Source organism: Podarcis pityusensis, assembly GCF_964106645.2.
Source record: "Podarcis pityusensis genome assembly, chromosome: 9".
In the NCBI taxonomy this organism is placed as follows: Eukaryota; Metazoa; Chordata; class Lepidosauria; order Squamata; family Lacertidae; genus Podarcis; species Podarcis pityusensis.
The window spans coordinates 15,721,636-15,865,814 of NC_138034.1; the positions used below are offsets into that span (position 1 = coordinate 15,721,636).

Here is a 144,179-nt window from a genome sequence, read left to right on the forward strand (position 1 = left end):
CAATGTCAACTAAAGTTGTAGCCTAATACCATCTAGAAGGCCACAGATTAGCAACTCTTGATGAGGAACACAGCCTCAGAGCTAGCCCTGTAGAAGGCAAGCTGTAGAACAGACTTCTCCAAACATCATGTCTGCCTTCTCAGGTGAAACTGGCTGAACCTTATCCAAGCAAATGTATGTGCACATGAAACAAAATTTAAAAATTCCTTCCAGTAGCATCTTAGAGACCAACTAAGTTTATTATGTGTACATGTTTAGTTATATTTATATGAATCTATCTTCTGACAACCTTGTGTCAACTAGTTCCCCAATCCCAAAATATTCCTATTCATTTCAGAGGTAATAATTGCACATCTTAAAGAGTAGAGACATCACCTTGCCAACAAAGGTCCGTATCGTTAAAGCTATGGTTTTCCCAGTAGTGATGTATGGAAGTGAGAGCTGGACCATAAAGAAGGCTGATCGCCGAAGAATTGATGCTTTTGAATTATGGTGCTGGAGGAGACTCTTGAGAGTCCCATGGACTGCAAGAAGATCAAACCTCTCCATTCTTAAGGAAATCAGCCCTGAGTGCTCACTGGAAGGACAGATCCTGAAGCTGAGGCTCCAATACTTTGGCCACCTCACGAGAAGAGAAGACTCCCTGGAAAAGGCCCTGGTGTTGGGAAAGATTGAGGGCACAAGGAGAAGGGGACGACAGAGGACGAGATGGTTGGACAGTGTTCTCGAAGCCACCAGCATGAGTTTGACCAAAGTGCGGGAGGCAGTGGAAGACAGGAGTGCCTGGCGTGCTCTGGTCCAGGGGGTCACAAAGAGTCGGACGCGACTAAACGACTAAACAACAACAACAACAAATTGCACATGGTCTGAGAAACTGCAAGCTTCTTGTTACAGTGCAGAGTATGATCTCTATTGCAATGATTTGAGCAGAAAGCTGGATAATGTCGTTCCCTTCCTGAAGCAAGCTTTTTGCAGTTAAATCCAAAAGATATGCATTTGTGCAATACACCATTGAATGTGGAAAGACTTCTAGCTTATTCATCATATCCCGGCTTCCCTTTGGGGGAAGTGGAAACCCTTTCCAGATGTCTTGAGCAAGTGAGCCAAGCCACGTGCTATGCTAGAAGGCAAATGGTTGATTCAGTGTTTTTTCCTATCCTAGTCCTACCTTCATCACATTTCAGAGCACAACTCTGGCACAGCCACGCTTGCAGAACATATCCAAGACGGCATTTAGTAAGGCAGTTGAAATATCCTCAGAGTCGCAAAGTGATTTCATGCTCTTTATTCAGCTCATAGTGGTGAGGAGGAATGAATAAATGTCCCCTCACAGTATCTGCTTTATATACATTATTTACACAATGGGCTGCACATGATTGGCTAATTCTGGAATTCTACTGTAAGCCAATCAGGTTGTGGATTCACTTCTATCTGGAGCAGGATTGGGTGGTTCCTGCCAACCAATCATACTGCTGCATTGTTCTAGGACCAATCAGACTGCTGCATTCTGAATCCTATTGTTCTAGGACCAATCAGACTGCTGCCTTTTGGATCCTATTGTTCTAGGACCAATCAGACTGCTACAGTTTGGATCCTATTCAACTCAGTACATAACACCCCTCCCCTCTAAGTTCCAGTCCTGCCCGGGAGGTCGCATTCATAGTCCTCAAGGTATGCCGGCGGCCTACGTGTGCGTTGTGGCCTGGGGTGTTCCCTGGTCCGGGCTCCGGGTTCTGGCTCGTGTTCCCAGGATGCTGGCTGTGATGCGGCTGTTTGGTCTGGTGCAACCGGCTCGCTCAGTCGTGGTTCTGGTTCCGGTGTCCTTTCGGCCTCACGGGTCCTCTCTGTATTTACTGATTCTGCCTCTCCTGCTGGCCCCTCCTGCTCTATGGGCCTCACTGCCCCGCTGTTCCCTTGGGACTCCTCTGACCTGTCCTCCTCCTGGTTTTCTCCCGGGAATCGTCGCCGTATCTGGTCGCAGTGGCGGCGCCAGCATTGCCCCCCATCCGTTAGCACCTCGTACGACACGGGGCCAGTGACCCTGGTGATTGTGGCGGGTATCCATGCTGGGCCTGCCCCAAAATTCTTTGCGTACACTGGGTCCTGGGCCTCGAAGGTCCGGGGGTTCCTGCCTTCCCCCACCACTATCTCATCCTGAGCTCTATCGGGGTGAAGGCGGTCCAATCTGATTGCAAGGCGCCGACCCATTAGTAGTTCAGCGGGGCTCCGGCCAGTCGTTGAGCTGGGGGTGCTGTGCTGTGCTAGAAGGAATGTGGCAAGGCGGTACTCCCAGTCCCCTTGCGTCATGCGGCGAAGGGTGTCCTTGGTGGTCCGCACCATGCGTTCTGCTTGGCCATTGGTGGCAGGGTGGAACGGCGCCGAACGGATGTGGCGGATGGCGTTCTGCGCTGTGAAGGTTTGGAATTCTCCTGACGTAAATGCAGTCCCGTTGTCTGAGACGAGAGTGTCAGGGAGCCCGTGGGTTGCAAACAGCCTGCGTAGTACCCGGATGGCTGCGGACGTGGAAGTGGACGGTACCAGTGCGACTTCCAGCCATTTGGTGTAGGAGTCCACCACTATGAAGAATGTTTTCCCCTGAAAGGGGCCAGCGAAATCCACATGCAGGCGTGACCATGGTGCTCGGGCGGACTCCCAGGACTGGACTGGGGCCCTTGGGGGATCTGGGCGGGATTCTTGGCAGGCCTGGCAGTGTTTGACCCAGGCCTCTATCTCTCCATCGATCCCCGGCCACCACACATAACTCCTGGCAAGGGCCTTCATTCTTACTACCCCTGGATGTGTCTCGTGTAGGGCTGTGAGGACCCTTTTGCAGAGGGGCTGGGGAACAACGACTCTGCTTCCCCATAACAGGCACCCCTTGTGGGCCGACAGTTCATGTTTGCGGGTTGTGTAGCCGGCGAATTCTGGCCCGGGGCTGCTGCTGGGCCATCCCCTCCACACCCAGTCCAGGACCCGGGAGATGACCCTATCTTTCTTGGAATGGTGTGCAACTTCTTGTGCCTGAATGGGGCGGTCGGGAAGCAGCTCCAGGCTCATAACCTCTTGTGCAGGTGCTGGGTCAGGGCCTGTTTCCGGTAGTGGTAGCCTGCTGAGGGCGTCCGCATGGCCCATCGCCTTCCCAGGTCGGTGAATCAGTGCATACTGGTAGCTGGCAAGGAAAATTGACCACCTGAGGACGCGAGGAGACAGCACTTGGGGGGTCTGCTTTTCGGGGGCAAACAAGCCAAGCAACGGCTTGTGGTCAGTCACCACGGTGAAGGGCCGCCCGTACAAGAAATCATGGAATTTTTTTACTCCCTTTACGATTGCCAGACCCTCCTTGTCGATTTGCGAGTAGTTCCGCTCGGTTGTGTTGAGTGTCTGGGAAAAGTACGCCACCGGTACCTCTCTTCCATCCGGGAGTTGGTGCCCCAGGACAGCTCCAATGCCATAGGGTGAGGCGTCGCATGCTAGCACCACCGGCAGCCTCTCGTCGAAGTGTGCCAAGACCGAGTTTGAGACAAGCAAGTCCTTGACTGCCTGGAATGCGGCCTCCTGGCGCTGGCCCCACACCCAAGGGGCCCGCTTGTCCAGGAGTCTGTGTAGGGGCTCCGCTACCGCCGCCTTGTGGGGAAGGAAGGAATGGTAAAAGTTCAATAGCCCCAAGAAGGCCTGAAGTTCAGTCTTGCTCTTGGGCGCTGGGGCATCACAAATGGCCCGTACCTTGTCCCCAGTCGGGTGGACCCCTTCTGCGTCCACCATAAATCCCAGAAAGTCCACCTGAGGCACTCCTAGTAGACATTTTTCCCGCTTCACCTTGAGACCCGCCGTCTGGAAACGGTGCAGAACGGTGCGGAGGCGGTCCTCAAACTCCTCTGGTGTGGGGCCGGCAATCAACACATCATCGAAGAAGGGGGTGACGCCAGGAATCCCTTTAAGGAGAGAGTCCATTATATTCTGGAATATGCCTGGTGCCACGCTGACACCGAATTGCAGCCGCTTTACCCTGAACGCTCCTCTGTGCGTCACAATCGTCTGTGCCTCTGCTGTGGCCTCATCTACTGGCAGCTGTTGATATGCTTGGGCCAAGTCCAGCTTGCCAAAAATTTTCGACCCAGCCAGGGTGGCAAGGACATGGCTGACCACTGGCACTGGGTATGCGTGGGCCGTGAGGGCCTTGTTTATGGTACATTTGTAGTCTGCGCAGATGCGGACCGAACCATTAGGCTTGACGGGTGTGACGATTGGGGTTTCCCAGGGAGCATTAGGCACCGGCTCCAGCACTCCTTGCTCTACGAGTCGGTCCAATTCCTCGTCTATACGGGGTTTCAAGGCGAACGGGACCCGGCGGGCCTTGAGCCTGACCGGTCGTACTGCGGGGTCAAGCTGTAGCGCAATGGGGGGGCCCGTATACTGTCCCAATTTCCCATCGAAAACCCCTGGAAATTCCTTGCATATGGCGTCCACGTCCACTTGTAAGCTAGTGTGGTTCACCCCGGTGACAGCTAGCCCCAGTGGTCCAAACCATGCCAATCCCAGTAAGCTAATGTAGGGGCCCTTGACCACAAGCAAGTCCAGTTGCCGCGTCCGCCCTCGGTATTGCACCCTGAAGGTCCCCACCCCCATTGTGGGGACCTTACGTTTCTGGAAGTCCCGGAGGGTGAATGGGGCCGGCCTGAGTTTGGGACCCCCAGTGGGACACAGTTTCCTTAAGGTCCTTGCCGAGATTATGGATAGAGTTGAACCCGTGTCAAGCTCCATGCGGCATGGGGCCCCCTCTATCTGTACCTCTACATAAATTTTCTCTACGTTGGGGTGGGGCAACTGGTATACCTGGAAGTCCGTGAGCTCCGTCGAGTTGCCTTGGTGCGTTGGGCCCCGGGACCTGGGGCTCTTGGATTGGTCATCTGATGCCTGGTGTCGGGTGGGCCGAGCCCGACACACCCGGGCGATGTGTCCCGATTTTCTGCACTGCCTGCACTCTGCGTTGCGGAAACGGCAGGTCCTCCTCTCGTGACTCTCCCCGCAGCTTGCGCAGTTCCCTCCTTCTCGTCGAGGCAGCTGTGGTCTGTGCGCTGCTTGAGTGCGCTGCTGTACTCGGTGCACCTCCTCCCTGTCGGATCCTGAGTCGTCGGTGAGGTCTTCATGGTGGACCCTCGGTTGGGATGGCAGGCTCGGCCGTGCCTCTTGGGTCGACCTCTCGGCAGCTTCTGTTGCCAGGGCCTCCTCCAGAGCGACCTGGAACGTTAGGTCCTTCTTAGCGTAGAGGCGTCGTTGAAGCTTCTCATCCTTCAGGCCACCGACGAGGCGGTCACGAAGCATGTTCTCCAGCTCTGAGAAGTTGCAGAACCGGGCGGCTTGGCGGAGAGAGGTCACAAACCCAGTTATGGTTTCCCCAGGGGCTTGCCGCTTTGCGTAGAAGGCATTTCGACGAGCCACCACTGAGGGCTGCGGCGAAAAGTGCCCCTTCAGCTGTTCCATTATTGTTTTGTATGGAACAGTAGCGACGTCTTCAGGCGCAAGGAGAGCCCGGGCGATTTCAAACGTCTCCTCTCCGCAGACGCTGAAGAATATCGCCCTCTTCTTGGCGTCTTCTTCGTCGGTGACCCCTTTGGCTTCTAGGAGGAAGGTGAAACGGGAGGCGTACGCTTCCCAGTCTCCAGATGCTGGGTTGAATGGCGAGAAGCTGCTGTTGGCTGCCATTCTGAGTTCCTTGTGCCCCGGAGCTGAAGCCTGGATACACGGTGCGAGGCAGCGGTGCGGCAGTTGGCGGTGCTGCGGTGCTGTGTGTGGCAGTCAGCTCAGCGGGATCCCACCTTCGTCGCCAGTGAAATATCCTCAGAGTCGCAAAGTGATTTCATGCTCTTTATTCAGCTCATAGTGGTGAGGAGGAATGAATAAATGTCCCCTCACAGTATCTGCTTTATATACATTATTTACACAATGGGCTGCACATGATTGGCTAATTCTGGAATTCTACTGTAAGCCAATCAGGTTGTGGATTCACTTCTATCTGGAGCAGGATTGGGTGGTTCCTGCCAACCAATCATACTGCTGCATTGTTCTAGGACCAATCAGACTGCTGCATTCTGAATCCTATTGTTCTAGGACCAATCAGACTGCTGCCTTTTGGATCCTATTGTTCTAGGACCAATCAGACTGCTACAGTTTGGATCCTATTCAACTCAGTACATAACAGCAGTGCAGCATGCTCCATCAGCTTACAGAAATCTCTATTAGGTACAGTAGACTTGAGCCAGAAATCCTACTGATTATTATTTCTGCCACGGGGGGAAAAGACAACCTAGAATCACACAGTGAAATTCCTAGTTGACTGCAAGGATTGCCTCTGAGATTAAGTGCAGTGGTGCCTCGCAAGACGAAAAGAATCCGTTCTGGGAGTCTCTTCGTCTAGCGGTTTTTTCGTCTTGCGAAGCAAGCCCATTGACGGATTAGCGGATTAGCGCTATTAGCGCTATTAGCGGCTTTTAGCGGCTTTTAGCGGCTTTTAGCAGCTTATCAGCTTATCGGATAAGCAGATAAGCGGCTTAGCGACTTAGAAAAAGAGGGGGGAAAGGGAAAAAAAAAACCAGGAACTCGCAAGACATTTTCGTCTTGCGAAGCAAGCCCATAGCAGATTCGTTTTGCGAGGCACCTCCAAAACGGAAAACTCTTTCGTCTAGCGAGTTTTCCGTCTTGCGAGGCATTCGTCTTGCGGGGCACCACTGTGCTTTGTTCCAGATCTGGAACAGGTGTAGAGGCTTTTTGGCACATCTGCGGCAGCAAGTCACGAGATAGGCAATGAAAAAGGACAACCTAAACACGCAGCTAAATGAGTGTAAAAATACTGGCAGCTGTTGCATTGGATTCCCCAACCTTAGCAGATCTGGAGAAGCTACCCTAGCAATGGGCAGGACATTTTCGATGATGATGATGACACCACTTTGAACATCTTTGCAGGGGTGTCCACAGAAACTATCATGAGATATTAACATGGTCCTTTATCCACCTTTTATTTACAGTCTAGCATTAAGCCTGTTGACTTGGAGGTGAATCCCCTTTAGTGAATCTTATTCCCAAATAAACGTGCATAAGGATTTCAACCTCAGAGAAATGGTAGTACAGTTAATTTAACAGTGATATAATTGTATATATGTGCATAGATTTTTAAAATATGTATATAGTTTTAATTCTTTCAATGTTTAATTGTTTTTAATTATTTTTTCCCATGTTTTTAGCAGTTCATATTTTTATCTGTAAGCTGCCTTGAATCCCTTCAGGAAAAAAAGGCCAGGTATAAATAAAGGCAGGGTAATAATAATAATAACAATAACAATAATACTGACCTGTATTTTTTTAAGTGTGCGCTGTGAATTCTGCTCATAAGCTTATTAACTGAATACTGACTATTTTGTCTTAAGTACGTATCACAATCCGAAACCATATTTGTGTCGGGGTGCCATTTGTTTTAAATGAGCACCCTTCTTCTTCAAGTAAAGATGTTTAGGATTGCAGCTCTAAATTACCAAATGTACAGAAGGTGCAGCTCAGTTAAACTGGAGGAAAATGCTGATGATATTCTCCATAACAGATGGTCTTCTCTTAGCTTGACTGCAGGCATGTTATGTGCTCCGTGGATCTAGCATCTTCCTAATTGCCATTTCAAATTCTGTTGTAAGATTACTTGCCATAACAATTTTATTCAAGAGCGGGGACAAAGCAAGATTGAATGAAGTGCATGAGAACATTTTCGTGAGCTTCCTTTCCCTGGTTTTATATCCTAACTGAGCTCTGATTCCCTATTGTGCCACCTTAGAGAATCTGCGTGGTCTGGGTCAAAGTCCTACCTTTGCCACGGACTCAGTAAGTCACTTCCTCTAAACCTCAATTTTCCCTTCTGTAAAATGGGAATAGTAACCTGAAGCGGGGGGGGGGGACATGTGATGCAAAGGCTATAAACCAGGGGTCAGCTAACTTTTTCAGCAGGGGGCCGGCCCAATGTCCCTCAGACCTTGTGGGGGGCCGGACTATATTTTTTTTGGGGGGGGGGGAATGAACGAATTCCTATGCCCCACAAATAACCCAGAGATGCATTTTAAATAAAAGCACACATTCTACAAATGTAAAAACATGCCGATCCCCGGACCGTCCGCGGGCTGGATTTAGAAGGTGATTGGGCCGGATCCAGCCCCCGGGCCTTAGTTTGCCTACCCATGCTATAAACTGTAGCTATAAACCATAGCTACGGCCCAGGGGCCAGATCTAACCCAACTGCCTTCAGGATCCAGCCCGCGGACGGTCCATGGGGGATTCTGATCGTTCGGGCTGCGCCATCCCCCCCCCCCACACCACGGTGGCGCCTCCTCCCTCCCTCCTCCTGGCTTCTCCCCGCCATGCCTAGAGGAGGAAGGGGGCTGGGCTTTGTTGAGTCGCTGTTGACTGAGCGCCATTTTATGCAGCCCCTCTCCGGAGTCAGCCTTCTCGCACCGCTCATCATCCCGCCCCCGCCGCCAGCCCCTGCTGCTCGCAAGGCACAGGCAAGCAACCACGGGGCCTCGGCCGGTGCTGTGGAGAACGGAGGGGAGAGTTGGTGGGTTCCCCCCCAAAACATAGTCTGGCCCCCCACAGGGTCTGAGGGACAGTGGACCGGCCCCCTGCAGAAAAAGTTTGCTGACCCCTGCTATAAACTATGGGGACTGCTCCTACTGGCACAGGAAGCAAAGAACTTTTGCTTATTCCTCCTCCCTCTGCAACCTCCTCCCACACTGTTCAGTAGCTACTGGGGTAGGGTGGGAAATTGGTTAAATTTCTGAACCATTGCATTACCTCCAGGAGGGGGGATTTGAGGGGCAAAAGGAGATTGATGGCTTTGGTACCACTTCTGCCCCTACCCACTGGGCTGCCAAGTTGTTGCAAGGTTCTGTTACATCATGAGAGCTTGGCAGCTCAAATCATAGCTGTCAACTTTTCCCTTTTCTTGGACAATCGGACCAGAAATTATTGAAAGAATGGGGATGTGTTAAAGAGTATATGAAAAAACATTGTTCTGGAGTAAGCATTTCGGTATGTAATGAATGATGCTTTACAGAGTTAAAGAAAAAGAAAAATGGCGTTAAAAAGTATAAAGAAAGAAGTAATCTACATTAGACACAACAATTTAGAAAGAGTAACATTTTTGAGGTCTTAGAACAAAGGAAGGAAGTCAATATGTGTATATGTATGTAATGACTAGATTAGAATGAAGATATGGTTTTATTTATAGATGTGTGCTTTTTCTTTTGTTTTTTTGGGGGGGTTCTGTTTTTCTTTCTTGTTTGTATAATATTATTTTGGATTCAATGTTTGTAATTTTTGTTGTAATTCTGCACTGAAAAGAAAATTTTAAAAAAGAAAAACTTTTCCCTTTTCTTGCGAGGAATCCTATTCGGAATAAGGGAATTTCCCTTTTCAAAAGGGAAACGTTGACAGCTATGGCTCAAATCCCGTAAGACCTGAGATTTCAGGCTCTCGCAAGATTTGTGGAACCCTCTATAAGGGGCCTGCACACATAATACCTCATAACTACTACCCATTTGATTGCCTCCCATTTTTACGGCCACCATTCCAACCAGTTATCCAGAAACAGAATTAAGTTGTTGGCACTGCATGCCATCCCCATCGTTGCCTTTCTCCAACAGGAATCGCCTGCTGGATAATAATAATAATAAAGTTTCCATGGACAGAAAGAGCCTTTCAATTTGCAGAAGGTGAAGCCTAGATCCAACTCAATAATTCCTTTTCTTGAACACAAATATTTAGAAATTTGAGAAAAGGCATTTGTATTAAAGCCATAGAAACATTTTAAAGCAGGAGGGGGATAAGGATAAAAATGCTTACATACTCTAGAATACAAATGGTTCCTTTCCCAAGGAGTTATAACAATAATAGTAAGAATAATTTTATTATTTATACCCCGCCCATCTGGCTGGGCCTCCCCAGCCACTCTGGGCGGCTTCCAAAAAAATATAAAAATACTATAATACATAGTATTATCAAGGGCAAGATTCAGTTCTTTAAAATCCCTTTGATTTAAATGACGGCTATTCAAGCTCTCTCAACGAGATCCTTAAATGCTTAACTTTGGCTGGATCATATCTAAATTTGGCATTGCGGAAGACAACCTGTGTAGGAGGGGGAAGGGAGGAATGACTAAAAAGAAAACAGAGAAGGGGGAGGAATGGAAGAAGCACCAGTAACAAGGGATGGATACGAGCCATATTGATATGATTTAAACACCTACGTTTAGAATTTGAGGAAAACATGATGAGCTTTTACTTATCTAGCTTCGAAGGGAGCTGAGAATTTTAGACCGCCGCATTTCTTCCTTTCCTCCTTTTTTGAAAAGGAAAAACAACTCCGTTTGACATTTTACCAACACTTCTGCAGTTACAGAAGATAAGGCAGATTTTCTTTAAAGCTGAAGATGAAATAACATTGCTTGTACCACTGCCAGCTGGCAGGCCATACTAGAACTTAGAAATGAAAGGGGAATATTTCTGCATTTGCATTTCAGCAGCAGTAGCTAAGAGGAGAAGTTCTGTAGTGCTCCTTTCTTGGGTTTGGTCTGTTTCCTAATATGAAATAATTCAAATATTAGATCTGAAAGGTTGCAGTGCTTCATGACTTCATAGGAATATTTTTCACACATCTCTTGCACAAGTGTTGTTGTTTTTTAATCATTTTGTTATTATGTTTATTCCCCATCCTAACCCATGGGCTCAGCACAGGTCATGGTAATTTTACCAAAGTTACCACTGCTCCTGGAGGGCTAACAATTTAAGGGAACGTTCCCACCTTAATAATAATAATAATAATAATAATAATAATTTATTATTTATACCCCGCCCATCTGGCTGAGTTTCCCCAGCAACTCTGGGCGGCTCCCAATCACGTGTTAAAAACAGTACAGCGTTACATATTAAAAACTTCCCTGAAAAGGGGTGCCTTCAGATGTCTTTTAAAGATAGGATAGTTATTTATTTCCTTCACATCTGAAGGGAGGGTGTTCTACAGGGCGGGCGCCACTACTGAGAAGGCCCTCTGCCTGGTTCCCTGTAACCTCGCTTCTCGCAGTGAGGGAACCACCAGAAGGCCCTCGGCGCTGGATCTCAGTGTCCGGGCTGAACGATGGGGGTGGAGACGCTCCTTCAGGTATACAGGACCAAGGCCATTTAGGGCTTTAAAGATCAGCACCAACACTTTGAATTGTGCTCGGAAACGTATTGGGAGCCAATGCAGATCTCTCAGAACCACTTTGGCATTCAATGGGTCTACAGTCGAACACTGAAGTTGAGCGCTATCTGTACTGCCATGTCAGCGAGAACACAGCTGAATTGACAGGGCAGAAACGAAGCACTTTACTGTTGGAACCATTTTCTACTGTTTTAGAGTCTAAGTTCAAATGCTTTGTAAGTAACGGGTATGGATTGTTTTGTTATTATTTATTTATTCCATAATCTACGTTTATATCCCAACCTTTCCACCTAGGAGCTCAAGGGGGTCTGTCTGCATGGTTTCCTCCTTCCCATTTTATAATCACAACGACCCTGTGAGGTAGGTTAGGCTGAGAGTGAGTGACTGGCCCAAGGTCAGTCAGTGAGCTTCATGGCTGAGTAGGGATTTGAACCCAGATCTCTCATGTCCTAAAATGACATGCTAACCACTACAGCAGGGGTCAGCAACCTTTTTCAGCCATGGGCTGGTCCACCGTCCCTCAGACCATGTGGTGGGCTGCACTATATTTTGAAAAGAAAAAAAATGAACGAATTCCTATGTGTTGTTTAGTCGTTTAGTCGTGTCCGACTCTTCGTGACCCCATGGACCAGAGCACGCCAGGCACTCCTGTCTTCCACTGCCTCCTGCAGTTTGGTCAAACTCATGCTGGTAGCTTCGAGAACAGTATCCAACCATCTCGTCCTCTGTCGTCCCCTTCTCCTTGTGCCCTCCATCTTTCCTAACATCAGGGTCTTTTCCAGGGAGTCTTCTCTTCTCATGAGGTGGCCAAAGTATTGGAGCCTCAGCTTCAGGATCTGTCCTTCCAGTGAGCACTCAGGGCTGATTTCCTTAAGAATGGATAAGTTTGATCTTCTGGCAGTCCATGGGACTCTCCTCCAGCACCATAATTCAAAAGCATCAATTCTTCGGCGATCAGCCTTCTTTATGGTCCAGCTTTCACTTCCATACATCACTACTGGGAAAACCATAGCTTTTACTATACAGACCTTTGTTGGCAAGGTGATGTCTCTACTCTCTACTCTTTAAGATGCGAACGAATTCCTAGGCCCCACAAATAACCCAGAGATGCATTTTAAATAAAAGCACACATTCTACTCATGTAAAAACATGCTGATTCCTGGACCGTCCACGGTCCGGATTGAGAAGGCGATCGGGCTTCTGTAGCCTACCCCTGCACTACAGAATACTGGTCTGACATCAAGAAACAAAGGTGAATATGGACAAACAAAAAGTAATAAATTCCTAACAGCTCACTAAATTTTTATCATTCTGATATCCCAGATATTAATCACAGCAGCCCAACCACAATAATGTTGGGATAACGATAAGAACCAAAACAAGTAGGTTACTGCATTCACTCACACTTGTAGCTTAAATCTGATAACAGGATTTTGAGATTAAAGCATGGTATGAATAAATGCAAGATCTGGGTTGTCTATCAGGGATCTCTAGGATACCAACCCCAGAATCCAGTCCAAACTCTGGTTTGCTCACACAGAGTGGGTTTAAAATGGATTTGAAGTAAGCGGACAACTCCTGACATGATCAGTTGGCCATTGACTTTCATCCCATGTCACATCATAGCATACCATATATGCCATATTTTCAAACTGTTTTCCAGGTAGGGATGAGGAAAGAGATTTGATTCCATTTGCATTTTGAGCGGAATCTAGCGAATTGGTAGTTTTGGAAACAATGTGTGAAGCAAAACACAGCTATCCTTCAAAACTAGTACTTATCTGAATTTTACTAAGCAGGGAGCCAACCACTGTTTATAGGAGAAAGTGTGCAAAAAAAATAGAGGATATATTGGTGGAAATAACACAAAAATGCATTGCAATAGGGAAGATTGCTTGCAAAAATGTGTTCATTGGTCAAGACTCCATATTAAAGATGTGTTTTTTTCGGAAAAATTAGCAGTAGATTGCTGTTGACTTTTCACGAGAAACCTTTTTTTAAAAAATCCAAATTGCTACAGGTGAAAAACTGAATTTAAGACTGAAAAAAATGATAAGGTGAGAGAGATGAAATCAACCAACCAAGAGCAGGAAGATTCAGTCCTGCCGGGGTCTGAAAGACTCCGAAAGAGCATGATGAAGCCAGCAGAACTGAATCCTTCAGTCGCCAACTGGTGAGCAAAGGATTCAGTCCTGCTGGGGTCCACTTCCCCAGTGTGTTCCTGCCGAAGCAGATGCCTGCAGCCTTCTCACCTGATGATCTCCCCTCCGACAGCCCTGTGTTGCTCCAGGCAGCCCAACATGGGGCTATCTCCACCCATTTCTCTGGCCCAAGCCCAGGTCCCCCTGAATGGGCCTGATTCCATTCAGAATTTGGCTGAATCCAGTGCACAGCCCCTGTATTAAGCAGGCGTGGCTAAAACACTCCAGAATTTCTTATTCCTTGTAGACATTGTTACTAAAACTTAGCGAAAATAATCATAGCTCAGTCGGTAGAGCATGAGACTATAAAAGGGACACAGGTGGCGCTGTGGGTTAAACCACAAAGCCTAGGACTTGCCGAAGGTCGGCGGTTCGAATCCCCATGACGGGGTGAGCTCCCGTTGCTCGGTCCCTGCTCCTGCCAACCTAACAGTTCGAAAGCACACCAGTGCAAGTAGATAAATAGGTACCGCTCCGTCGGGATGGTAAAAGGCATTTCCATGCGCTGCTCTGGTTTGCCAGAGCAAACCATGCTGGCCACATGACCCGGAAGCTGTATGCCGGCTCCCTCGGCCAATAAAGCGAGATGAGCGCCACAACCCCAGAGTCGGTCACGACTGGACCTAATGGGCAGGGGTCCCTTTACCTTTTACATGGGTTCAAGCTCCATGTTGGCCAAAAGATTTCTGCATTGCAAGGGATTGGACCCTCATCCAAGTCTACGATTCTGTGATTCTTTGTAATGAGGCATTTCATACATTGCCCAAGGTGATAGGTACTACCGGTCGTACCTTGCTCAGAAAGTGAATTCTGACATGATCTAGCTCCAGCAACCAGCTGGACTCTGAGAAAGCCTCTCCTCCTCAATCGGCTGGAGGCTTGGGGGCAGGGTTTAGCCGCTCAAACACGGCCGCAGCAGCGTTTCCCAGCCATTGTGCTGCTGCTTCTCGTCGGAGCTGGTTTCCCCGATAATAATAATAATAATAATAATTTATTATTTATACCCCATCCATTTGGCTGAGTTTCCCCAGCCACTCTGGGTGGCTTCCAATCAAGTGTTAAAAACAATACAGCATTAAATATTAAAAACTTCCCTAAAGAGGGCTGCCTTCAGAAGTCTTTAAAAAAGAAGATAGCTGCTTATTTCCTTCACATCTGAAGGGAGGGCGTTCCACAGGGCGGGTGCCACTACCGAGAAGGCCCTCTGCCTGGTTCCCTATAACTTCACTTCTCGCAGTGAGGGAACCGCCAGAAGGCCCTGGGCGCTGGATCTCAGTGTCCGGGCTGAACGATGGGGGTGGAGACGCTCCTTCAGGTATACAGGACCAAGGCTGTTTAGGGCTTTAAAGGTCAGCACCAACACTTTGAATTGTGCTCGGAAACGTACTGGGAGCCAATGCAGATCTCTCAGGACCGGTGTTATGTGGTCCCGGTGGCCCCTCCCAGTCACCAGTCTAGCTGCCGCATTCTGGATTAATTGCAGTTTCCGGGTGACCTTCAAAGGTAGCCCCACGTAGAGCGCATTGCACTAGTCCAAGCGGGAGATAACTAGAGCATGCACCACTCTGGCGAGACAGTCCGCGGGCAGGTAGGGTCTCAGCCTGTGTACCAGATCTGGTAAACAGCCGCCCTGGACACAGAATTAACTTGCGCCTTCATGGACAGGGTCGCAGCTACCCCATTCAGGACCAGGGAGTCCCCCACACCTGCCCGCCCCCGTCCCCCAAAAACAGTACTTCTGTCTTGTCAGGATTCAACCTCAATCTGTTAGCCGCCATCCATCCTCCAACTGCCTCCAGGCACTCACACAGGATGTTCACCGCCAAATCATCGAGCTGGGGGAGAATGATTTACCCTTCAGAAAGAGCGTAGACTTGCTATGGAGCATAAAAAAAAAAGGACTTTGACAAGCTGGCTGCTCTATCCCGGGACAATGTTGTTTTGGTCCAACCTTCTGAAGGGCGTGGCTCCCACAGCCCTATGGCCGTTGAAAAATCCAGGAAACTTTTAAACCGTGTGGTGAAGCGCAAATTGCGCTATATGTATGGCCAAGTGATTCAGCATGCTGACATCCGGTTCAGTGAATGGTCTTTATTTCGTGGTGATGGAGTTCACCTTTCGGACCTTGGCAATGATTTTTGGCTGGCCGACATCATCAGAAGCCTTAGGGATTGGTTGCAGCTGTGAGAGTACTGGCGACGAGCCTCTCTTGGCTCGGGTGGCGGTTAGGCATGGGAATATGGTTGTGTGTTGGAGGGCAGGGTGTGGCCATCGCCTACCCCTCCATTTTATGGGTATTCCAGTAAAGGAATCCGGCGGTCGTGGATCCTGTCCGACGCCCTTGCTGGTGGCTAGGGCCATGGCACGTCCTCCGGTGACATCAGGGGGAGCTTTCAGTTGTATTTGCATCAACAGGCTCCTCCCACTGGTGGTTAACCCTTGATAGACTCACCCCTCCCTGAGTGGGTGGAGTCACGCTCTGTTGTTTTATCCAATACCTAAGCCAATACAGTAGTACCTCAGGTTAAGTACTTAATTCGTTTCGCAGGTCCGTTCTTAACCTGAAACTGTTCTTAACCTGAAGCACCACTTTAGCTAATGGGGCCTCCTGCTGCTGCTGCCGCGCCGCCGAAGCCCGATTTCTGTTCTTATCCTGAAGCAAAGTTCTTAACCTGAAGCACTATTTCTGGGCTAGCAGAGTGTGTAACCTGAAGCATATGTAACCTGAAGAGTATGTAACCCGAGGTACCACTGTACCTCTCACATGCTGTAATCAGTACAGTTGTGGCCTTTTTTAGCCCATTAGCCTAATATACCGTGTCCATGTGTCTTTCTTATCCTCAAGCAGGTAGCGGGTCCTCAAATCCCAAAGTACAGCCCCTTTTCACTGCTCTTGTGTAACTGCAGCTTGCCTTTCATTCTGAGCCGCCTTGGAAGAAAAAGATAATGCTCTGCAAATACATCTTCAGGTACAATAATATGACATGTAGCTGAATTGTGTGTTCCCAGTGTTTCAAGAAGCTGCTGTTAGGTAAGGCATAACACACTAGGAAAATGACTTGTTGCTGACAAGATGTTTCAGCAGCAGCTGAATGCAACTACCCAGTAAGATGAGGAAGGGAGAAATGAACAGCATCATTAGAGTAACTACTATCTCATTGTGTGCCTTAGATCTGCAAAGCTAAGCAAAGGTCAGCCGTGCTTCATTCACTGGTTCATCAGAAGTACCAAGGTGTTTTCCCCCTCCATTTCATACAAGGCCACAAAGGGAGTGACAGCAGCTCTCTCTAAAAGACAGGGCACCTAAAGGCCACATCTAAACTACGTAATCAATTATTAATCATTTACTGAGGTTTCCAAAATCCAAAATAAAATCCAAAAGCTGTGTGGATTCTATGCATGCTAGGAAGACTGCTATGCTACACTTTATAGGCATTAATAATATCAAATAACACCAGTACCAAGCCACTCCACTTTCAAGGACATATTATAAAACATTTAACAACATTTATCAATAGATGCATAAATGGTGGGAGTAAATGTTTATATTCTAATGGTTGTTAATGTTGTTCTAGTGGGTTGTCTTAAATTATTATGTTTTACACTGCCTTGGTAACTTCTGGTTTATAAATAATTTTAATCAGCAAATAATATGTGTTTATAGTACTGTATTTTTTGCTCTATAAGACTCACTTTTTCCCTTCTAAAAAGTAAGGGGGAAATGTGTGTGCGTCTTATGGAGCGAATGCAGGCTGCGCAGCTATCACAGAAGCCAGAACAGCAAGAGGGATTGCTGCTTTCACTGCGCAGTGATCCCTCTTGCTGTTCTAGCTTCTGAGATTTAGAATATTTTTTTTCTTGTTTTCCTCCTCCAAAAACTAGGTGCGTCTTGTGGTCTGGTGCGTCTTATAGAGCGAAAAATACGGTATAAAGTCAATGAAGTTAAATAAAAGAAGAGAACGACAAAAAGGATGGGAGAAGCTGTTTGGTTGTGTCCCTTTATCATCTTTAATACATGCCTAGATTTGAAGAAATGTATCTTCTGGTTTGTTTCTTGAACACTACCTGCTTCCTGGTTGAATGGTTTGTCATCTGTTTCAGCCATAAATAAAACGATGGTGTAGACTTGGATTTGTAACTGCTAGGATTACTATATCACTTCAACCTTTACTATCCATCATCTACACTGTTCTAACATTAAGATCCATGTGCCACACAAGTTCAAGTTTCAAAGGAACAATGAGCTGTTTAATATATGTCTACCGGGGCTTTTGAAAATATATTTATATATCTCCTTAAAAGAGAAAAGTAATCTTGAAGCACTTTATATGAATAGCTGTATGATATGCATCTCCAATAATAAGACTGATACTTCCAGGAAAGGGTCCACAGGATGGAAGTATAATATGAAGTCAACATTGGCTCATTAGCCTAACGTCATCTTTGAACCTTTCCAGTGTTATGTGTTCAAGTCTGAAGTATGGGATTTAATATGGGATTGGGAGGAATTGAGAGCCCTTCTACTGCAGACTGTACGTTTTTAGCTGCATTGTGATCTTAGCCCAACCCTACCTTCTGTGTCTTATCCTGCTATAAACTGAATGCAAAAAGGGCTTCTAGGTTTGCATAGGGCCATAAGAAATTATGAAGAGCCCTGCTAGATCAGGCCAGCATCCTAGTTACACTGTGGCCAAACAGATGCCCATGGGAAGCCCGCAAGCTGGGTGTGAGCAGGGGCGGACTTGGGTCTTTCAGATTTCAGCGGCGCTCTGTGCAAGGCCAAAATTCACACCCCATACGCACAGCTCGCCTTCTGTTCTGCTCAATTCCCTATGTCATAGTTGTGATGCCCTGCAGCGTGTCCAGTGTGGTAAAACTAGTCACGCTGCCCTAAATTGCACCTCTGGTATGAAGAGGAGGAGGAGGAGAAGAAGAAGAAGAGTTTGGATCTGTGGGTTAAACTACAGAGACTAGGACTTGCCGATCAGAAGGTCGGCAGTTCAAATCCCTGCAACGGGTGAGCTCCCGTTGCTCAGGTCCCTGCTCCTGCCAACCTAGCAGTTCGAAAGCACATCAGAGTGCAAGTAGATAAATAGGTACCACTCTGGTGGGAAAGTAAACGGCATTTCCGTGCGCTGCTCTGGTTCTCCAGAAGCGGCTTAGTCATGCTGGCCACATGACCGAGAAGCTGTACGCCAGCTCCCTCGGCCAATAAAGTGAGATGAGCGCCGCAACCCCAGAGTCAGCCACGACTGGACCTAACGATCAGCGGTCCCTTTACCCTTTACCTTTAAGGAGTCTCAAAGCAGCTAACAATCTCCTTTCCCTTCCTCCCCCACAACAAACACTCTGTGAGGTGAATGGGGCTGAGAGACTTCAGAAAAGTGTGACTGGCCCAAGGTCACCCAGCAGCTGCATGTGGAGGAGCGGGGAATCGAACCCGGTTCACCAGATTACGAGTCTACCACTCTTAACCACTACACCACACTGGCTATCAAGCACAGCAGCATTTTCCCCACTTGTGATTCCCAGCACCTGACATTCAGCCATCTTTGTGGTGCAATGGGTCAGTGTGTCTGGCTGTTAACCAGAAGGTTGGTGATTAGAGCCCACCCAGGGATGGCTGTGGGCAGGTTTCCTGCATTGCAGGGGGTTGGCACAGATGGCCCTCCCTTCCAACTCTATGCAAGGGTGCCAAGTTGAATAAATGGGGGGCAGGTAAACCGCACCCCACATAATCAATCACAATATGCAATGCACACACACACCATTGGAATGGCAATGACCATCAGCTTGGGGTTGGGGCTCGGCCCTCTCAAATATTTTATTGAGGGGAACCTCAGCCCCCAGGAGTTGAGTGCTATGAAATTTCCAGGAGATTCAATGAGATCACCCACAAGTTTCACCTTGCGAACTTTGGGTGAGCCCAAAGTGCTCCCGAAAGCAGCTGAGCAACTGCGAAGGCTGCATGGTGCGCCTCTGCACCCACTTCCTTACCCTGCCCGTGCCCAGCTGATCTGATGCCAGAGCTCACAGTCTCTCTCTTGCCTCCAGGGGAAACACTCAAGCCCTGTAGACGATTCCAGATCGGCGCCCCCCTTCTTCTCGCAGCGGATCATCCGGGCCAGGCTCTCCTCGCCGCGGTCTTTTCCTGGCACGCTTTGCGGCTGGGGGCCGGGCAGGCGCCTCCGCCCCCTGGAGGAAGCGCAGGGGTGTTTCTCTGCGTATGGACTTGTGTCTCGGCAATAGGAGGCTGGCAAGGCGGCGGCGGCGGCGGCTGTCTGAGCCCGGCCAGACATCATCAACCTTTCTGCATATTTCATTGGAGCTGCTCGCCGGGACACCGGGACACTGACCGCTGCAAAGCAGCTCCCCGGCTTCCATTGTGCGCGCCGCTTCCTTCCCGTCTGCTGCTTTTACGCTTCAAAGCGGGCTTTTCTCTCGCTTGGTGAATACCTAACCTTTGCTGCTTTCCGCGCGCTCGCCGTGCCCTTGCAACAAAACATCCAAGGGGGTTCTCTGAACTCTTTCCTCCTCCTCTTCTTTTCTTTTCTTCCCCCCCCCCCATTTGGAGCGCCCGAGCCGTGCAGGACTATAAAAATATCTCGTTTGCAGGAGAGAGATTGCACGAGCAACTTCGACGAGAAGACGACTTGGAGGAGAGACAGAGAAGAGTTGCAAGAGGAAAGCTCAGCCCGAGCTTGCTGGCTGGCTGGCTTGCTTGCCCGCCTGCCTGGTTGGCGATTTCGAAGTGGCACTGCAATTCAGCAAAACCATTTCGCAGCCTTCCCAAAGGCTCGGCGCCGAGAAGGAAACCGCAGCAGCGGCTAGCGCCTGATCCAAACAGATCTTTTTTTGCTTGCGCGTTTTTGCGCGCGGGAAGGAAGCGGCCGACTGGCGTCGTCTCTCGAATCGCCGCTTGCATTGAACTAGAGCAAGAGTTGCAAGACTTGAGCGGCCTTGGAAGAGCAGCGAGCGCGGCGGGGTCGAGCAGGGAACCGGCCCCGAGGTGGCCCTGACATTGCAGCGCGCCCCTGCCGGCCGGGCAGCTCCTACTATCCTCCGCCCCTCGACGACGCGCCCCAGCGCTTGGCCCGGGGCGCAAACTTTTCCTCTCCGGCCGAGAGCGCTGCGCTCTTGCTTCTCCCGAAGCCGCCGCGGCGCCGCCTGAAAGCTTCCCGGTGACCTCCCTTCGCCCCCGCCGCGGCTCGCCCCCGAGGGGAGCTGGCGGCGGTGCGGCGGCGGGTTGACGAGGACCCGCATGGCCGGAGAGCGCCGACGGCGGTGGCGGTGGTGAGCTGGGCGGGCTGCGGAGGAAGAAGAAGAGGCGAGCGCCTTGAGGGAAGCGGCGGCCGCCGCTTCCTTCGCCCTTCCGCGAAAGGACGGCCGGGAAAGGAGGACGGCGAGGCGGAGGAGGAGGAGGAGGAGGAAGAGAGACGGCGACGGCGATGTGGCCGGGCGGCGCGGCCGGCAAGCTGCCCTGCCCGCGGGACTCGGCGCTGCGCAGGGCGGCGTTCTCCGGGAACCTCTCGGCGCTGCCCTTGCACTTGGCGCCCAGCGGGAGAAGCGTCAGGGTTTTCATCAGCGCCAATCCCGAAGGTAAGCTTGCGCTTCCCCGAGGGGCTCGGAAGGCTTGGCCGCAGCTCCGTCCACCGACCCTTTTTACCCCTGAGCGGCCGCTCCGCGCTTGGGGAAGGCTTCACACGGCCCAGGCGCGTGCGCCGCCTTGCGGAGCTGCTGGGCGCGCTCTGGATGCCCAGAGCCGAGCCTGGAGATGATGATTATGACACCATCATCATCATCATCAATATTATTATTATTATTATTATTATTATTATTACTTACTACTACACCGCCCGTCTGGCTGGGTTTCCCCAGCCATTCTGGGCCATGCTCAACGGAAAATTAAAAGCACAATAAAACATCAAACATTAAAAACTTCCGTAAAAAGGGCTGCCTTCAGATGTTTTCTAAAAGTCAGGTAGTTGTTTACTTCCTTGATGTCTGATGGGAAGGGGTTCCACAGGGTGGGCGCCACCACCGAGAAGGCCCTGTGCCTGGTTCCCTGTAACCTCACTTCTCGCAGTGAGGGGACCGCCAGAAGGCCCTTGGCGCTGGATCTCAGTGTCCGGGCTGAGTGATGGGGGTGGAGACGCTCCTTCAGGTATACTGGCCCGAGGCCGTTTAGGGCTTTGAAGGTCGGCACCAACACTTTGAATTGTGCTTGGAAACGTACTGAGAGCCAATGTAGATCTTTCAGGACCGGTGTTATATGGTCTAAGAGGCTGCTTCCAGTCCCCAGTCTAGCTGACACATTTTGGATTAGTTGTAGTTTCCGGATCACCATCAAAGGTAGCCCCACGTAGAGCACATTGCAGTAGTCTAAGCAGGAGATCACTAGAGCATGCACCACTCTGGCGAGACAATCTGCAGGCAGGCAGGGTCTCAGCCTGCGTACCAGATGGAGCTGGTAGACAGCTGCCCTGGACGCAGAATTGACCTGTGCCTCCATGGACAGCTGTGACTCCAAAATGACTCCCAGGCTGCGCATGTGGTCCTTCAGGGGCACAGTTGCCCCACAGTTACTTCAGCGTGTCCTGCTCTGTGCTTGGTGGGAGGCTTCATGTAGCCCAGACGCATGCGTCGCCCCTCAGGGTTGCTGGGCACGTGCTCTGGACACCCCAGAGCTGAGCCTTGAGAGGCCGCTGTGCCTCTAACAGCCCACATGGCGACATTTTGTTCCGCGTGCGGCTTGGGGGGGGGGGCTGGGTGGAATGCTGGCCTCTGTCACGAGGTCAGCTTCATGTCCTGAGATATAATAATAAATAATAATAATAATATATTATTTGTACCCCACCCATCTGGCTGGGTTGCCCTAACCACTCTGGGTGGCTTCCGACAAAATATTAAAAATACAATAAAACATCAGACATTAAAAACTTCCCTAAACAGGGCTGCCACTGGCCTCATCGATATTGCCCAACATGTGGACTGCAGGGGATAAAACAATGGTGTGAAGCTAAAGCAGGGATTCCCAAATTTAGGTCTCCAGCTGTTTTTGGACTACAATTCCCCTAATCTCTGACCACTTTTGCTTTTTGGAGGGGGGGGGGAGATAAACTTCCAACTAGTTTTATTATTTATTTGTGTGTCCATGGACTACCACGTTTCAGCTTTCAGGGTGGCCTATGAGTGGTTCCGCCATTTTGGGGTACGCCTCTAGCCTCCCCCTTCTAGGGAAAGGGGAACATCTCCTTTTCAAATTGTTTTTATTAAAGATTTTCTGGGGTTATAAAAGCAGTACTTTTTTTTCTATATATATATATATAGAAAAGTTTAGTGGTACTTTCATTTTGGCTCAAGAAAATCACCATTTTATAGTTCAAATTGGGGGGAATAAATCTAGTAAATTGACAAAAGTACAAAGATTCACAAAATGTTTAGGGGTATGCGTACCCCTGCATCCCCCCCCCCCCAGAAAAAAACCACTGTATAAAAATACAGGCACTGTCTCTATTTTCAGATCATACAGTTCTCTCTACAGATCAGTTATATTTGATGCTGTATGCAGTATAAGGTTGGGGGAGAAGAGAGATGGGGGGGTGAGAGATAAGGGGGGTAGTAAACTTTTTATCTTTTACCTAGTATATATGTGAGGTTTTTGTTGGTAGGTGAACATCTTCTGAGGACTCCTCCGGGTGTCCTTTTTATTGTACCTTCATGGTGTTGTGGGGGGGGGGTGTTGGAAGGGACCACAAGCATCATCTAGTCCACCCCCCTGCAATGTAGGAATCTTTTACCCAGCCTGGGGCTCGAACCCACAACCCTGAAATTAAGAGTCTCATGCTCTTCCAACTGAGCTATCCCACTTACTTTGTTTGCTATCGTTGCACATCCTATAACTTTCTGCTGAAATCCTGTAACTTTTTATAGCACAAATCTTTCGGTTTATTCCACCCCCCTCCTGCTTTTATTGCGCTATAGTGCAAGATTGCCCCTCCAGATGGCAATAATGTGACAACAGAACAACTAATAAAGTGGAATGGATGTGTGGATTGCGCTGTTATTGCACCAATGACATCTTGTAGAATACACCTGCCCAAAAAAGCAGTCTGGAGGGGCCTTTAGACTTTTTGTGTAATCCTAGTGTTGTGTTTGTACTTGAATGCCTGGCCTGGAATCACCCTAATCATTTCACTCCTTGCCCTCCATTTCTAATCTGCACATTTTCCCCTTTTAAACTTCTAGTAAAGGGGGGGGGGTGGATCCCTTGGACTGTGCATGGCCCAAATTTGAAGGGTCTAGCTAACCTAAAAGTACCATTGCAATTAAAGTGCCATTAAGTCAGTCAGTAAGTGAGGCAATCATTAGATTCAGAGCAGGTTGCCACTTGGGACTTGTATAGTATTTAAAGGGAAATAGCTTGCCTTACAATTCCACCTCGTTATGTATGTCAGTGAGTACCTTCTAAACTTAGAATCCAATAGACTTCATTTGGCAGTTTGTGGTATTTATTCTGTGTGGACATGCACATTAGTATAGGTTTGTGGAGCACTCCGGCACGTGAGTGTCATATTTAAACGGGCAGATTAGGTCAGTTTTGAAATCCTTTCCAAACCTATGTAGAAGACAAACTCCATTAAACGCTTCTTTGTCAGTTTCCTTCGAGGATAGACACTCTGCTATTCCCCATCCCCATTTTACTTCAGCCTTGGATGCTAAAGCACACTAAAGAAAATATCCTAATCAATCTGGTGGCCTTGCTAGCAGGAGACGTCCTCACTTGCCTGCCTTTTTATTGCCATGCTCATTCTCCTGGTTTGAGACAAAAGCACAGCTAAAAACTGGGACCTTGGTGGCTGCAGTACATGGTGTCCCAGGGAGCACTGGTGCCTAGCCCATTACTTACAGGAAGAGTAGTGGGGAATAAGAGGAAGATGCTTACAGTGTCTCTTGATGAAGCCTCCTCAGTTCTAGCATGTAGAACATCTGTGCATTTAGCTGCAGCCACGTGTGTGTTTGTGTGTGGGTGTTCTTCCTTGTAATAGTTACTTCCTCTGAAGCAGCCCCCAGTGCTGAGTTGTGTTAGCACTTTCATGACACTCCCTCGCTGCTCATTCCGGCACAGCAAACTGCACTTGCCCAAGATCGCTCTTCCATAAAGCTGTTGAAGGCATAGGAGCCCCATCCTGCTTTGCATCTGTTCATCCGTAAGGTAGAGACGGAAAAATAGCTCCAAAATGTGAGTCCCGTGCTGCCGGGTCAGCTCAGGTTACAAGTGGTTCTGCATTTTGGAAAAAAGATGACTCTTAAATTGGTTAATGTGGTTCTCAACCTGTGGGTTCCCAAGATGTTGTTGGACTACAACTCCCATCATCCCTGACCACTGGTCATGATGGGAGTTGTAGTCCAACAACATCTGGGGACCCACAGGTTGAGAAACACTGAAGGGTGGCAAACCGTGGCCCATTAGGCTGAGTCCAGCCTGCCAAACCACTACAAGTGGCCCGACAGCTGCCGGTGATTTGAATCACCATCACAGCACCAGGCTGAAAAAGAAGTTTAAAGTTCTCCTCTCAACATTATGAAGGAAGCATTGCCCCATTGAATTGCTAGGATGATGGAGGGACACTTTGAATCCTCACTGCAGTGGGGAGAAGTGTTGTGTGTGCAAGTGAGTTGATGTGTGTTTGAAGATAGGAGTGTGAGAGAGTGAAAGAGTTTTCCTTCATCTGTGTGTGGTGTGTGTGTATATTGTGAATTTGTGGTGTATATCTCTGTGTGTACACAACCACTTTGGCCATGATCACTCTTGTGCCCACGCTGGCAAATAGCTTTTGGATGACTGGCCAACGTGAGCCCAAACCTTTAAAAAGGTAGCAGCAACCCTGTTTTAGTTGATTACCAGTTACGCTGATTAAAGGTTGCCACTCTAGAAAGCAGTTGTAGATGAAGGCATATAAAAATATTGTTATTTTGATTGCTTTATTTATTGGTGACCTTTTGGTTGTAATAGCTCCCAAGCTCACAATGAAAACAATTCACAAAGTAGTCCAAATCTGAGGAAATAAATCCACTCGTCAAGAACCCTGCCCAAGTGGCAACAATTTGCAAATTACATACCAGTTTGCACTATTAGTCAAATTAGAATGTGATACATTTTCCTAGCTGGATAAGACTTTCATTGTGGGCCTTTATTTCTGCAATTGCATATCCATATATTTTGCTACATGAGCTACCAGCCAAATATGTAAACATGTAATTGTTGCACACAGGACTTGGGGCAGAATTTCTTACACAGACGTAATATCTAGGTAAGGAATTTATGGGTCTCCCATATACATCCCTGTTTCAGGTATAATGCTCAACCATAAAAGGCTGCAATGAAGAAATTCAAAGCATCCACTTCCTGTTTTTCACTAACTGCAGTTTCCTGGTACATCACACAAACTGTGACTAGTTTAAACCATATCTCAAACTATGGTTTATGAACCTGGCTTGATAATGAACTATAATTTAAACCAGTGCTTTTCAGACTTCAGGCTTGTGGGATCTACAATGTGTTTTTCCTATAAACCAGGGCCAGGGGCAACATATTGGCTCATGGGCTGGAACTGTCTGACATAAATCATAAACTGGAATAACCTGAAGATATGAGTACATATCTATATCTTCGTACAGATCAGGGGTTTGGAATACAAAACTTTGTGCCAACAATATTTGCACAAAGACCTGGTCAAAGGCAAATTATTTATATTCATGTTTTACAGGAGAGGAACACAGAGACTAATAAGTGACTAGCCCGAGGTCATTAAAGGCAGGGAGATAAATTTTTACTTGCTATGGTTAAATTATTGGAAGTCAGAAACCCATGCTGATCTACTGCAAGTCATCCAGAGAACCACCATTAGAACCTTGTCTATGTTTTGCCCTCCACTAGTTTAAACTAGCCATAGTTGGCACCATTTTTAGACACAATAAACAATAGTTAGTGAAAGGCAGGAAATGGATGCTTCCAAACCCTCACAGCCAAGGGGAGTGTATGAGCCCAAGGTTAATGCCCACTCATTCATAATTTAGTGTTATGTCAAAATAGGCCACTGAGCCAAACCACTGATACAGCTACTCATTGACTATTTTGGTTGGCAGTGGCTGTCTCAAGGCCACAGGCAGTCCTGCTTGTTGTGGTCCTCTAACTAGAGGTAACAGGGATTGAATTTGGAAATAAAACGTGTTATGTGTCAGAGCTGTTCCCTCTCTGCAATCAGGATTCAAACCTATGACTTGTGGCACATTTTCAAAGTGAAAGCCCTGTGCTTTTCACATAGTGCATGGGCCTTCATCAGGATCTTTGATTTCATCAGTCAAAAAATATATCAATAGTGCAAACAATAACTGAATATAACACTTAAAGTGATAAAGCAATAGGCATGGATAGCAAAGATCCTAAGATTTAACGGCTATCATGCAGTGATTCTGCATACACAAACTTAGGAGGAATTTCCATTGTACATGCATAAGTCAAGGACAAAGATAACCAAGTTATCTTGTCAACTCACTTAGACAATTTCATTGTCGGCCATCAGTGTTTGGGAATCCTAATTCTGGAATTGCTAATTACAAAACTTTCTAAACATTTCGGGAGGTGTTCATGTGCAATTTGGATAGGGCATATACCAATTAAACCATATTCATATGGTAGGTCTGCAAGAAAAACTACTGCATACTTATAGACTTGATGTATTTGGATGCTGTGTATATGTCAGCACAATTATGTATTCACTAGTTTAGCGTGCATTAGACAAGCTGCCTGTTGCCATTTTCATTTGCAAGCTACTTCAGAATAATCAGCAATGAATTAGTTTTAAAAGCAGGCAGTTAGTTTCAATCCAGCCAAAGTCAGTCTCAGCTGAAATCGACGAGACTTGAGTTAGGCTGCAAGCTTGTTCATATGGATTTGGGAATTAGACAGAATAAGTATTTAGTACCAAGCAGACACGCATAGAATTAGGCTGGAGGTCGCAAGTAACTTGTATCCCCCAAAAAATCTCAATAATGAAAGCAATAACTGCAGGTACTTAAAATAATAAAGCAATCTGTCATTGTTGGCAAAGATCCTAAGATTTATTGACTGTAAGGCTGCAGTCCTTTATAGGGCAGTGAGGACTGCAGCCCAATTCTATGTAGATTTACTTGGAAGCAAGTCTTCACTGTGTTCACTGAGTCTCACTACAAAGTAAGTGTCCAAAGGAGTACAGCCATAGCTATTTCTAACTTTTGTTAGATTGGAACAAATGCTTTAAAAAGCCTCTGCCTTTTATTATTTTTATGTGTGTTCTGTTGAGAATAATCAGCAGCTCAACCATGTTTTGAAGACCGTCTGCCAAATCAACAATGAGCTACTTGAATTACTTGGCAGCTCAATGTGGGTTTTTTTCAAGCTATTTTTCTGTTACATGCACTCTTTTACATACACCAACTCTGTGGAAGTTTACAATTGGTTTATAAAAGACGAAATCACTGCAAAACTCTGATATACACATTTTAATCTAAAAATCAACTGCCTTTTTAGGGCAAGGATGCAGAAATGACTGCTGTCCCCAGGCCCATCCCACCCTGTCTCCTTGCACCCCTTCTCCCCATTGCTGAGCTGTTATCACTGATAAAATTAGCTGCAGGGGGGAACTGCAACAGGAACTCTGTTCTCCCACCTGCTTGCTCAGCTGACCAGAGATAACAGCACAGCACTGTGGAAGAGGAAGCATGGCAGAATCCTACCGCCAAAGCTGCCCTCTTACATACCATTGTACCACAAGCTTCACAGAGCAGCGAAAGTGCCAGCAAGGCACTTGTTGCAGGTGTATATAGGAAGACCTCAGCACCTGTGCAGGTGTATATAGGAAGAGGCACGCCTTCAGATATTCAGAGCCCAAGACATTTAGGGCTTTGTATGTCAACATAGGAGGGACGCGGATGGCGCTGTGGGTTAAACCGCAGAGCCTAGGGCTTGCCGATCGGAAGGTTGGTGGTTCAAATCCCCACAACAGGGTGAGCTCCCATTGCTCGGTCCCTGCTCCTGCCAACCTAACAGTTCAAAAGCACGTCAAAGTGCAAGTAGATAAATAGGTACCACTCCAGTGGGAAGGTAAACGGCGTTTTCGTGCACTGCTCTGGTTCTCCAGAAGCGGCTTAGTCATGCTGGCCACATGACCCGGAAGCTGTACGCCGGCTCCCTCAGCCAATAAAGCGAGATGAGCGCCGCAACCCCAGAGTTGGTCACAACTGGACCTAATGGTCAGAGGTCCCTTTACCTTTACCTGTGTCAACATAAGCATCTTGAATTGGGCTCAGAAGTACCAGTGCAGCTTTTTTTAAGAACGGAGGTCAGCATCCTATCCTCTGTGTTCTGCACCAGTTGCAGCTTCTGAACCATCTTCAAGGGCAGCCCCACACAGAGTGCGTTAAAACAGCACAGTTTCCTGCAAGCTCAGTAAAGTTTTCGTGTTTGGCACATATACACCACGCACACACCAAATTAATATAGTAATTCTCCGTCTCGTTCACCCCTAAGAGACATTGTTAAAACAATTTTTAATAATAACCGCACAGCCTGTTTGTCAAGACCCCTTCTCAACCTGTGAGAGAGTACTGGAATTGCAAAAGCACCTTAAACTTTAGTAGTCTAGCATAACTGCCTTGTGGCGGAAACTGATAAAAATTGACATCATTTACAGCCGTATCTTGGGTCTCAAGTGCCTTGGCTCCCGAATGATCGAAACCAGACGTGAGCGTTCCAGTTTTTGAATGATTTTTGGACGCTGAACATCTGGCGCAGCTTCCGATTGGCCGCAGGACGCTCCTACAGCCAATCGGAAGCCGTGTAGCGTGATGTAGGCTTTTAAGCATTGGCTGCATAGTTATACAGAGGAAGCATCTTGCCTGGTGGTGTAGAGCTCCAACGCTAGCTTCCTGGCATTAGTACAGCTGTCAGAAGCAAGATGGCAGTGAAGCCGAGGTTGTGCAAGTACGCTGGGGCTCTCCCAGCGTGCTTACATGAGCACAACCACTTTGTCCTTCTGTCTCCCAGTAAGCAGCCGTGACAACGTTGCCAGGAAGTAGTTGTAGTTTCAACCCATCAGGCAAACCACTACCCTCTAAATGCTAACAACCATCGTTTCCTGCAGACAATATAGTGAGTAAAGGTAAAGGGACCCCTGACCATTAGGTCCAGTCGTGGCTGACTCTGGGGTTGCGGCGCTCATCTCGCTTTATTGGTCGAGGGAGCCGGCGTACAGCTTCCGGGTCATGTGGCCAGCATGATTAAGCCACTTCTGGCGAACCAGAGCAGCGCACGGAAACACCGTTTACCTTCCCGCAGGAGCAGTACCTATTTATCTAGTTGCACTTTGACGTGCTTTCGAACTGCTAGGTTGGCAAGAGCAGGGACCGAGCAACGGGAGCTCATCTCGTCGCGGAGATTCGAACCACCGACCTTCTGATCGGCATCCCACCCGCATCCCTTAATATAGTGAGTACAGAGCACTAAACCATGGTTTAGCAGTGCCTGAATGATCCCAAGCAAAGTGTCGAGCTTGCACACTCCTTCTCCTCTTCCCTTCATCGCTTCTTCCTGTGCAGCTGAGTTTTTCTTTTGAAGTTCCTGACTTGGTGATATGTTTGAACCAGGGATCCTGGTTAAACAAGTTCTGTTAGGGTTCATAACAAACCAAGTTTTACCGTGGGTCATGAATCTCTGTGCTGTTAAAAGTTTAAACTTGATTAAAGAGTTTGTTTTAAGTCAGGAACCCTAGTTTAATGCTAAGCTATGACTTTTTAAAAGTGAAACAAAACTCTGTGGAAGTGTAGCAATAGGGGTGTCGCATGTGAGCCAGGGAAGGAGAGCTGGACCATAAAGAAGGCTGATCGCCGAAGAATTGATGCTTTTGAATTCTGGTGCTGGAGGAGATTCTTGAGAGTCCCATGGACTGCAAGAAGATCAAACCGATCCATTCTTAAGGAAATCAGCCCTGAGTGCTCACTGGAAGGCCAGATCCTAAAGCTGAGGTTCCAATACTTTGGCCACCTCATGAGAAGAGAAGACTCCCTGGAAAAGACGCTGATGTTGGGAAAGATGGAGGGCACAAGGAGAAGGGGACGACAGAGGACGAGATGGTTGGACAGTGTTCTCAAGGCTACCAGCATGAGTTTGACCAAACTGAGGGAGGCAGTGGAAGACAGGAGTGCCTGGCGTGCTCTGGTCCATGGGGTCACAAACAGTCGGACACGAATAAATGACTAAACAACAACATGTGAGCCAGAAACTTTGTTCAGGCTCATCCACATATGTAGCTCCTAAGCATGGTTTAGTATTGTGTGAGAATGTAGCTGCTACACCACCTACCGTGCTCTGTAATTTGCATAAAATTGGAGAACGGTATTCTAATGGAGTTTAGGGATACTGTGTTTTGAATGTTTTTATGAATGAGCTTAGCAGACGTGACTGCTTTGCTTTGATCCAACAGTGCATGTTTAGTGTTGTGTATTTAAATTGCTTAATGTAAATGAGATCTGAACTGGAGCTTTGCATACTGAAGAAGTGCTAGAAAAGCGATAAATAACAACTTGAAGATCAAGCTTGTGCGTTGTTAATCATGTCTTAAGTTAGACATTGCTTTCACGCTTCGGCTCAATTAGCATTTGGTCATCATCTTTTCGCATGCAAATTGTGGTGAAATATTTATTAGGGAGCGTCACAAAAGATTCAAGTCGTAATAATAAATGGCATAGTTTAGGTTATGCAGCTAGGAGGGAAATGTTTCAATCAATATTTTGAGAGCACAAGAGTATGTTTCATTGCCTAATGGAACAGAACACAACATTGTCTCTGAGTAATCAGAAACAAGCATTACATATGCAAATTCCTTTTTGGCCTTTAAACAAAACAAAAAAAAGTTCTTTCTTCAGTGAATATATATCATAAAGACCATTCCAGACCTGACACATTGAATACACTTTTAAAAATTACAATATATATCCTCCTTTCTCTTCCTTCTGTCTGAATTTTCTTCTCATGCATGCGTGCACACACACATTTCTGCTACACCTCCTGAAATTCCTTCCTCACAACTATTAGAGTTGCAGGAGCCAGGTCTTCTTCTGCAGCTGACCACCCTACAGATTCTGGTCCCTGAGGCAGTGAGAAGCCCATTTCAGCCCTGGGACACTTGTTTTCTTCACTTCTATTAATGCTTAGGCACAGCACAGGCACTGTAATTTTTTTAAAAAATCCCGCACCATAGGAGAGGCTGCAGTCCTAAGAAATATGTCTTCTTGCACTGAACGGGACTTCTTAATAAGCATTCTTCAGAACTTGCTGAAATCCGAGGTCAGCAATGCCACACACTTTTTGCCTCTCCCACTGCACACATTTTGTGGATATTAATGACGATAAAAGTGCCATTTGGAACCACAGTTATAATTGCCTTTCCAGCTCGTTGTGGCAGATCAATGTTTCAGCAATGCTAAAGAACCCTTGCATTTAGAGGGGTGTGTACATTCAGAATCAAGAAGGAACATGGCGTAATGGGGAAAGGGTTCATTGGGCAAAGTGCTGCGTATCACTTAACCTCTAACCTAGCAGGGCGAATTTTTAAAAAGCCATTAAAAAAAAGTAATCTTATATTTATATGCTTTTTAAAGAAAAGCAGGTTTTAAAATTTCAACTTGTAGAAAGTGTCTCTTTTTAAAAACAACCTGCTCATACTGTTTGACTCTTTCTGGCACTTGTAAGTCTTCCTTACTTAAGGTTGCCATCAATTTGTCTTTGAGAAAATCTCTGTGACTTTAATATTTGCATGACTGACAGAAATTCAACAAGTGTGTCATCTCCCATCTCTGTGTCAGGAAACACAGCACTTATTGCATTTCTGCCTGTCAGTTATATGCTAAAGATTCAGAATTTCTGTTGGAAGAAGAAAAGAGGCAATCGTACTTTAGATTAACATGATGTGAGCCTTTGGGAAGGGGGAATATATTATTCACATCTTTAACTGTGTTTACCTCCTTATGGCGAGAGGCAGAAGGCTGCTGTGGTTTTGACTACAGCGTTCCTTAGATCCACCTATTTCATATCTTTTTCTTAATTCCCAAGTGCAGATTTCTACACTCCCACATGATGGAAGATACAAAACTGACAGTTGCTTTGTTTCCAGATTCTTTTAGCTCTCTCCCTGGGGTTTTTGAGAAATACAAGCACAGTCTCCAGGTACTTTTGAAGTATAAACACAAACAGCACCTGCCTCTATCTGTATCGATCTGAAGCGACAGAGAAAGCACTGCCAATCTTTCTTTACACAGAGAGGTAATGATTTTGTGCCCCTCAGTAATCCCCTCAACACAAAAGCCCCAGCTTTTAATGGGATGACATAATGTATAGGGAGCAAAAGGGGCACATCCTCTTCTGGCAGATCATAACAAACAGCCAGTTTCCCCATAGTCTACAACAGAGTGCCCTTTCTGCCGAATAGTTGGCCCACTTTTGGCCCAATTAATGAGGATTTCCTGGACCTGTTCATCCTTAAACATCCATGTGTAGTGGCACAGTGGGTTTCGTTCATCATAACTGCATGCACAGCTGCATGTAAAAGCAACAGAACGTAAATAAGCCTCACAAATAAGGCAACTGACATTGCAGAGAGAAGAATTCTATTCCTTTTGTAGTGGCTGCTTCAGCAAAGCAACTTTTATTTATTTCCTTATTAAAGCCCCAACAGCCATATGCTAAGCTGTTAACAAATATTTTATGGTTAGATGCAACGTGGATATCTTTACTATCTGCTTGGCTGTGCTGGCTTTCTTAGAACACAAATTAATAAGTAGTACATGGAGACAAAGTCGTATAAAATTGTTCTAGTAATGCTTCTTTGAGTTATTGAGGGTGGGATATCTCACTCATCGTTGTTGGTGGGTTATAAACATATAAAACCATAGCATACCATAAATAATACAATGATACACTAGAACAGCAGATAACCACACCTGAAAAATTCATACTAAAGCCAACAGATACTATTGTCAGTTCCCTAAAAATACATCATATACATCACATAAAAGCTTGCAGAAATAAATAGGATTCAAGCTGGTTCTGTGCAATAGGGTTCCAGCCTACGCTGAAGCCAACTTGCACTGAGGACTTTGCACATAGGCTTCACTAATGCAGACACCCATGGTAAAGAATGGACAGCAGGTGTGTGGAAGGCATACAGTGCCAGGGCTGAGCCAGTGGCGCATGGTCCCACTGCCTCTTTGTATATGTACAGCCCCTTCATGCGCTTGACACGGAGGGAACATAAGCCATGGGCATTTGGAACCTTTTACACAATTCTTCAGATCCCAATCTGTCTGATGATGGTGGTGGTGGTGGTGGTGGTGGTGGTGGTGTTGGCATCCATCTGCCTCAAAAGACAGTAGAGTGCACCTCTGGGGGTGAAGCCAAACTGCTGTGCTAGCAGTACTGAAGTTACCTCCCCATGGTACAAGCCTGGGCAGTGTGTATGGAGGTCCTGGGCTGATGTGGTCCAAAGGAAAGCAGAGCAATATGTTTGGCACCAACTTGGCTGCAGTAGTCGTCAGAAGGATGTGTACAAGGTGCCATCCAACCATCTCAGGGACGGCACTCCAGTTTTGTGTAGGGTTTTACTCCTTTGCCTTTTCTTCCCAATATATCCTGCATAGCAACAGAGGTTTAGGATCAGAGTATTCCTTCTCCTAGATGGACTACCTTCCCAGGTTGATGAGCCCTATCTGCCCCTCACTTCCCTGTACAGCACATGCAGAAACCCCCTTCTTGACCATTGGGCCCCCTATTAGTCTTATCTGGTCAATCCACAAGAGCCTGTCTTTGTAGGCAGGGGAATTCTCTAACTTTGAGACCCATTGGCTACCCACACCTGGTTTAGCCAGCCAATTGAAGCCATTTCCTGGGGTGTGGCCACTGTCGAATGCTGACAGCTTCTTGGAGCCACAGGTGAGAGCTGAGTGCAAGATGGGGCCCAAAGGTGGACAAGCTACCCCAGAAGAAACACAGCATGTCCCCCACCAGAGGTACTACCCCTCCCCTAACAAACCCCACCACCACCTGTTATTTAGATGATTTTATGTTGCTTTTTTGCCTAAACTAGTTACCATTTGCCGTGAATAGCATGTAATAAATCCAAAGTCTACAAACAATTCTTGCTTGTGTATTGTACGTTGCTGACTTGGCATCATTGCTGACATGTGCCTTTGCCCCCATATATTGTTGGAATCTGGTTGTGGGTGTACACAAGTATATGATTTGAGCACCAGGATTTTCAGTTTGAAATGAAAGACATTTCCTTTGTTGATTTTAATTTCATAAAATCAAAGTGCCCAGCAGATACACTTCTGATAAAAAAAGGCTTCTGGAAAAAAACATGATCATTGTATAGGTCCCTGTAAGCATTATTTTTACTGGCGGCAGAAGAATTAGCACATGTCATGTTATGACTCCCCTAATAGCATTGGAGTAGCTCAAGATGCTTTGGTGCTTATAATCTAGGTTACAGGAGAAAGTTTGATGATTTCAGCCAGAATAATAATCGAGGAATATTTTTAGAACTTGGAGCATTTTCCTTAATGTAAGCAGAGTTTAAGATAGCTACTTTATCCTCTTTTCTGGGGATTTAATTAAGGGAGGATAACAGAGGATCAGATCAGAGGGCAGAGTCAGTCATGCTTAAGTTCAAATAAATCTAGAATAACTCATACAAGCATAAAGTTGGAAAGGACTTCGTGGGTCATTTGGTTCTGTTTATTGCAACTTGAGTCATCATCCGTTGTGCCTAATTATTGACTTACGTATGTGGGCCTCATAAGTGATGTTGGTGGTCGTCACTGGGCATCCTGGGGGTGGGGCGGTGTACCTGCAATTTACAGTGCTAGTGATTGCTTCAGAAAAGAGATGGCCTTGCTTCGTGATGTGCTCCTGACATCAGCACATCCAACTCTTATCACAGTCCCGAAAAGCTGAATCCACTCTTAAACTAGGCAAAGGTAAAGGGACCCCTGACCATTAGGTCCAGTCGTGACTGACTCTGGGGTTGCGGCGCTCATCTCGCTTTATTAGCCGAGGGAGCCAGCGTACAGCTTCCGGGTCATGTGGCCAGCATGACTAAGCTGCTTCTGGGGAACCAGAGCAGCGCATGGAAACGCCGTTTACCTTCCCGCCGGAGCGGTACCTATTTATCTACTTGCACTTTGACGTGCTTTCGAATTGCTAGGTTGGCAGGAGCAGGGACAGAGCAACGGGAGCTCACCCCGTTGCGGGGATTCAAACCGCCAACCTGCTGATCGGCAAGTCCTAGGCTCTGTGGCTTAACCCACAGCGCCACCCGCGTTCCATTATCATTTCCTGGCCCTTGTATGCCATCTTTGTTTCTTCCTCAAATCACTCCTTAAAACTCTTTCCCCCCCAACCCCCCCCCCCCACATAACTGAAACAAAGCCTAAGTACAGTGGTACCTCGGGTTAAGAACTTAATTCGTTCTGGTGGTCCGTTCTTAACCTGAAACTGTTCTTAACCTGAGGTACCACTTTAGCTAATGGGGCCTCCTGCCGCCGCCGCGCGATTTCTGTTCTCATCCTGAAGGAAAGTTCATAACCCGAGGTACTATTTCTGGGTTAGCGGAGTCTGTAACCTGAAGCCTCTGTAACTCGAAGCGTCTGTAACCCGAGGTACAAATGTACATGCAACTACATGTACGGTAAGTCATCCCTGTATTCAAGCACTGGTAGCCATAGCTAAGAAGGAATTCCACAAAGGCCAATGAGTGGACTAGTAAAAAGGTAAAGGTAAAGGGACCTCTGACCATTAAGTCCAGTCGCGGGTGACTCTGGGGTTGAGGCGCTCATCTCACTTTACTGGCCAAGGGAGCCAACATTTGTCCGCAGACAGTTTTTCTGGGTCCATGACTAAGCCACTTCTGGCGAAACCAGAGCAGCGCACGGAAACGCCGTTTACCTTCCTGCTGGAGGTAGATACCTATTTATCTACTTGCACTTTGACGTGCTTTCAAACTGCTAGGTTGGCAGGAGCTGGGACCAAGCAATGGGAGCTCACCCCGTCACAGGGATTCGAACCGCCGACCTTCCGATTGGCAAGCACTAGGCTCTGTGGTTTAGAGGGAATTAGCACCTCGTCCCGCCTTTGCACCCATGATAGAAAACAAGTATGGTGCTATGAGGCCAGAAGGCATAGCCCACCGATCCTCTTCTGCCATCCCCTGGGAGACTAGTGAATTTCTTTGAAGCCTAGTAACTTTTGTGGGCTCTTGGTGAGAGGCTGATTTAGAGTAGGAAAAGGTGCAGAAAGGGACAATGAAAAAGGATAAATAGGCAGGACCTGCCTTCTCTGCAACTAAAGTGAAATATACTCAGAGTCGCAAAGTGATTTCATGCTCTTTATTCAGCTCATAGTGGTGAGGAGGAATGAATGAAAGTCCCCTCAAAGTATCTGCTTTATATACATTATTTACACAATGGGCTGCACATGATTGGCTAATTCTGGAATTCTACTGTAAGCCAATCAGGTTGTGGATTCACTTATATCTGGAGCATGATTGGGTGGTTCCTGCCAACTAATCATACTGCTGCATTGTTCTAGGACCAATCAGACTGCTGCATTCTGAATCCTATTGTTCTAGGACCAATCAGACTGCTGCAATTTGGATCCTATTGTTCTAGGACCAATCAGACTGCTGCAGTTTGGATCCTATTCAACTCAGTACATAACAAAAAGGTGGAAGCGTTTGGGTGTTTTTACTTTAGAAAAAAAGATGATGTAAGGGGAGATATAGCAAGGATATGTGAAATGAGTGGTTATTTGGAAGATTAGAGAGGGCTTTCCCCTTCTCAGCGGCTGTGGAACATAGGAATTGCTCAGTGAAACTGGCACTGGGTTCAGGACAGACGAAACCAAGTATTTGCACACCTTTAACCAATCTAGAGAGCTGGACCATAAAGAAGGCTGATCGCCGAAGAATTGATGCTATTGAATACTTGATACTTACCCAACTTTATTTTTAGTCGTACGTAGCGAAGGCAGTGAGAGATTTTACTTTCTTGGGCTCCATGATCACTGCAGATGGTGACGGCAGTCACAAAATTAAAAGATGCCTGCTTTTTGGGAGAAAAGCAATGACAAACCTAGACAGCATCTTAAAAAGCAGAGACATCACCTTGCCAACAAAGGTCCATATAGTAAAAGCTATGGTTCCCAGTAGTGATATATGGAAGTGAGAGCTGGACCATAAAGAAGGCTGATCACCGAAGAATTGATGCTATTGAATTGTGGTGCTGGAGGAGACTCTTGAGAGTCCCATGGACTGCAAGTAGATCAAACCTCTCCATTCTTAAGGAAATCAGCCCTGAGTGCTCACTGGAAGGACAGATCCTGAAGCTGAGGCTCCAGTACTTTGGCCACCTCATGAGAATCGAAGACTCCCTGGAAAACACCCTGATGTTGGGAAAGATTGAGGGCACAAGGAGAAGGGGACGACAGAGGACGAGATGGTTGGATAGTGTTCTCGAAGCTACCAGCTTGAGTTTGACCAAATTCCGGGAGGCAGTGGAAGACAGGAGTGCCTGGCGTGCTCTGGTCCATGGGGTCATGAAGAGTTGGACACGACTAAACGACTAAACAACAACAACCAATCTACAATATTGAAAGCAACTCCAGGGGACATCTGGGTTAGGGCTACAGAGAATGGAAATGGGCTTTTAGCCCTTTGTCTATGACATCTTCCCTATGGAAATCACACATCAAACTGCTAACTGCACTCATAGCAGTTTCCTCCAAGGGCTTGTAGTGGCTTCATTGGGTTATTAATAATGATATTTAATAATAATATTAATAGGAATTCTTCCTCACCTTTCACCATAAATATAAAAATGCAATTTTAAAATCAGCCTTAAAAAAACAAATACCAGCAAGCAGAAGAATGGGGTGGGTCCTAAAATATCTCTCATGTGTCAAAGGCCACCTGGCACAAGAAGAAGATTTGGAGTAAGTCTCACTGAAGTCAAACAAACTTGCTTCTGAGTAGACATGGTTAGGGATGCCTTGTGAGTGTGAGATTGCATTGGTGTAGCAGCTAGTTTGGCACCCAGTTTGTTATTAACTCCTGGAGCAAGTAGCAAGCAAGCATAAAAACATATAACTTTTCATCCTGTTATGTTTAGTGTTTTGTTTCCATATATTGAAAGGTACCTTTTAGCATTGTTAATGAAGAACGCTACAATTTATGAATGCTACATAGTATCTGTGGACTTGTAGAATTATTTTTTAAAGATGTGGTTTAAGGGAATGGCATATGGAGTTGGTGTCTTTTAAGTGTGCAAAATGAAAATCAGGAAGGACTAAAAAACACTATAGTTAAGAGCCTCCAAGCAAGCCAAAATATGAAGCGATGGTTTAAAGCTGGCTTCCAGGTCCTCATTTGTTTGGAAGCTATTAGCTATCACTCTTGGTTCAAACATAGCAGGAAGATATGATATCTTGCTGTATCAAGCTAAGATTTGATTGACTATGGCCACTATGGTGTGCGTGTGTTTTTAAGTCATGGTTACTGCAAACAAGTTTGGTATGTTTTTATACATTTATAATCAGCTAATTCAGTACAGTCGTACCTTGGAAGTTGAATGGAATCTGTTCTGGAAGTCTGTTTGACTTCCAAAGTGTTTGGAAACCAAAGTGCGGCTTCTGATTGGCTGCAGGAAGCTCCTGCAGCCAATTGGAAGCCCCATCAGACATTCGGCTTACAAAAGAACGTTCAAAAACCGGAACACTCACTTTCGGGTTTCAATTGTTCGGGAGCCAAAACATTTGAGAACTAGGCTGTTCAAAAACCAAGGTACAGCTGTACATGGTATTTAAGGCTGCAATCCTTAAGCCTGGTTAGAGTTGTGCTGCAAGTGCGTCTTCCAGAATGTAGGCATAATTACTTTTTATTAACAAAGCAGGGATTTGGCCATCTCCAATGGCCTAACTGAACATCACAACCAGCACGGCAGTAGGTTTGTTCAGTTAGCCTGCTCAAGGGTCCCCAGTTCATGTTTGGAGCAAGCTACTTGATACTTACCCAACTTTATTTTTAGTCGTACGTAGCAAAGGCAGTGAGAGATTTTACTTTCTTGGGCTCCATGATCACTGCAGATGGTGACGGCAGTCACGAAATTAAAAGATGCCTGCTTTTTGGGAGAAAAGCAATGACAAACCTAGACAGCATCTTAAAAAGCAGAGACATCACCTTGCCAACAAAGGTCCATATAGTAAAAGCTATGGTTCCCAGTAGTGATATATGGAAGTGAGAGCTGGACCATAAAGAAGGCTGATCGCCGAAGAATTGATGCTATTGAATTGTGGTGCTGGAGGAGATTCTTGAGAGTCCCATGGACTGCAAGAAGATCAAACCTCTTCATTCTGAAGGAAATCAGCCCTGAGTGCTCACTGGAAGATCCTGAAGCTGAGACTCCAATACTTTGGCCACCTCATGAGAAGAGAAGACTCCCTGGAAAAGACCCTGATGTTGGGAAAGATGGAGGGCACAAGGAGAAGGGGACGACAGAGGATGAGAAGGTTGGATAGTGTTCTCGAAGCTACCAGCATGACTAAACTGTGGGAGGCAGTGGAGGACAGAAGTGCCTGGCGTGCTCTGGTCCATGGGGTCACGAAGAGTCGGACACGACTAAACGACTAAACAACAACAGCGAATATACAGTTGGTTTCTTATGTGCCTGATATGCAGCATTATGAAAATGAAAAGATAGACAGACGTAAAATTGAGGGAATTTAACCGGTACACTTTACCGACAGTGGCACATTGTGAAACTAGGAGTCTACTAAAAAAAGGCACTGTAATTAGGTCATCCCTGAACTGAAGCAGGGGCTCAAAACTCTTAAGGTATTATCTTCCCTCTGAGCACTTTTCACAACTACATTTACTGACTGTATTTAGCATTTCGTGTGCTTTCTCTTATGTTGCTCGTTTTAAAAAGTGTGCAGTGGACTCCTGCTGCCACAGAGATTACTTTACCAAATTATGTACTTTTCTGAAACTTGTTGCATATGGAGGAAAACCTGGGTGAAACAACAGATGGTCAAAAACCAGGTGAAACCAAAAAGCCTATACTTGGTGCCAAGCCCATAAAATGATGCATATAACTTTCCTGATGCAGAAAAGGATATTGTATTGCAGGAACAGCCTTGCATGTATGTAGTCATTGTCTTGGCCATGACTGCAGCCTGGAGGCCAATATTATTCAGCAACCCTAACCCCCATCCAGGTCCTTGAGGGGGAATACATTTGACAGCAAAGTTAGCTTCCTTGTGAGGAGAGAACACTGGAGATCTATTACGTGTTTGTCATATTTGCAAATGTTATATATTTACAAATATGTAGATGTAGACCTAGACAGCATCTTAAAAAGCAGAGACATCACCTTGCCAACAAAGGTCCGTATAGTTAAAGCTATGGTTTTCCCAGTAGTGATGTATGGAAGTGAGGGCTGGACCATGAAGAAGGCTGATCGCAGAAGAATTGATGCTTTTGAATTATGGTGCTGGAGGAGACTCTTGAGAGTCCCATGGACTGCCAGAAGATCAAACCTCTCCATTCTGAAGGAAATCAGCCCTGATTGCTCACTGGAAGGACAGATCCTGAAGCTGAGGCTCCAGTACTTTGGCCACCTCATGAGAAGAGAAGACTGCCTGGAAAAGACCCTGATGTTTGGAAAGATGGAGGGCACAAGGAGAAGGGGACGGCAGAGGACGAGATGGTTGGACAGTGTTCTCGAAGCTACCAGCATGAGTTTGACCAAACTGCGGGAGGCAGTGGAAGACAGGAGTGCCTGGCGTGCTCTGGTCCATGGGGTCATGAAGAGTCGGACACGACTAAACGACTAAACAACAACAACAGATGAAGTAGAAAGCAAGCGGACACACAAACAGGCATTGTTAGTCCTAAAGCAGTGTCGGATCCCATATGCGACTGCACACTTTGAACCTCCCCGAAGATGCATATTGTCAGCTAGCTCCAGCAGCCCAAACTACTTAATTATTGTCATTTATTTATTATGGCCCTTTATATAATGCCATTCAACAATCTGCATTAACAAAAATAATATAAATAAAATCAATATTTTTAAATAAAATAAAATTAATATTAATAAAATTAATATTAATTAATTAGCATGCCTTCATTCCTGGGGGAATCCTTTCCCTAACCTTCATATGCACACCTTAGCGTGAACCTTGAGCTCTTTGAAGAAAAGTCTACAGGGACCAGAATTACCGCAATCAAAATTAATTTGTAAAAACAAGTACTCCTTGTACTCAGAATATGTTTCCTGGGTGATTTCTAAAAGGAAAAGAAATGTGTGACAACAACATAACGATAATCAGAAGTAGTATTGCAGTTAAAAAGTAGATGAATGCAACGAACCAAATCTATTGAATTAACGAGGCACGATGTATTTGTATTTAAAATACAGAAGGGGTTTTATTTTGAAACCTGAAAGACTGCATAGCAAAAGTGTAATGCTTTTGTTATTATTCATTAATATTCTGCCAGCCCTCTCTCTTTCTTTGCACCAGTAAGCCAGACAATCTGAGCATGTAATAAAATGCAGGTGACTGATATAAAATTTGTAGATTATGAGGTAGTTGGTGGCCTTCTCACTGCACCCAGCCTTAATGTATGTAACAATGTTTTCTGAAGCATTTTGGAAGGTTCAGCTTGAAAAGGGTGTTGTGCAAGGTGTCCTTTGTTTTGTTCCTGTGACATCACAAATATCTGGTTCACAAGAATCTTAAAAAAATATTTCTTGTTAAAGAATGAATGTAAGCGAGCCAAACACACAAACAGGATGCATCTCCTTTTACATCATTTTCAAGGGGAAGGGCAAAAGTGGTGAGTGAACCAGTGTTTGAGATTCTCATATGATATGTTCCAGGCAAGCTGGAATTATACTGTAGGTGAAAATCCCATTGTGAGGACTTTTAAAATCCCAAATCACTATGGGTATATTTAGTAATCTGTCACTCCAAACATTAATCTGCGCCTGGGTTGCTGCTCAGGAAAGGAAAGTTTGCACAGGAAGTGAATTCCTCTGAGGATAAGCAGCTTTCATATTCTAAAAGCAACCTTTTTGGTGAGTCAAGTGCACCTTCAAGTGGGGGAAAACATCTGTTAGTTACTAGAGGTTTGGGGAAATACTTAGCTAAAACAGCAATGTATTCTCTTCCATGGTGAGTAAGGTTATCTTGTTGGGTTGAAATCACGACAGACGAGTGGTGAGTGTCAAAGGAGAGGCGTCTGCCGGGGCAAGCCCCGGGAACTCTCTTTTATTGAATATTACAAACATTGCCACAGGTATGCTTGTGGCTGATTGGTTGATACAAACACAAAGCATCTTGTTGCTGATTGGTTAACATAGGTACAAGGCGGGAATTACATATAACATCAATCACTGATAGATCAAGGACTGGGAAACGGAGCTGGAACTAGACAGGCATGAATCCTCCTAATTAAATTATAACTAAAGATTGATATTGAGAGAACATAACATGAAGGAATACAACAATCACGTTCTGTAGTTGTGGTCAGCAAAGCATTGAGAACAGGTCAGGATACACTGTTTCATGAACTCAATGGGAACTGTTCAGAACATTCTCAGACTTATGTGCAGAGGCAAAAACTTCCCAGAATGTAAGAGAGAAAAGAAGCAATAGTTCTAAAAGCAAGACTTTCCCACAATGCCACAGTTATGTGCAGTAAGAGAACTGCAGAAAGAAAAACTTCCCTTCATTATCTAAAATGTTATAATTGATTCTCTAATGTCTCTAGAATAAAGAGGAGGGAGAAAGACAGACAGCCTTCAGATTCCATTGAGTTCTGTTTATTATTATCAGATTGAGGCCAACACAATTGCAAACCCATGTGCTAACCCGGCCCGGGAGCTAGCCCATAAATAAGGAGACACAACAACAAGTGTATGGGATCAAATTAGGCCAAAACTTTCAGATGTAGAAAACCTTGGCTTAATAATAATAATAATAATAATAATAATAATAATAATTTATTATTTATACCCCGCCCATCTGGCTGGGCTTCCCCAGCCACTCTGGGCGGCTTCCAAAAAAATATTAAAATACTGTAATACATCAAACATTAAAAGCTTCCCTAAACAGGGCTGCCTTCAGATGTCTTCTAAAAGTCTGGTAGTTGTTCTTCTCTTTGACATCTGGTGGGAGGGCGTTCCACAGGGAGGGCGCCACTACCGAGAAGGCCCTCTGCCTGGTTCCCTGTAAATTGGCTTCTCGCAGTGAGGGAACCGCCAGAAGGCCCTCAGTGCTGGACCTCAGTGTCCGGGTAGAACGATGGGGGTGGAGACGCTCCTTCAGATATACTAGTCCTTCAGATATACTTAGGCCTTGGGCGGCATCCCTCTCAGTCCTAGTTGGGTCTGAGGATGCGCAGGGCAGACAGGTGTTGGGAAGGGGACTGTAAAATGAGAATTTACGCAGTGTGCCCCCACTTCACCTGATGTAGGGAGTTTGACCTTACAGCGCCGCTCTAGGCCAGTGACTCCCGCAATCAACCCTTTAACGGGCCCCGCATACGCCGCTGCATGGGGGTGCATTAACAATGCTACCTCCCCCCATTCTGAAGATAGATTACACTGGGCAACAATTTTTTTACTTTTTGAATGTTGTCTAGATTTCTACAACTGATTTAGGGTATTTTTGCACTGCTGAATCAGGAAATGGCATCCGTTTCTCTCCATCAGGTCAGGTTTACTGTAAACTGAATGGTGGGCATTGATAAAGGTAAGTACACGTAAATTGCATGTTGCTTCACCATTTTTCAAACTTCAGGGCTTGAACTTCCGTTTCTTGGAACTCCAGGAATGCTCAGCAGCAGGGAGGTCTCTTTTCAGAGTCCAACAGTAGTCAGCCATCATGACTGCGTCCCAGCGACCCTGATACCTGGTCTCCATCTCTTTCATGTCCTGATGGAATCTCTCCCCCTGCTCATTACTCATTGAACCCAGGTTCTCAGGAAACCGGTCCATATGTGAAAATAGGTAGTGCATCTTGACGCTCATGTTGCAGCCCAGGTTTCTGAAAGCAGTCAGCATGTTGTTGACAAATTCTGCATAGTTTCTGGCCTTATTGTTGCCAAGAAAGTTCTTCACTACCAGAACAAATGCCTTCCACGCTTCCAGTTCCACTTCGTTCATTGACTTTCCAAACTCTGGATCTCTGATGAGCTGACGGATCTGAGGACCGTCAAAGATGCCAGCTTTCAACTTCTCCATGGTCAATCCTGGAAAAGCCTGGCACAAGTAAGTGAAGCAGTCACCATCCTTGTCCAGAGCCTTGGTGAACTTCTTGATTAAGCCGAGCTTGATGTGCAGCGGTGGGAAGAGTATTCTGTCTCTGTCCACCAGAGGGTCGTTGATGACATTCCTTTCTTTGCAAGGCACCAATTCCTCCCGCACAGGCCAGTCCTTCTTCGTGTAATGCTGAGCACGGTCCCTACTATCCCACATGCACAGAAAACATGGGTACTTGGTGAAGCCAGACTGTTGTCCCAACAAAAAGTTCACCATCTTCAGGTCAACACAAATAAACCACTTATGTTGATCATAACCAATTTTCTCCAGCACATACTTCACCGCTTCATAGTTCTCCTTCAGTGTAGTCGAGTGAGCCAGGGGTATAGAGGCAAACTGGTTGCCGTTGTGTAGCAGAACACATTTCAGTGATCGCTTGCTGCTGTCAATGAACAGTCTCCAATCTTTGGGTTCGTACTGTGGCACTCCAAGCTTGAGCAGAAGCTGCGCAATATCTGCACAGTACACCAAGTCCTTCTCTTCCGAGAAAAAATGGACGTACTCTTGATGCCTATTGCGGAAGAAGCAGATGCGAGCACTGTCAGAGAGGAGTTTTTTTTCCTTCAATCTGGATGCCAACAGTTCGGCAGAGTCCTTTGACAAGCTGAGGTCGTGAACTAGATCATTCAACTCCTTTTGGGAAAATGGATGTGGAGCATCATCTTCAAGAACCACTTCTTCTTCATGTCCTTCAACACTGAAGGCATCTTTGTCACTAATGTCAGGAAGTTCTCCGAAGATAGGCACTGGAATTTCATCACAATGAGCTACAGGACGACGTGCTGATTGAAGATCAGGATACTTGAGGCTGCTCCGGTTCTTTCTGTTGATCCCCCAACTTTATGCTTTGCCGCACCAATTTATGGAAGATTTCGAGGTTTTATGACTTCAAACTGATCCCTTTTCGACATAATCACCCAGAACTATCGGACCTGAATACTTCTTGTCATTAAAATAATCATTTCCAATCAAAACAATTATTCGACATGGCATTTTACCCCCACCAACTTCTTCTAAAATGCTCCACACAAGCGTACATGTGAACAAAAACGTAAAAAAACCCACATGTGGCCATAGCTCAAAAACTTGACCTGATTGAGCAAAACCAATGTGATTTTTGGATTCAGCGCATCAGATTCGTCCTAAATCAACTGAAAAAACGCAGACAACAAATTTGTTGTTGACCAGTGTTATAGGATTCTATCCAAGGCCTAAAAACCACCAAAGTTGTGACAATTGCTACGGGCAAGGCAAAACCCGCAGAGCAGGGAATATTCTTTCCTGGCTCTGGGAAACGGCAACCATCGTGCGACCGTAGCAACGCCCATGGACCTGAAAAGGAAAGAGTTAGCCTGCAAGAAAACCACATTAAAATTAGAGGAAGGGATGGGTGGGTGATGCTCCAGAGACTGAATGGAGAGATGGTCGGCTGGATCCCAGCAGTACTTGGTCTTTGCTCCACCCCCCAGCTGGACAGCAAAGTTACAATATAAGCAGGTTTCATTGTTGTTGTTGTTGTTGTTTCGTTGTTTAGTTGTGTCCGACTCTTCGTGACCCTATGGACCAGAGCGCGCCAGGCACTCCTGTCTTCCACTGCCTCCCGCAGTTTGGTCAAACTCATGCTGGTAGCTTCAAGAACACTGTCCAACCATCTCGTCCTCTGTCATCCCCTTCTCCTTGTGCCCTCCATCTTTCCCAACATCAGGGTCTTTTCCAGGGATCTTCTCTTCTCATGAGGTGGCCAAAGTATTGGAGCCTCAGCTTCAAGATCTGTCCTTCCAGTGAGCACTCAGGGCTGATTTCCTTAAGAATGGATAGGTTCGATCTTCTTGCAGTCCATGGGACTCTCAAGAGTCTCCTCCAGCACCATAATTCAAAAGCATCAATTATTTGGCAATCAGCCTTAGTCCAGCTCTCACTTCCATACATCACTACTGGGAAAACCATAGCTTTAACTATACGGACCTTTGTCGGCAAGGTGATGTCTCTGCTTTTTAAGATGTTGTCTAGTTTTGTCATTGCTTTTCTCCCTAGAAGCAGGCGTCTTTTAATTTCGTGACTGCTGTCACCATCTGTAGTGATCATGGAGCCCAAGAAAGTAAAATCTCTCACTGCCTCCATTTCTTCCCCTTCAATTTGCCAGGAGGTGATGGAACCAGTGGCCATGATCTTAGCAGATTACAATACATACACGCCTTAATTAAAGAGCAAAGGATGCCTTAACTTTTCTAAAAGGTCTACAGATACGTGACCATAGACTAGAAGTAAAGATAAATGGGGGGAGGAAAGTATAGCTGTCTTGGGGAGCCCAGCGTAAGTTCTGTCCTGTTGGAGCTATGAGAGCCAACTCACCTTTGAATCTACTGTATTTTTCCATGTATAAGACTTGGTTTTCCCCCAAAAAAATAATGTCAAAAATTAGGGGGGCATCTTATACTCTGGGCCATCTTCCCCCATTTTCTTAAATCTGAGTCCCCAAAATTAGGAGGCGTCTTATACATGGGGGCGTCTTATAGATGGAAAAATACAGCAATTTATATATATACTAGGTCTTCATCCAGGCACCTCTTGAGCAATGTGAAACAACCCCTGTGATTGCCAAGCAATCACAGTATGGTGAACTGTGGGCCTCCAGCTCAGACTATTTTACTTGTTTGAAGGTAGTGTACATCTGAAGATAGCTGGGAGGAGGAAAAGAAAGCCTGGAAGAACAGTGGAAAGAGAAGAAAGACCCACCCAAGTACATCTCCCCCATGAAGTTTTTCCATATCTGTGACTTCCAATTGCAAGTGCTCTACATTTACAGATCGGCTCAAAAGGGTGAAAGAAAGCTTTGCCAAAGCCTTAGATGGAGTTTGGACTTGGAGCTCAAGGATCTCCTGAAGGAAGGATGCTGTACCTTAAAAAAAGCAGTTTTCTCTGTACAATGGCAGCTCCTACAATTTCTGCTTCTCTAATGTCGGGAAAGGGGGTTGAAAGATTCAGATGAAAGAGTGTGTAGAAATTCAGATAGCTGTGATTATTGGGGCATTATATGCAGAGACAACATTGCCATAACACTAGAAGACTGACAGCTTTATTTTCCTCGGTGGTGTTCAAAAGCTTTTTGTAACATGAGCAGCACACAGCGATTCAAAGCAATTTCTCTGAAAGAAATGCTGCTTAGTGGGAATTATTTGTTGTTGGATATTGTTGTGTGTGATTGAAATGTCACTCCCTGCCCCCTATATTTAACCACAGATTCAAGCCGATCTTTCCCAGTTGCAAACAGCAGTGGACTGAATAGAGCATACACAATATGATATACTAATGAATGTAATTGGTGATCTCTTTACTGACCTATTTATTCCTAGTTTTTCTTCGTTGCCCTTCACCTTAAGGTCCCGGGGTGGGTTCTATGAAGTAAAACTCAACCACGAAATAATGCATAATGAACAAACCATAAAACCAGCAATAAAAGCACGAAGCATAAACTGTAACTGATAACACCGTTTACAGGGAGGTCAGTGAAAAACTCACACTGCACTTTTAAAGGCCAGGGTGCAGTGGTACCTTGGTTCTTGAAGTTAATCCGTTCCAGGATTAATCCGTTCAACTCCCGAAACCGTTCAAAAACCAAAGTGCGCCTTCCGATTGGCTACAGGAGCTTCCTGCACTCAAGCAGAAGCCGTGTTGGATGTTCAGCTTCTGAAAAGCGTTCACAAACTGGAACACACAATTCCGGGTTTGCGGCGTTTGGGAGCCGATTTGTTTGGCAACAGCCATTCGGGAACCAAGGTTCCACTGTATATAAAAAGAAGGCCCTGCCATGAGCTACTGCCCCCTGAGACTTCTAAGGATGGCAGCACTGTCAACAGGGCCTTTGCTGATCTCAATATGCCAACTGGCACGAGAGGAGAGGAGGTGCTCCTTCAGATATTTGAGCCCCAGGTTGCTTATGACTTCATGCATTAACATAGACACCTTGAATTGGGCTCAGAAGCAATGCAGATGCTTCAGGTGTAATAGGAGTTTTTACAAGCATGGCGGACTTCATTCTGGCTGCTTCATTCTGCGCCATTTACAGCCTCCATGCTATTTATGTGCCACTTACAATTGTAATCATCTCTATGCTCTAACAAGAAACATAGCAAATACAATAAGGATAAAATCAATTAAAAACTACCCATAAAATCATAAATGACTTCAAATGCCTGCTGAAATTACTGATTTGTTTATGGTGGGGAAAAACTTGTTATATTAATGAATGAATGAATGGGCAAGGGTGAATTTGGCATAGATGATGATGATAGATAGATAGATAGATAGATAGATAGATGGTAGATAAAAAGGTAAAGGGACCCCTGACCATTAGGTCCAGTCATGACCAACTCTGGGGTTGCGGCGCTCATCTCGCTTTATTGGCCGAGGGAGCCGGCGTGCAGCTTCCGGGTCTAAGCCGCTTCTGGCGAACCAGAGCAGTGCACGGAAACGCCGTTTACGTTCCCGCCGGAGTGGTACCTATTTATCTACTTGCACTTTGATGTGCTTTCGAACTGCTAGGTGGACAGGAGCAGGGACTAAGCAACAGGAGCTCACCCCGTCTTGGGGATTCGAACCGCCGACCTTCTGATCAGCAAGTCCTAGGCTCTGTGGTTTAACCCACAGCGCCACATGCGTGCCAGATAGATAGATAGATAGATGATAGATTGTGAGCAGCCTGCCTGCAGCATTGAGGACTCGGTAAGACTGATAACTGAGTGCTTCATTTTGCCAGTGTGTCATTCAAAATGGAGCCGGGACTGCACTAGGCTGCCACTAGCTGTGTAGCCCTTTTGTGAGTTCTGTTTTTGTGTTTCATCTCCTGTTGATCGTGAGAAAGGCTATACTTTAATCCTTGCCTCTTAAGCGCAATGAGACAAACAGTGCGGAATATAGGTTGGTGGGAAGGTTGAACACAGGCAGCATAAGATAACATCACAGGATCTTAAAAGCAGTAGTGTTGAGATTGGGTGGCCAGAAGCAAAAGTAGACAAGGACTTGTTCACTTTTAATAGGTGCACAGAAGAGGAGGCATTACAAGCTGCATCTGCTGAAATTCTCCCTTCTGCATCTGCTCTATTTTTTGCATCTGCTATATTGTCATCTCTGATACAGTCCCTGCGCAAACATGTCATACTAAGGATTTTCAGCAGCTCAACCAGCCCTGTAGCTGTCCTTTTTTTAAACAGCAGATGACCTCCCAGAATTAGGTGGAGAAACATTATCATTTGTTAATTGGTGCACATCACACTGCTGTTAAAGCTCCAACAGGAAGGGCCATTTTAAACTCTGGAAAAAACCTTATGTGACTTGAGACTTCAAAGACACTAAAAGATTCTTGGCACATAATTCTTTTTTCTTTTTTTTTACAAACAGGCTCCCATGCCCACTAACACGCAGATTTCAGAATGCCTAATTAACGTGGTACAAAAATAACTTGTGGTCCATTTCTATTTTGGCAGCAGGAAAAGGACATTTAAGTATGTATTTTCCTCTGCAGAAGGCTGGCGTTTGAAAACCTCCCTTCTGGCACAGCTCTTTCTTGTTTTATTTCAGAGTGAGCTAATCCCACAGACTTCTTATCATGAAAAGTCAGTTTAGATTTGTATGTAATGAAACCAGGTTATCTGTCATGCAACCTAATTAGTTCGTTCCATCTTAATTATGTGTCATTTCCTTTCCAAGCTCAGAAGCACCAGACCCTGGAAAAACAGGAGGGTGTGCAGGAATTTCTAACATACATACATATAAGAATCGTTAACACGCTCTATTTAAGCAGGGAGAGTTATTCTGCCTTTTAAGTGGTTTGCAGAATAAACACATGTGCAAAAGTGCCAGTCCATAGCTGATCCCTGCTTTAAGCACCAATATTCCCTTGCATTGGCGTTAATTGAAGTTGGCAACAGAGTGGCTCTTCCTCTGCAGGTGTGGCTGGAGCCATGTCCACAAATGATTTTCTTGCGGTGAGATCATTCTTCTTGCAGGGGGTTGGACTAGATGACCATCCGGTTCCCTTCCAACTCTATAATTTTAAGATTCTGTGGTGGCAGGTAATTGACAGGTGGGTAGCCCCATCCACCCATCAAAATCATCTACAGGAGTGAAGATCTTGCCTTCTGCTTGATTCACTTCTCAACTATTGTTTCAATCTACCGTATTTTTTGCTCTACAAGACTCACTTTTTCCCTCCTAAAAAGTAAGGGGAAATGTGTGTGCGTCTTACGGAGCGAATGCAGGCTGCGCAGCTATCCCAGAAGCCAGAACAGCAAGAGGGATTGCTGCTTTCGCTGGGATTCAGAATATTTTTTTTCTTGTTTTCCTCCTCCAAAAACTAGGTGCGTCTTGTGGTCTGGTGCATCTTATAGAGCGAAAAATACGGTATTTCAAGAGTACATGCTTAGCTTGGCCCACTATAAGGTCATAAGAAGAAACAAAGGATTTACCGCTTGCATTTCTATCCAGATGAACCACTTAAGCTTAAGCTTGTTCAACCTCATCCACTCCAAAACCTTCTCCAGATAATTGATTGTTGCTGGAATAACTCTGATTGTGGATTATTGGACTGTTCAAAACATTTTATCATTATTTATTTATAATCACTGTATCATTCTGATACACATTTGAGCTGACTTGCATATCCAGTTTTCTATTTTAGATCTCTCATTGTGAGTGATCCTAGAGCAGGCACAGGCAAACTCAGCCCTCCAGCTGTTTTGGAACTGCAACTCCCATCATCCCTAGCTAACAGACCAGTGGTCAGGGGTGATGGGAGTTGTAGTCCCAAACATCTGGAGGGCCAAGACTAGCAAAGGGTTATTTGCTAAGGATTTTGTCAACCTAGGTAACCTTCACTTTCTCTTTTAGTTAAATGTAAAAATCTCTCATTCTTACAACATTTTGAAGTAGTTACCGAGAAAGACTGGAGCTACTTTTATTGTGCTATGGTGATCTACCGTGGTGGACTGTTTGACACACTACTCATAGCAAACTCAAGTCTGGTGCTAGGAATGCCCTCAACAGGGTTACAGCCAATTCCGATGCATTAATGGTTATATGTGTATCATACCTTAGTTTGCAAACTCAGGTTTGTCCCCAGCTTACATTTGCAAGAGTATACTTATAAAAAATGTAGCATTGATAAATGATAAAGTATAATAGAAAATCTTTTAAAATGTTTATTAACCGTAACTGCTGGGCTGCTGCTAGCCTTTGGAATGTCTCTTCTTCCTTGCTAACTGTAATAATAATAATAATAATAATAATAATAATAATAATAATAGAAGTAGTAGTATTATACACAACAGCACTAGGGTGGATTATTGGAGTGAGTGTTAAATTAAATATTGGTAAATGTCACAACAGCTTGGGACGCGGGTGGCACTGTGGGTAAAACCTCAGCGCCTAGGACTTGCCAATCGTATGGTCGGCGGTTCAAATCCCCGCGGCGGGGTGCGCTCCCATCGTTCAGTCCCAGCGCCTGCCAACCTAGCAGTTCAAAAGCACCTCCGGGTGCAAGTAGATAAATAGGGACCGCTTACCAGCGGGAAGGTAAACGGCGTTCTGTGTGCTGCGCTGGCTCGCCAGATGCAGCTTGTCACGCTGGCCACGTGACCCGGAAGTGTCTGCGGACAGCGCTGGCTCCCGGCCTCTAGAGTGAGATGAGCGCACAACCCTAGAGTCTGGCAAGACTGGCCCGAACGGGCAGGGGTACCTTTACCTTTACCTTTAAATGTCACCGCAAGCATTTTGGCTCAACAAGATATTCCCTAGAGCATCGAATTCAGATTGCTGCATTAAGCTTGCACTCACAGCTTTTAAGATGAGTGTTCTTTCCTGCAGCACTATTTAAGCCCACAGTTGTCACAACTATTGTTAACAAGCCTCGTTTCTTTGTTGCCTGCAGATACAGTAGCAGAAAGAAGCGCATTACGAGAACATGTGTATCCTAAACTACGAGAATTCTGCAGGGAGAACTACGGACTTGAATTTCAGGTAGCATTTTCCTCATTAAATATTTAAGTTGTGATGCACATGCAGGGAATCTTTTAGATTGATGCTGTACGGTGGACCTTAAGGTATCATTCTACGCAGAATTTGTTTACAAAAATAAAAGGGGGTGTGATCATTCCACACGCAGGTATAGCTACACTTGTGGGAAGGATCAGCTTGGGCTCATTGCAACCCTCTCTTCTCTCCTTCTCCTCCCTGGCTGTTTGCTACAGATATACAGTGGTACCTCGGGTTACATACGCTTCAGGTTACAGACTCCGCTAACCCAGAAATAGTACCTCGGGTTAAGAACTTTGCTTCAGGATGAGAACAGAAATCATGCTGCGGTGGCGCGGCGGCAGCAGGAGGCCCCATTGGCTAAAGTGATGCTTCAGGTTAAGAACAGTTTCAGGTTAAGTACGGACCTCCAGAACGAATTAGGTACCATATTTTTTGCTCTATAAGACTCACTTTTTCCCTCCTAAAAAGTGAGGGGAAATGTGTGTGCTTCTTATGGAGCGAATGCAGGCTGCGCAGCTATCCCAGAAGCCAGAACAGCAAGAGGGATTGCTGCTTTCGCTGCGCAGCGATCCCGCTTGCTGTTCTGGCTTCTGAGATTCAGAATATTTTTGTTGTTGTTTTCCTCCTCCAAAATCTAGGTGCGTCTTACGGTCTGGTGCGTCTTATAGAGCGAAAAATACGGTACTTGACCTGAGGTGCCACTGTAATTTAAGGAGGCCTTGCAGAAGAGAAGGGGGCAAATGGATGAGCATATACAATAGCATGCACTGGATTCCTGTTGCAAGTAATGGCCAGCATGCTATGGTGCGTGAGTGTCTGAGAGCCAGACAGGTTTGCGTAACAATGAAGGCTCCCAAATCTATCACTTGCTTTGACCCCATGGGGATGATTTTTTTAAAAAAGTTTTTATTAAGTTTCTTACAAATATAACACATACTACAACAACAAAAAAATCACAAATATAAACAAAAGAGAAAATAAGAAAATAAAAATATATATTGACAAACACCCAAACAATACAAATTAACTGGCTATCTAAACTTCTTACATCATTAACATGGTTTTGACTTCCTCTGAGCTCTCCCATCTGAATTTCCTTGTATTTAAATGTAGCAGTTTTCTAATATCATTATTAAAACACAATATTCCAATTAAAATCAAATTTCTTAACTTTTTTTGAAGTTCTAAATCTCAGTTATTTTACTAACTCTTACTTTCATCCTAGGCCTATTTAGTTCTTTCAAGTAATTCCTAATTTTTAATGTTACAATATTTATTCAAATGCTCTTTAAATCGTGGGGATGAATTTCAACTTGGACGTATCAGTCGGACCTGAGTTTATAATGATTGGACTGTGCCTATTATTATTCAACAAGCAAAGTGGCTTTGGCAGGGAAGCACACTTAACTGCTCCTGCATACATAGGTGTTGTTCGAAAGATGAGTTCCTGCGTCAAATCTAGGTGGGCACCATAGTTTTTCTGCCAGCTTCTCCTTCACTTAGCGGAGATCACAAACTCGTTTCCAACTCCCCTAGCACCCTTCAGAGATTTCCCTTCAGACCAGAGCTCCCATCAGCCAAGCCAGCTGGGACGATTGCTGGGTCTGATGAGACTTGTAGCCCCAAACATCTGGAAAACCACCAGGTTGGGGAAGTGATTCATGAGTTGGACACAACAGGGATATTGAATTTTGACCAAATGCATTTGACTTTTAGGTTTTCTACAATGGTTCACATTTTAACATGATTGTTTAGTCGTGTCCGACTCTTCGTGACCCCATGGACCAGAGCATGCCAGGCACTCCTGTCTTCCACTGCCTCCCGCAATTTGGTCAAACTCATGCTGGTAGCTTGGAGAACACTGTCCAACCATCTCGTCCTCTGTCGTCCCCTTCTCCTTGTGCCCTCAATCTTTCCCAACATCAGGGTCTTTTCCAGGGAGTCTTCTCTTCTCATGAGGTGGCCAAAATATTGGAGTCTCAGCTTCAGGATTTGTCCTTCCAGTGAGCACTCAGGGCTGATTTCCTTAAGAATGGATAGGTTTGATCTTCTTGCAGTCCATGGGACTCTCAAGAGTCTCCTCCAGCACCATAATTCAAAAGCATCAATTCTTCGGCGATCAGCCTTCATTATGGTCCAGCTCTCACTTCCATACATCACTACTGGGAAAACCATAGCTTTAACTATACGGACCTTTGCTGGCAAGGTGATGTCTCTGCTTTTTAAGATGCTGTCTAGGTTTGCCATCGCCTTTTTCCCAAGGAGCAGTCGTCTTTTAATTTCGTGAGTGCTGTCACCATCTGCAGTGATCATGGAGCCCAAGAAAGTAAAATCTCTCACTGCCTCCATTTCTTCCCCTTCTATTTGCCAGGAGGTGATGGGCCCAGAGGCCATGATCTTCTTTTTTTTGATGTTGAGCTTAACATGATTACAAGATATCAAAAGATAATCTCTAAACAAGAAGCAACTAGGAACAAAAATAAATGCATTTTAAAAAATTGAAATAACTGCACCAATCATGGCTAACACTAATCCAAATGAAATGTGTAGAAATCATGGTTTATAGGCAGTGGATTAGTTGGGCTAGTTTTTGGGATATTCCCATCGGCAGGGGAACCCACAATTTTCTGAGTTCTCATTTGTAATAAGACACATATATGATGTACTCAATGGAAGGGCAATATCTGTGGCCATTATCTGTGACCTCTGTACATGCTCAGTTTTCCCTGGGCCATATTTGTTTTGCTCCATTAGGCGTGCTATGTTTTGTTTTGTTTTCAAAGTACTCACTGACATCGGAAGCAACATTCCTGTGTGCCTTTGTACTCCTGCCAAACCTGGGGTTTAGCGTAACAATGCTGATATCTTAATCTTGTTTCTTAGTGAGCCTGTTTTGGCTACAATTCTGTCAACATTCACCAGCAGGTTACATTACTAGAGGGAGTAATTCCAGTACCTAGAAAAAGTTATTTTGAAACGAATTTTTTACAAAATCAGTTACCTTCTAATCCTCAGGTAAAAAGGCTGATTTTGGTAATTTGTTACATATTGTAACTGTGTAAATTATAACCCAGTAAGGTAACAAAAGGCATCATACAAATGCCTTGAAAATATATACAATATATCTTACCCTTTATGGACCTTTCGTGCATACAATTTGCAGTAGTTCATTGCAGTTCATTTGCAGTAGTCCATTGTCTCTACAAACTTGGTATCTTGTCATCAGTTTGAAAACCCAGAACATTCAGCTGATTGGCCGTAAGGGGTAAATGATTTTGATTCAGATGCTTTTCATCTCCTGTTGGTTTTTCCTACAACATTAACGTCGCAGGGCTGTGACACAGAAGCATCAGCTTTGCAAAATTTTTAACGAACGAGGAACACGCACACAAAATGGGACTCGGTTCTTATGTTGTACAACAGAATGTGTGCATACCTAATCAGGCATCCAAGTATTGCTGTTCAGTGGCCAAAAATACTGAATTGCAATGATGTGATTATGCTTGGCACATGGAAACCAGAACTGGGACAGTAGTATGCCAACTTATGCTGAAGGGCAGGCTTTTCGTTTGCAAGTTCCTCTCTTTTTAAAGGTCAACGAATTGCCTTTCAGTTGCACGTTGTGTGAATACTGATGTTAAGTAGTTGTTGGTTTGGGGATGATTTTTGTTGCTGTTGTTGTTACTTTACACCCTCCCGTCTAACTAGATATGTAAAGGATTAGTGCAGTTACGTGTGTTGAATGCTATATTTTGTGGCATTTATACATGCCACCTATTTTTTCAGCTTCTTGTTGTTGTTTAGTCATTTAGTCGTGTCCGACTCTTCGTGACCCCATGGACCAGAGCACGCCAGGCACTCCTGTCTTCCACTGCCTCTCGCAGTTTGGTCAGACTCATGCTGGTAGCTTCGAGAACACTGTCCAACCATCTCGTCCTCTGTCGTCCCCTTCTCCTTGTGCCCGCCATCTTTCCCAACATCAGGGTCTTTTCCAGGGAGTCTTCTCTTCTCATGAGGTGGCCAAAGTATTGGAGCCTCAGCTTCAGGATCTGTCCTTCCAGTGAGCACTCAGGGCTGATTTCCTTAAAAATAGATAGGTTTGATCTTCTTGCAGTCCATGGGACTCTCAAGAGTCTCCTTTTAGACATGGTTATATTATTGGATTCAGAAACATTAGCAAATTTGAATATTAAGAGGAAATCCCATCACCCATTACCGGAAGAAGTTCCCAATATATCGACAGTAAAAATCCAGAGGTTTGCTGCCTTCAAGGGCAAAAGGGAAAAATCTGCACTTTTGACTTACACATTTAGTACCTGTTTTCAGTGCCAGATGCCGGTGGCAAGCAACAGAGCTTAGCTTTTATCACTGTGCCCTGTTTGGGAACTCCCAGAGGAATCTGGCTGGCTATTAATGGAAAACCAGAATACATGGCCCCTCAGTCTGATCCAGGAAAAGAATTGTTGTGTTTTTAATATTGGTACCTTCAGTGGCTTCCATACCATGAGGTTTTATTTCCACAAGCCTTGACTAGATCCCTTATTTGGGGGATTAGCCTGCAAACTATGTTCAATAGAAAGGAAATCCTAAATAAATCCTAGAATTATTTCAATAGGTCCTACACTACATTAAGATACTGGTAATAGAGTTCCTTATCAGACATGCCATTTAGAAAAAAAAGGTTAGTCCCCCAACCTCTCACAATTCTCTGCTTTCCTTCTTTAAATTACACATCCTTGAGATAATTAAAAGAGCTGTTTAATTCAAACCTTTCTGAATCCCAGAGTTAGCACATTGGCAGAAGCTTGTGGTGCGCAATAGATGTTGAAGAATACAATAGTAGGCCATATTCATCAGAAAAAAATAAATAGCAGTAGTGGGGATGTAAATATAAACAAGAAAGATGTTCAAGTGCCTGTGCTGTTAAGAAGACCATGATCTTTAGCAAAACTGTTCTGCAGTCCTTATGTTATCCAGCCGGAACACAAACATACCCAATACAGAACTATCATTCTGGTGATAGTATGCACATCTTTGCAACTAATTCAAGGAGCAATCTGTGCACACTTAGTAGGATGCAAGCTCCACTGCATTCCATGGCATGTCTTCCAAATAAACTTGCATAGGATTACCCCTGTTGGTAACTAAAACTTATTTAACTACAGTTAAAGGTAAAGGGACCCCTGACCATTTGGTCCAGTCGTGGCCGGCTCTGGGGTTGCGGCGCTCATCTCGCTTTATTGGCCGAGGGAGCCAGCATACAGCTTCCGGGTCATGTGGCCAGCATGACTAAGCCGCTTCTGGCGAACCAGAGCAGCGCATGGAAACGCCGTTTACCTTCCCGCCGGAGCGGTACCTATTTATCTACTAGCACTTTGATGTGCTTTCGAACTGCTAGGTTGGCAGGAGCAGGGACCGAGCAACGGGAGCTCACCCCATCGCAGGGATTTGAACCGCTGACCTTCTGATCGGCAAGTCCTAGGCTCTGTGGTTTAACCCACAGCGCCACCCGAACAACATCACAAACACATACCCCATTGCCAGCACATACCGCTGCAAGATGATGTCACAGTGCCCACTCCCATCAGCTCTATTAGCAATAACCCTCTTGCTGCCAGTCCAAAGGCATCCTTCCATACTCCATGTATCCATTGTTTGGGACATCACAGCACCCACAAAGGTCCCAGAGCAGGCATTCTGGAGACCCACCTGGGCAAAAGTTGAGGTTCCTTCCTTGGATCCCAATATGTTGTTGGAATACAACCACCCAGCATTGATACCCAAAGTTGACAAGGCTGCTATAGCTCCTCAGCCAGTATAGGATTATGCCCTGGGACTCTATCACAACCCCTTCTCTTAATACTCCTGAGTTACTCAGTTCGGCCTCTCATTGTCTTGGTTTGTATATATGAATTAAGCAACTGCAGGGAAAGCTATGAGAGAACCTCCACTTTCTCTCCACACTGAGAAATACCTTTTGGCCGCACTGTGTGGTACCAGAGAAAGCTAAGGTGTATGGGGGGAAAAGGAAGCTTATTTCTGATAAGGTATCTGTTAGGGGCAGGGCTGAGGCCATGGGGCACAATTGGCTTATCCCTAAATAGTGGCCTACAGGCTCTTCAGCAGATTATTCCAAATTTAAAAGGAGCTTCCCATGTAAATTCCACGTTGTCAAAGATGCCTTTGCTCCCTTCATTGTGCCACCCCACAGAGTTTTCCTGGGTAGTGTGGGGCGTTTTACAGTCTGGCCCAGCGTAGTTAGCAGAACCAACAGTAGTTTTGCTGTTTGGCAAAGCATTTTGAGGATAAATTTGCTTGCATCCACTGGGACCTTGACTGCACTATTACAGCAGATGAGTTTTGAGAGGTGTGTGTGCAGAGCAGTGTCTAGTCCTGTTGTGCTGGATGAGTTTCATTTAGTAAGGCTTGAGGATGTGGACAAGGTGGGACCACTTGTGCTCTGGACCCTTGACACTCTTGGCTGATAAAAACCAGCAGGGAGGCGACTGTTGGCAATTCCTTTCTGGGCTCAGTTCAGAAGTTCTGGTTATGACCTACCCGTATTTTTCGCTCCATAAGACGCACCTGACCATTAGACGCACCTAGTTTTTAGAAGGGGAATGCAAGGAAAAAAATATTTATAAAGGGAGCGCTGAGCAAAACCTGTAGGCATCCCAGGCTCTGCTCAGCACTCCCTTTCATGAGCCACGTGGAGTGTGTGTACGGCGCTTGCAGGCTTTTTCCCCGGAGGGAGAAGGGCAGCCCTTCTCCCTCCTGGGGGGGGGGAAGCCCCCAAGAGCCGCACACAGGCTCCACGCGGCTTGTGAAAGGGAGTGTGGCTCTTGGGGGCTTTCCGGGAGGTGGGGGAAGGGCTTGAGGGGCTGCCCTCTGTCCCTTCCCCCACCTCCCGCAAAAGCCCACAGGAGCCGCGCACCCTTTAAAGAGCGTGTGGCTCCTGCGGGCTTTTCTACGAGGAGGGAGAAGGGACTGAGGCGGCCAGTCACTCCCTTCTCCCTCTTGGGGAAAAGCCCGCATTCCGCTTGCATTCACTCCATAAGACACACACACATTTCCCTTCACTTTTTAGGAGGGGAAAAGTGCGTCTTATGGAGCGAAAAATACGGTATAAAGCTGTCAGTGGCACAGGGCCGCAATGCCTCAAAGACCATCTCTCTGCATATGAGATGACCCAAACCTTGCGATCATCATCTCAGGCCCTTCTTTGTGTGCCGCCTCCATGAGAGGTCTGGAAGATGGCAACATGAGAATGGACCCTTATCTAAAGTGCCTCCCTGTTTGCTTTCCCCAGAGAAGTTTGCCTAGCATCTTCATTACATATATTTAGGTGCCAGGCAAAAATATCCTTCATCTCCCAGGCCTCTTTGTCTAATTAAACAATTGGGCCCTTTGAAACTGCAGGAGGTATTGTTTTTGTTTATTACTCTATTATGTAATTTTGCATTTTTATATTGTAAACACTGCCCTCAGATGAAGGGCAGTATAGAAATTGAATAAACGGTAATGGTGATGATGATTGTGAATTCATCTCATAATGTAGTTTTTCAAGGCTTTGAAGGATGCAGTCCTGTACAGTGGTACCTCAGGTTAAGTACTTAATTAGTTCTGGAGGTCCGTTCTTAACCTGAAACTGTTCTTAACCTGAAGCACCACTTTAGCTAATGGGGCTTCCTGCTGCTGCCACGCCGCCGGAGCCCAATTTCTGTTCTCATCCTGAAGCAAAGTTATTAACCTGAAGCACTATTTCTGGGTTAGCGGAGTCTGTAACCTGAAGCGTATGTAACCTGAGGTACCACTGTACTCTCTTACTTAAGGACTTAACTTCGGGACTTAACTTCTGAGTAAGCATGCATAGGACTGTACTGTTGTAGAGTTGTACAAATGACAGAGTGGAGTTTCATTCCAGGCATCTGGAGCATATAGCAGACCGAAAAGTTTGTAGAGTTGCAGCTTTTCTCCTGTTATGACTCATTTCATAGCACATTGTTGGCACCAGACAAACGATGAGCTGATAATAGCAGCTGCAACACCCCCTCTCAGAGCACTCCGCATGCAGTCTCCTTCTCTCCTGTTCCCACACCTTCCCTTGTTCCTCCTGTTGCACATTCCTAGTCCCCACACCCTGCATATATCCCCCATACTTCATCATGGGGAAAGGTTTTGGGGTTTTCAACTGATCTCCACATTGGGGCCCTAATGTGTAAATTGGATGTCAGAATTTGCAGGCACAGGGGAAACGGTGCAATTCAGCAGCAGCAAATACAGTGGTACCTCTGGTTACGTACTTAATTCATTCCGGAGGTCCGTTCTTAACCTGAAACTGTTCTTAACCTGAAGCACCACTTTAGCTAATGGGGCCTCCTGTTGCTGCCGCACCGCCGCGTGATTTCTGTTCTCATCCTGAAGCAAAGTTCTTAACCCAAGGTTAGCAGAGTCTGTAACCTGAAGCGTATGTAACCTGAAGTACCACTGTATAGGCAAAACATACTACCCGAAATTATTTTGCCAGTCTTTGCTCCTTTAAACACGGCAGTGTCCCTCTTTTCCATCTGAGCTAAATTATGAAGTGAAGTGATGCCACACTGTCTCACTTAATCTCTTTAAATAAATATAACAGCTCCCCCCCCCCGCACAAACACACACGTACACTAACTTGCATCTTATTAACATTATTCAAATTAGATCTTTAGGCAGAATTGAAAGTCTAAACAGCAAGCCATCTGTCATTCTATATTCACTGGGACTATTGCTTCCAAAACAACAAAATATTAAATGGGGGGGGGGGGCGGGGAAGGGCATTATGGGGGTCTGAGTTGTAGTGGTTTGTCTTTTGTGGAAAGTATAGTGGAGGTTTCAAACCTGACTTCTTTTTATTTTCCTTTGCTTCATTCTTCCTTTTTAACTTTTGAGCCACCTGCCAAAAGTGAGAAAGGCTGTTTCTCTCTTCTCAAACTGCTGGCCTTAAATGTAGAGACAGATGTGAGGCTGATCTTTCCCCAGAGTGATGGGGTCCACACTCAAACCTGCCCCCAAATTCTGGACTTCGACTTCAGACCTAACCAACACTAGCTCTGTGGTTCCACCCAATGAACCCACACCAAAATCAGGCGCCAGAAAACACCAAACATTTAAAAAATATATATTTCAAGACCTGAATGGCATATGCAAAATGCCATACCAAAGAACTTTTTCTCTCATGGGCACTTGGGATACTGAGAAACTTTTTCTTTTCTTCTTTTTTTTTAATTAAAAAGATTCTAGCCCTCATTGTTATAAATGGTTGCTGGTGGCAATCAAGGCTCTGTACAGTGGTACCTCAGGTTAAGTACTTAATTCGTTCTGGAGGTCCGTACTTAACCTGAAACTGTTCTTAACCTGAAGCACCGCTTTAGCTAATGGGGCCTCCCACGGCTGCCGCGCCGCCAGAGCACAATTTCTGTTCTCATCCTGAAGCAAAGTTCTTAACCCGAGGTACTATTTCTGGGTTAGCAGAGTCTGTAACCTGAAGCGTATGTAACCTGAAGCGTATGTAACCTGAGGTACCACTGTACAGGTAAATAGTTTCAGTCTCTAGGATTCTGGGAGGGGCCCCCCAAAGTGTTCTTGTTCTGTGCCGCTGGGGGCATAGCTGTCAACGTTTCCCTTTTTTTAAGTGAAATTCCCTTATTCCGAATAGGATTCCTCGCAAGAAAAGGGAAAAGTTGACAGCTATGGCTGGGAGTCCCCTACCACCCAAGATTAAAAGAGGGATCAAGCTCAAACAAGTAAACAAAGACAACACCAAATCTCTGATTGCTTCATTGTTACATGTTGGAATGTTAAATTGTGAAGCGTATTAACAACCACATTGTTTGTTGGATTTCCAGGTCATAGACCTATACTGGGGAGTGGAACCAGAAGAATGGGACAGACCAGAGTTGCAGAAAACTCGTATGAGGCTCCTAGAAGATTGCTTGAAAACATCTGCAGGTCCATGTTTTGTTGTGGGTATAAAAATAATGCTTTATCTAATTAACCTACAAGCCGTAGTGTGGTTATAGATGCTTTCCTAAGGACATACCTTTAACAAACAACCTAATAGTTCACTTTATTTTAACCTCACTCCGCAGGCACTACAGAGTGCCTATATATCAGCAACTCTTCCAATAACCTCATGATGTTACTGACACCCCTGTGAAAATTAGTTATGTAAATTATGGTGCACAGGAGCTGACCTCAGTCTTTGCTGCTTCATCGGAGGGAGTATATATTTTACGTAACGCTTGCAGATTTGTTTTTAGAGCAACTGTTTCAGGTTTTGGATGTTTTGGATGGGGCTGAAACAGGGGTAGCCAGTCCTACAGATCTTGGCTGGACTTCAGCTTCCATCAGCCCCAGCCAAGATGGCCAGTGGTGAGGAATGATGGGAGTTGCAGTCTAGCAGCCTCTGGAAGACACCACACCAGCCGCCACCACAATAAAACTATTGCGGTAACCCACAAACAGATGCAGCAGAATAGCAAATTTTCAGCAGCAGAAGTCTTGCTGTAACAAATTTGATACTTGGCCTTGCTGGCTGGAGCTGACAGTACAGTGGTGCCTCGCAAGACGAAATTAATCCGTTCCGCGAGTCTCTTCGTCTTGGGGTTTTTTTCGTCTTGCGAAGCACGGCTATTAGCGGGTTAGCGGCTATTAACGGCTTAGCGGCTTTAAGAAAAAGGAAACAAACTCGCAAGACGTTTCGTCTTGCGAAGCAAGCCCATAGGGAAATTCGTCTTGCGGAACGACTCAAAAAACGGAAAACTCTTTCGTCTAGCGAGTGTTTCGTCTTGCGAGGCATTCGTCTTGCGGGGCACCACTGTAGTTGGATTCCAACTCCCACATGTTTCTCATCCCTGCTCTGTATCATCTGTAATCGCCACCAGCTGTATCTTCTTGTTCTCCTCCAGGGTTGCCATTGCACTGATGCCTGCTCTGAGCCCAGGAACCCTCTGGGTAGAAGCATGACCTTTCTTTGCAGCATTTTGCTCCACTCGAGCTAGAATCATCATCTCTTGCTTTGTCTCAGGCCTGTATTTGTGGGCCAGTTTCAGAAGCCAAGTAGCTTGTGGGAGCTATTTAACTGCCAGGGGCACCTTCAGACTTTTGCAGAGGATGGCTCCCTGGTCAGACCTAACAAGATCGTTTCCCAAAGTGGGTCAGATCCCATTTGGGCTGGTTATCTTGCCTAATAATAATAATAATAATAATAATAATAATAATAATTTACTTATATCCCTCCCTCCCCAGCCGAAGTTGGGCTCAGAGCAGCTAACAACAGTAAAATAATACATGATTCTAAAATCAATTCATTATAAAATCAGTTCAAATCAAATGACTGGCAACCATTGGGCTAGAGTTCTGTGAGGATTACCAAAGGAGGGGGTCAGGCTGTGCCTTGGCCAAAGGCCTGGTGGAACAGCTCTGTTTTGCAGGCCCTGCAGAAAGATGTCAAGTCCCGCAGGGCCCTAGTCTCTTGTGGCAGAGCGTTCCACCAGATCGGAGCCACAGCCGAAAAAGCCCTGGCTGTGGTTGAGGCCAGCCTAACTTTCCTGTGGCCTGGGACCTCCAAGATGTTAACGTTTGAAGACTGTAAGATCCTCCGTGGGACATACCAGGAGAGGCGGTCCCGTAGGTACAAGGGTCCTAGGCTATATAGGGCTTTAAAGGTTAAAACCAGCACCTTAAACCTGATCCTGTACTCCACCGGGAGCCAGTGCAGCTGGTATAGCACCGGGTGAATGTGATCCCGCGGCGAGGACCCCGTAAGGAGTCTCGCCGCGGCATTCTGCACCCGCTGGAGTTTCTGGGTCAGTCTCAAGGGCAGCCCCACGTAGAGTGAGTTACAGTAATTAAGTCTGGGGGTGACCGTCATGTAGATCACAGTGGCTAGGTTAGGGCGAGAGAAGTAAGGAGCCAACTGCTTAGCTTGGCGGAGGTGAAAAAATGCCGCCTTTGTTATAGCTGCAGTCTGCGCCTCCATGGAAAGGGAGGTGTTGAAGATTACACCCAAACTCTTAACAGACGGTGCTGGCACTAATTGCGCACCCGCAAGAGATGGGAGTTGATGCCAAAGATCTTGGGCCTTTTTTCAAAGAGTGTGTTGACGGCCCTCATAGTCTCCTGCTTCTTGACCACAGCAGGAGCTGGGGCCATCTTCTTTGCCTTGGCCTGTTTTCTCCCTATGGCAGCTTGATGAGGGAGGAAATCTGGCAGGTGAACATACTACAGGTGAACCTAATGGGAGTGTCAGGAAATAAGCAGAAGGTGTGAAAAAATTACCATAGTGATTGTGCTCGTGGCAGCGAATTTTTACCAGAAACACTGTATGTATCAAGAAGGAGATCAGGGGGAAAGGGGGTTGGGAAAATAGGTGCTGTGAGAAATGAGGCGAGGAGAGAGAGAAAGAAATGATCAGATAAGCAAAGAGAGAAGGGGGAAGAGAGAGAGAGAGAGGCAGGCAAGAAGTTGGTGGAGGGAGAGAGAGAAATATACAAATAAGCAATAAATCAAAATGGATAAACTAAATATTCTAGTAATTGTCACCCATGGTTTGCTCACATGCATGCAATAGCTGAAAATTTGCTGTTTCATATGCTGTAGGCCTGTGGCTTTTAGAGATATATGCTTTTAATATTAGAGGGACAAATAGACACCTGTTTTTTGTGGGGGGCTCAGGAACCATCTTTGCTTTTTATTGTTTGAAGATGACCATCAATAGGAGTATATTAAAACTGCCAAATATAGCATAGGCTTCTTAGCCAGTGAGTTATCTTAAACAAGACAACTTCACTAAGATTTTTGTGTGGCCATAAAGAGTTTCACCACAATTTCAGATCTGAAGGGGAAATGTAGAAATTGCCTTTGTCACTTGTTGGCGGTTTTTGTGTTATGCAGACTTATGTTTGCTTTTAATTGCTGGTTATGCTAATGCGTTCAAAGAAGTTGAGCTGTAGCTCATTTCTAACAATTTTCCAATCACAACTTAGAATTTTAATGCTCAGAGTACAGAGATTAGCAGAGTGGTTGTTAAAAGAACAATTCCATTCATAGATTATCCCATCTCAAGATGTATTTGTAACAGGCTCAGTTTTGTGGAGCTACTTTCATATTTTTTCCTTGTTGGATCTGTTAATGGACATTCTGGATTACAAAGTTATAAGCAACAGATTCGTTTCATTAAAAAAAAGTGGAGAAATTGGAGGAAGAATTGTAGGACGGGACACTGATAACCACTTAACATAGCTTTGTGTGAGTTTTCTTTTCTTTAAGGCTCTGTGCCAAAGAATAGCAGGGAATAATAGGAAAGTAATAGAAGATATTTCTCTATTCATGTTTGTTGTGTCTTCTCTATTCATAGCAGCAAATTCAGCAAAGCAATTGGGTGGCAGGGGGTGGGTAAACAGCAACTTTCCTGCAGATATGTGTGCAACTAACCCAGAGATTCCCTGACCTCATGCCATCCCAATGAGTGCAACACCAATTCAGTGGAATGACTTTTTCTTTCACAACACATTCAACAATCGTGAGCTGCTTGTATAGCTCACCTCCATCTTTGAAACGTATTGTGATTGGCATGGCCGATGATTGATTGTTAGATGCCCATACCATCTTCTGCAGTTAAGCAGCCACCTTGGCGCTTTGGACCGGCAACGTTGGCGAGAAAATTGCGGTGCCGTTTCTGTTTGATCCATTTGTTTCTTTACTGCCTATAATTTTAACTTTGCTGGTAGGCATTTCTTTCCTCAGTGAGGCTGCCGTAAAGGTAAAGGACCCCTGACCGTTAGGTCCTGTTGCGGACAACTCTGGGGTTGCGGCGCTCATCTCGCTTTACTGGCCGAGGGAGCCGGCGTACAGCTTCCGGGTCATGTGGCCAGCATGACTAAGGCGCTTCTGGCGAACCAGAGCAGCGCACGGAAACACCGTTTACCTTCCTGCTGGAGTGATACCTATTTATCTACTTGCATTTCGTGTTTTTGTACTCCTAGGTTGGCAGGAGCAGGGACTGAGCAACGGGAGCTCACCCCGTCGCGGGGATTCGAACCACCGACCTTCTGATCGGCAAGCCCTAGGGTCTGTGGTTTAGACCACAGCGCCACCCGCATCCCAAAGGCTACCATAGCTCTGCTCCAATGGAGTAGTCATTTCCTACAAGCTTTCGGTCACACTGCTGTTGAGAGGCCAATCTCTTTATGAGCCAGGTTTTTGTACAGCGGCACGTGCTCTTCCAGCATTGCAATTTCAGTTTGTGCAGAAGTTGTCGTTCTCTCCCACACAGAGACACCATTATGTCACAAGGACACACTGATGCTTCCATTCTTCTTTGTAGCAGAAAGGTCGATGCCTAGCCATCCCTCACTTTGATCAAATGTCATTTCCAAAGTTGAAGGCAAAATATTATTATTTTCAGGCCACATGTGCCTGAATTTTCAGAGAAACAAAACATGATTAAACAGAGAAACACAGAGCACTATTTTCTCATCTTTTGGTCTGACAGCCAAGAGGCAAAAAAGTATTGCTTAAGGGTCAGGATGTCCTGTTATTCAAAGCCTCTCTTTAGCATTGGCTTGGATACTAACAGTGAGCCCTAAATAAAAGGGAACGGAACTGAGAGCTGTTGATCCCTTCAACCCCTCTATTGCCAGGATTGCTTGTGCTGGTTTGGGCAGGAGGCAGAGTCAGTGCAGCTGTTTTCCGAATCATGTCCATTGTTTGCTCCGGACTATGACAAAGCAGAAATATACACTGGTGTGTTTTGTTTTTTAGGGAGGGGAAGTGAAAAATTAAAAGTCAAAAATTGAATTTCTGTAAAACCATTACTATTATTTATAAACTGCTAAATGATGCTCTGAATGCTAAACAATGAAAATGAAAATACCGTATGTTTCGCTCTATAAGACGCACCAGACCACAAGACGCACCTACTTTTTGGAGAAGGAAAACAAGAAAAAAAATATTCTGAATCTCAGAAGCCAGAACAGCAAGAGGGATTGCTGCACAGTGAAAGCAGCGATCCCTCTTGCTGTTCTGGCTTCTGGGATAGCTGCGCAGCCTGCATTCGCTCCATAAGACACACACACATTTTCCCTTACTTTTTAGGAGGGAAAAAGTGAGTCTTATAGAACAAAAAATACGGAGCCTTATAGAGCCAAAAATACGGTAAATCCCTGCTAACTGGTTGCAGTGGAACAGACAAGAAACAAAAGGAATAGAAAAGGGAAGAGTCGGGAATCTGCATTGTGTTTTCAACGGACTCTAGATACTTGTAAAATTTGGTCACTGTGCGTAATGTTCTCCAAGTTCAGTTTGTTAAAATCATCATCTTCTTCTTCTTAACAAATCTTTGACAGTATTTGAAACATCTGCTTTTGCTACAGGTGGTTTCAAACTAGCTAAGAAAATACGTTTTATTTCCTCGAGTTTTTCAATGGCTAGAGAATGTACTTTTCTTTTTAACATGTTGATTCTATGTGTTATTTGCATATTCCATCCTGCTTTTGTAAATCACTCTGGAAGCTGCACAAAGGTGGCATATAAAGCTTATATTATAAACCTTCTATAAGAAAAACCACTTCAGTAGTTCAGTGGGAACATTTTTACATAATCTTTACGTTTTTAAAGTTAGTGTGGTGGTGGATGGAATGTTCAAATCCCTCCTCCACCATGAAACTTAGTAGCTGAATTTGGACTGGTGGCGTTCTCTCACAATAACCCACCTCATAAGTTGTGTTGGAATTTCTTGAAGGAATGGTGAGATAAAAATATAATAAATTGGTTTAAAAAGAAAGAAACTCATTTCCTTTTCACCTCAATAACTCAGTTGCTGAGATAAATAAGAATTTGTAATTATTTGCATAACAGCTTTTAGACATTCCTGCTGTCTTTGAATATGATTTTTTTTAATTTCTAAACATCAACTAGTTCTAATAGAATGCCATCTAGTGGCTCAATATGATATGCTATTTCCATGTGTGACTGTTGAACAATTTTTAATTTGTTTGAGGGCTAATCCCCTCATTATATTAAATATTGGAAATGTATACTCGATTCTGACCCAACTAAGCCTCCTGATGTGTATTTTGCTCTATACACTTCCAGAGTTAACACTGAATGCATTACTTCTGGTAAATGAGCCACCATAGCTGCTAGGGGGCCATGAAAATTTGTGCCCCAGGCTCTTTAGACTCTACCTATGTACTATCTGAAACCAAAGGGTTGTCAGATTTGAAATATCTGGCTCTCCTTACCCCGCTATTCTTACCACTCAATCCTGAATGTTTACGCAGAAGTAAGTGCCACTGACTTGGTGGCAGTTACTCAACAGCAAGAAATTCTACGTGGGATTGTTTCCATTATTTTTATAAATTACTTTTCCGTGCATGACTGGAAGATTTGAACCTTATTCTGCTCTGGTTTCACTTCGCTGTCAGGAACATTTGTGGCAGGTTTTATTTTGGGAGCTAAGTTGTTTGTAGTCCCACTTTCCCCTTTGATTACGCTCGTTAATAATCAACTGTACAGGAATCAAGTCAAGAGGGGCTACTATTATCTGCGTATAAATTAGGAAGATAATCTACCTCAAAGTCTGTAGAGTATGTGTGGTGCTTTTCATCAACATCATGACTCACCCAGGATATTAAAGCACCTCAGGATGAAAAGCCTTCTTGGGGCTCATCCAGATTATCTATTTATTGAGCATTCCTTTGGAATTGTTTGTGGGGAAGTTACATTGCAAAGAGCATTCATCCTGATTTACTGTATTTTTTGCTCTATAAGACTCACTTTTTCCCTCCTAAAAAGTATGGGGAAATGTGTGTGCGTCTTATGGAGCGAATGCAGGCTGCGCAGCTATCCCAGAAGCCAGAACAGCAAGAGGGATTGCTGCTTTCACTGTGCAGCGATCCCTCTTGCTGTCCTGGCTTCTGAGATTCAGAGTATTTTTTTTCTTGTTTTGCTCCTCCAAAAACTAGGTGCGTCTTGTGGTCTGGTGCGTCTTATAGAGCGAAAAATACGGTACTTGTGGAGTATCTGTGTGTTTCCCTGTCACTTTCGTAACCACAAAAAGTTGATTATTATTATTTTTTAAGTGTATTTGTTGTTCTGTGGCAACAGAGCACCTTAATCCATCTTAATTCACAAATATCCTGGTTATACCCTTGAATCCCTTCCCCAAAATACTGACAATCTGGAAGCGCCTTCAGATTCCACTTCTATTGTCATTTCAAGCTCCCCAGTAATTTAGCTTTAATTGCTTTGAACAATGGTCTTCAGCTTAAAATCTTAGCACTTTAAATTATTTCAGTTTGACTTTTCCAGAAGACAAAGAGGCACTTTTCAGAAATCCTTAGGAATTCAACTTTTATGTATTCACTGTGTTGTTTAATAGTGCCTTTTAAAATGTAAGTAGGTAGGTAAGTAGATTTAGTAGTTATTAGCTTTGGCTGTTTAAGTCAGAAGTACCTGTTTCCCATTACTTGCCATTTTCCCAACTAACCAAAAGTCTGTAATTTTAAGCGGCAGACAGAAATTCAAATGACGCCAGGTTGCAGGGGGTAGATAAAAATACACTGGCCTGGTTTAAAGCAAGCTATGAGGTTTATATGAACATGCAATGTGCTAACTCAAGGTGCTTAAAAGTTCCCACAGCACCCACATCCTCTGCTACCAAAACAAACCAGTGGCTGGCTTCCATGCCATTTGAACTCAGGCGCATGGCTTGCTTCCTCCAAACATACCTGTCCATTGTTAGGATATTTCCGTTCCACCTTAAAAGGGAGCAGGCTTTGTGAGTCAGAGTCTGCGTATTTCCTGTTTCACAGGATGTTTCTGTTGTGTCTTTTGTTTTCGCTCTCTGTGTCTGGAGACACTGAAGCAGGCAGTCATGTTTTTTTTTGTTCTGATCAGCGCTGAATAAAACTTGTAAATAATGCTCTCCTGAGTGCGACTTTTGCTGTGCATTATCTGCTGATAGAGTGTGCATGAGCTCTGGAATGTGGCAAGCTATTTCTGGAAACTCGTGTCGCTAATTGCTGATACTGTATCTACGGGAGATCCATGGATCGTCCGGCAGCCGGCTTGGGGGCCATGATGGACTTTGTCTCCCTGGCAGTATCCCAACATCCATTGCTCGTGTGGTTGCTCGAGAGTAACCAGGCAGGACTCTGACCTGTCTTTTACTTGCTTTATTTTGGTACAAACTATTTACAGTGAAGAGCGTCAAAAGTTCATGTCTGGCTCAATCGCTAGCAGAATCCGGGAGTGGTCTGTTCTTGAACCTCCCCCAACATAAAAGTTTCATCACCCCCAGCCTTTGCCACCCCTCCTTGCGCCTCAAACTACTGCGCATGACGGGCAATGGCAGGGGTGTGCTTCCCGCCTCTCTGGCTTGCTCAGTCGCTGTGTTAAGGCTCTTTCTAGCATCCTCTGGTTCCTGCCCCTCTTCTCCACTGGAGGTGGGGCTTTCCTCCTCGCTGGAAGAGGAACTGGTTCACAAGATTTCCAGAGGCTCCCTGTAACACAACTCCCCCTCTGTCTCTCGCCTCTGAGCCGATGGCAGTTCCCTGACAATACCACAAATGGTAAGCAAGGTTTGTTCGTAGCTTACCACCTGTGGTTTGGAGAAAACAAAGCATGATCCCAGGTTTGGACAGCATGACAATCAACTTCTATCTTGTTTCATCTGTGATGTAGCAGAACAGGAAGAGGAGCACTGTGGGAGCTTCAGAGAAGTGTGGGAACTTCAGAGCAGAATGTATCACCACACAGCTTGTTCGTATTAAAGCATGGTTTGTTTTAAATTATGATCTAGTGTGATGTGACCTAGTATTGAAGGTGCTCGATAGAATCATCAGTTACCTACCTTCGTTATGTAGAAAAATAATCTTGTAAAGCTTCCCTTCTTGGTCTCTTCTTACCACACACAAGCAGCCCAATTGCTATTTGCAAGACTGCATTAAACGATAGCAACAGTCTGTTATTAAATTTTATTGATACATCTTTACTGCAGGGAGGGAGGAGGACCAACAACCAAGGAGAAGCAAAGAAGAAGCACACTCACGTTGAGCCATGGTTTGTTCATGTTGAGCCATGGTTTGGTTTAGCGTAATGTGCAAACCAGGCCTGTATCTGTTGGTTTGCATGAACATGACGCAGAGTTCCCCCAAAATAGACCAGAGGCAATTGTACTTCATCCAGCAGAGCTTTACTTGCTACTGAAGGTAAATGAGCATAATGATCACACATCCAATACATTCAGGATTGGCACAATCCATAAAAATCCAGTGCAGCACTTACAATGAAACTTAGAATACAGTGGTACCTCAGGTTAAGTACTTAATTCGTTCTGGAGGTCCGTACTTAACCTGAAACTGTTCTTAACCTGAAGCACCACTTTAGCTAATGGGGCCTCCTGCTGCTGCCGCGCCACTGGAGCACAATTTCTGTTCTCATCCTGAAGCAAAGTTCTTAACCTGAAGCACTGTTTCTGGGTTAGCGGAGTATGTAACCTGAAGCGTATGTAACCCGAGGTACCACTGTACAGTTGACGCTTGGGTTGCGAATGTGATCCATGCGAGATGCACATTCGCAACCCGCAGCAGTGCGTCTGCGCACGCACAGGTTGCGATTCGGTGCTTTGTGCATGCGCAAAGTGAAATTTAGCACTTCTGCGCATGCATGACCCCCGAAACCCGGAAGTAACCTGTTCTGGTACTTCCAGGTTTCGGCGGGTCCATAACTTGAAAAAACACAACCTGAAGCGTCTGTAACCCGAGGTATAACTGTACTTATAAGAAGACTAAACCTTGACACTATAGCATACAGAACAGAACACCACAACAGAAACAAAGAGTTTTTCCCTCCCCAGTGGGCAACAGTATCTTCATAGCGAGCAAGACTTGCACAAACTAGGTAACTCAGACATCATTTAATATGTCTTTAGCTTTGTTACTAAACTTTACTTTGTCTTGCACATACACAGGGCCTTCTGGGAGAAAAATATGGCAGCATCCGAATACCAGGAGAAGTGGAAGCATCTGAATTTGAAATGATTCTGGACGCTGCTATCGAGGCAAAGCTGGAAACAAAGATTTTGGAAGAGTGGTATTGCAGAGACGAGAACTCCGTGCCACCGATGTATTACCTCAAACCAAAATTTGAAATGCCGAAGAACAATCCCAACATGGTAAATCGCCTTCCTGAAATGTATAGGTTTCCGATTGTTTCATAGTCATTGGATGTCATAGTTGACTATAGTTAACAATTTACCACGTTTAATGGAGATGGCCTCTGCTTCACTTCTTCCCCAGAAGGAACAAACTGCATGGCTTAGTATTGCTTCCAAACTGGGGGTCATCATCTATTTTGCTACCAAACAAATCACAATGTGTAAAGCAAGGTTTGGGCTATGACTTAGCAGTCATAGTTTTTTTCATTGAATCATAGAATTGTGGACTTGGAAGGGACCAGGAGGTTTGCTGCCGTATGCGAACTCTGCAGTTCTGTCCAAGAATCTGTCGGAATTGTAGGACTGCAAGTAAGCTAGAGGTCTCTAACAGAACTCACAGCATCCTACTGTTCTCAGGTTTTCATTGAGAAAGTCGTGGCAGTTACCGTATTTTTCGCTCTATAGGACGCACTTTTCCCTCTCCAGAAATGAAGGGGAAATGTGTGTGCGTCCTATGGAGCGAATGCAGGCTCCTTGGCTTCAGCGATAGCAACGCGAAGCCTCTGAAGCGCAGAGGGAGAGCTCCCCCCGCGCTCCGGAGGCTTCACGTTGCTTTCGCCGAAGCCCCCGGATCACAGAACTGCTGCTGTGCTCTGGGGGCTTCAGGCAGCTATTTGCAAGCCTTCGGAGCGAATTCCCCCACCTCGTAGAAAAGCCCGCAGGAGCCGTGCAGCCTTTAAAGAGCGCACCGCTCTTGGGGGCTTTTCCCCAAGGAGGGAGAAGGGACTGACTGGCCGAGTCAGTCCCTTCTCCCTCCTGTGGGCTTTTGCGGGAGGTGGGGGAATTCCCCCACCTCCCGCAAAAGCAGGGAGAAGGTCTGGGAGAAACGCACAGGCTGCGCGCAGCCTTTCCGCTGCTCCCAGAGCTGGGGGGGGGGTCATATTTTTCTCCCTGATTTCCCCCTCTGAAAACTAGGTGCGCCCTATGGTCAGGTGCGCCCTATGGCGGGAAAAATACGGTAACTTGGTAAACTTACTGTGTAGACTTACGCTTACACAGACATCTCAAAGGCCCTTCTGTTATCACGATCTAGCTTCTGTTACTGTTACATCTCCATCTTATTCCTCCATCTGTTTCTGCATCGGTTCGCTGGCCCGGAGCTGTGAGTGCAGTTCAAGATCCCAAGTCAGACCACCCTTGAATAAAAAGTTCAAACACTGTGCTGGTTTGAAGAGATAGGGAGACATTCATATCTAGCGGCTGTTGAGCAAAATAAATTGTTGATTGCAATCCAGCTCTCAGCTGGCAAGAGTCCACAGCACACACAGAAACATGCACACCATCCCGGTTGGCATTCTTCCTGGCACTCAGCAGAACAGCCAACGTTTCATGAGAATGAATTAGCCTCTTATTCAGCTACAGAGTCAAGATACATTTGTAAAGCAGAACGGGATGCCTCCCTAAAGTTGTCCGCAGCTCCTAGCAGAGTTGAAATCTGTAAACTAAGAGGTTCAAAGGGCGATAATGCTGTGCCAAACTAAATCCCCTTGAACTTCAAACTGATTTCAAACTTGTTCAGCTGTTAGACAAACACAAAAGCAGCTTTCTTTTCTATATTTTTCGTTTTATGCATGAATGACTGTATTGAAACAAGAGTTAACCTGGTTAGGTTTGATTAATATGGAGGTGTCAGGCTTTTGAGCTGCTCAGTGGCGCCAAGTATAGGGGGTGGAGGGGGCTTCAGCTCCCCCAATATTTTGGGGCAGAGAGCAGCAGAACCCCAATATTTAGGGGAGCACTGCCCACCACATGCCCCAACCTCCACCTGGCAGCCTAGGAGCCAGGTGGCGGCTGGGACAAACAAGCACAGAGGTCGCCCTCTGCCACGATCATCTGGGTGGCATCACATGATGCGTCATGTGACATGTCATGTGACACGTCACCTGACTGCACCCCCTCAATGTGGGGGGCAAGTTGGCGCCCCTGGAGCTTCTACACGATATTTAAGGTCTGAAACAGAAGCCCAGTACACTGAGGCCTCAGATTCTTTTTCAGGCGTCGAGTGTACAGGGATGCTGCACAGTTTATGAATTGGACTCCTTGATATAACAAGTAGGATTACGATTTTTATATCTTTTATTGGGGGGGGGTCACATTTGACCTCCTGACCCCACATCTGTTATTTTGGACTTATAAATTTTGTTGCTTTTAAAAAAAGGAGAAGAATGTTACAGCTATGTTTGTTACTGGTTTTTTATCCAGATGTTTTATTCTTTTTCACATTTCTTAAGTTTGCTGAAATTGTGCGTTACCTTGCAATCCCCCTTGAAGTCTGTGCTTGAATGTAGATGTATTTTGAATAACACTATATGACATTAGAGACATAATCTAGCCAGATATAAGGGTTTTTATGCAATGTTGATTTTAATGTGCGAGACAGAAGAATGGGTTTTCACTCCTTCCATTAAAACAGTGTTATTGTGCAATTTTATGATAATACGTGGTAGTAATTTATTGTGTGCTGTTAAGCCTCACACACCTATCACTCTCTAATCATAAGTCTTGCTCAAATTTGCATGTACATAACTCGGTTTCTGTACATTGATTGATCTACGTGTGCAGCAGAATAGACGGCCACTTCAAACTCAAGGCAGCTGAGGGAGAAATTTGCATTGCTTTTCTGAAAACAGAAAACTCCCACAGCAGGGAATGGGCTAACCTAGAACATTTCCCCCTGCTTTGTTAGCCTTTATTTTCTGTAATTTTTTAATGTGAGAGAGTCTTCAATGTGTGTAGACAGAAGTGGTACTGTCACCCCTTTCACCTCATGCTGAACTAGAATTCTGAACTGGAAGTGTGTGTAGACTCAGCTTTGATAAACAGCAGCTAAATGTATGAACTGACTCCATTGAAAGGCACTGCATATCAGGTGACATGAAGCAGCATGAAAGTTCTGCCTGAAATATTATATCACAGTTCTCTCTAGAGTATCTGATATCCAATTATAACATTCAATTTGTCACTTGATGTTGCAGTAATCTTGTTAGGGATATGGATGTGCAGGCCAGCTCTGTAATGAGACTTTCCTTATTTTCAGTAGGTGTTATACCCCTTATTTCCTATCCTTCATGGTGCAAGCCCCATCTATTCCAGGCATTCCTGGAAATAAGGAAAAATGAGAAATTTCTAACTATGGGGAAACTTCGTCTTTGCTATGTTATTTTAGCTACTGTTGCCCGATCTCTTATATGCAACCTTGGTGGTTGGTGAAGAAATCGATGCTGGCATCTTCAGCTTTAATTAACTATTTGTTTTTGTTGTTGTTTTAAAGATGGAAGCATCTTCGAACCCTGTCAGTGACAGCAAATGGCAGGAGATATCAGAAGAGATTAAGATGATGATTAAGACAGCTGTGAAGATGCTTTATGAAAAGGGGAAAATGAAACACAGTCAAGCAAAGAGATATCTTTCCTCTGGTAAACATCGAATTTGGGCATGCAGTGTACATACATATATTTCTGTGATCAGCCAAGTACATGCAAAAAAGGAAACATTTTCCTTTTATTTTGATTGTAATAATTGTGTGTTAATTGACTATGACCATGCATAACTTCTGTCTCTTGGTCATGGCGCTGAGCAACCAAGAGACAGAGAAGGCAACGCAGAGACTACAAAGTGCATCTATTCCTCCCTTGTGGAACCTTGTCACTAGCAACAGAATACAGTGGTACCTCGGGTTAAGTACTTAATTCATTCCGGAGGTCTGTTCTTAACCTGAAACTGTTCTTAACCTGAAGCACCACTTTAGCTAATGGGGCCTCCTGCTGCCGCCGCACCGCCGGAGCCCAATTTCTGTTCTTATCCTGAAGCAAAGTTCTTAACCTGAAGCACTATTTCTGGGTTAGCGGAATGTGTAACCTGAAGCGTATGTAACCTGAAGTGTATGTAACCCGAGGTACCACTGTATAAGGGAAGGGTTGGAGGAAGCTTAGGTGGTCTGCTTCAGTTTTGAATGTGACAGAGCACTTTTCATTTTGTTTTGCGGGGACTTTAGATTTCCTCTTTGCTCTTTTGTTCCCCTCCCAGCTATCGAAGATGAATTTGATTTCGCCTTAGGGAAACAAACCCCAGCTTTCCTGAAGAAGTGTGTTTGCTACATTCGGAAGATTGCAAACATAGAACGTTTTGTTAAAGTTCCCGAGATGGAGAAATACATGGACGTGTTTCATACGGGTGGAAAGTTTCTGCGGGACCCAGAAGCGCTGGAGAAACTCATCAAACTCAGGGATGAATTTGTTCCTACCATTGTTGCTTCGTCGAATTTGAGAGTCTACACCTCTGTCACTCATTGCGACATCAAACATGGTTACACCCAAGAAGTGGAGAACCACTACATCGAAGGGCTTGGCAAACAGTTCTATGAAGACATGGTGGATATAATCCAGGCAACCGTGCAACAGAATTTTGACATAGAGACAGACTGGCTGTATGATGAAGTCCTTCAACATTCCTCCCTATGTAGAACCTACTCGTCATTCTATGAGTACAGATGTGATGCTAGGAATATTATGCACAAATACATTCTACCTAGGAAAATGGGACACATTAACCCTCTTGTCATATATGGAGGACCATGCACTGGAAAAACATTTTTATTAGCGGAAGTGGCAAAGAAGGTAAAACACACGCAAACACCTATGTGTATTTATTTTGCTGCTGTAAATTTAACTGAAAAAATACTATGTTTTAATTTGAGTACATCTATAAACCCATATTTTTATGGCAAGCTATCATTATAGGTGCTCCTAAAGACTCCCACTGTGTTGTCCTATTCTTAGAGCAGATTGGTACAAAAATTGCAATAAATTTGCATGAATTGCAATAGATTTGCATAAATTTGTCAACACACCCTCTTTTTCCTATGCTCTGAAGTTCTGAGGGTGGGTGGATTATTTTAGTGACCACAGTCTTCATTTTGCTAAAAAATAAAAGTATGTTTTGTAAAGACATATTTGCTTTCTTTACATCTTGTTGAAGAAGGGGTACATTTCATCCCATATATAATATCCAGCAGTTTGGCAAATTGTCCTTCTTTTAATACTATTCTTTCTGCACCAAGAAACCCCTGAGTATGTGCTCATCTGGCACAGAAAATTCTTGAGCATGTTCTAGGCTGCTCAGTCAGTTCACATAAAGTAATATGCTGGCTTCTTATGCCTTAACGTTGCCATTTGTGAACTGAACGTTTACCTGGGAATATATCCAACTGTCCACCATGGCTTTCATTGAAATTGTTTTTCAGGAAAACCTGTTTGCCATTATTTTTCTCATCACTGAGAAACCCCCCTGATTTTCTATCACAGGCATTAAAATTGCTGACATGCTGTGATCCATCAATTTCCTGTGAGGGAGATGCATGTATAGACTTCCTCCGCTGTTGAACTGAGTACCTGCTCAAGCCACAGCAGATAAGAAAAAATAAAATCCAGCTAGGCAGCCATACACTCACTTCATTAAATGTGCAAGAATTACACTTCCATTGCAAACAATAGTGTTCTTGAATTGTTAGCAGCACTTTTAATGACTTGCCATATGCAACAGTGATAGAAGACTGGTTCCCATGCAACATTTGTCACTGTGGACAGACTCCTGAAATCATTCTGGTGGAATGGTTAGCATTGGGGGCGGGGAGTGTTTCAGGGAAAATATATAGGTAAAAACATAATGTTTTTATCTGTATTATATCTTTAGATTTATTTTTGCTTAATTCTAAATGGTTTTATTTCTTCTTATGAGCCACCACCCTAAGAGTTTGGGGGGTTTTTTGCCACAGGGCAACCTATAAATACTGTTAAGAAGTACCGTATTTTTTGCTCTATAAGACTCACTTTTTCCCTCCTAAAAGTAAGGGGAAATGTGTGTGCATCTTATGGAGCGAATGCAGGCTGCGCAGCTATCCCAGAAGCCAGAACAGCAAGAGGGATTGCTGCTTTCACTGCGTAGCGGTCCCTCTTGCTGTTCTGGCTTCTGAGATTCAGAATATTTTTTTTCTTGTTTTCCTCCTCTAAAAACTAGGTGCGTCTTGTGGTCTGGTGCGTCTTATAGAGCGAAAAATACGGTAGATGCTAGTCAATTGTGTGGTGGAAGTAGCACCACAAAGTGATTTTCCTTCTCAGCTTTCCTGACCTAAAATAACCTTGCACAATATAGTAAAGTCAAGGCTTTATGGAAATCATTTTGTAGCACATAAGGATATTTCCCCCATTTTTTATAATGTGAAATTTGAGGAAGGTGGGTCTTCCACCTCATAAATAACCACGTACCTTAACTCTAATGTTCTACCACCACTTGGTTATCTTTCCTAAAAATTATATCTATCTGCATGAGTAAATGGATCCAACCCACTATTTTCAACGTGACTACTTCAGTAGGATCCATGTAGAACCTGCCATTCAGTGAAGCCCTAAGGTCCTGCTTAGTTGCCACAATTTACACTGGCCAAACATGAATTCATACAAAGGGCTTGTATAGAATGTCCAGAAAAAAAATTAGTACACCTCTGACTTTTCCATTTATTAAAAAGCGAATAAAAGAGAAAGCCACATGATGTAATTAATTAGCCATAGCGACCTGCAGACTTATACAATAATCCTTGCAATATTGCTGTCGCTCATTTGAGTATCACAGAATAGAATAATAATCATGTTTGCAGTCTCCAGCACCCAACTTTGTTCACCTGCTCAGTGGGTCAGCCAAATGGTGGGTTATGGCTTCCAAAGTTATCGGTAGGGAAAGTAAGAAGGTGCTGACAAGGTTGAAGTACTAGGGACAGAGCCACAACCTACTTGGTAGTCAGTTGTGTAGCATCTACTTCCATAGTAGAGTAGAAAACCCCCACACAGACTTACAGCACACCTTGAATCAAAAGTAAGTCCTGCTAAATTCACTGAGGCTCACTCCCAGGCAAATGGGGTTAGGATTGCATCCTAAGGGTGGAGCGTCTCCACAGCCATCGTTCACCACAGACACTGAGGTCCAGCACCGAGGGCCTTCTGGCGGTTCCCTCACTGTGAGAAGTGAGGTTACAGGGAACCAGGCCTTCTCAGTAGTGGCGCCTGCCCTGTGGAACACCCACCAGATGTCAAGGAAATAAACAACTAGCTGACTTTTAGAAGACACCTGAAGGCAGCCCTGTTTAGGGAAGTTTTTAATGTTTGAAGTTTTATCGTATTTTTAGTGCTCTGTTGGGAGCTGCCCAGAGTGGCTGGGGAAACCCAGTCAGATGGGCAGGGTATAAATAATAAATTTATTATTAGTAGTAGTAGTAGTATCCAACTAAGTCATACTCAAAACAGATCCATTTGAATCAATGGGTTTAAGTTAGTCATTGACTTCACTGGATGAATATGATTTAGTTGAATATTACCCTTAAATCTGTACTACTTAATATTTGTTTATAAAGCAGAGTGGAACTGCTTTCTGTCTGTCACATTTATATTGTTCTTTCTTTATTGTTTGATTTTCATTAGCTCTGCTAGTCCACATATTAATCTATTTATACTTCTTCATTTGTAGGCTTATGCTTGGCTAAAGGAAGAAATGGGACCAGAATCTGACCCTGTGGTAGTTATAAGGTTTTTGGGATCCACAGAGATGAGTACAGATCTTAGGAATCTCCTTCAAAGTATTTGCGAGCAGTTAGCAATTAACTACCGATGCCTCGTACAAAGCTACCCAAAAAAAATCCACGACCTTCGGGACTTGTTTATAAACCTTTTGAATGAGTCTTCATTTCATAGACCTCTGGTTCTGATATTTGATGCTCTAGAGCAGCTTTCGGATAATGATGATGCTAGAAAGTTATGGTGGCTCCCTGTTCATCTGCCCCGTTCGGTCCGAATTATTTTGTCAACACTGCCGAACAAACATGGAATACTGCAAAAACTGAGGTGCCTTATACACGACGATGATAACTATATTGAGTTGACTCCTAGGGACAGGAAGATGTGTAGTCAAGTTCTCAAGCAGCAGCTGCTCCAAGTCAAGAGAAAAGTAACATCAGGCCAACAAATTTATGTCAACGAAGCTTTTTCCAAATGCACACTGCCCATGTTTGTAAATCTAACCTTCCGAGAAGTCCGAAACTGGAGATCTCACAAGGATGTTGATGAGTCTTCTCTCTGTGTTACTGTTCACGATAGCATAGAGCAGATGTTCTGGTCTCTAGAGACCAGCTGTGGGCCAAGGCTTTTGTCCCGAGCCCTTGGCTACATCACCATGGCAAAATCCGGTCTGAGTGAAATGGAACTGGAAGACATTTTAGCACTTGACAACACAGTTATGTTTGAATTAAACGAAAGCATCAGGCAACACAACCCTCTGAGGGTACCTTACATCTACATTGCAAAGCTGAAAGAAGGACTAACAGGATACCTGATAGAAAGGCAAGTAAAAAACGTTACGCTACTAGTTTGGGCAAACAGGCACCTGCAACTTATAGCCCAAAAGATGTATCTTCACAACGAAGAAGACGTTCATGAAATGCATACCGTGATGGCAGAGTATTTTCTGGGTGTTTGGTCAGGAGGCAGAAGGAAATCTCTTTACAGTGAAGATCAGTATCTGAATGGTTGCCTTGACAGCGACAGTCGGAGCATGAATGATGACGAGAGGCACATCATGGACCAGACAAATTTTGATAGGCAGTCACCTGATCAGCCTTGGGTATTCCAGTGCAACCCTTTGGAGCCTGACATCTTTTTTGTCAACCACAGGAAAATGACAGAGCTTCTGCACCACCTCACACGATGTGGGAAAACAGACGACATGTTGTACGGTGTCATTATGAACTTCAGCTGGTTGTACACCATGATCAAAATTGGGCAGTTTGACAAAGCCCTCTCTGATGTGGAGTTGGCCTATAACTACTCGCAAGAAAAAGAGCTGAAGTTCCTTGCAACCACGCTCCGTGCTATAAAATACAAAGTGATGAAATACCCAGGCACTCTCTCAGCTGAATTGCAACAGAGGCTTCTCCCAGTTGCGAGCTCCTTGCCAAAACTGAGGCAGCTTCTTCTGGAATGTGACAAAGATGGCCCTAAATATTGCTCCATTGTTCCATTGCATTCCTCTATGGATGTGACTTACAGCCCCGAGAGATTGCCTTTGTCCTCCAGTTGCACTCAAGTGACAGAAATCCTGCCAACTTTTAATCCAAATACAGTCATCGTGGCTCTAGAAAACGGCTCCATCAGTACCTGGGATGTGGAGACCCGCCAGCTACTGAGGCAAATTACAACAGCTCAGTCAGTCATTTTGGGCATGAAGCTTACAAGTGATGAAAAATACCTTGTGGTGGCCACAACAAAGAACACACTCTTGATTTACGACAACCTGAATTCCTGCCTTCTGTCTGAGGTAGAGATTAAGGGATCAAAACATGGTGGGATTGGTGTAGGTTCTAGTTTTATAAATGGATTTACATTGTCAGTAAACCATGCACTTTCTTGGCTAGAAGCTAGCAAAGATGTTACCGTGATCGATCTACTTTATGGGTGGCCACTTTATCAGTTCCACTGCTGGTATGAAGTGACTTGTGTCCAGTGTTCCCCAGATGGAATGTATGCTTTCTGCGGACAGTACTTGAATACTGCATCTATATTCCATTTAGGTAGCGGGGACAAGCTGGCCACGGTGACCTCTGAGTTTTCCGGTGGCTTTGTCAAGTTCCTTCTTGTCCTAGATACAGCTCAAGAAATGGTGATGGTGGACAGCGAAGGTGGTCTTTCGATTTGGAACACGGAGGATGTCGCCAACCCCCAGCTAACAGATGACTTTGATTGCAAGAGAGGGGACAGTGAATTTGTCAGTTTTGAACTGGCTGAAGATCAAAGTGCAATTTTAATATGTAAGGCCCTCAATATAGAACTTCTTGACACAGCTATGTGGAAAATAGTTGAAAAGTTTAGAGCGAAACATAACGAGCGATTTGTATCAGCTGTACTGTCCAAAAATGGTGACTGTATTGTTGCTTCCATTGAAAATACCTCTGCCATTTTTGTTTGGAGGAGAGACACGGGGCAGTGCATGGCCAGCTTACAAGAAATCTCAGGAAACATAGTCAGATTAATTAAATCCAACCATCATAACATGCTGCTATCCTTATCTACCAGTGGTGTCCTTTCTGTATGGGATATAGATATCATAACTGCTATGTCCAACATTGACAAAACAGGCAAGCCAATCCAAAGATTGGTCTTGTCTGCTCGGGGTGAAGTGATTTATACACTCGATGGGTCTGAAACTATACATAAGTGGAATTTTGGCACGGGGTTCATTGAAGCTGTGTTTAAGCATGAAAGCATTGTTGAAAACTGCGTGCTGACTTCCACTGGTGATTTGATGATTACGTCTGATGATAAATGCAGTCAGTATGTATGGCACACTGGTTCGGGTGAAAATCTGTTCCGTATCAACGGACAAAAGATATGTCAGCTCTTGATAACACACAACGATCAGTTTGTCGTCTCCCTCTGTGAGCAAAATGCATCAAGGGTTTGGAGACTGGCAACAGGCCACAGAGTTTGCAATATTCTTGTAGCCTTACAGAATGCATTTATAACTACCGCTAACACATTTGTAGTTGGAATGACAAAAAATAAAGTCTTGGCCGTGAGTTTGTGGACAGGGAGTATAACCAAGAAGTTCTGTTGCGATGATGGCATTGCCATTGTCGATATTAAACTGATCCCAGATTGCCCTGATATTGTAGTCTTCATAACATCTACTGAAACTGTAAACATCTGGAGTCTTACTGAAGAAGTAATTTGTAGACGTGTGCAACTGCCCAACACTTTCTTGAAGACTTTGGAAGATTTTGAAATATCACCCAATGGAAAACTGGGCATCATATCCCGCGGCGATGAGAATATCAACGTACTTGATCTTCACAGTGGCAAACTTCGCGTTGTCCATGCTTCCGGTATCATCTGGAGGCAGAAGCTGTCTCGGGACGGCCGCTACCTTGTATACATTTGTTTTCGCACTGGTGAAGAGGATGATGATAATGGTGCAATCTCTATCTTGATTGTAATGAGACTAGCAGATGGCAAAAACATTGGTGCTTGCTCCCTTTATAAAACACCGACTTTCCTCGCTCTTTCCCAGAGGCATTTGAACATCATTGTAGGTTTTGATGATGGAAGCATAGGCACTTATACTGTAGTGGATCGAGTGGATGCAGCGCTGAAAATTAAAATTGCTACTTCAAATAGCCGACAGATTTTCAGCAATGCAACACAAGTGATTAGACCGAAGTGTCACAATTATAATTTCAAGGTGACAGCAGACTGCATATGGAGGGAGTCTACAGAGGTGTTTGCAAGAGATAGTCCCATCACGGTGACAGACCCCGAGGCAGGTGAGGCAACTCCAACCAAAAAACACAACTATTGCTATGACAAAGTGTGCTCTGCCATAGATTGCAGGAGCCACGGGTTCACCCCTGACAATTGATCATAAATTAATAAGTAACTAGTTCAACAAATCTCTGCTTATCCCATTTATATTTTACTACCAACAAATTGGGAAAGAGCAAATTTAAAGCAAGTTTAATTAGTGGCTGCAGAGTTTAGAAAGAAATATTCAAATATAAGGCTTCCTGCAATGCCTTGAGTGAAAATTTCTAGCAATATCATTTATTATGCCAACCTAAAATGTTGGAGGAAGAAAATGTTGTAAAGCTTTCTAACAAGAAATGAAACTACATTTCATATTGGAATGAGGTGGTTCAAAAGTTTTAAAATCCAGGTGGGCATAAGCCTAAATCTCTGGCTACTTCAAATTACTATCATGTGCAAAAAAAAAAAAAATTATCCTTCTGGTGGTGCAAATGACAATGTCACATGTCAGTCCGGATGCATTCTGTAAGCTTTTGAAGTAGTAGCTATTTGTATTGTGGGGGGAAATGGGGGCAAGCACAATTCGGTCAGTAAACAGAACTCCAGGGTCTTGCTGATTTCATTCGGGTCAAATGCTTCATAGGAATCGCTGCCACTAAAATCAGTGAGACTTCACTTTGCTTGGATTTCACCCATTGTACAGAAAGAATAGAGAAGCTGAGCATTGTGTCCAGTACTAGTAATACACACAGTAAACCCATTAAAACTAATGGACATAGGTCCATTAATTTCAGTGGGTCTGCTCTGAGTACAACTTTGGTTAGCTACAACCCTGATAACCTACAAATCAAAAATAGGCACACGCGACACAACAAATCAGTCATAATAACAAACTAAAAGTTACAAAATTTCTACGTTTGGACTTCTATTCAAGTTTTTCTATTACAAATCATAGGAACTGCTAGAAAGGAACTTAACTCCTGAAATTGTGTTGTTTTCTGTCTCTTTCACACTGTATTTTAGTACTGTGTATAAAATAACATTTTCAATGAAAAAGGGCATTAAGGATAAAGAGTCAAACCCACCTACCCTGTTCCATTATATCTTTTGTTGTCAAAAAAAACGGTATCATTAGTTCTGTTGTCCCAAATATTCCACTCCTTGCAGAAATCTGAACAGGAAGCATTCAGAAATGCTGTGTGTCTTGATTCTCGTAGTGTTTGCCTTACTATCATTCCTGTTCTTCCCTGTGTGAAACACAGATCAGATGACCAAATACTCTGGGACTAACATTACGCTTCTGTATGTGCTGGGGGGGGGGGGCGAGATTCTGGCTGCCCCAAAGGGGTCTTTCCTGTTCGACTTTCTAATGAATTTCTTACTTCTATATACAGTATTTATGGCTCTTCACTTCCTGCTGTAGGACTGTTCATGGCCTTTTTATTGAACTTTATCAATTTCAAGGCAGAAGTTGTGGGGTACCCTTCTTTATTTCTGATTGCTTGGCTCACTCATTTGAACCCAGAAACGAGCTACGTACATTCTGATGCCCCAATCCACAGCTCTATTAAGGGGAAAGGTGGCGCTGTGGGTTAAACCAGAGAGCCTAGGACTTGCCGATCAGAAGGTTGGGGGTTCGAAGCCCCGTGACGGGGTGAGCTCCTGTTGTTTGGTCCCTGCTCCTGCCAACCTAGCAGTTCGAAAGCACGTCAGAGTGCAAGTAGATAAATAGATACCGCTCCGGCAGGAAGGTAAACAGCGTTTCCGTGCGCTGCTCTGGTTTGCCAGAAGTGGCTTAGTCATACTGGCCACATGACCCGGAAGCTGTACGCTGGCTCCCTCGGCCAATAAAGTGAGATGAGCACAGCAACCCCAGAGTCGGTCACGACTGGACCTAATGGTTAGGGGGTCCTTTACCTTTACTTGGAACGTAGTGGCCAATTTTTCACACTTCTTATGGGAGATGCAAACTACATGAGCTGCCTAAGCCTGAATGGCTTCTGTGTGTGCTTGTGTGTGAGAGTGGGGGCCTCATCCAGGCCTAATCACAGCTCATATGTATTTTAAAGTGAGAGAGCTAAGTAACGCACGCATGAGCTATTCATGCCAGGCAGCATTTTGCAGTAGAATATCCATCTCTAATATCAAATAACCCAGTGGGAAGCAGCCCTAGTTGCTGAGTCCCACCAGGATTTGTGTCACTAATTGACCACAACCACAGATCCATCACAGGCAGACCATTCGTGTCTCCCACTCAACGACAACTCAAACTCAGTATTTTTTAATTCAGATGCTTCACACATTCCACCGAGATTCATCAAGTGCTGAATTGTCAAGTGACACAGGGTCAGAAGATGTACATGCAAGTGAGAACCAGCCCAACGATTTTGCTGCAAGTGCTTATATGATAAGCAAGAACACCAGCACAATGTTCAGCAAACTGAAACACAGAGTTAGCGTTACAGGGGCATTGAGTTGGTGTAAGCAGCAGATCAAGGGGGCCAAGAATTTAGGATCAGGGTGTCTGTTGTAGGGAGTTTAATGGAGCTGTGGAATGGCCAGAGGTTTGTTTTCCTTACTGCTTAATCTTAAATGTGGCACATGTTTCAAAGGATGTGATTGAAACCGATTTGCTTGTATTCTTAGATGTTGAAAATTGAACTCTGGCACTACTCAAGAGTAGGGTACCTATTTGTTTAGGCTGGAGTCTGCCCTAATTTCATATTAAGTGGCGGAAAGTGGCTTGATTTTTATTTATTAAAAAAGGAAAAAGGTTTCAGGAGTGGAGGTGCTAAACCTTTGCTCCCAACAGCTATTTCTCCAGTGTCACTTCTTTCCCTTAAATGGGCTCTTAATACCAGTCAAGAAAAAAACACCTTTGGCAAAAGAGGTTAACTATAGGTGCATCCCCAATAATATACCTGTTGGCTTTAAAATTTGGACACGCGCAAGCCACGCTTTATGCATGTTTGGGACAGACCCAAGTTGGAACAAATGGGTCTGCCACTATCACTTCTGTTTTGAGTCTTAGTGACCAAATTTCCAGGAAACAAATACCTAAACTAGGGAATAACTACAGTGTGTGACTATTCTATGTAAAAGCCAATCTAGTATATATATATATATATATATCAAGTGACTTGAATGATTTTCCTAACTTGTTTGCAACCAATAGATCATATTGAATGTTTTTATGTAAACTTTGTATCGTTGGGGAAGAACTACCCAATCAGAGATTTATATTTTCATAAATGTTAAATTTAGTTAAATTTTGTTACAGAGTTGTTTAAATTAGAAATCTATTGCTGTCTTCAAACAATATACAGTCTTGTGTATGCATTGTTTGTATGAATAAATATAAACTACATAATGAAACTAGGGCGCGATTTCTAACTTGTTTATTTCGCAAAAGCAAATTTCCTCCTGGTGTCGGTCCAGATGAGTAGCACAGTGCAAATGGAATTTCAAAGTTCTCTGCCGGTGCCCCACAGCTTTGCTGACCAGTGGCAATGAGCAGTAATCATCACTTAGTCTGAATAAAATCCCATTCCCAAGGCTTTGTAACTTGCTAAAATAATGGTAAGGCGTGAAATCAAATGGAAGGATTTTCAGACAGCTGAGGAGCACAGTTCCCAATGATACTCACTGAGTTCTGTAAGACAGAGAGCTATAAGACAGAGAGCTACAGCTGGTTAGATTGTAGATGGAGGGGGGACACTTGCTCCCCTTAAAAACCTGGAACACTGGTTCAAGGTTAAGGTGAAGCTAAGCCCCTGCCTCAATGGACTATACAACTTCTATTCTTCCTGATCTAGCTACATTACTTTTCCAAGATAAATTAATGGCCGCCAGTTCCTCCTATGGAAAGAAAGTACTTCACTTAAGGATTGCAGTGGAAGGATGAATCTGCCCACTGTGTATTACACTACAGTGGTACCTCTGAATGCGAACGGGATCTGTTCCAGAGCCCCATTCGCATCCAGAAGCGAACGCAACCTGCGTCTGCGCGTGCACAGGTCACAATTCGCCGCGCATGCGCATGACGTCATTTCTACCGTCTGCGCATGCGCGAGCGGCGAAACCCGGAAGTAATGCGCTCCGTTACTTCCGGGTCGCCGCAGCGCACAACCCGAAAATACTTATCCCGAAGCTACTTCAACCCGAGGTATGACTGTAAAATGATCAGCTGTTCCCTGATAAAGATCCCTCTGGAAATCATATATACCTGGCTGGACTTGTTGCAGATATAATAGCAATACATGGTTTTTATACAGTGAGCCTTTTCCTTAACTTTTCAAAGCATTTCACATATGCAGTCACGAAAATACCCTGTAAGAAAGCCTTGTTCTGTTGTGCCCATATTAGCAAGAGCTAGTTGTGACTTGGTGTGATGAAGTCTGGGGTTGCTGTTTTTTAACAATTCATTTTAACACAAGGTCTGGTTTGTTAATGAACCCTTCAAAATGCCAAATGTCATGATGTTAATATTACATTTCAGTTTGTTTTAATATTCCCAACAAGTGCATCCTAAATTTACTGGCTTTGTGAAATTATAATATCCAGCTGAGAAGTTACCTCCCAGATATACAGCCTTAGCCTGAAACCCTGAGCTCAATGGATTCCAGTAATTAAGTAAGCTGGTTGTCCTTTGACTTTTAAAGGTGCCACTGCTACAATCCATAAATGTACATCATACACACTTAAAAACTCTGCAGTTCCACTGAAGAAAATCCACACAATTGCTTTGGCCTTTCTGTCTTCTTTAGCCATAGTGATGCAAATTGTGTCCTGTGCTGTTGTGCTTAAAGTAGGATCCAATGCCTGGTGAATGAAGCCATTGGGCTCTGCCCTAATTGCCAGTTGACCTCTATCCCAATCCTCATTGAGGAATGCACTGTCCATTCCTTGCTATTGTAAAAGGACATAGGCTGTCATGCAAGGAAGCTGTGGATGCCCTGCTCTTCCTCAACTTTGCCCGTCTCCAAGTAAAGCCATGTAGCTATCCTTAATAGGCCAGCTACAACACATTAAGGGGTAGGGAGCAGCTGCCGGTATACGACTACTTACCATGTTCACAAAGCACCTCAGAGTCCAGAGCTCACACTTGAAAGTAAGTTACATGAGATTAATGGGGATTAATGTTTTAAGAATATGGGTTTTCTGGGGTGCACTAGTAAGCTGTATTTGAACACTGGCTGGACTAGTATACGATAAAAGTCACCTACTGTAATACCGTCCAATTAGAAGCTGCAACATAGCTATCATTTTCACCATACTGCTTACCTACTTAAATTAATAAAACCTGTAGTTGTGACTTGGGGGTGTTAGGGGAGAGTTAGTACCTCTGGTGGGGGACACATCGTGCTTCTTCTGCGGTAGTTAGTCCACCTTGGGTCTGCACCTTGCAGTCAGATCTCACCTGTGGCTTTTAGAAGCTGTTGGTGTACAACAGTGGCCACACCACAGGAACAGTTTCAACTGGTTGGCTAAACCAGACGAGGGTAGCCAATGGGTCTCAAGCCCTCAATATGTACAGACTTCCTCTGCATGCAAAGACAGGCTCTGACATATTGAACAGACATGGCCAATAGTGGATCCAACAGTCAAGAAGGTGGTTTCTGCACAAGGTGTAGAGGGAAATGAGGGGCAGATGGGGCTCATCAACTTGGGAAGGTAGCCCTTCTTGGAAAACGCTGGTCCTAAACTTCTGCTACCTTGTGGCATATCTTCAGGAGAAGGAAAGACTTGTTGTTGTTTAGTCGTGTCCAACCCTTCATGACCCCATGGACCAGAGCACGCCAAGCATGCCTGTCTTCCATTGCCTCCCGTAATTTGGTCAAACTCATGCTGGTAGCTTCGAGAACACTGTCCAACCATCTCATCCTCTGTCGTCCCCTTCTCCTTGTGCCCTCCATCTTTCCCAACATCAGGGTCTTTTCCAGGGAGTCTTCTCTACTCATGAGGTGGCCAAAGTATTGGAGCCTCAGCTTCAGGATCTGTCCTTTCAGTGAGCACTCAGGGCTGATTTCCTTAAGAATGGATAGGTTTGATCTTCTTGCAGTCCATGGGACTCAAGAGTCTCCTCCAGCACCATAATTCAAAAGCATCAATTCTTCGGCGATCAGCCTTCTTCATGGTCCAGCTCTCACTTCCATACATCACTACTGGGAAAACCATAGCTTTAACTATATGGACCTTTGTTGGCAAGCTGATGTCTCTGCTTTTTAAGATGCTGTGTAGCTTTGTCATTGCTGAAGGAAAGACTACACAGATCCAGAGTGGAGTCCCTAAGACGGTTGGATAGTGTCTTCTTTGTATGCCTCCTTGTAGGCCTAGAGGTCTTTGTCATCTGGGCAGCCCAGGACCTCCATATACACTGCCCAGGCTTGCACCCTGGAGAGATCACTTCAGTGCTGCTAATGCAGAGGTTTGACTTCACCCCCGGAGGCGCACTCCATTGTCTTTCGAGACAGATGGATGCCAACAACATGTGGTAGCTTGGCTAAGACCACCAGAGAATTGATGTGAACTTCCCAATTCTCAACTCACAAATGGAACCACTGCAAACGTTCCTGGACTACAGATTGCAAAACGGTGGGTTGCAGTAGAGAAATGGGTCTTGGTAGACTTAAGCCCAGGCTGATAGCAATGCTTAGCAGGAGGGAAAGCAGAAGAAATTGTGGGGAAGTCACATGTCAAGAATTCTACTGCCATGAGATATAGTGAAGATGTGGGTCACACCAAGCAGAGGCAAGAAGCTTGCCCTCCACCATTGGAACACATTTGCTATTGTGGCCTCAATTACAGTTTCGTTCTCTAATTCGCATGGAGGGTTTGGGATTAATAATTTTGGAGGAAAGGTAAACAGCTGTATATTGCAGCTAGATGGCGCAGTTGACTTGTTTTCCCCTCTCTGAACACCTGTCAGGGCATATTCACTGAAGACACGAGTAAAAGGGCACTGCTTACCTGCCATTGAAGTCAGTGTCCAAACTCACAATCACTGTAGCAAGTTGGGTCTGCCCTTGAAATATTCTATACAGTCGTCCTTTGGTTTTCAAACAGATTAGTTCTCGAAAGTTTTGGCACCCGAACGCCACAAACCCAGAAGTGATTGTTCCTGTTTTTGAACGGTTTTTGGAAGCCAAACATCTGATGCAGCTTCCGATTGGTTGCAGGAGCTTCCTGCAGCCAATCAGAACTGCGCTTTGGTTTCTGAACGTTTTGGAAGTCAAACGGACTTACGGAACAGATTCCAAGGTATGACTGTATATCCATATGGAGATGGGGAGAACCAGATGTCAAATCCTACTCAACCTTTATCACTGCCAATAAAAACAGCCACGTGCAAGAGTAAATTTTAATAGCTTTTTTATTTTCCACAGTTTGGCATGATAGCCATTCCCTTAATTCATCAAGGATGTAGTCAGTGGAGTTTGGACAACTAGAAGCATTAATTCTCATAGCCAGGGCCAGCCAACCCATGAAATAACTGCCTCAGGTGGCAGGATCCACAGAGGCAGCAGATCCCAATGTAGATCCCCTTGTTTCTGATGTCAATCTTCACTCACTCCTTCTTTGGCAGAGAGAGGGGCACCATTTTGTGGTACTCCTCAAGCGCCAAAATGTCTTGGGTCAGCCCTGCTCATAGCTAAATTACTTGCACTATATTCCCTATTATCCTAAAGGCTGTATGCAGATAACACTCCTTTATTCATCCTCATGGGGGGGAAACATTGACATTGGTTGCTGCTATTCCTACTTTACAACAAGAAGCTGAGTGAATGAGCCAGCTTTCTGAAAGCAACTTCTGGTGCCATTTACCAAAACCATACCTTGTTATGCCAGAGATTTCCAAACTTCCTTTCTATGAATATTATTTCCATTTTTTCCTGCAAAGGAACATTTATGGAGGATTCTGGAGTATATTCTAGGGCAGGGGTCAGCAAACTTTTTCAGCAGGGGGTCCACTGTACCTCAGACCTTGTGGGGGGGGGGGACGGACTATATTCTTTTTGAGGGGAGGGGAAATGAACGAATTCCTATGCCCCACAAATAACCCAGGGATGCATTTAAATAAAAGCACACATTCTACTCATGTAAAAACACCAGGCAGGCCCCACAAATAACCCAGAGATGTGTTTTAAATAAAAGGACACATTCTACTCATGTAAAAACATGCTGATTCCCGGACCGTCCGCAGGTTGGATTTAGAAGGCAATTGGGCCAGATCCGGCCCCCGGACCTTAGTTTGCCTACTCATGTTCTAGGGCAGGGGTCAGCAACCTTTTTCAGCCGTGGGCCGGTCCACCGTCCCTCAGACCTAGTGGGGGGCTGGACTATATTTTGGAGGGGGGGAAATGATGCATTTTAAATAAAAGCACACATTCTACTCATGTAAAAACAAGCTGATTCCTGGACCGTCCGTGGGCCGGATTTAGAAGGCAATTGGGCCAGATCTGCCCCCCCCCCCAGGCCTTAGTTTGCCTACCCATGGCTTATGCAAAGGAGCATTCTGCTCAATTTAGGCTTAACATTTGCATTATTACCTAAATTAAAACAACAGCTGCTTTTTTTAAACCCATGAGGGTAGAAGTTCCTTAGCCTACAGCAATGGAAATAAAGAATGGCTCTGTGATTTGCAATTCTGTATCCCAGAAGCCCTTTCTTACGCCACACTCGCAGTCTTCATTTTCTTTTCTCTCTCTCTCTCTCTATATATAAATAATATTTTTATTGGTTTTCATTATAACAAACATAACAATAAACATTAAGAAATAAACAAATTAAACAACTGTATCATTTTGCATAATGTTTGTACATTCAATACAGTACCGAAATATGGGATTTCTCCAATCCCCCGACTTCCCTCTACCCCCTCCATTATTTCATGGTTAAATTGCGCATGTCCAAATCATATTTCCATCCATTCATATCTATTTTTATCTATTATGATAGTATTGCAAGTGTTTTTTAGAATCCTGCTGATGTATTTACTTGTATACCATCCTTTGTCATATATGCAATAAAAGTTCCCCATTCATTTTTAAATTTGTTAGCAATCCTGATTTCTAAGTCTACCAGTTAGTTTGGCCATCTCTGCATATTCCATTAACTTAATTTGCCCCAAAAAATGTGGGAATTTCCCCCTCTTTCCAGCATTGGACTATCAATATTTGTAGTCAAATAGATGAAAATATTTTTATTTATTTGTATTTCTCTTCCTATAATTCCTAATAGGAGGGCTTCTGGTTTTTTAACGAAGGTTATTTTAAACATTTTCTTCAGTTCATTATGTATAATTTCCCCCCAAAAAATTATACCTTAGCACTGCCACCACATATGATAAAATGTACCTTCTACTTCTTTACATTTCCAACATTTCTTATCTTCTGATTTATACATTTGCGATAACTTGACTGGTAGTAAGTACCACCTATACATCATTTTTAGTCTTCATTTTCTTCCCTCCGTACAGTGAAGGAACTCTCATGCCTTTCCGCCAAAACCGGCACCCAAATTTTGGCAACTAGTCGTGCAGAACTCTTGCGTGCCAAAAGGGGGCACAGGAACACCTCAGGCAGCCTAGTTCCTTGTGTGACGTGTGCACGTTGCTTCCTTCAAGTCTATCTCTTTGAAGCTACAGTCCTTACCTGGAAGGAGGTATGTGACTGAAACCAATGGCACATAATTAGCAGATTAATCATTAGAATCATAGAATCATAGAATCATAGAGTTGGAAGAGACCACAAGGGCCATCGAGTCCAACCCCCTGCCAAGCAGGAAACACCATCAGAGCATTCCTGACATATGGTTGTCAAGCCTCTGCTTAAAGACCTCCAAAGAAGGAGACTCCACCACACTCCTTGGCAGCAAATTCCACTGTCGAACAGCTCTTACTGTCAGGAAGTTCTTCCTAATGTTTAGGTGGAATCTTCTTTCTTGTAGTTTGGATCCATTGCTCCGTGTCCGCTTCTCTGGAGCAGCAGAAAACAACTTTTCTCCCTCCTCTATGTGACATCCTTTTATATATTTGAACATGGCTATCATATCACCCCTTAACCTCCTCTTCTCCAGGCTAAACATTGCTAGGCTCAAGGCTGTGAAAGCCAGCCTTTGCTTCTCATAGGCTTGCCAGCTCTTCAAGCACCTCTGTAGCTATGTCTTTAATAGCAATTTGATGTGCAGATCATAGAGTTGGAAGGGACCCCAAGGACTATCCAGTCCAACCCTCTGCAATGGAGGAATCCCAACTGAAGCATCCATGACAGATGGCCATCCAACCTCTGCTTAAAAACTTCCAAGGAAGGAGAGTCCACCACCTCCCGAGGGAGACCCTTCCACCATCGAACAACCCTTATTGTCAGAAAGTTTTTCCTGATGTTGAGTCAGAATCTCCTTTCTGGTAACTTGAAGCCATTGGTTCGAGTCCTACCCTGCAGAGCAGGAGAAAACAAACTGGCTCTGTCTTCCATGTGACAGCCCTTGAGTTATTCACATGTGGTTACGTGTATACAGTGGTACCTCGGGTTACAGACGCTTCAGGTTACATACACTTCAGGTTACATACACTTCAGCTTACAGACTCCGCTAACCCAGAAATAGTACCTCGGGTTAAGAACTTTGCTTCAGGATGAGAATAGAAATGGTGCTCCGGCAGCGCGGCGGCAGCAGGAGGCCCCATTAGCTAAAGTGGTGCTTCAGGTTAAGAACAGTTTCAGGTTAAGAACGGACCTCCGGAACGAATTAAGTACTTAACCCAAGGTACCACTGTACAGTGGTACCTCGGGTTACAGACACTTCAGGTTACAGACGCTTCAGGTTGCATACACTTCAGGTTACATACGCTTCAGGTTACAGACTCCGCTAACCCAGAAATAGTACCTCGGGTTAGGAACTTTGCTTCAGGATGAGAACAGAAATCGTGCTCTGGCGGCGCAGTGGCAGCAGGAGGCCCCATTAGCTAAACTGGTACCTCAGGTTAAGAACAGTTGCAGGTTAAGAACGGACCTCCGGAACGAATTAAGTACTTAACCCGAGGTACCACTGTACTATGATTTTCTGCCCCTCCAGTTGCTGATAACAGTCACAAGTCCAGGCTGGTGTTTTGTTTTGGTCACCTGACGACCCTACTTAATGCTGGTAGAAATAACACACTCCAAAGGCACTTCTTGTCCCAGGGTCTCCTCATGTAAACAATGTCGGTGGTATTCTTTGGAAGGGAAATATCCAACAGAGACTTCTGACAGTGCTCTCCAATGCTACACTTGTCTGCTCAGGTGTCCCCTTGGGTGGAAAGGAGATCATGGGGAGCTTTTATTTCCATAAAGCACTGCCAAGAATAGTGGTGTTTCCAGTTCCTGAGCTCAATTCGCCCAGCAGGAAGAGAGCTGTCGATTTTGTGACTTCCAGAGGGGGGAAAGTACCGAAAACACACAAAAGCACGGTCACAAGAACCTTGCTCGGATTGCTACAGAAATAGCCATTGTGTAGTAAAGCCATCACGTGGGCTGCTGGAGGTTTGTTTGCCCTCCCCCCCCCCCTCCATCCTGCAGGAGCAATGAAGTTTGGCAGGTTTCCTAGCTTGCAGGTAAAGGGTTACAGAGTCTAGGAAGTATTAAATGCAAACTTTAAAGGCTTTTATTTTCATCTTCCGTCACATGACTCCTGGGTGCCCAATGACACTCGCGACAGTGTCTCTCATGAGGAGGTCATGCAAACTCCCGCCTGCTAAAGGAGGCATTTGTTACATATTTAGCATTCAAATGCAGAAGCCGGGCTTAAGCTATGGGAGATCCTAATCAGGAGCCAGCTTCGTTTCCCCATCAGCGCAGAAGCTGCAGGTAAGAGAAGCTCTTCTCTCTTTCAAAACTTTTTGCCACTTTCCCTGCGAGGCTTTTGAAACTGAGACACCTGGCATAATGTTCTGTGTCGTAGCAGAAGGACTGTGATGCTACCTTCGGATAGAAACCTGTTAAGAGTTTCACTTGTTGCTGCAAGAAGCACTGTTGGGTTCTCCTTTAAAACGAGCAAGTACGTTCCTCTAGCCATCAGTGGCTCCAGACTTCCGAAAACTTCTCATTTGCGCATTTCTTCAACAGATGGGTTGAGGTTGAATGGTGCTGAGGACAGGTGTTTATCGTGGGAACAGGGCTACTCGTGCATGAAAGGCTTTTTGAAGCACCCACACAATGTTGAAAGCATCAGGTACCAGCCTATATTTCCTCTCCCCAATTCCCTGGCAATTTAATCCAGATTTACCCTTGGGGTGGGATCTCATAAAGTGGGGAGACCGTCTGTTGTCAGAGACCTCTTTGTGATACTACCGGTTTGCAAATTAAGCCCGAAATCTGGAGCTGAATATCAGGTTAATAGACTCCTGACTTTAAATTGTAACATGCATGGGGATGGGCAGCAACTGGTGGGAATTGCTTGGGGGGGGGGGATAATATATATTTGGCACATGTCTCTCGAAAGTTTGTGATATGTTTTGTGTGAAAAGTGGCTTCACCTATTGATTTCAAATTCCATGAAATTCAAGAGAATTCTTCTTACCATTGAAAAAAAGTGAATGCATTAAATGCACCTTTGCAAACTTGTGTGTGATAACAGATACACAGTTATGGCTCTCTAATGAGTGAATGTTTGGCAGGGAACGTGGGTGGAAACATCTCGCATAAGAAGCTACTGGTTGGGGGTGTAAATGGGATTTTAAGGAAAGCAAGTGAAGAGTCTGAAAAAAATAGCATGCTTCTGATTCTAAATCAGGTGGATGTACAAATGTGAACTTAGGCAACGATTGTCTTGAGTTGCTGCTGTCAAGTTCTACATGTCCTGTGAAAGAAGGACAATGGCAGGAGAAAGGGAGATTCTCCCACCTCCTCCACCGGCGCTTTCCATTTGATGTAACTTGATGTCTTTTAGGAGATAGTTTTTGTTAAGACCACTTTGGGAATGAAAAAAATGACACCTAACAGCACACAACCCATAGCCAAGATCTGCTGGGATGATCAAGCCTGGAACAGACAGAGATTGTGGGCTGAGCTCAGCTGGGGCCACATTGGCAGAACTCGCTCAGCCCAGCTGAGCCAGATCTATACTGGCTCAGCCAGCTTAAGCCAGTGAAACTTACGCTGGAGTAAGTCCCCCAAAAGTGTGGTTTGGGGTATAGCAGGGGCAGGATGGGCAAGGAGAGACTTACAACTACAGTCATACCTTGGTTTTCAAACAACTTAGTTCTCAAACGTTTTGGCTCCCAAACGCCGCAAATCCGGAAGTAAGTGTTCCGGTTTGCGAACCATTTTTGGAAGCCGAACGTCCGATGGGGCTTCCGTGGCTTCCAATTGGCTGTGGGAGCTTGCTGCAGCCAATCAGAAGCCACGCTTCTGTTTCCAAACGTTTTGGAAGTAAAACAGTTTTCTGGAACAGATTCCGTTCGACTTCCAAGGTACGACTGTATTCCAAACCCCTTTTAGCTCAGTCATGTGACACGGCAACCAAGAGTAGACTTCAGTAATCTTTCGTGATATGGCGCCCCGTGTGAGGCCAAAATTTGACACCTCCAAATGGATCTTCTCAATTATGGATCTTCTCAATTTGGCACCCTCTTGGCTCTGTGCAATTTAGGGGCAAATCACCCACAGCACCTGCCCTAAATCAGACACGACTGGTAAATTAGCCAAACTTACACTGGCAAACAGAGTGCTTGTTTTCTTTCTGCTAGACTTGGGCCACCTCAGCCGTCAGTTGTCTCAATCCTGAACAGAGTTTGGAATAGGATGAATTTATGTTAGCATAAATTTCTCTGGCTTCCTATACAGTGGTACCTTGGATTACAGACGCTTCAGGTTACAGACTCCGCTAACCCAGAAATAGTACCTCAGGTTAAGAACTTTGCTTTAGGATGAGAACAGAAATCGTGCGGCGGCCCCATTAGCTAAAGTGGTACCTCAGGTTTAGAACAGTTTCAGGTTAAGAACGGACCTCCAGAACGAATTAAGTTCTTAACCCAAGGTACCACTGTACTTAGGATTGCTCTGAAACACACTTATTATGGCATAAGCTTTCACGAACTAGCATTGTCCTTTAGACATAAGCCAATGAAAGCATGTGGTATATAATAAAAGTATTAGTATTTAAGATGTTGCCAGACTCTTAGTTCTGTTGCAGGAAAAACAACAGTCACCTCTCCACTTCGGGACAGTTCTACTTTGGGAATGAGCGGCCTATAAATCTAATGCTATGATTGTTCTAGAACACAATGGTGTTTTTCTGTGCTCCACTCACTGATCTTGTTAGTTACTGTGTCTGAGAATCCTGGTATCTATTTTTCTATCAGTTATTTCCATTGGGGATTTAAAAACACTTTGTGCACATACTGTACAGCCTTGTAAAGGTAAAGGTACCCCTGCCCGTACGGGCCAGTCTTGACAGACTCTAGGGTTGTGCGCTCATCTCACTCTAGAGGCCGGGAGCCAGCGCTGTCCGCAGACACTTCCGGGTCACGTGGCCAGCGTGACGAAGCTGCTCCGGCGAACCAGCACCAGAGCAGCACACGGAAACGCCGTTTACCTTCCCGCTATAAAGCGGTACCTATTTATCTACTTGCACTTAAGGGTGCTTTCAAACTGCTAGGTGGGCAGGAGCTGGGACCGAACGACAGGAGCTCACCCCGCCGCAGGGATTCGAACCGCCGACCATGCGATCGGCAAGTCCTAGGCGCTGAGGTTTTACCCACAGCGCCACCCGCATCCCTCGTACAGCCTTGTAGATGTTTGCATAAAACATCTGAGGTGTCCCCTCAAAAAATTAGCTACAGTGTACCCTAGTATTACTGATTATTTTTATTTTTATTTTTAAAGGGAGGGGTATCCAGTCATGAACTTCCTGCCATTTTTTCTAGTTATGCCCAAGATTATGGTGATTGGTGGCTTCTGATTCAGGAGTAGAGATCTTGACCATTCTAGATGAAGTCATTCCTTCTTCCAAAGGTGAGGTAACTGCAGCCTGAAATGAGTTTCAGGATCCATCTTGGTATTCATGGGTCCCCTTGTGGCGGCCAAGTGAAAGGAGTGTTTTATATCTTGTTAACTACATTAGAAGGGATGCGGGTGGCGCTGTGGGTTAAACCACAGAGCCTAGGACTTGCCGATCAGAAGGTCAGCGGTTCGAATCCCCGTGACGGGGTGAGCTCCCATTGCTTGGTCCCTGCTCCTGCCAACCTAGCAGTTCGAAAGCACGTCAAAGTGCAAGTAGATAAAGAGGTACCGCTCTGGCGGGAAGGTAAACGGCGTTTCCGTGCGCTGCTCTGGTTCGCCAGAAGCGGCTTAGTCATGCTGGCCACAGGACCCGGAAGCTGTACGCCGGCTCCCTCAGCCAATAAAACAAGATGAGCACCGCAACTCCAGAGTTGTTCACGACTGGACCTAATGGTCAGGAGTCCCTTTACCTTTACCTAACTACATTAGAAATTTGCTTGGAACTTGCAGCTGTTTCAGAGTCATTAATTAATGCCAATATTAGTGAGCATATTTCACCAATGCTGAAGGAACTGAGTTTCAAAGTGCTGGTCTTGTCCGTCAAAGCCCTATATTGCTTGGGCTCTGCATATCTTGTGAGATGTCTACTCCAACCTTTTGAGGTCTACAGGGGAAGCCCCTGATGTAGGGTAGAGCCTTCTTGATGGTGGCACCACTTTTTGGTACTAAGGAAAGAAAACAGGAGAGGAAGCTGGCAATCTACTCAAATCTAGGGCATGCTGTGGATGAAGCCTTGACTTTGGAGTGATCTTGACTCTGCAGTTGTTGCCAGAACTGATGGTGTATTTGTGGAATCATTTTCAGCTTAGACTGGAACTATTAACCGGTATCAAATACAGTCATACCTCGGGTTACAGACGCTTCAGGTTGCGTTTTTTCGGGTTACGGACGCTCCGAAACCCGGAAGTACTGGAATGGGTTACTTCCGGGTTTTGGAAATTGCGCATGCGCAGAAGCGCTAAATCGCGCTTTGCGCATGCGAAGAAGCACCGAATCGCAACCCGCATGTGCGCAGACGCAGCGCTGTGGGTCGTGAATGTGCCTCCCGCACGGATCACGTTCGCAACCCGAGTGTCCACTGTACACACTTTGAGGGAAGGTAGTGGTGCGGGTTGTGACAGAAGAACAGATCTATCAGAGTCTGTTTTGCATGATACTGAAGTGGTATCTCTGTTTTCATAGTCTCTGAACACCAGATACAGGGAATAAATATCAAAAGTGGGTTCTTGTCTTTTTCTATGGCCTATTTGTAAGGTATTTGGAACCATGTGACTAGCCACTGAATGCCAGGCGAAATGAACTCTCAGTCAGTTCTTACGTTCTTGGAACTTATAGATGTTTCCCACTGAAAAGTAAGGGGCAAGAAGTGCTTAGCTGAATGGCCCCTATACGTATATATATCTATTTAAGGAAATACAGACGATTGCTGCTACTGTTTGCTTGCTACGTCGCCAGTATGGGGAGGGAGTGGCCACCAAGCTCTTTTATTGTGCCTTCACTTTTATTTTAAATCACGACTGTACATAGTGGCTGGGTGGGTCCTGGATATCCAGCATTGTAAGATACTCAAAGGTAAATGTGAGAGAGATGTTTAGTGACGTCATATGTTCCTGGAACACTTTAAAAGAGAATAGCAAATATTTGATCAGGGAGGTAAATACAACTGTTCAATGTCTTTGGCAAAACACCGATAAACCATTCCTAAGTGAATCTTGTCTTAGTCTGGATTTCATACCCACATTATTCAGAAGTGGCAAACAGGGCTTAGTATAAACTTGCTTTTTATAAACTGTCTCCAATGTATATTGGAATACAGTGGTACCTCGGGTTATAGACGCTTCAGGTTAAATACGCTTCAGGTTACAGACTCTGCTAACCCAGAAATAGTACCTCGGGTTAAGAACTTTGCTTCAAGATGAGAACAGAAATCGTGCTCCGGCAGCTAAAGTGGTACCTCAGGTTAAGAACAGTTTCAGGTTAAGAACGGACCTCCAGAACGAATTAAGTTCTTAACCCGAGGTACCACTGTAGTCCTTTTGGACACTATATCTCTAAAACGTTATGAAAATATTAAATGCATATTATCCAGAAGTGCTTTTCCTGTAGTTGTAACTCTCCTTTTCTCCCTGCCTGAGGGCTTCCTTACACATTGCAGAAATCGCTTTTCCACTTCCTATGCATTTACAGTTATTTTCTCTGCGCCAGCGAAACTTTTTTGAGTCCCTGCTGAAGGCATTTAAACATGCCTACCCAGATGTTTAGAAAGTTTGTAGGAGTTTTAATTTGTTTTAGTCTATTTTATTGCGGTTTTAACCTTCTGTATGTTATCAATTATGGTTGTCAATTTTTTAGCGGTTATTTTTATTTTGTAAACTGCTCTGAGGTTTTTCCAAAAGCAAGCGGTACATACATTTTGTGAAATAAATAAATAAATAGCATCTCCTGCTCTGGCTTTCGGAGCAAAGTGTGTTGGTAAACTGACCATAATGGTGTGTGAGTGGTGCTTTTAACTTACCAACATTTAATAAAATGCATAATCCCACAATGAAATTGCTTGTGCTTATTATAGCACAGGGGTGGCCAACTTCCAAGAGACTATGATCTACTCACAGAGTTAAGAGCCAGTGATCTACCTGTGATCTACCACAGACATCCAGTGATCACGATCTACCTGTTGGACATGCCTGTTATAGCACAGTTGCAATTCCAACATGTTTTACTGTCTGTTGTGGAAAGTAGCCAGTGTGCTGTTATTCTGTCGCCATTGAATGTTGTTCATTGCATTATTTATTGTGGTTCACCTGCCCTTAGGATTTTATCCTTAGAAATAAAAGGTGTGTACCCCTCCAAACCTCAGAGTGACCCCTGAGTCTGGTAATACCTTCCTCCTAGACAAAGGTGGTACTGGTGACTTGGTTACACTTCTATGAGCAAAGGAATGTTTAGAACTGGAAGTGAATTACAGTGATAAATTTGGCACTTTGGCGCCAACAAATGCTGGTCCAAAATCTCTTCCCTGAGGCAGCCGCTTCACGCTGCCTATTTACACAGGAATTCCCTTGATCTCTCAACCTGAGCCTCCTGGTCCACTCGCTGTGTTGTTTTCCAGGTGAAACTCAGAAAATTAGAATACTGTGGAAAAGTTCATTTATTTCAGTAATGCAACTTAAAAGGTGAAAGTAATATATGAGATAGACTCATGACATGCAAAACGAGATATGTCAAGCCTTTATTTGTTATAATTGTGATGTTTATGGCGTACAGCTGATGAAAACCCCAAATTAACCATCTCAGAAAATTAGAATATTAAATGACTGCAAAACAAGGACTGCAAATAGAGCAATATTGGACCTCTGAGAAGTAGAAGCATGCACATGTACTCAGTACTTGGTTTGGGCCCCTTTTGCATCAATTACTGCCTCAATGCGGCGTGGCATGGATGCTATCAGCTTGTGGCACTGCTGAGGTTTTATGGAAGACCAGGAAGCTTCAATAGCAGCCTTCAGCTCTTCTACATTGCTCGGTCTCATGTCTCTCATCTTTCTCTTGGCAGTGCCCCATAGATTCTCTATGGGGTTCAGGTCAGGCGGGTTTGCTGGCCAATCAAGCACAGTAATCCCATGGGCATTGAACCAGGTTTTGATACTTTTGGCAGTGTAGGCAGGTGACAAAGTCCTATTGGAAAATGAAATCAGCATCCCCATAAAGCTCATCTGCGGAAGGAAGCATGAAGTGCTCCAAAATCTCCTGGTAGACGGCTATGTTGACCCTGGACTTAATGAAGCACAGTGGACCAACACCAGCTGATGACATGGCTCCCCAAATCTCTTTTCTGATGAGAGCAGCTTTTGCATCTCACTAGGAAACGAAGGACCCAGAATCTGGAGGAAGAATGGGGAGGCACACAATGCCAGATGCTTGAAGTCCAATGTGAAGTTTCCACAGTCTGTGTTGATTTGGGGAGCCATATCATCAGCAAACTTTTTCAACAGGGGGCCAGTCCACTGTCCCTCAGACCTTGTGGGAGGCCGGACTATATTTGGGGGGGGGGGGGAGAAAAAAGAACAAATTCCTATGCCCCACAAATAACCCAGGGATGCATTTTAAATAAAAGGACACATTCTCCTCATGTAAAAACACCACACAGGCCCTACAAATCGCCCAGAGATGTATTTTAAATAAAAGGACACATTTTACTCATGTAAAAACATGCTGATTCCCAGACCATCCAAGGGCCGGATTGAAAAGGCGATTGGGCCGGATCCGGCCCCCAGGCCTTAGTTTGCCTACCCAGGGTCTAATTCTCCACTTTCATCGCAACTGTGATTCTCACATTAGTCTGACTACCTTTGATTGTTATTCTCCTACAGACTGTGGTGAGCCAAAAATCCGCCTTTTCACAGAATCATAGAGTTGGAAGGGACCACGAGGGTCATCTAGTCCAACCCCCTGCAATGCAGGTATCTTTTGCCCAATGTGGGATTCGAACCCACAACCCTGAGATTAAAAGGCTCATGCTCTACCAACTGAGCTCTCTCTTTTAACAAGTTAATTTTCCCACTACCATAATTTATGGCAGGAGGGAAATCTAAATGATCTGTTGCTGTCGTCGCTGACAATTGTTTCCATTGTGACTCACGCATCACCCGTTCCATTTCACACGGTCATAAATTCCAGAAACATTCATCTGTGTGCAAAATCAAAGAAGGGTTAAAAAAGTTCTATATAGGCCAACTAGGTGCTATGGAAAAATTAGCGTTCGATCTTAAATACAGTCAAGGGGCAATTCTCTGTTGTCCTAGAGCACGGGACTGGATCTAATGGGCTTAAGTTACAGGAGGGTCAGTTCAGGTTCAACATGCAGAGAAAAATGCTGTTTGCAATAAAAAATCATCAATCTTTATTACGATGCAGAGACCCAACAAATCATTACAAAGCGATACACAATTCGTACAGCCTACCTCCAGGTTAAACAAGCATATTGTTCAGAATATAGGGATCATTTGTTCTTGCAACCACCGATAAAAACTTGGCCACTGCTAATGTTCTAGCATTGGTCCGGTCTTCCAATAGGAACCTGACATAGTGAGCCTCTGATTTCCCTGGGAAAGGTACCAGCAAGGGTAGTATCAGTTCAGCCCTGGCTTGCTCATATTTTGCACAATGCAACAAAATATATTTTATGGAATCGATGTCTTGAGCACACAAGCAAAGTCTGTCCTGGTAGGGAACTCCTCTCAACCTGCCATCCGACACTGCAGAAGGAAAGACATTTAGTCTGGCTTTGGTGGAAAGCCTTCGATAGTTTGGTACTGTCAGGTTTTTAATGTAAGATGTTAACTTAAAGACATGCCCATATGGTACACAAAATAAAAAATTGTGTGATAGGAACCTGCTACCCAGAGGTCACACAGGTACGTGTACACAAGCAATCTTCTTTTTCAGGCTTTCTACTTTATATACAAAAGGTAGGGCACAATGATGTCACCTGTATGAGGAAAGGAGGAACTTCTCGCATGCTATCTTCAGTTAATTATTTCTATAAATATAAATCTACTGCCCAAATTCACCGGACTCTGGTTGACTTTTAAACAAGTTTTAATCGATTAGCCGAGCCCTTTAAACATTGCAATCTTAATGTTTCTAAGTTTGAATCATCCGAGGGTGCCTTTCGTCTGCCACTGTTTTTTTTCTGGGCGAAGGCTCCGTACATTTAGCACTCCTGGCAGATGTACAACAGGGGCAGCATTTTCCTATTGCTGTGTGCTGAGGGAACCCTACACCCACTGATGGCGGAAGTTATTGTGCAGTAGTTAAAGGCACGAGGCTTGGAGGAAGAATTGCATGGCCTTGCCCTCCAGCATTTCTCTGATGAAAATTTTGTTGTCGTTTAGTCATGTCCGACTCTTCATGACCCCATGGACCAGAACACACCAGGCACTCCTATCTTCCACTGCCTCCCGCAGTTTGGTCAAACTCATGCTGGTAGCTTCGAGAACACTGTCCAACCATCTCGTCCTCTGTCGTCCCCTTCTCCTTGTGCCCTCCATCTTTCCCAACATCAGGGTCTTTTCCAGGGAGTCTTCTCTTCTCATGAGGTGGCCAAAGTATTGGAGCCTCAGCTTCAGGATCTGTCCTTCCAGTGAGTACTCAGGGCTGATTTCCTTAAGAATGGAGAGGTTTGATCTTCTTGCAGTCCATGGGACTCTCAGGAGCCTTCTCCAGCACCATAATTCAAAAGCATCAGTTCTTCGGCGATCAGCCTTCTTTATGGTCCAGCTCTCACTTCCATACATCACTACTGGGAAAACCATAGCTTTAACTATACAGACCTTTGTTGGCAAGGTGATGTCTCTGCTTTTTAAGATGCTGTCTAGGTTTGTCATTGCTTTTCTCCCAAGAAGCAGGCGTCTTTTAATTTCGTGGCTGCTGTCACCATCTGCAGTGATCATGGAGCCCAAGAAAGTAAAATCTCTCACTGCCTCCATTTCTTCCCCTTCTATTTGCCAGGAGGTGATGGGACCAGTGGCCATGATCTTCGTTTTTTGATGTTGAGCTTCAGACCATATTTTGCGCTCTCCTACAACAACAACAACAACAACAACTTTATTATTTATACCCCATCCATCTGACTGGGTTATCTCAGCCACTCTGGGCAGCTTCCAACATAATAAAAACATAACGAAACATTAAACTTTTTTAAAATTAAAAACCTTCCCTATACAGAGCTGCCTTCAGATGTCTTCTAAAGGTGGTATACTTACTTATCTCCTTGGCTCAGGTGGTCACATAACTCCATTCCCTCCAACATTTTTTCGATGAAAATAGGAACGCCCTAAGCAAAAGTGGGACATTCTTGAATCAAATCAGAAACTGGGATGGCTTCTGTAAGTCCGGGGCCGTCCTGGGAAAATAGGGACACTAGGAGAGTCTGCATAACAGGCTGGCTAATGGTGTAACTGGTTTTAAATGGTTGAAGCAAGTTAATACAGTCATACCTCGGGTTGAAATAGCTTCGGGTTGAGCGTTTTCGGGTTGCGCTCCGCGGCGACCTGGAAGTAATGGAACATGTTACTTCCGGGTTTCGCCACTTGCGCATGCGCAGACACTAAAAATGATGTCACACACATGTGCGGAAGTGGTGAATCGCAACCCGTAGACGTGGGTTGCGTTCGCTTCAGGATGCGAACGGGGCTCCGGAACGGATCCCATTCACATCCAGAGGTACCACTGTAAAAGGAATTAATTAAAATGAGGCAGACTCTACACACTGAGTGACTGCAGTCGTAAGCAATTAAATGGATTAGGAATGTCTGCCAAAGCCCAAAATCCCTTTGCTTAAAGAGATGTTTGTGGTACCTGTGGCTGGTAAGAAGGATTTTGTGTTCTTTTCTTGACCTGCTATATGCCCTTAGCGGTTCTTATTTCCTCCCTGCTCAGTGACATCAGCTTAATGCCCACCTAGCAATGGTTTTCTGCCGTAACACCACACACCTGTCACATTTTAAAAGCCAAACAACAAATGTAACACCGTACAGCCCTGCAAGTGAACTGCATGGTCGCAGACAATGTGATAATTAACAAAGAATAGCTTCTTACTGCCGGAATACCAAAGCAGAAAACAAAAGCTGGGCAGATTACCCAGCCGTACTTTTTCCTGGTTGCAAGTTGATGATTAAGAGCAAAGCAAGCACTTTGTTTTCGTCCTGGCAGAGTTCCTTTAACAGTTTCCTGACAGGTAGAAATTCAGTAAGGCGATTCTTTACCTGTCATTGTATTCCCACGCCAGGTAAGACTGCACCTGTAGTGTGTGTCTTTTGTGTTTTGCTTGCCATTCAGCTATTAAAGGCACAGGAGAAAAAGCTGGCGACCATTCAGAGCTAACAGCGTTCGAAACTCCCATTGTTCAACACAGGTTTTGTGACAGGGAATTTGATGAATGCGAGCAGTTTCTGAGCTCTGGGAGCAGTACGGCGCACCTAAGATTTCAGATTAAAACTGCCACTGCTGGAACAAAAGGAGGACCTTTTTCTGCCTCTCCACTTCCAGCCACTCTCTGAGGGCTGGAGAAGGGACCCTCATAAGAATATTAGGGGGGCAGGCAGGGGACGTATGGCTTTGTTTTTTGCTGTCTTCAGATGAGGACTAGACCATGTGAAAAATGAATATAAGCCTTTAGCTGCAGTTCATTCATTTTCAGCTTTGTATTCTTGTTACTAAAAAGCGCGCCGAGACATTCTGTTGTTGCGCCCATAACCTAGGTTTAAGGTGCCATTTAGCTCCTAGCTTTCATATCTCAGTTTCTAACACTGAGGGCTAGTATATTTAGAGTGGTTTTACTTCCTTTTTTCCTCACCTGCTTTCGGCATTACATCTCCTATTTTAATATTAAATTAATTTAGGAAGTATTTCCATACTACTAGTTTAGCACTGTTATATGACTGTGAATCACGTTCCTGCGAATTACAGTTCAGTTTTAGTTCCGTATTCAAACTGTTTGGCCACTTCATTGACAGGATGCTGAACTAAATTGGGCCTTCCAGCAGGCTCCTCTTACGTAATTCTACAAAAGAGTACAGTGGTACCTCTAGTTACGAACTTAATTCGAGAAGGCGACCATATTTAATCGCCAAGAAAGCCATTTCCAGTTGTTGTTGTTGTTGTTGTTTAGTTGTTTAGTCGTGTCCGACTCTTCGTGACCCCATGGACCAGAGCACACCAGGCACTCCTGTCTTCCACTGCCTCCCGCAGTTTGGTCAAACTCATGCTGGTGGCTTCGAGAACACTATCCAACCATCTCGTCCTCTGTCGTCCCCTTCTCCTTGTGCCCTCAATCTTTCCCAACATCAGGGTCTTTTCCAGGGAGTCTTCTCTTCTCATGAGGTGGCCAAAGTACTGGAGCCTCAGCTTCAAGATCTGTTCTTCCAGTGAGCACTCAGGGCTAATTTCCTTCAGAATGGATAGGTTTGATCTTCTTACAGTCCATGGGACTCTCAAGAGTCTCTTCCAGGACCATAATTCAAAAGCATCAATTCTTCAGCGATCAGCCTTCTTTATGGTCCAGCTCTCACTTCCATACATCACTACATTTCCAGTTACCACCTGCCTAATGTCAGGTGGTGGGAGAACCTCAGTGAGAGCATCCTTCATCCTTCTCTGGGTTTGGGCAGACAGTCACGTTTTTCTACAAGGGCGCTCTGCCTTTAAAGCAAGTGCATAACAAGCTGAAACTGAACAGGCAAAGCTGTTGCAAGCTGGGGAAGCCCTTTCCTCCATGAGACATAGGTCATCGTGCCATCTTTTTGCCCCTTGGTCTGCTGTACTTTTTAGGTTCCTAAGAAAACCAAAGAAGGTGTGAAGTCAATGCTGTTTCCATTTCCAGAGTTCTTTTCTGGAAAACTGGATTAGGGCCTAATCATCCTTCATGATTATAGCACTGATTATAGAATTCAGTGCTACAATACATCTATAAAGGAGAAGCCAAATAAGGTGCCCTGGATTTCAGAGTTTTGCTGGATAAATAAACTTCACTTCTACTGTCTGAAAGAGGTTATTGTCTCTTTAAAACTTAAAAAAGGTCCTTGTTATCAGCGTGTATTTTTGGTTTGCCTCCTCTGGGTGGGGCATGGAAAAGACAATATTTACCTGCCTTGTGGTTCTATTCTTTTGACGCTTGTATGTTGTATTCTCTTGCCCCACACCCCCAAATTTACCAGATGGATTTATGTCAGGCTTTTGTTTCAGTTGTCAGAATACAGTGGTACTTCGGGTTACATACGCTTCAGGTTACAGACTCCGCTAACCCAGAAATAGTACCTCGGGTTAAGAACTTTGCTTCAGGATGAGAACAGAAATCGTGCAGCGGCAGCACAAGGCCCCATTAGCTAAAATTGTGCTTCAGGTTAAGAACAGTTTTAGGTTAAGAACAGACCTCTGGAACGAATTAAGTACTTAACCTGAGGTACCACTGTACATGGAACTGTTTTTATAGATATATATGCATTGTAAAGTTTTGTAATTATTAATAAATTCACGTCTATCCAAATAAATCAGCATATGAAAATTTTATGCAAAACTGGGTTCCCTCCCCCACCCTTTTATGTTGCATGTCCTCTCTTTTTTGGTAACGCAGAATTGGGTACCCTGTGCCACTTTCCTGCTTGGCAGGGGGTTTTCCTGCTTGGCAGGGGGGTGGACTCGATGGCCCTTGTGGTCTCTTCCAACTCTATGATTCTATGATTCTATGACTTATTTTTTTCAGGCTTATCCACACAAGTGTTTGGTGTGGGTTTGAAACTCCAGGTGCCTTGTTAAAGTGGAACATTCTCCACATGGGTGTTCATCCCCATCCACAGTGGCAAATTTAAATATATGTGCTCTTTTTCTTTTTCTCTCTCTGGGTTGCAACCCTGTTTCAACACAGGAATTATCTGAGTGAATGAGGGTTCAACAAAATAATCGTTTTTAAAAACAGAATCTATCTCCTCTTTGCCCTTGTGTCACACATTTCGGAGCAAGAAATGGCAGGCTTGGAAACCTGTAATGCATCATAGTGTGACAAGGAAGAAACATCACAGTGAAGACTGGGTTTATTCGCTCCCAATATCCTATAAAACAAGCTTCCAGCAAAGAAATTTAAAACAATATAATCCTGAGACTAAAGTTACAGTCGCTTCACTTCAAAAATGAAACTTCTTCCCAACCTTTGGCCTAGCACAGCATATCATAGATCATTTGTTTGCATGTCCTGGAAAGTGTCATTAAGGCACATAATTATCTTATGCACCCTAAGGTGAAATACTGTGGTATCTATATACGGTAAGTAAAGGTAAAGTTAAAGGGACCCCTGACCATTAGGTCCAGTCGTGACCAACTCTGGGGTTGCGGCGCTCATCTCGCTTTATTGGCCGAGGGAGCCGGCGTACAGCTTCCGGGTCATGTGGCCAGCATGACTAAGCCGCTTCTGGCGAACCAGAGCAGCGCACGGAAACACCGCTTACCTTCCCGCTGGAGTGGTACCTATTTATCTACTTGCACTTTGACGTGCTTTCGAACTGCTAGGTTGGCAGGAGCAGGGACCAAGCAACGGGAGCTCACCCCGTCATGGGGATTCAAACTGCCGACCTTCTGATCAGCAAGTCCTAGGCTCTGTGGTTTAACCCACAGCGCCACCCGTGTCCCTCTGTATAAGTAAGTGAAGCTGTTACAGGCAGTGATGGAAGTGGAGAGGAGCTTCCATACCTTGGAAGTCGAACGGAATCCGTTCCAGAAGTCCATTCGACTTCCGAAACGTTTGAAAACCAAAGTATGGCTTCTCCTCCTGCAGCAAATCAGAAGCTGCGGGAGCCCCATCAGACTTCCAAAAATAGTTCACAAACCGGAAAAGTCACTTCCGGGTTTGCAGTGTTTGGAAGCCAAAACGTTTGAGAACCAAACTGTTCGCAAACCAAGGTACGGCTGTATAGTTGAATGTATTGAAAGGGTAGCAAATTCTTAGTTGCTTACTAACTGTGGTTGCCTTCTTAACAGCAGGTAGTGGGGAGAAGTATTTGAGTTATTTTTCTGCCTCAGAAGCCAAAATAACCCTGTTGACCTTGGGTAATATGCGCCTTGACTTGGCACCATTTTGTCCTTTGCCTCAGGCAGCAAAATGTCTTGAGCCAACCCTCCTCATTGTTTTGAGGCAACCTGCTGTTAAAGGCTCAGCTGGGAGAAAAACAAGAGGAGTGGAATAAAGAATAAGGGAGAGTATTTCCCTGTGTATACAAGCCACTCCTGTTCATTGGCACCGTGAAGTTAAAAAACAAGATCTCATTGGAAAAGTTTACATACTACTTCTGAGCATGTGGCATCACAAGCTGCCCTCACTAGGGGCTGGAGCCTCACTTTTTGTTGGTAACTTTAGGTGAACAGAGAGCCTATTCTTCTTGAGAGGGAAAAATGGATTAAATGGCTAGTTGGCCGGACTCCAGACAATGCTAAATCTCTTAAAGGAACAAATGTTTTCTTCAGCTTTTAAGCATTGTTCCACTGCAGGACTGCAAAAGACTGTAAATAACATTAAGATAAAGAAATCAAACAACTTTCCATTCAATAGCAGGATGGAAATAGAAACTGTGCTTCACAGAGGCCTCACCGTTATAGTCTTTCCCCTGTATATATGGATTGCAACCGGCCCCTTGGGTCAATTAATTGGCTTTGCAATTCACTAAGACACAATTGCTTGGATTTGAACATTTTACTCCAAATGGTTGTGGCTTTATAAGAATGCAAGTCCTCCTGTCACATCTCTTATAAATGTGTCAAGGAAATTCTTTTTGAGAGAGATAAATCAATTGGGGGAAAGTATCTTAGGTCTGAGATACAGATTAAATTATATGTTCTACACAGTTGTTGAACCCTGTCTTTTTTATATAAAAAAGAGACAAAATTGAACGTGATGTTGGACTGGGAATAGACCGATTTGAAACAATTTTCGTGAGAAAAGTATTGAGAGACCACAATCTCATACCTTCCAACATTTATCCAATGAAAATTACCTCACAATGTACAAGGGAAGGGAATGAAATAAAGTTTTTAGCTGTAAGCTAACTTGAGTCCCTGTCATGGAAAATGGCAGGGAAGAAGAAGAAGAAGAAGAAGAAGAAGAAGAAGAAGAAGAAGAAGAAGAAGAAGAAGAAGAAGAAGAAGAAACAACTGTGAGAATGATCAGGAACATACCAGAAAGTAAATCCTATTGAACTCAGTGGGACTTAGTTCTAAGGGAAAAAATGTTTAGGATTGCAATGTAAGACTGCACAGTCTTTACCCAGTTACCTGGGAGTAAGCTCCATTGAATACAGTGGGACTTACCGTATTTTTCGCCCTATAGGACACACTTTTTCCCCTCCAAAAATGAAGGGGAAATGTGTGTGCGTCCTATGGGGCGAATACAGGCTTTCGCTGAAGCCTGGAGAGCGAGAGGGGTCGGTGCGCACTGACCCCTCTCGCTCTCCAGGCTTCAGGAAGCTCTGTGCAACCCTCGGGAGCCCGGCGCGAAGCCGCGCCGGGTTCCAGAAGGTTGCACAGAGCTGCCTGTGCTCCCGGGCTCCGTGCAGTTCTGCGCAACCCTCGGGAGCCCGGCGGGAAGCCGCGACGGGCCCCCAAAGGTTGCGCAGAGCTGCCTGCATTCCGAAGCCTCGGGCACGCTGAAGAGCGCGCCCGGGCTTCGTGCAGCTCTCCGCAAGCCTGGGGACACCGGCGCAGCTCCCTAAGCTTGCGGATAGCAAGCTGTTCTGGGGGATGGGGTCGGGGGAAGCTCGGGCTTCCCCCGCACCAGCCCCGTGCCTGGGGGGGAAATATTTTTTTTTCTTTATTCCCCCTCCCCCCCAAAAAAGACTAGGTGCGTCCTATAGGGCGAAAAATACGGTACTTCTCAGTAGACAGTGTAAGCCTCCATTTACAATAAAGGAATAAACACTCCACATGTTTCCTTAAAAATGGCTGGCAGCTAAAGCATTGCAGTGACATTTTCCTTCAAAATTATAGGAAGGGCTTCGTACGCTTTCAGGAATTTTATTTTCAGTATAAACAGAACTCAGTTTCTTGCACCTACACACACACACAACCACTTTTAATTGTTCTCCAAGTCATAGAGGGGTGGAAAAAGAGAAGCCGGGACGTTCTGGGATCAAATCAGAAACTGGGGTGGCTTCTGTATTTTCGGGACTGTCCCTGGAAAATAGGGACATCTGGAGGGTATGCAGTCTTTCTTTTCATGCTGAACAGTTGCTGGTGTGTAGACGGACTGGATGCGTAGGGATTGTGCCAAATGGAGAAGGAACTGGAAAGTCTTGTGTGTATCCCAAAGCACCAGTCTGTAACGTCCCCTAGGCCAGAGTGATCCATTGTGAGCTCTTCTTGGCCTTTGTGTTAGATGGTAAGGTAAAAAGGTAAAGGACCCTGGACGGTTTAGTCCAGTCAAAGGCGACTATGGGGTTGCGGTGCTAATCTGGCTTTCAGGCCGAGGGAGCCGGCATTTGTCCACAGACAGCTTTCCAGGTCATGTAGCCAGCAGGACTAAACCGCTTCTTGTGCAATGGGGCACCGTAACGGAAACCAGAGCACACAGAAATGCTGTTTACCTTCCCACCGCAGCGGTACGTATTTATCTACTCGTACTGGTGTGCTTTTGAACTGCTAGGTTGGCAGGAGCTGGGTCAGAGCAATGGGAGCTCACTTCGTTGCAGGGATTCGAACCACCAACCTTCCAATTGGCAAGCCCAAGAGGCTTAGTGGTTTAGACCACAGCACCACCCACATCCCTAGATGGTAGGCTCAATGGATCATGGACTCATCTTGGATATTCACATTGCAAAGCGCTTGTACACTGTGTAAAAAGAATTTAATTGCAGAGTGTGAGCAAGAACCAGGCTTTGTTAACAACGCAGCACTTGGACATGTCTTCAGTGCTTGTGCTTGTCTTTATCTTAACTGATAGCCAATAACTCTGTCACTGTTTTCCTGCTCTTCAGAGGAATGGCCTAAAGCAGCAATTTGCCTGAGGCCATCCAACAGGAAAATAGCTAAGTCACGGATCTGAACCCAAGTTGAGGGTGAATGTTGTGTCCTCGGGGCCATTATTGGTTCCATGCCTTGTGCCCTTTAGTGGAAAGATACAGCTGAAGTTATCCTGCTGTTGTTGCCATTGTTTTAAACTATCCTGCCCATTTTTTCCTTAGCATAAGAAGCGATAAGTTTAGAGCAGGTGGAACAAAGTGTTTGCAGTGCGTTCCAGTGAACCCCAGAAATATTTTCATTTCTGTTTACCTTCCAGCTTTGAGAGTTGATAGTAAATGACAGTACTCTCTCAAGTTTTACAATCTGTCACACTGAAAATGCAATCTCAGCTGTTATCTCTGTCTCCTTAGAAAATAACAAAAAGTACTGTTTTCTTCTCTAACACTCACTGCCTCCATCTATATATCCTATTTAGTTTTTAGGGAGTTAGGATTATTTCTCCCCTTTCAAAATCCTTAAAAGTCCCCTTTCAAAATCCCTTTCAAAGTCTCTTAAAGCATGTCTCATGATGTTTGGGTCTGCAAATCATTAGTTCTGCAAACTTCATGGCAAATCCCTTCCCCCCAATTTTGTTCCAGTCTGATGTGGAGAAGATGCTGAAAAATTGAAAATACTCATTTCATGTTCCTAACACAAGTTAAAACTGAATTATTCTAAACCTTCAATTTGCAATAGGTGCAGATAATCTCCTAGCAGTTGAGAGCTAAACCAAGGACAGTGGTACCTCTGGTTATGAACTTAAGTCATTCCGGAGGTCCATTCTTAACCTGAAACCATTCTTAACCTGAGGTACCACTTTAGCTAATGGGGCCTCCTACTGCCGCCGTGCCGCCACCGCGTGATTTCTGTTCTCATCCTGAGGTAAAGTTCTTAACCTGAGGTATTACTTCCAGGTTAGCGGAGTCTGTAACCCGAAGTGTTTGTAACCCAAGGTACCACTGTAAAGAGCTAGTATGGTTGCATTCTGTTCTATAAAGACCCTAGATGCATGACTCTTTGCTCTCAAAATACAATGAAGTTCATCACAGATATTTCTTTGACTAAAGCAGTTTTATTTAGTCTCTCTTTCTGTTAAGTTAAGCTTTCATGGCATACCGTTTTGCTATAAGAGCAAAGAGGGAATAAATAAAATTAAATGTCAATTTAACAAGTTGCAACTTGAATTGAATTGAATTGTTATGTCTTCAGTGGTCTGTGTTTGCCTGAGCTTGAGTCTGGAGCCCCTGGACTAAGGAATCTGAGCATGTGTTCTGATTCATGATATCCAATCACAGAACATTTCAGGATTTGGGCCTCTGCCATTGGCCCTTAAATTCTGACTTATGATTCGCAGCTTGGAAGTTTGGACAGCCAATCACGTTGCGAGTGGCCCAGGCCTTCAGAAATCTATATAAGCAGTTGCTTTGCCCCTGTTTTCCAGTTCTGTTTGTTCAATAAAGATTCTTGCTATTATCACTGTGCCTTGCCTTGTGGGAACACTTCATAAATAACCAACAAAACCAGCCTTATTTGCTCTGCTGCTGAGGGTATAAAAAAGGCCCAGTTCACTGTCCTGCTGACCAAGGAACTCTGTTGAACACTGGCCCATTTTTATTCTAACAACCTATTGAGATAGGCTAGATTGAGCTGGATTTGATGATGTACAGCTGAATGTGTGGAACCAGCTCCACTGAAAAGCATTACTTTGGAGATGATGTGAGATGCAGGCTCTGTTCTGTGACCTTTCACCATTCGCACATGCAATCCATCGCATTACGTCGCAGTGATCAAATAATGTGTACGCACATGTGAACAAGACCTTGGTCTTATGAAGAGGTCTTTTGGTTGGCTGACTCATTGCGGATCATGTGCAGTTTTGTAATATCAGAAGAATCAGGAAACATACAATATCTGTTAACTAAATGCACCCTTTGATAGGCCCGGCTCCCTTAGGCACAGTGCGTGTTAATCAGTGTTTTACTCAAGAGCCACAGCCAAAGCAGTAATAATTATTCAGTGAAATGCATGATTACTATCACAAATGCTTTCATTCCTAATTATTGCTATTATATTCATGAGTCGGAAACTGAGGCGACTTCTAGGGAAGCAGCACACACAAGGTTACATGGGAATCTATGCAGAGAATTAAGCTACACACCACCATCTCTCCCACAATGCACTATGTGTGCTATACTTTTCCTACTACAGTTACAGATAGGTAGCCGTGTTGGTCTGCCATAATCAAAATAAAAAAATTCTTCCAATAGCACCTTTAAGACCAACTAAGTTAGTTCTTGGTATGAGCTTTCGTGTGCAAGCACACTTATCTGAAGAAGTGTATCTGAAGAAGTGTATCTGAAGAAGTATCTGAAGTGTATCTGAAGAAGTGTATCTGAAGAAGTGTGCTTGCACACGAAAGCTCATACCAAGAACTAACTTAGTTGGTCTTAAAGGTGCTACTGGAAGAATTTTTTTATTTTTCCTACTACAGTGAAACCTTGGTTCCCACACAGCTTAGATGCCGAACAAATCGGCTCCCGAATGTAATTGTTCCGGTTTGTGAACGTTTTTCGGAAGCCAAACATCCGGCACATCTTCCATGGCTTCCGTGCCTTGGTTCTTGAACCATTTTGGGAATCAAACAGACTCCCGAAACGGATAAAGTTCTGGAACCAAGGTTCCTCTGTAGTGGTAAATGAAGCTTGCGTTCTGCAGACATAGATATATTTCTTGCAGTCTCTAGAAGGGTCTGTTCTCCCAAAGCCAAGTCTGAAGAGGCAGCTGCATTCCCAAAGCCCAACATTCTCTTCCACTTGCAATGGATTGACTTGCTCTATATTCAAAAGACCACTTGCTGTTAGCATCAGTCTGTCTCAGAACGTGTCTTCAGAGGTAAAGTCAAACCATTGTGGGGTTGCAGTGCCTGCTGTGGCTGTAGAGACTGATAACAGGAGAGACATGTTTTGTTGCAGCTGGGGCAGATGAAGACGTTTCTTCTCTCTGTGCTCCTTCCAGTTCTTCCTTCCTTCCATTCCTCCTCTGATCATTGCTGCGGATGCACAACCTGACTGTCTGTCTCCAGGTGTTGTGATCATGTGCAAGGGCTACACGGTTGATGTTGCCAGCCTTCGTGTAATGTTTGCAGACATCTTTATAACACAGAGTTGGTCTGCCAGGGGGACTAGTGCCCATAGAGCATGTCCTTAAGCATCCTGCCATCTCCCATTCTGCAGACAGGACCAAGCTAGCATAGACATCTCTGACACAGGAGTGCGAAGCTGCTGCAAATGCAGTGGATGTTTAGACGTTTAGTCGTGTCTGACTCTTTGTGACCTCCTGGACCAGAGCACGTCAGGCACTTCTGTCTTCCACTGCCTCCTGCAGTTTGGGCAAACTCATGCTGGTAGCTTCAAGAACACTGTCCAACCATCTCGTCCTCTGTCGTCCCCTTCTCCTTGTGCCCTCCATCTTTCCCAACATCAGGGTCTTTTCCAGGGAGTCTTCTCTTCTCATGAGGTGGCCAAAGTATTGGAGCCTCAGCTTCAGGATCTGTCCTTCCAGTGAGCACTCAGGGCTGATTTCCTTCAGAATGGATAGGTTTGATCTTCTTGCGGTCCATGGGACTCTCAAGAGTCTCCTCCAGCACCATAATTCAAAAGCATCAATTCTTCGGCGATCAGCCTTCTTTATGGTCCAGCTCTCACTTCCATACATCACTACTGGGAAAACCATAGCTTTTACTATACGGACCTTTGTTGGCAAGGTGATATCTCTACTTTTAAGATGCTGTCTAGGTTTGTCATTGCTTTTCTCCCAAGAAGAAGGCGTCTTTTAATTTTGGGGCTGTTGTCACCATCTGCAGTGATCATGGAGCCCTAGAAAGTAAAATCTCTCACTGCCTCCATTTCTTCCCCTTCTATTTGCCAGGAGGTGATGTTGAGCTTCAGACCATATTAATGCAAATGCAGTGCAAAGTCTCAAATCTTTGTTTGAGACTCTTCCCTTCAATGTATGTTCACCACACTACCTGTCCTTGTAAAAAGGCGGGTTGTGGCATTAACAAATCCGTATAGTAATATCCTTTTGGTTACTGTAATGTCCTCTGCTGAAGCAAACAGTAGCTTGCTAAAACTGAAATCGATTGTCCCAACAATGTGTGATAATTACAGAGGGCGAGAAAAGTTTCTAGTGTAGGTGGCTGCCACATGTCACAGCACTGACATTTCCTCCTGGTGTAGTTTCACAAACCTATTTATCACTTGCAACATCAAATGATGGCTTGCACTTCTGAATGGGATACATCAGGTGCAGCTCACAAGATGGTGTGTCTGTGTTGCTTCACATCACCTGAAATCCAAAACTTTTGAGCAGGAACATTCCACGCATACATTTTTTTAAAAAAAACTGAGTCTACAGCTTTCAATTTACACTCTATGTAGAGAAACCGAGTGGTGTACCTAGATGTGTGAACCTATATGGCTTGATTCAACTTCTTATTTCTTCTTTGCCGATCACTCGTAGCCGAGTAAGATTGCCTTCCATAAACACGGTTTTAACAGTGAGTCCGTAAGTGACTGTGGAGGCCAATTCTGGATCCACACGTCCTTCCACAGTGGGGATATAGGTTTCCGGGTGGGAGTTGATCATGGTGAGGGTTTGCCAAGTGTGTCTTCCTCTTAGCATGTTTCTTCCTTTCCTCCTGAGTTTGAGCGTCTTCAAAGCCCATGACACCTTTGGTAAAGGCTGTTCTCCAATTGGAGCACTCGCAGGCTAGTGTTACCCAATTGTCAGTACTACATTTTTTAAGATTTGCCTTGAGAGAGTCTTTCAACTAAGTTGTTCCCAGCACTAGTGCAATAGAGCTTCCATCACACACACCCTTTGACTCCTCCAGATGTGCTCTGGTGGGGTCAGGAGAAGCCCCAAAGCAGCCTGCAGGGGCAAGAGAGGGGAATTTGTTCCAATCGAGCAAGCAGAAATGCTTCTGCTGAAAGCACAATCTCCTTAGAGCTACTTTGAATGCACCCTTAATCTCCAGAATATTCATGGAAGGTGGAGACAGGAAGTTCTTTCAGCAGAGGAACTTCAAAGAGACAATACGAAACCAAATACCAAATACCTCGCCCCTGCTGAAGTATTAATTATGATTGATATTACTTTATTTAATTGTGAGCTCTTAATAATACAGGAGCAGCGACAAAACAAGAATCCGATCCAAGCACAAGTTGCCCACGCCCCAAATAACTCTCCACTTTAGGATAATGACAAGGTACAAAGAGCGACTTGAGACAAACAGGTGAGAATCACATGGAAGGAGGTTAAAGGAACGATAATTTATTCTCTGCTGTTTACACAATGAGGACACCACCTTCGTCAGTTGGGCCTGCAGCTGTTTCCTTCAGATTGCATCTCCAGGAGAGTGGAGACAGAGAGAGAGAGAGAGAGAGAGAGAGAGAGAGAGAGAGAGACTTCACCCTTGGAATGCAGCCGGGCTTGCTAAGCAATTGAGACAATTAGAGAGGGAAAACACTTGCCTGTCATGAACAGCAGCTCTGACTCCAGTAACCACGAAACTTCAGACTAATGTACACAGCTTTTCCCAAGCCCCTATGAGCTAGCATACCATGCCCGCCAACATTTCTCCAGTGAAAAGAGGGACAGCCTATTTCATAATCCTAATCCTTACAATTTCATTATTTGTACCCCATCCATCTGAATGGGTTACCTCAGCCACTCTGGGTGGCTTCCAACATATATAAAAACATAATAAAACACTAAACTTTAAGAAAACAAAACACCCTTCCCTATACAATGGTACCTCGGGTTACATACACTTCAGATTACATACGCTTCAGGTTACAGACTCCGCTAACCCAGAAATAGTACCTCAGGTTAAGAACTTTGCTTCAGGATGAGATCAGAAATTGTGCCCCGGCAGCGCGGCGGCAGCGGGAGGCCCCATTAGCTAAAGTGGTGTCTCAGGTTAAGAACATTTTCAGGTTAAGAACGGACCTCCGGTACGAATTAAGTACTTAACCTGAGGTACCACTGTACAGGGCTGCCTTCAGATGTCTTCTAAAGGCTGCATAGTTACTTATCTCCTTGGCTCAGGGGTTGCATAACTCCATGTCCTGCAATATTCCTCCAATGAAAATAGGGATGTCGTAAGGAAAAGCAGGACATTCTGGGATCAAATCAGAAACCAAGACGGCTTCTGTAAATCCGGGACTGTCCCTGGAAAATAGGGACACTTGGAGGGTCTTTCATACTTTTCGGAGTTAAAACTTTGAAGCACACTTGTTTTGAAAGACTTGTTTTGGGGAGTATAAACACACTCAGAAGAGCTGCCCCCATGTTTCTGCAGGAATCCCTGTTCTGGGTGTGCCTGCTGACTAGGTGAAGCCTAAAACTTTCAGGTAAAGATGGGCAGGCATTCTGCTTTGACGTCGGGTCATCTCTACACTGGAAGCGATCGAATGATTCACTGTCATGTTCAGAGATGCAGCAGGGTTTCAGAGCCAGATTGGAAGGAGAGGAAGGGATGTAGATCAGCAGCAGAGTTCAGTGTATGCCATCTCCACCAGTACATGGTCCAATAAGCAGTATAAGGCTGCTTCCTATTTTCCAAGGAAGCAAAGACAGAGAATTCATTTGTGTAAAGGTGTAGCTGACAAGTGTCTCTGTAGGTCAGTAACTTGGGCTAAGAGAAGCCCTGACATTATTTACCATATTTTTTGTTCTATAAGACTCACTTTTTCCCTCCTAAAAAATAAGGGGAAATGTGTGTGCGTCTTATGGAGCGAATGCAGGCTGTGCAGCTATCCCAGAAGCCAGAACAGCAAGAGGGATTGCTGCTTTCACTGCGCAGTGATCCCTCTTGCTGTTCTGGCTTCTGAGATTCAAAATATTTTTTTTCTTGTTTTCCTCCTCCAAAAACTAGGTGCATCTTGTGGTGGTGCGTCTTATAGAGTGAAAAATACAGTATTTATTTCCCTGACAGAGCCAGCTCAGCCATTAGGGAGACTGAGGAGGCTGTCCAGGTCCCATCGCCAATGTAGAAGTGGTGCCAATATTGGCCAAAATCACGTTAGATCTTTCAAAGTGGGCAAGACCTTGCGAGATGTAATAATAATAATATATTTATTTATACCCCACCCATCTGGTTGGTCTCCCCAGCAACTCTGGGCAGCTCCTCACAGAATATTAAAAATACAATAAAACATCAAACATTAAAAACTTCGCTAAACAGGGCTGCCTTCAGATTTCTTCTAAAAGTCAGGTGGTTGTTTATTTCTTTGACATCTGGTGGGAGGGCGTTCCACAGGGCGGGCGCCACTACCGAGAAGGCCCTCTGCCTGGTTCTCTGTAGCCTCACTTCTCGCAATGAGGGAACCGCCAGAAGGCCCTCGGAGCTGAATGATGGAGGTAGAGATGCTCCTTCAGGTATACTGAGCCGAGGCCGTTTAGGGCTTTAAAGGTCAGCATCAGCACTTTGAATTGTGCTTGGAAACGTACAGGGAGCCAATGTAGGTCTTTCACGACTGGTGTTATATGATTATATGGTGTATATACGGTTTGGCTGAGCAAGATCTCAGCCAAAATTAGCACGCTTCTCCGCTAGTGGCAGAGGTGGCAGGCAGGGAAGTGGGGACAAACAGCAGCAGGTGAGCCAGGACAGGACAATGGACACTTCCCATTTCAACTGGTGGCAAAACAGGATGCTCTGACCCTGATTCCTGATTTGACCCTGCCCCGACTTAGCATGTATAATTGAGAGTTACTATCAATGGAAAGAACCCTTTTGGTAGTTCTTCCATCAGAACCTGGGGGTGGGGTGCCCTGTAAGAGGGCATTTGCTGTGCAGACTCTTAAGTTGTGGGACTCTCCACAGAAGGGCAACTGGAAACTTCACGATATGATTTTCAGTGAACGTTGATTACACACCTTTCTTTCTTTCTTTCTTTCTTTCTTTCTTTCTTTCTTTCTTCCTTCCTTTCTTCCTTTCTTCCTTTCTTCCTTTCCTTTCCTTTTATATATATATTTTATTAAATTTTCTAAATTACATTTCAAAATATTCACTTAAACAACCTTAAATCAATGACTTCCCTTCTTCTCTTTCCGTGGTTTGTTTTGCATACCATACATCCCTGCATATTTTACATGAACTAAACTGTTCATTAATCCAATGTTGTTACGGTACATCCATCAAAACTTATTTACACTGTTGAATTTATCTTAATGCTACCAGCATTTTTAAATGAACGCAATATTCACCCATATGTTCAGTAAACATTTTCCAGTCTTCTTTAAACGTGCATTCTTCTTGCTCTCTTATTCTATATGCTAGGTCCGCGAGCTGTGCGTATTCCATCAGTCTAAGTTGCCACTCTTCTTTGGTTGGGACCTCACACGTTTTCCATTTTTGGGCTAACAAAACACGGGCTGCAGTAGTAGCGTACATAAATGGTCTTTTTTGACACCTGGGAATTTCCCTCTAAATTATCCCCAACGAAAAGGACTCTGGTTTTTTCCCGAAAGGTACTTTTAAACATTTTTTTCAATTCATTATATATCATTTCCCAATATTCTTTTGCCCTTTTACAAGTCCACCACATATGATAAAATGTACCCTCAACCTAGTTACGTCTCCAGCACGACACACCTCTTTCCCCTGAATAGTGTATAGTTTTAAGATCCACTGTGTTTTTGTGATTGTAAGTTAGAATCATAGAATTGTAGATCAGACTAGTCCAACCCTCTGGAATGCAGGAAATGTTGTGTTTTGATTGTTGTAACCTGCCCTATGACTTTAGGGTGAAGGCTGGGTAATAAATTAAAACAGCAGCCACAACAACAACAACAACAACAACTTGTAGATCCATAGCCCAGCACTTAATGCAAAGCAACTATGCAGATTTTTTTTAAAATAAAAATGTGAAAATGTTTATTTTAAAATGCTACATGATAAGCCAGCGTGGGAAAAACCACACTGCCTTGATGCCCTTATAAGCCCTCTAAGCTAGAAGTTTTACGGATGCTTAGCAACCCTAATGAGGAGAACTTTGAACAAACACTCTTAAACGAAGCAATATAGAGAAGCTTATTTAATGGCAATATTTTGTGCGGTGGGCTTAAAAAAAAAAATACCCCTGAAATTTACACACAACCATACTTGATTCAGAGTGAAAACAAACATTTAAACTTCAATGGCTTTGGTCTAGGATGCCTTAGGGATTAAGGGATGCAGGTGGCGCTGTGGGTTAAACCACAGAGCCTAGGACTTGCCGATCAGAAGGTTGGCGGTTCGAATCCCCACAACAGGGTGAGCTCCCGTTGCTCAGTCCCTGCTCCTGCCAACCTAGCAGTTCAAAAGCACGTCAAAGTGCAAGTAGATAAATAGGTACCACTCCAGCGGGAAGGTAAATGGCATTTCCATGTGCTGCTCTGGTTCGCCAGAAGCGGCTTAGTCATGCTGGCCACATGACCCGGAAGCTGTACGCTGGCTCCCTTGGCCAGTAAAGCGAGATGAGCACCACAACCCCAGAGTCGGCCACGACTGGACCTAATGGTCAGGGGTCCCTTTACCTTTACCTTAGGGATTCTCCCCCCCCCAATACTATCCTGTTTCCTAAGATCAGAAGGAGAAATCTGCCTCCATGTTCTTCCTAGAGTGAAAATGACTGGGTGCGCAAGAGTCTGAGACTTTTCTCGGTGACTTTACCCATGTTATAGAACAACTTGTCACATGAAATGTGGTTGCCCCCCACCTCACAGTGTTTTACACGTCACTGAAGACCTTTCTATTCCAGGAGGCTTTTACTTTATGAGGCAGATAGTATTTTATGAGCTTTATTTTAACTGTTGACCTTTATCTTTTCTGTGCAATTGTTTCATATATTTTTTAAAAGAAATGTTAATGTTTGATGTTGCAAGCTGCCCCGAGTGGTCCTTTTACACCAGCAGGGCAGGAAAGAAATGGTTCAATAGCTGTTGCTTTAGCCACAGTGCAGAGAATACTACCTACATGCATATATTAATTTATTCATCCACAAGGGGTAGGGGGAGGTTATTTTAAATGTATGCTGACTAGTACTGAAATGGAAACATTGTTTTTTGAAAGCAGTTCAAATAGTAAAACAAAGAGCAACATTTGTCCCCACTACGGTGGTGGTTTATTTGTTTGTTTAACAAAATCAGTAATAGTAGTAGTAGTAGTAATAATAATAATAATAATAATAATAATAATAATAATAATAAATTTAAAGGTTCCGCAAACAATGCAGAAAAAGCATGGAATTCCCATGCAGAAACAAGGAACTTGTTATTTATTATCATAAAAAGCCAGTGTGATATCTTTGCAAAGAAATGCTAAAGCTCCAAGTCTCCACTCAGTCACCCTGGCAATGATATTTTTTAAGAGAACAGAAATTAGACTTTTTTTCCTTCCCTTATGTTGCTCTATACAAACCCATGGTGCTTCCTTCTTTTATAACTGGGCCAATTCATTTTTTCACACACAGGAAAAAACTTCACTATAGGGGGGACGATTATATATTTAGAGGGCTGCTGTAAGAATTACTAAATCAATTGATGTAAAGCACTTCAGGATTTGAAGACTGCTACATAAAACCTGAGCATTTTATGATCAGTGTTAAAACATACCTAGCAAGTGTTCAAGACCATGGGACAACACAGTGTATTAACAGTCATTTGTCTTTTTCAGTTAGAGTCTGTTATGGGAGTGGGAGATAGCGGCTTCTTCAGCAGAGGAATTCAAAACTATTATATTTTTTCCGCATTCCAAAAAAAATAACTATCCCCACAGCTGCGAGATGTATTGTGGATTGTTTAATAAAATCTCCATGGAACACATGTGCAAGCTCCGATCTTGCAACATCTTGGTGCCCAAAATAAATTTCCTTACCATAGCAAGCAAACTTTCAACTTTTATGTATGCTGGTGTTTTGTTTTGTTTTTCCTTTTGAAATGCAGCTGCAATAGAAACTAGCAAATGAGACCTTGTGCCTTTCTACTACTCAGCATAGTGCACCCTCCCCCAAAAATTCATTGCAAAATTCTGACCTTACATTCTGAAAGGTGAACTGTTCACATGCTGAACCAAAATAGAGTACCGTATTTTTCACTCTGTAAGACACACCAGACCATAAGACGAGCCTAGTTTTTGGAGGAGGAAAACAAGAAAAAAATATTCTGAATCTCAGAAGCCAGAACAGCAAGAGGGATCGCTATGCAGTAAAAGCAGCAATCCCTCTTGCTGTTCTGGCTTCTGGGATCGCTGCGCATCCTGCATTCACTCCATAAGACGCACACACATTTCCCCTTACTTTTTAGGAGGGAAAAAGTGAGTCTCATAGAGCAAAAAATACGGTACATCTTAGGGTCCTTCATAAATACAGTTTCCTCACCCACAGAAGCAAACCAATTTGATTATGCTTTCTTGTAATTTCTTGGGAATTACATAAATATCAGCAGAACCTCATTTACAACTCGCCCTGCTGTTGTCAGAAACGAATATGACCTTATCTCAAAAAGGAGACACATAAAAGGTAGACAGATGGTACTATCATGGTAAAGACTTTGAGCCTCACTTTGGGTGAAAGATTCCTGCGTTTCAGGGGGTTGGACTAGATGACTCATGTGGTCCCTTCCAACTCTACAATTCTGTGATCCTGTACATGGAGGAGCTAATCCAGAGGATGTGGAAATTATTGCATTCTATTTTCAAACCTTGGTTGTCGAACGTAATCCATTCCAGAAGCCCATTCGGTTTCTGAAATGTTCAACAACCGAGGCATGGCTTCTGATTGGCTGCAGGAACTTCCTGCACTCAAGCGGAAGCCACATTGGACATTCGGCTTCCAAAAAATGTCAAAAAAAAGGAACACTTACTTCCGGGTTTTTGGCGTTCAGGAGCCAAAACATTCCAAAATGGAGGCGTTTGGGAACCAAGGTTTGACTGTACCTGGTTCATGACAAAGTAGACATTTGAACCAAGGGCACTAATATATAGCTTAGCCACAACTTGTGGCACTTGTCACCTCAAGTGATTTCTCATTGTTTCAGTGCTTAGGAAATTCAGAAATGGTAATTATAGATAGGAGATCCACCACTTTCTAGTTCCAAGCTGGAATTAATGGAACTAATTCAACAGAAAGAATTCTACACTGCTATCAGCCACAAGTCACTCAGTTGGAGGTCCTCTTCACATGTTATCATCAGTGGAGTGGTCCTCCTTCCTGTTCTTTACTCATGTAAGCCTACATGCATGCAACCTGTCCACATCTTTAGATAATGCCTTTGCCAAAGTCATATGCCCTTTCACAACTTATGCTGAACACACATACAGAGCAAGAATAAGAACAGATATATCTGAACAATTCAAAGTGTTGGTGCTGACCTTTAAAGCCCTAAATGTCCTCAGCCCAGTATACTTGAAGGAGCGTCTCCACCCCCATCCTTCAGCCCAGACACTGAGGTCCAGCATTGAGGGCCTTCTGGTGGTTCCCTCACTGTGAGAAATGAGGTTACAGGGAGCCAGGCACAGGGCCTTCTCAGTAGTGGCGCCCGCCCTGTGGAATGCTAGCCCATCAGATGTCAAGGAAATAAACAACCACCTGGCTTTTAGAAGACATCTGAAGGCAGCCCTGTTTAGGGAAGTTTTTAATGTTTGAAGTTTTATTCTGTTTTCAGTCCTCTGTTGGGAGCCGCCCAGAGTGGCTGGAGAAACCCAGCCAGATGGGTGGGGTATAAATAATAAACTAGGAGGAGGAGGAGGAGGAGGAGGAGTATAATTCCATTCCTATGAATATGTGTGAAGTTGCCTCTGGCTGCTTTGCCGGAAAAGGGAATTTCCTCTGCTGTAATGAGGCATTGAGGGACACGGGTGGCGCTGTGGGTTAAACCACAGAGCCTAGGACTTGCAGATTAGAAGGTCAGTGGTTCGAATCCCCACAACGGGGTGAGCTCCCGTTGTTTGGTCCCTGCCCCTGCCAACCTAGCAGTTCGAAAGCACGTCAAAGTGCAAGTAAATAAATAGGTACCACTCCGGCGGGAAGGTAAACGGCGTTTCCATGCGCTGCTCTGGTTCGCCAGTAGTGGCTTAGGCATGCTGGCCACATGACCCAGAAGCTGTATGCCAGCTTCCTCAGCCAATAAAGTGAGATGAGCGCCGCAACCCCAGAGTCGGCCACGACTGGACCTAATGGTCAGGGGTCCCTTTACCTTTACCTAATGAGGCATTAGTCTCCTGTTCTTTCCAACATTGAAACATAAATTATCAATGCTGCAATGTGATTTAGATACCCAAGATTGTCCTCTGGTCACACTAAGCCCCTCGAAGACAAATATTCTTTCCTCGATTCTCTAAATGCTGCTCTTATTTCTGTGCCACTATTACACAGACTGTTTCCACAACTAGCTGTGGGGTTCTTTTCCTCACCAACAGCAGTAGAAACTGATCGCTGAGGAGAAAAGTGGAGCAAAGACCAAGTGTAACATCCTGTTCCCTGCAATCCACAGGACTACAGGCTAGTCTCTGTGACCTGCTCACTGCCTGCATCTTCAGCAACTATCAGGAGGCTCCCTGTCTGTGTACACAGCTATTATAGCTGCTTTGCTATAGACAAGTATTCATCCAGTTCTGAAAGGGGATGGAACTGGGCCAGGCAGCAACTATCCCTGTCAGGCAAGAGGAGCCAAATGGTGAAAGCAGTCTGACCAGCTTGGCGTGCTTTTTTTTGCTTTTAGCTCCGGGGGATAAGTTCCAACTGCGCCTGTTCCTGCCTCTATCTGAATGTCACATGTGGGGACAAGATGCTTCGATTCATAAAATAGTACCCAAAAGGATCAGAATACAGTGGTACCTCGGGTTAAGAACTTAATTTGTTCTGGAGGTCCGTTCTTAACCTGAAACTGTTCTTAACCTGAGGTACCACTTTAGCTAATGGGACCTCCCGCTGCCACCGCGCAATTTCTGTTCTCATCTTGAAGCAAAGTTCTTAACCCGAGGTACTATTTCTGGGTTAGCGGAGTCTGTAACCTGAAGCGTCTATAACCCGAGGTACCACTGTACAGCAGGCTTGGGTTAATAGCCCTTGGCTGTAAATTGGTCTGGCATATTCTTCTCACAGTCTTGTCGTTAATCTTCAGGAAATACTCTGTGTGTTTTATGACAAAGCAATTCCTGTCCTGCTGCCCCCCTCATCTCCAGTTCTTCAGCTCTAGCTTTTCTGGTTTGATGAGAGCTATCTGGGAGAGCTTTTTAAAAATGTTAACAAACTAAAGAGAGGACTCTGTTTCTGAAATATACTCGGAGTCGAGAGTGGATTTCATGCTCTTTATTCAGCTCATAGTGGTGAGGAGGAATGGAAGTTCCCCCAGAATGTCTGCTTTATATACATTATTTACACAATGGGCCCCACGTGATTGGCTAATTCCAGGATTCTCCTGTAGGCCAATCAGGTTGCGGATTCACTTCCATCTGGAGCTGGATTGGGTGGCTCCTGTGGACCAATCAGACTGCTGCATTCTGGGTCCTATTGTTCTAGGACCAATCAGACTGCTGCATTCTGGGTCCTATTGTTCCAGGACCAATCAGACTGCTGCATTTTGGATCCTATTCAACTCAGTACATAACAGTTTCTTATTTATCTACCTCAGGAGACACCAGCAGCATGGTTCACATGCGTCTCCAGAGGTCTTCTCCAGAAACCACAAACCTTCCTTTCCCTGATGAAATTAGGCAACAAATGCTTGTTGTAGCCATTTAACATGATATTTTAAGATAATATGCAATAATGACAGTGTTACAAATACGTATTATATGCAGATATGCTGATCAGAGGGCTAGTTTGGTTCTGGCTGGCTGTCAGGTGTTTACCTAGTGGCATACCTGGGATGCAGGTGGCGCTGTGGTCTAAACCACTGAGCCTCTTGGGCTTGCCAATCAGAAGGTTGGCGGTTCGAATCTCCGATTTGGGGTGAGCACCCATTGCTCTGTCCCAGCTCCTGCCAACCTAGCAGTTCAAAAGCACACCAGTGCAAGTAGATAAATAGGTACCACTCTGGCAGGAAGGTAAATGGCATTTCCGAGCGCTCTGGCTTCCATCACGTGTTCCGTTGCGCCATAAGTGGTTTAGTCATGCTGGCCACATGACCCAGAAAGCTGTCTGCAGATAAACACCGGCTCCCTTTGCCTGAAAGTGAGATGAGCGCCACAACCCCATAATCGCCTTTGACTGGACTTAACCATCCAGGGGTCCTTTACCTTTACCTTTTACCTGTGCCTGGGGTTCCTACCACATTATGTGTGAAACGTGTTTGGAGGAATCAGAGAATTGTAGACCCATGAGGGCATTTATTGCAACCCCCAGCAACGCAGTAATCTTTTACCCTTTGAACCCATGACCCTGACATTGAGTTCCTTGCTCTCAGGACTGAGCTATAAAAGCTGATGTATAACTAACCCTCCCACAATGTGAGCAATTAAAATGCAATACTGCAAGCAAAGTGTAAATAGAAAATGGATCGTTGCCACAATTGGTTAAAGTACAGCCCCTCTGCTTTTATGCAGAATTGTTTTATTCATGCTTTTGGTTTCAATGTATGATGCTGATATTAGATAGGGATGCGGGTGGCGCTGTGGCCTAAACCACTGAGCCTCTTGGGCTTGCTGATCAGAAGGTTGGCGGTTCGAATCCCCGTAACAGAGTGAGCTCCCTTTGCTCTGTCCCAGCTTCTGCCAACCTAGCAGTTCGAAAGCACACCAGTACAAGTAGATAAATAGGTACCACTACAGCGGGAAGGTAAACGGTGTTTCCGTGCACTCTGGTTTCCGTCACGGTGCCCCATTGCGCCAGAAACGGTTTAGTCATGCTGGTCACATGACCCGGAAAGCTGTCTGCGGACAAACGCCGGCTCCCTTGGCCTGAAAGCGAGATGAGTGCCACAACCCCATAGTCGCCTTTGACTGGACTTAACCGTCCAGGGGTCCTTGACCTTTACCTTTCCTTTACCTTTTTACCTTATGATGCTGATTTTAGTAATTTGAATGGTACTTGCTATATTTTATTTCTTTTTGTAAGCTGCTTTGAGTTTTATTTTAAAAGTGGGGTATAAATTTTTGAAGCGCGCGCGCAAACACACATAACATCAGGGATGAAAAGGTTAAGCTCTGTATTATTCCTCCTTGATCCTTACCTCAAAGGGATTCTGGTATGCTACTTGGTTGCGGAAAAGCAAAAGCTGGTTTCATGTAACTGTGCATAACAAAGGAGCCCCAGTCTGGGGTCAGACTTCCTTAAGAAAAGCATTCCTTTAGGAAAGCAGGGAAATCGTTCTATAGCCTGCAAGAGAAGAGAGACCAACTTGAGCAATCCAAAACACTGGGATTTGATCCCAGGTGAAAATTGAACACATCAGTGTACATCCAAGTCTTCCCTGCCCCAGAGACTGCAAAAGGTCAAACGCCAAGTCAACTGCGGCTTTGATGACAACAATTTTAGTTCATTCCTATGCTTTGAGGGGAGGCTGGGACATGAGCTTTAGTGCAGTGCAGCTCAGGAAAGTGCCAAAGCTGGCTTAGCATTTTTCATTGAGATTTTAACCATGTGACATAGAGAGAACATATTATTCAGGAACAAAATGGAAGATTATAGCAAGTGCTAGGAACTGCCATCAACTAGAATGCCGTTTTTTTATATATATAATCCTCATAGAAAGGTGCAGAAAAATCTCGGCAGTTTACAACACACACGCCATACATCTTCTCAAACCATTGACAGTTCCCACCAAAGATCTAGAGCAGGGTTTCTTCAGCTGTTTTTGGACTACACTTCTCATCATCCCTGACCACTGGTCCTGCTAGCTGGGGATAATGGGAGTTGTAGTCCGAAAACAGCTGGAGTCCCAAGTTTAAGAAACCCTGATCTAGAGCATGTGCTCATAATACATAGTATACCGTATTTTTTGCTCCAAAAGACGCACTTTTTTCCTCCTATAAAGTAAGGGGAAATGTGAGTGCGTCTTACGGAGTGAATGGCGCTGTGCAGAGAGGTAGAGCTGCGCAGTGCCCCTTCAGCAAAGCGGGAGGAGGTTCCTCCTCCCGCTTCGCTGAAGGGGCGCTGCACAGCTCTCCCTATCTGCGCAGCACCTCTCCATGAAGGCAGGGTGAGCCTTCATCCCGCTGCCTGAGAGAGGCTGCGTACGGCTATCCTATAAGCCAGGACAGCAAGAGGAATCGCTACACAGCTATCCCACTTGCTATCCTGGCTTCTGTCTTAGCCCCGTGCAGCCTCTTCCGGGCAGGGGGAGCCTTCACCCCGCTGCCCTGAAGAGGCTTGGCGCAGTTATCCCAGAAGCCAGAACAGCCACACGGTATCCCAGAAGCCAGATCCCTCTTGCTGTTCTGGCTTCTGGGATTCAAAATATTTTTTTCCTTGTTTTCCTCCCCCCAAAACTAGGTGCGTCTTATCATCTGGTGCGTCCTATAGAGCGAAAAATACAGTAATCTACCTGCCCATCACACACCACATGCTCCCTAGGCCCTTCTCCACACGGCTTTGCATGCACAATTTTTTTTCTCCCAGGAACTCTGTAAACCTTAGGTTTTCTGCCTGTCACTTCCAGAGCATGTGTCTGGCATGCTGTTTGCTGGGTCAACACATTGCACAGGCCTGCCTTGCAGCATTCTAGCAAGGTAGATCAGGATCATCATTGCTTCAATGCAGATATGAGGCTGAGATAATAGTGGCTGGTGCAAGGCTACCTGGTCCAATATGGCTGAATTGAGATCTGAACAGGGGTGTATTTGGGTAATATTTTGTCATATGGTGCCCTGTGTGAGGCCAAAATCTGGCATCCCCAAATGGATCTTCTCAGTGCTATTTTTCTAGAAAAAGAGGTGCTGGAACTCCCCATGAATGCCTCCCTTGTTCTCTTATAATGGAAATGGTGCCCACCTGAGAGGTGAGTTCCACTGTGTTCCAGCTGGAGGAAAAACCTGGATCTTCTCAATTATTGATCTTCTCAATTTTGCGTCTCCTGGGCTTGGCACACTGTGCAGGGGAACGGCCCACATTGCCTGAAATCCAACGCTGATCTGAACTTTAAATTTCCCTGGTCACGTGCTCTTAACATCAAGTCAGCAGCAGCACTACTGATTTCGGCCAAGACAATGGACATCAAACATCTGTCAAAGGTCTTGGGCCTCTGGATGTCGGCCGCTCATGTCACGCCTTGGTCAAGACGCCGTGCCAGAATTCTTCAGTGGTTTCTGCTGCCCCACCAGTAGGCAATTACTCACAACCAGCGAAGACTGCTCAAAATGCATTGTGAGTGTCTCTGGGACTTTTGTCATTCGCAGTGGTTGTAGGAAAAAGAATCCCACCCATGCAGTGATCAAATGATGGAAAAGGCTTTCGACATGGTAACATAGGCAGATCCATGGTCCATGTGATCTTAACACATGCACCGCTGCAGCAGCAGCCAACATGGTGCTCGTCTAGGGCTTGTTGAACGCCCATAATTCCTGGCCGTTGGCTATGCAGACTGGGGCTGATGGGAGATGTAGTCCACAAACAACTGGAGGAGCTGATGTCGGCTGCTCCAGAGTCTTCAGACTCTTCAGAGTCATAAAAAGTGAAGCTGGAAAGGGTCTGTTCTGCATAAAGTCAGCCGGCCTCTATTCTGAAAGTCATTCCATTTTAAACCTAAGCATGTGGGGGGGGGTCTAGTGACTATTAAACGATGATGCTTAAAAGGCTCGCCTGCATTACTCAGATAAAAAATGTTCAACTATTACTTTATATATTGCAGATATAGATCTTTACATTCATGGCAGGAGTAAGCTATGGTTCAAATTAAGCTGCAGTGAAACCTGTCAACATATAATCTAAAGAACATGCAGTGAGCGAGAAGGGGCAGAAATTTCCTCAAGTGTGATCTTGAGGCCAATGTGCCCCCCCCCCAAAAAAAGGATGCATAATTTCTGAGCATGTTTATTCTACTCAAATGTTTGTTGTCCCAACTCTGCTCTGTTGTCTAGCACCAGTGCTTTTGCCAGTCAGCAAATGATCTGGTGAGCTTCCTGTTTTTCAGACATGTAACTTCCACATAGTGCAATATTTAGGACAAGAGATTGTGACTCAACAATTTTCGGTGGCTGGCGTATAGTATTTGCTGTGACATAATTTGCCAACAAGTGATGAATGGAAGATCTTCTGTTGTGGGTTTTGTAGCACCAGCTACGAAAGAACATTTCTACCAATGAAAATGATTCACCTTAAGGCAAACCTGTTACCTTCCACATGTTGCAGAACTCCAAATCCCATCATCCAACTCCCAGTCTATAGGGAGTCTATAGGCCATACTGACTAAGAGTAATGGGAGTTGGAGTTGAACAACACCTACACTTTCCCATTCTTTCTATAAAGAAGAGTCTTCTAGGAGGCTGTTATGTACTGAGTTGAATAGGATCCAAAATGCAGCAGTCTGATTGGTCCTAGAACAATAGGATTCAGAATGAAGCAGTCTGATTGGTCCTAGAACAATAGGATTCAGAATGAAGCAGTCTGATTGGTCCTAGAACAATAGGATTCAGAATGCAGCAGCCTGATTGGTCCTAGAATAATATGCTCCAGAATGCAGCAGTCTGATTGGTCCTAGAACAATATGCAGAAGTCTGACTGGTCCACAGGAGCCACCCAATCCAGCTCCAGGTGGAAGTGAATCCGCGACCTGGTTGGCCTACAGGAGAATCCCGGAATTAGCCAATCACGTGGGGCCCATTGTGTCAATAATGTATATAAAGCAGACATTCTGGGGGAACTTCCTTTCCTCCTCACCACTATGAGCTGAATAAAGAGCATGAATTCCACTCTCAACTCCGAGTATATTTCAGAGGCATTCAGACTTATAAATATTTTTCTCTTTCATTGACAATGTGGGGTGAGTTTTATGTATTATAATGTGTTGTGCCTCACCTTTCTGGCTCATACGGGGCTTCCAGGGCTCATAAGCATGTCAGAATAAAATAATGAGGATCAGAAGGTGGAAACAAATATCCAACACAGTATCACAACAAGGCAACACACCTACACATTCTCAGGACACCTGTTTAACGGAGAGATTGAGCAACACTGTTTCCCCTGTTACCTGAAGATTATTCTTTACTCTTTTTTTTTAAAGATATTTATTAAAGTTTCAACATATTACAAAAATGAGAGAAAAAAGTAATAAAAAAAAATGAAAATACAAAGTAAAAACAGTTAAAAACAAATCAGTCTTTCCATATCTTATCTTTCATTTGCTTGTTTCCCTGACCTCCTCACACCTCCCTTTTTTGTATTCCAGTTCAATTAGTTAATTCAGCAATTCCTTTCCCTCTTTGGTTTTATCTTAATCTTCCATCTTAATATATTATAACTTTAAATTATCACCTATTAACAATCCATTTTTACATATTCCTTTATAACATTGCTACTAAAAACCACTTAACTTCAATCCAACATCATTCTAACATTCATTAATTTTGCAGTGTTTCTGTAAATAGCTTTTAAATTTCTTCCAATCTTCTTCCACCGACTCTTCTCCCTGGTCTCGGATTCTGCCAGTCATTTCCGCCAGTTCCATATAGTCCATCACCTTCATCTGCCATTCTTCCAGAGTGGGTAAATCTTGTGTCTTCCAATATTTTGCGATAAGTATTCTTGTTGCTGTTGTGGCATACATAAAGAAAGTTCTATCCTTCTTTAACACCAATTGGCCAACCATGCCCAGGAGATTACACCCTGAGTAATACTAAATGTTCTTATACAGTGGTGCCTCGCAAGACGAAAAGAATCCGTTCCGCAAGTCTCTTCGTCTTGCGGTTTTTTCTTCTTGCGAAGCAAGCCCATTAGCGGTTTAGCGGATTAGCGCTATTAGCGGCTTAGCGGACTTAGCGGATCAGCTGATAAGCGGCTTAGCGGTTTAGCGGATCAGCTGATAAGCCGCTTAGTGGCTTAACGGATCAGCTGTTAAGCGGCTTAGCGGATCAGCTGATAAGCGGCTTAGCGGCTTGGGAAAAAGGGGGGGGAGGAAAAAAACCCCGCAGGAACTCGCAAGACATTTTCGTCTTGCGAAGCAAGCCCATAGGAAATTCATTTTGCGAAGCACCTCCAAAACGGAAAACCCTTTCATCTAGCGGGTTTTCCGTCTTGCGAGGCATTCGTCTTGCGGGGCACCACTGTATCTGTAGGGGGCAGAGAACTCTTGTGTTAGGCCTTCAGCAGACTCTCCAAGTCTCCCTATTTTCCAGGGACAGTCCCAGATTTACAGAAGCCATCACAGTTTCTGATTTGATCCAGGAATATCCTGCTGTTAATTAGGACGTCCTTATTTTCATCGGAGAAATGTTGGAAGATATGAAGTTAATCTGACCCCCAAGCCACCTGAAGGCAGCCATGTATAGGAAAGGTTTTTTAATGTTTAGTGTTTTATTATGTTTTTATAGATGTTGGAAGCTGCCCAGAGTGGCGAGGGCAACCGAGTCAGATGGGTGTGGTGTAAATAATAATAATAGAAGTAATAATAATATGTCCTTTTTCATCGGAGAAAAGTTGGAGAGGATGCATCAGTTCTCTGACATGAACGATTGAGTTCCCGGTCAGTCACTTGTCTGTGGAATATTTGCTTGAAGGAAGGAAGAGCACTGGGCTGTAATGAAACTGAAAGAACATATTTCATATTTTATCTTTTATTTTATCAGCAGGGGAAGTTTGTGTCTATAACTTGCAGGAAGCAATATTCAACATAATGGGTATGCCTTAAGACAACAATAGCTTTTCTAGATAACTCTGAACTTGTCAAAATGGCCCAAGGCTATTCTTATCAGCTTCCTGGAAGAACATCAAGGAGTACTGGCAAGATTAGGACTTTGGGAGATATTGTAGATATTGTAGCCTTTTAATCAAAACTGGTTGTGCAGTTGCATATTACGGACCTAGCTTAGTTATAATCTTTTAAAGCTCTTAGAACCATCTCCTCCATATGATCCTACCAGGTCCCATCACACATAATTGATCACAAGATGTGGTGCACACAAACCATTTGAATGGCAATGCCCATCAACTTTGGGGGGACCTGGCACCCTCAAATATTTGGGGGCTGAAGGGACCTCAGCACCTAGGAGCTTGCTTCGATCCACACTGCCCAGGCTTGTGCGTGAGGCGGCAGTTATGAGTTAATCGGGTCCTCCCTTAAAGAGGGCATGTGTTGCGGTGAGACCTGGACAACCGACACCCTGTGTTGTGGGTGGGTGGGTACATTTGGATAGCCACAACACCCGATTGGTAGGTCCCTTGATGCAGGGTTCAATCAGGCCAATGGGACGCCAGCTAAACGGATCAAGGGACCTATATATACCTATGCACATGACCCAGAGCTTCCTCTTTCGGTTTGTGCATCGGAACACCCGCCCACCTCTCCCTATATTTAGGGCTGTGCGCTCGACCTTGCTGTGCCGTCGTGTGTCGTCTGTCGTTGGGACAGGGGCACGGCAGGAATTTTCCCCACTTGGTTGATTGGCTGGTGCCATTTGGGTTTTGCCTGCCGCGTAGCAAATCATCACAACTTGTAAGGTTGCAGATAGGCTCTGGTTCAGGTGATAGGGATGGGAGAACGCTCTTGCCATCCCTATGTGAAGGGTATTCCGTTAAAGGAATCCAGGGACTCGATGGTTTGGTCAACCCCTGAGAGGGGGTTGTGCCTGAGTCCAGGGGGACATTTGGGTGGCGGAGATAGCCTGTTCCTGGCTTTCCGCTTATCCAGGTGTTCACCCTAGGCTGACCTATGCTGGTGCCCTGGGTCAGCGCTACCTGCAACGGTGCAGGGAGCTAGTTGAACCAGAGCCTATGCAACTATTCACTTTTGTATCAATCCAGTATATTTTCTTTTAATTGTCGAATGATTCTATGATTGCGAATGATTGTGGCAGCCTTTGGCTATGTGCAATAAAACTGACTGACTGACTAAAGTTGTGGCCTAAATTCTGCCAAAAACCAAACCAAAATTTGAGTCTTGTCTGAATTTATTTAGGGGGGAGATTTCTGGGTCTGAACACACAATTAAGCCCTCTGTGAAAATGTTTCAATGGAGGAAATGGCAGATACGAAGGACCCACTGACCAGCCCCTGCTGTCAGTGGGCCCTGGCAGGCTAAATTAGCTTGCAGTGACAGTGTACCAAGCAATGTTTAGTACTCAGGTCTAGCTGATCTCTTAATTTCCCATAATGCCCCAGAATGATGCTAGGTTTAAAGGTCTCAACACGCAAAAGGTCTCTGCAGCTACAGCAGGTGCTGTGATTTTCCAAAGGTTTGACTTCACCCCCAGAGGCACACTCCATTTTCTCTGGAGACAGACTCATGCCAACAATAACAACAACCAATCCTTTGTCACACAAGGATCTTCTTGTGTAGGCATCACTGAGATTCCTTACGTCTGAAATTATATTGTCAGAAGGCGACAAGCGTAATAATCATCTGATTATTTTGCTACCTTTATCCTGAATTATTTTTTTTAAAGGACGATATGAAGTCAGAAGTAGTGAGGCTGACCCAACAGGTTCAGAACAATGCTTCCTGTGTGTTTGTGTGTGGTGAGAGTTGTTGCTTGATTAGCCTCTGGTACAAAGCTGTGGTGCTTTCAGATGGCAGCCAAATGGGAGCTCCAGTACTGGAAATGTGGCCGAAAATCCATCAAAGAACAAGTGTCCCAGCACAGGAGTGTGGTGTAAGTCATGGCGGAAATGAAGATGTTCTGAACTGCCTCCTGCCGTCACATGTTGGCTTGGTCTTATGGGAGTTGTAGTATAATCAACTGGAGGACACCAGGAGGGCTTTAAAGGCTCTGTCATCTGGTGGTGGTTTTGATTTAAAAACAAAAACAACCCACGCTACACCTTGGAAGCTAATACCAGTTTGCCGACATTGTAAATATTTTGGTTCGCTGGTTTTTGTTTTTGTTTTTGTTTTTTTGCGTGTTCAGACCCAGAAACCTCCCCCCTAAATAAATTCACACAAGACTCAAATTTTGGTTTGGGTTTTTGGCAGAATTTAGGCCACAACTTTATTGATTATAGCAAGTGAATGGTTGCATAGGCTCTGGTTTGACTAGCTCCCTGCCATGTAGGTAGCGCTGACCCAGGGCACCAGCATAGGTCAGCCTAGGGTGAACACCTGGATAAGCGGAAAGCCAGGAACGGGCTTTCCATCCAGTAAGCTGCCCAGGCCAGGGGACCAATATTGTGGGGAAGCATCAATTAATCTCACATGGTCCAAGAGCTGTGCCCCAGGAACCCTTGGTGTTAAGCAGACGTTGCTGAACCCTAATTCCCAGGGCAACTGCTTGCAACTGTTAAGATGTCTCAGACTAGATCTGAATATGCCTGTCATTTCCTGTAACTCTGTAGCTGCTGGAAGAAACACCCTAAGTACTCAGTGGTACAAATTCCTCTCATTAAGCTTGATGAAGATGGTTGTTCTGTGCTTATGAGTCCAGGGTATAGAATACGTGCTTATATATATTTCCCACCACTGGAACCTCAGACTAATTATTTGTCTGAGTGGGAGAGAACAATAGCACCTGAAGGTCAATTCTCTCCTTCTGCTGGGAAAAAAAATCCATTCCTGACACCCTTCTATTTCTAAACAAAATTAGATTAGAAATTGATCTTGTTTATATTAATTCTTTATCCATGAGCTAAAAACTGACCCTGTTGCATGCTGAACTTCAAGCCGCATTTGCTTCTGCTCAGTAACCTCTAGGACAATCTGTATTTCTCTGCTACAGTTCCATGGTGCTTCAAAAATGCAAATAAAGACAGTATTCTGTTGATAATACAAACAGCAGAGTCCAAATGGAATCCATCTCATTTGCCTATTTACAGCAGGATTAGAAAGCTGGAAAGAGCAGGGGTACCTCAGACCGGAGCCTTTAGCAGGAAGGCTGTGTAGTGTAGCCATGGAAGTCTGAGCTATGAAACCTGTGTTCAAACATTATGAAGTTCACTGAGATCATCTCTCAGGATTGTCGTGGGATACATAGGGGTTTATCCCCATTTACAATGGCCTGAGGAGGATGGAGGAGAAATGGGATGTATATGTAATAAATAAAACAGTTGCTAGAACTGGAGGGTGAAGAATCAAGGCATATTTTATTCATCTAAGATGGTGGGATGGAAAATTGGATGGGCCACACCATCCATCATTGCTGAAATAAGGAGAACCATGTCCTGTTACATGCTGTCGAGCCTAGTATAGCCGTAGCCACACACCATCTAATATCTGAGATACTATGGTCGCCTCTGTCATACAAAGAGCTGGTGATAACATTCATATTTTTTTATTTTTTGAAGTCATGTTACCAGTGGAAACATTCTTTGCAAGAATAATTATTATTATTTCAGAACCTACAGTGAAATCCTAACCATGTCTACTCAGATGTAAATCCTACTGAATTCAGTGGGGCTTACTCCCAGGTTAAGTGGGGTTAGGAGTGTCGCTCTAGCCGCTTAAAGGAAAATACCAACAGTAGTAAGCAACACTAGCTCCCAAAGTGGAGACAGGCATAGTCAAACTCGGCCCTCCAGATGTTTTGGGACTACAATTCCCATCATCCCTGACCACTAGTCCTGTTAGCTAGGGATGATGGGAGTTGTAGTCCCAAAACATCTGGAGGGCCAAGTTTGCCTATGCCTGATATAGGGATATAAACATATAAGGAGTAGCAGAAGTAGCTTATTTTGGTTTCCTCTGTCACTTAAAGTTGTGGGGTTGTGTGTGTGTGTGTGTGTGTGTGTGTGTTGATGTTCCCATGTTCTTATTTTTTAAGTTACCCTGGTCATCCTTTCTCAAGTGTGTGTGTGTGTATAATTTTTATTACATTTTCTGTTTTACAATTTAAAATACTTATTTTACATCCTGAAGATATCAATGACTTCCCTTCTTCTCTTTCTATGGTTCATTTTACATATCATAAATCCCTGCATATTTTACAAAAACGATACCATTCAGTATTCCATTATTGCATCCATCAAAACTTGTTTACACTGTTGAATTTATCTTAATGCTGCCAGCATTTTCCGCTGTACACAATTATTTCCCATATATTCAATAAATGTTTTCCAATCTTCTTTAAATGTATGTTCTTCTTGTTCTCTTATTCTATATGTTAAGTCTGCAAGTTGTGCATATTCGGTCAACTTAAGTTGCCATTCTTCTTTGGTTGGGACCTCGCTCGTTTTCCATTTTTGGGCTAACAAAACGTGGGCTGCAGTAGTATCATACATAAATAACCTTTTCTGACACCTGGGAATTTCAGTCTGAAGTGTTTAAAGCTGGGGTTGCCGCTTTAAAATGATAAGACTTCCTCAAGCTGAATGTTGAACTGCCCTGTATGGGAATCCTGTGCAAACCAAGCAAATTACGAAATCTATGTTCTTTCCTGCGCCTTCGAGAGATTCCTTCTGCTGCATACTTCTGCAATAGATGGAGCGTTCACTACCCGGAGGGGCGAAAGTCACCAATCAGCTGCTAACACTCAGGTTGCAACATGGCAGCCCAATGCTCTGTTGCCCAGCCACTGGCTTCAGATGGCGTCCAGCTGAGCTAGCAGAGGAAGAAGTTATTCATATAGACAGGTTGTCCTGAACCCTTAACCAAGCTGTCATTCTCATGGACCCAAGTCATCTGACAGCCTGTTCTAGGACCTCCTGAATATTGCAAAAGCTTTTGAACGAGGAGAGGAAATGCAGAAAAGGCTTTAAGACTGTACTCCAGTTACCTGGGAGTAAGCCCCACTGAACTGCTTAGTCGAACTACACAAGATTGTACCACAAGCATTCTGGGAAGTATTGACCGTGTTAACCATATTAACAACATGAGGTGCGTGCAGAAAATACCATTTTTTATTTCGGAATCTGTGATGATTTGAGGCCAAGTAGTTCTTGAAGCCATCGTCAGGCTTCTTGTGTAGGATGGCTGTTTGTGAGAAGCATCGCTACATGTGTTGTCCCTATGTGCTTTGCTGGGGGGGGGCACCTGTAAGTGGGCTGTCCACGTTGTAATGGAAAATGCAGTGTTGATAATAGCGCATGAGTGGAGTTGCTGGTTCTCCCAGCCGCCCTTTGGACATATATACTGCAATGTGGATATTTTTGCACTTTTACCCAAGCCACACCATTGCCCCAAACACCATAGTTTAAAACACACATATTACACACATATTAAAAACACTGTGAAAAGGTTTAAAAAAAAAAAAAAAGTTTTGATAAATATATTGAAATTGCCGTAGCTCACCGTCGCCATCTAGTGTCCCATTTGTATATTGCACTTTACAACACATTTAAAACATTTTATTTGCAGTGGTATAGCTGAGTCCCATGACTCTCACCCAAACAACATCCCTACCTGAATGCTATTGCCTGACTGGATTTCTTTCCTCAAACTTGAATACAGCCGTACCTCGTGTTGCGTTCCGTTCTTGTTACGGACTTTCAGCTTACGAACGTGGCAAACCCAGAAGTGTTTACTTCCAGGTTCGCCGCCCACGCATGCACAGAAGTGATCTGCGCGCTTCGCACACGCGCAAAAGCGCTTGATGTGCCATGCACATGCTCAGAAGAGGTGCTCTAGTTGTGGACCTATGGGACCGCCTCTCCTGGTATGTCCCACGGAGGACCTTATGGTCTTCAAACAAAAACACCTTGGACGTCCCAGGCCACAGAGAGGTTAGGCTGGCCTCAACCAGATCCAGGGCTTTTTCAGCTGTGGCCCCGATCTGGTGGAACATTCTGTCACAAGAGACTAGGGCCCTGCGGGACTTGACATCTTTCTGCAGGGCCAGCAAGACAGAGCTGTTCCACCAGGCCTTTGGCCAAGGCACAGCCTGACCCCCTCCTTTGGCAATCCTCACAGAACTCTAGCCCAATAGTTGCCATCACTTTGATTTGAACTGATTTTATAATGAATTGATTTTAGAATGCTGTAATATTTTACTGTTGTTAGCCGCTCTGAGCCCGGCTTCGGCTGGGGAGGGCGGGATAAAAATAAAATATTATTATTATTAAGTCTGCAAGTGGAGGTACCACTGTAATGCTTTTTGCTTGGATGGAAGATAAAGAGGGTTGTGTGAGATATATAGAAACTAGCCTACTGTACAAAACTAAAAATTATTTTCCTTGCTCCATCTAATAATAATAATAATAATAATAATTGTTATGTACTGAAGTTCTCACCCTGGGCCAGCAGGGGGATACTGTGGATAGTTATGCAAATAAGGGATCAAAAGTGACGTTCAGTGATTGGATAGTTTTAGAAAATTGTTACAGTTACATTGTACTGGAGCTCTATATAAGCAGGCTGACTGAACCCTTCAGTTCAGTTCTGTTACAGCTTACAGATAAAGAGCTGCTTTGGAGAAATCACTGCGTCATCTGCTATGTCTACCCACAACATAATAATAATAATAATAATAATAATAATAATAATACTGTAATAATAAAGCTGGTAAGTTACCCACAAGGGGATGTGGCCCTCAGCCTGAGAGAGATTCCCTACCACTAAATTAGACAAACCCATGTGGAATGAGATTATATTTTAATATATGTTCAATAGCAGCATACCACACCTGGGGGGTGGCAAGCGGAATCAAGGAAATAGGGACGGTTGTTGCCTGTAGCAACCCCAAAGTAGGGAGTGAATGATTTGTTCTTGGTATCATTGGAAGCTGAATGCTGCATTCGACTTATTATTAGATTTATTAACTTGCCTTATCCAATGGCCCTTTAATGGAATGCAGCATTCACCTTTTTAAAGATATATGTACAGTCATACCATACCATGGGACGCGGGTGGCGCTGTGGGTTAAACCACAGAGCCTAGGGCTTGCCGATCAGAAGGTTGGTGGTTCGAATCCCCGCAACAGGGTAAGCTCCCATTGCTTGGTCCCTGCTCCTGCCAACCTAGCAGTTCGAAAGCACGACAAAGTGCAAGTAGATAAATAGGTACCACTCCAGCGGGAAGGTAAATGGAGTTTCCGTGCGCTGCTCTGGTTCGCCAGAAGCGGCTTAGTCATGCTGGCCACATGACCCGGAAGCTGTACGCCGGCTCCCTTGGCCAGTAAAGCGAGATGAGCGCCGCAACCCCAGAGTCGGTCACGACTGGACCTAATGGTCAGAGGTCCCTTTTACAGTCATACCTCAGAAGTCAAACAGAATCCGTTCCGGAAGTCTGTTCAACTTCTGAAACATTTGAAAACCAAAGTGCAGTTTCTGACTGGCTGCAGGAAGCTCCTGCAGCCAATCGGAAGCCATGGAAGCCCCATCAGATGTTTGGCTTCCAAAAGAACATACAAAAACCAAAACACTCACTTCCGGTTTTCGATCATTCTGGAGCCGGAACATTTGACTCTCAAGGTGTTCAGGAGCCGAGGTATTTATTTAGAAAAACACCACTCTTATGCTGATAAATGCTCATAAGGCCTGCAAGTGCTCCCATTTTTATTTTGCAGTTCCTGAGACGAGGCTCTCTGATGAACAATACAGCGATGAAAAACAGGTTAGCCGAACAAAAAATCAGCGCATGAGTCCATTAGCACTTGCAGTTCTGAGGTGAAACGATACGACAGCAGTATATTGGTGCTGTCAGCCCCTAGGAATGCTAGTCAAACCGGCTGTCCTGATGGCACAGCTATGGTTCACCTCCAAACTGGCTCTGTGTTGCACGGTCCGGTCATGTATTTTTGGAGCTTTGATGCAATGTTGATGACAACCCTTGGTCTACATAGACCACATGCCTGAGCTTCCAGCAATCACAGTGACTTTTGAGTAGACTGCTGTTGTTTTTTCAAACTGCCTTTGAGGCGACTCTGAGGCCCGTAGGAGCTCATAGCTGAGAAGATTGGTCATGGAAGAAAAAGCTTCCTCTCCAAAGACCAGTAGAAAAAAGACAGTCACGGAACCAAGAAATTGCACAAAACAAATGAAATACCGTGAAAATTACTGAAACGAGA

General features: G+C 44.6%; 2 protein-coding genes across 4 annotated transcripts in view; both read left to right on the forward strand.

Annotated features, from left to right (window-relative positions):
* Positions 1-20,731: 20,731 nt before the first annotated feature.
* NWD2 (NACHT and WD repeat domain containing 2) lies at positions 20,732-87,637 on the forward strand. Of its 2 annotated transcripts, XM_081019777.1 has the most exons (7): positions 20,732-21,032; positions 52,831-52,919; positions 62,822-62,938; positions 72,952-73,155; positions 76,469-76,613; positions 77,224-77,813; positions 80,713-87,637. In XM_081019777.1, exons 1-7 carry the CDS (start codon positions 20,882-20,884, stop codon positions 84,649-84,651), a joined length of 5,235 nt encoding a protein of 1,744 aa, XP_080875903.1. In that variant the 5' UTR covers positions 20,732-20,881; the 3' UTR covers positions 84,652-87,637. The 2 variants fall into 2 exon arrangements, with proteins under 2 accessions (XP_080875903.1, XP_080875904.1); XM_081019778.1 differs by lacking the exons at positions 20,732-21,032; positions 52,831-52,919 and having other exon boundaries at positions 62,852-62,924.
* An 8,549-nt stretch (positions 87,638-96,186) lies between these two features.
* The window catches only part of PGCKA1 (PDCD10 and GCKIII kinases associated 1), a 60,353-nt gene continuing 12,360 nt past the window's right edge, over positions 96,187-144,179 (forward strand). For both annotated transcript variants that reach the window (XR_013990149.1, XM_081020154.1), the window contains exon 1: positions 96,187-96,379. The gene's annotated coding sequence lies outside the window, so the exon portion shown is untranslated. The remainder of the gene's footprint in view (positions 96,380-144,179) is intronic.

Coding starts and splice junctions, on each gene's coding strand:
- NWD2 (XM_081019777.1), top strand. CDS start 20,882: ATGTGGCCGGGCGGCGCGGCCGGCAAGCTGCCCTGCCCGCGGGACTCG. Junction 52,920..62,821: donor ACTACGGACTTGAATTTCAG/GTAGCATTTTCC, acceptor TTGGATTTCCAG/GTCATAGACCTATACTGGGG. Junction 73,156..76,468: donor CGAAGAACAATCCCAACATG/GTAAATCGCCTT, acceptor GTTGTTTTAAAG/ATGGAAGCATCTTCGAACCC.